At 41.2% G+C, this 144179-nt stretch overlaps 1 protein-coding gene and 2 long non-coding RNA genes across 3 annotated transcripts in view; 1 reads left to right on the forward strand and 2 right to left on the reverse strand.

The window, feature by feature from the left end:
* LOC122719929 overlaps positions 1-44045 on the forward strand; it is a 99536-nt gene extending 55491 nt beyond the window's left edge. The window contains exon 3 of the long non-coding RNA XR_006347702.1: positions 43409-44045. This is a non-coding gene — a long non-coding RNA (uncharacterized LOC122719929). The remainder of the gene's footprint in view (positions 1-43408) is intronic.
* Positions 44046-47057: 3012 nt separating this feature from the next.
* Positions 47058-92138, reverse strand: LOC122719930. Its single transcript, XR_006347703.1, has 4 exons — positions 91973-92138; positions 91221-91347; positions 49519-49560; positions 47058-47190 (listed from the first exon to the last, which is right to left on the reverse strand). It is a non-coding gene; the product is annotated as an uncharacterized LOC122719930 (long non-coding RNA).
* A 23056-nt stretch (positions 92139-115194) lies between these two features.
* On the reverse strand, positions 115195-116673 carry LOC122719844 (keratocan-like). Its single transcript, XM_043946059.1, has 2 exons — positions 116517-116673; positions 115195-116028 (listed from the first exon to the last, which is right to left on the reverse strand). Exons 1-2 carry the CDS (start codon positions 116640-116642, stop codon positions 115330-115332), a joined length of 825 nt encoding a protein of 274 aa, XP_043801994.1. The 5' UTR covers positions 116643-116673; the 3' UTR covers positions 115195-115329.
* Between the last annotated feature and the right edge of the window lie 27506 nt (positions 116674-144179).

The raw sequence follows: 144179 nt of genomic DNA on the forward strand, positions 1-144179 counted from the left end.
TCTTTTCTGTTTCTTCTGGTTGTGATTAAATGGTGTTACGTTAATGGTACACGGACGGATGTGTTGTTATGTTATTATTGGATTATGGGAGGAATTTTTAAAATTTTTCTCTTTTTATTTTTCTTCGACTCTTTACAAATAGTAGCGAATTACTAATCACGTGGAGGATGATTTTCAAACGTTTTGTTGTATGAGATAAAATGGTGATGTATAGTAGTTTAGTAGTACGAATTTGTTTCGATTTAAGTTTGGTATATTTTATGCGGCGAATCAAAGTTTGATAATCGAAAAGCGACGATTTCAGTTCTTGTTGGAATATTATATCATGAAACGTTTCGATATATATACTTTATGGATCGTAGGAAAATTAAAATATTGCAAATCTAATTAAAGTAATCTACGTATCTACGAACGTTTCTCATACGTATGCGTCAGTTGTTTCGCGTTTAATCGTCCGCCATTTTTCTTATTCGTTTTATTAGTTCGTCGAGGGGATAGGGAAAGTTCTTGCCGTCTCAATTAACTGAGCTTACGTTGGCTGGTAGAAGAGATCGGAAGGTTGTGTTGCATCAAGATTGTGCTTTGGTTGATGAAGTCGCTTTTTGTACGGTTTCAACGTGGCCGAGTAGATAGTATCAAAGCGAGGAAATTTTGAAAGAGGAAGAAAAAAGAAAAAAGAAAAGCAAATTGGACGAAGTGTCTTTATAACGGAATTTAATTTGTCTTAAATAAAACCACGGATTTTTATACATTTACACAGAAAAAATTAGAAATAAACACCTCCTCTTCCAGCCAACATTCCTTTTTTCGCATCGAATAACGTACGATATTTACATAACACGCGATAATAAAATCATCGTGCACAGTTATTTTCACAGTATTATAAGGATTATAGAAAAAAATTATAGTAATTTGTGAAATTAAAAACACGAACTCTCTCAAATTTTCTTGTATTTCACGAAAACATAACATCACAATTTTCACCCCATTATGTAACTTGAAAACTAATTTCAGAATTAAAACAAGAAATGCAACAAACTTACAAAACTTCAAACTATCGATCTCACCCTAAAAAAAAAAAAAAGGAAAAATTCTTCCTCCATGCAATTCCTTCATTTTCCATTTCGATCTCCCTCCTCTTAGGTCAATTCTATCAATTCCACCCCGTTGAAAAATAATTTCAACAATTAAAGCACCTATAAACTTGCTCGTACTAACGATCTTAAAATAAAAATAAAATTCTTTCTCCACACAATTCCTTCATTTTCCATTTGTTCGATCAATTCCATCCTGTTGAAAAATAATTTCAACAATTAAAGCACCTGTAAAATTGCATAAACCTCGTACTAACGATCTTAAAATAAAAATAAAATTCTTTCTTCGTGCAATTTCTTCAATTTTCAATCCCCTTCCTCTTCGGTCAATTTCACCCCGTTGAAAAATAATTTCAACAATTAAAGTACCTGTAAACTTGCTCGTACTAACGATCTTAAAATAAAAATAAAATTCTTTCTTCATGCAATTTCTTCAATTTTCAATCCCCTTCCTGTTCGGTCAATTCCACCTCGTTGAAAAATAATTTCAACAATTAAAGCACCTGTAAACTTGCGTAAACCTCGTACAATCTTAAAATGCAATTCCTTCGTTCTCCATTTCGATCCCTCTCCTCTTCGAACATTGAAAAATAATTTCAACAATTAATCTTACCAAATTTGCATAAACCTCGTACTACCGATCTTAAAATAAAAATTCTTCCTCCGCATAATTCCTTCGTTTCCGGTCGTATATTTCACGCGAAAGCACAGTCCTCGAGAGTAAAGATTTTGCGTGGAAATCCCTGCTCGTTCATTGATCATTTTCCTAACAATTTTCCCTCGGCCCGATAATCGCGCGAAAAATATTGCCCCCCGCGCCTCCACTGGTGTAAACCTATAAACTCCACCATCCGTGAAGAGCGCGCGCGCGTGCCACTATCAAAAGCATTGGCCGAGACGCGCAATAACAAAAGCGCGGTGGCCGCGAAGCATTAACGCCCGCATTTCGCAGCAGGGAGAAGTTATGCAGATTATATAATTACTGATAAAAAGTCTCTTGTGTTTCTTTCGGCCGGGACGATACGATCGTTCAGGTTTGCGTGCCAGAAATAACAATAATTGCGTTACCGTTTCGCTAAAATGCGTTCCTAATCACGCTTTTCATCGTACTTCTTAAGCGGCGCGCCAAGAGGAACGAAATTATCGGGATCCGAGTGTGGAGGCGTGGCGTGGAGCAGGATCGAGATTTTCTTTGTTTCTTTTCTCCACTTTTAACGCTGTGCACAGGGATATCATGTACGCGTGAATTGCAACGTTATTTCGAAGCGCGGATCGCGTGGCCATTTACTTACGTCCATGATAACTCTTGGCACAGATCCCTATTTAAAATAAAGCCGGTTACGTTACGCGGGCACGGGTGGTGGGGGAGTGATAAAGCTCGTCACATGAATCGTAAGGCGACCCAAATATGGCTGGTAAACGTCGCCACGCGTGCTGATAAAATGCGATTGCGGCGGCTGGCGGATTTAGGGGCGACTGTGCTCGCCGTGATAGGGTAGCTTTTCCTTTCGCATCGGCCGACTAGGGGACGATTTTCTCGAAACGTTCCATCTTGGCGCGATGCGTTCGACGAGATTGCGGAAAGGATCGTGCAATTTCTTTTTCTTTTTCTTCTTTTTCTTCTTTCTTTCAGCCATTTTTCAAAATCTGAGAAACCGTGGATCTATTGTGCGTGTATAGAGTTGTTTTCTTCATTTAGATGGACGATAAGATGGTCGAGAGTTTGTTCTTCTTGCTTTTGAGATGTTTTTTTCTTTTTTTTTTTTTTTTGAATCTCGATGATGGATTGAATCTCGTGTATCGGAATAATGAATTTTTAGTGATTCAAAGCTCGTAAATGTATGCGATTCTTTCGTTACTTCGATGGATGATACAACGAACTATATCTATATCTTCGAGAAGAAAAGACCAATATTTTTAATGATTTCAGTTTTCTCTATTCGCCGATTTTTAATTCCAGGAACTGAAATTTCATATTTATGAGGGACATGCCGTGGCCGTAACGGAATACTGTTAATCCTTATTATCGAATTGAATGAAAATTATACGGAACGTCTACCGAAGAGATAATTAAGAATCATTTACATTTGAATTAATAGTAAGAATGTAATGTAACCAGTTATTCTTAAAAGTAACGATTTCTCGTTTTCTAGAAATACTTAAAAGTAACGATCTAAAAATTGTAATCTTTCCCGTCTAATAATAAAAATCCAATATTCGTATTCAATGTAACTAACTAACCAACGAACAATCCTTTTTTTTTTTTCTTTTCTCCCTCCCCTCCCCCCTCTGTTTAAATACCTATACCTTAATAATTCACCTTTACCTAGATGAAATTTAATATCGGTGCAACTCCTTCTACCATTTAAAGATTACGATTTAAAAAGAGAGAGAGAAAAAAGAAACGTGACGTGATAAACGTGACGTTCCCATTCCAATTCTCCTTTCTCTACCTCGTAATCTCGTTTCAATTTTTCTCGTATCAAAAAATTATTTTCCACGCAACTCTTTCTTTCTTTCTTTCTTTCTTTCTTTCTCCTTTCTCCTTTTATTACAACTCCTTCTCCTCCCCCCCCCCTCCTCCCCTCCCATCTCTTCAACAATAAATCCAAATCAAAAAATCAAAATCTTCTCGAACCGAAAAACCAAAAACCGCCAAAGTCCCATACATCCTTCTCCCATCAATCCCATCCCATCCCATCCCATCCCATCCCATCGCGCATTCAGGCATCAACCCCTGAGTAAAAAAGGGAGCAGCGGCATTGCCATCGAACAAAGGAGGCCAACAACAAGTCAGCAAGTTTGCACGGAGCTGCGCCCCGCCGCTGCGGGCGTGCAAACGCCTCGGCATCCACGGCGCATCGCGATCGAAGCCCGCCGTGTAAGCCGGCGGGCTTCGTCGAATCGTCGGCCATTATGCACCGACAAAACTGACACCGGTTTCTCGTTAAATTGTAATACGGTTATCAGCCGGAACGTTCCACGCGCTTCGCCTCTATTCCCACGAGGGAGGGAGGGAGGGAGAGGGGGAGGGGGAGGGGTGGTCGGTTTGGCGCGATGCTGGCGAGCATCACAGGAGGCGAGAAACAGGAGCGAGGGAGGAAGGGGAGAGGGGGCAGGCAGGCAGGCAGGCAGGCAGGCAGGCAGTACCCCGCAAGTGGCGGGCGATGTGCCTGCTGATGGCGGCGCCATTTTTGTCGAGTGCGTATCATTATCGATTCACTTTTATCCATAGTGAATGAGCAGCGTAGCTGGTATATAGCTCTGGTTCCCTCTTTACAGAAGGGAAACAGGAAGTCGGTAGGTTATTACACGGTACGGCACGGATAAAGTGGAGTACGCGTACCTCGGTCCGCGCCTCTTTAAAATATAATATCGCGAGGTTGGGTGGTGGCCTCCACCACTCCCTCCCCTCCCCCCTTCGCTGCTTGTTCTCGCACGAGCCGCCCTCCCCTCCTCCCGTGTACCCGTGATTAGAGCGGTTTTTATGGTAATGCATTTCGCTGCAGAGGGAGAGAGAAGGGGGAGGAGAAGGAGGGACCCTCCCCCTCCCTTCGATCGTAAATTGCGCCGATGACCCTTTACTTGTTTTGCGGATGATCCCGCCGTGGGTTTTACCAACGGACGGGAGTAATTATGAAATTTCCATCCAGCGGCTGCTACCGACTTCCTTTCTGCCCTTTCCCCCTCCCTTTCTCTTTCTCTTCGAGCCTCGACTATGGAGATGCAGGAGGTATCCTCGTGCTGTCCAAGGTTGGAGGTATTTAATCGCCGATTTTTCCTTTTCCTTCTTTCTTTTCTTTTTCTTTTTTTTTTCTTTTTCTTAAAGTCTAAAGTTCGTTCTTTGTAAGAAAAAAAGAAGAAAAGGGTAATTAATTTGAAACAATTTCGATGTAACGTTCGAGTGAGTTCGATAATTTCGATTTGTAGAGACGTATATGCGGTAGATGTTAGTACAGGATTGTATCATAGAATCGAGCGTTTTATAGGAGAATTGCATCGTGACTCGTTCGTGGAAAAAAAAAAAAAAACGTGTTCCTTTATATACAATTCGATCGCACAACTTTGTTCTCAAGAAACTGGTGGCATCGATCGTTCGGCGTGTTCTGCATTATTCTTATAACCACGAGTATCGGTGGCGAGCCTCTTGCTCGCGATAGAGCAAGACAGAGGTAGACAGTTACTTTGCAACAACGAGTCCAAGTTCGAAAAGTTTTAATTGTAGTTTTGTTTGAGTAGCGTAGATAAACGGAAACGTAGCGTAAATTGCATTTGGTTTAAGTACCTTTCGCGTGATTAAACGTCGCCATTAAAACGATATCATACGGTTTTTAATTATAAAATATATATTTATATATATATCAATCACGGTGTACGGTATCGTCACGAAGTTTCGTAGTTGCAAGTATTTCCATCAACAAAATCTTCGTATCGATATAGAATCGATCCAAACTTGTTAGCCAAGAGTTCGAAGTTCGTGTTCAAAGATACATAGACGTTTTCATTAATTTCGCTAATTTAATTCAATCAATTTCCCAATTACTTTTTTGAACAACCGTTTTCAAAAAACTTCCATCCACCCTCCATCGATGCGTTACGTTATCGAAGATTTCTATCTAATTTTAATCGATAAAAATTCTTTCCAACTTCTAACCAATTTCACCAGTTTTTTCACTTATGAAAAAATACTACAACAATTACAAATACGCGACATTATATCTAAAAAAGAAAGAAAGAAAGAAACTGTATCGGAATTCGCATAACTCCGCTTGGAAAACCGCCATCCACCTACACCCACCCACGTATCACGTATCTACTCGCTAAATTGTAAGGTTTCGAACTTTACGATCAAATCTCCTTTCTCCCCCTCCCCTCTCCTTTTCGCAGCACAATTGTGCGCCGTCACAATAATTTCGTTGCCCGAATCACGCGAACGATTTGTCCGAGGCAACCAACTTGCACTCCTCTCAACCATGGAAAGGTTAAAACCCAACCTCGCGATTAATCGCAACTTCGTAACCAGCTAACAACTTCCCTTCCCCTTCTTCCTCATAGAAGAAATATTTTCATGAAATATGGCCGTCTCATCTCTGCAATCTCCTTTCGTTCGTTTGGGGTTGAAGAGAAACGGGGTTGGAGGAAAATCACGCGGGGGAGGATGAGATCGACTTTTCGCGAGACACGTAAATTTCGGGGAGACAGCCATCGATGCTCGGCCAATGCTGGTGTAATAATACTTACGCACTGTCCGCGCGATGTCGACGAGGCGTTAAAGTTAATTTCCCCTCCCGTGGAATTTAATCGAGGGATAATAAACTCGTGGAGGAGAAATCGATCGATCGTGGAAGAGATTGTTAACGCGTGGAAGCTGCGCCCATTTTCTATCGATATTAGACTCGCTTATCGTTGCGCTTGTTCGTTTAAATATTAATATCGAACGCGTATTGGGGACAGTGCGAGAAAAGTGTTTTCTACGCGAAGTGAGTAAAGTTAAATAATTTTATTTTATTTATATATTTTGCACGTTAGAGAAAAGAATTAAGGAGTTAAAAATCGAGGAAGAAGGAGAGATTTGGAAAAGATTTGAAGAATCTCTTCCCCAAGAGAAATAGTGGATTTTAGAAGAGAGGATTTCTCGATCATTAATGAGGCAGATCGACTCGACTTGGTCGGCGATGCATGTCCTGTTACTCGCCCGCGTGAAATTAATCAAAGTGTTCGTTGCGTTTTAACGAGAGAGGAAGAGAGAGAGACAGAGAGAGAGAGGGTGGAGCTCGAGAGGATCCCCTTTCTTTGGAAATTTCTCGTGATCCCGTTTCGTTCCGCTTGCCCTTCGCCTTTCGCGGCTCTATCCGGTTCCACGTGCATGTAAATGAAGCCGGAATGAGTCTGCTACCAGGCGGATTGATTAAATTTCAAGGTGTGATAACGAGGAGCGTGTAATAGTGCGGCGGAGCATGCAACACACTGTTACAATGCGGCATTATATTTTTAATTACTGCGTCAGATCGATGGTGGAACAAGGAGAATTTTGGTATTAATATATATCGGGACAAAGGTATCGAAAGGACGTTGTGTTTGAAGAGAATGGAAAGAATGGGGGGAGAAGTGGAAAGTTTGGTGCGATTCGGATATCAAGATTTTAAGAAATGGATAATGATTCGTGAAAATAAAAGCGACGCGATTTGTATCTTCGAATCGATCAGTTTTCGAAACAGTATCTTTCAACAACAAAAATAATCGGAATTCCTGGAATTTTGAACGTTCGTTTCGAATGTAAACTCGCACGAGTTTGCGTTGAACGATACGAACACAGGAAAATATCGTTCAAAAAACGTTTATTAGAAATACGCTTTCGCATTCGTGGAATAACATTGGTATCAACGAAACCTTTCATTCTCGATAACTCGATTCTCCTTCTGAAAATATCTTTTCACCGTGTTAGAATCGAACAGTCTATTTAAATAACGGTGAAAAGAATACGCGGGAACGTGGAGAAGCTGGGGAGAACGCGCAATTAAGAACTTTCAGAGCGTGTTAAAATGATGTATCCAGTTCAATATCCAAGTATCCTCTCCATCTTGAACCGCGTCCATCTGCTTCCATTTAATAATTTAATCGATGATAAAGATATATAATATCAAAATTGATCAAAACAATTTCTTTACTGATATAAACTATTTTCTCAAAATAGTGTCAATCGGTGAATATTTTTCGGGAACGAAATTGGGATAGGATGTCAACGATAGGGACGAGACGACAATGCGTTAAGGCGTCTCTTCGAGTTAACAGAAACAGAAACGGTGGTGCCAAGTTATGAGAGCTAACCACCACCGGAAGTTTGCAAAGTCAGCTGCAGCGTTTACGCGTTTACAAGGACATTCCAAGGTGTTTGCGGATCGATTAGCGATAAAACGGAGGAGGAACAAAATGATATTAATACACCATGTTTCGTTGTTGATCATCTTCACTTTTCTCGATAATTGACCGATTTATAATAATTGCCCGATCTAGAATTCTGGATTAAATTTTTCTTTTCTTTTTTTTTTTTTTTTTTTTTTTTTTACGATTATCGATTATATAGGAATAATTGGGAAACTGGGTTAAACGAGACATATTCCAATTTTGAAAATTATAGACGGGGTGGAAAGCAAGTCAACTAGTTAATGGGATTGTTGGATCATAGATTCAAAGTCGAATTTTTCGTTTACTGGACCAAAGCCATATCCCAATTAACTTGTTAGCCACGTTATACGCGACTTTCCTCTCTCGAAATTTAATATTCGAAATGGCTGCTGTCATTCACATTCACAAATCGAGCGTGATATTTTTAATTTTCGAAGGAAGATATTGTTTCCTTAATTGGAGATTTATTTAGATTGCGGATTTTATGTGCTATAAATGGTGTTTTAATAAATATTCTATTTATTCGATTAAAAGTTTTAATGTTCCTAAACATTGTTCTTGTCATTAACAAAATATCATTTCCAGAGATCGTTTGTTCCAGCAGTATTGTACAATTTTTGTCCCTCGTCTTAAGAAAATTTAATCATTGAATACGCGGATGAATCATTTTTAAAGTTGATTAACTTGTGCTTAAAAAGGACACGTCCACGTTCTTTAACATTCTTCCGATGATTTTATTGAAATATTAAATATATGCAAAATTCATAGGAAATTTTTATCAATTTATATCATTCGACTATTCTTCAAATCTAATATTTAATGGAATGTGTCAAAAATCAAGTTACTATAAAATGTACTCTTGAGAGAAATAATAGAATTGATAATAAAATTTATTTTCATTAATTTTTCTTTTCGCATATTTCTCTTTTCATTTTTACGAGAGATTCTCTGATATTTTATTGGAATTCAATATTCAATATTGTGATAGCCCGTTATTAAATATTGTTCATAGAATATTTAATTGTTTGATAATTTGTATAATATGATAAAGTATATTAATACTATCGATGACAAATATGTTTATTTCGTGATAAAATAATTGCAATTCTTGCGAATCTGATAAATTATTGTATTTGTTAAAATCCCGATTTCGGCTCGTTTGTCATAAAAAAAATTTTTACAATAAATTTTCTTTATGAGAACATTCAAAATAGAAAAAAAAGCACGTTCTTTTTTTTTACACATTAAAAATAATACGAAATAATATCAATATCTATATACTATATCTATATACTCTACTCTAACAATATAATTTGTTATTATTAAATTTTCTTGAAAAAGTATTCAGATAATATTTCCTTTACTTTTGAGAACGCCAAAAATTTATTGGGGCTAGAGATATTTTAACACATTTATTTTTCACACATTTTTCAATAATGTCAAAACTAACATAAAAATAATTCACCCTGGTCGTTCCAGAAAATCATTTCCAAAAATGGTTTTGAAAGACGCTGGCATCGATGCAGCTTTTCAAGAATAGAATTTTGAAAATAATATCATAGTGATATTTATCAGAAGTGAACATATAATAATTTTGTTACGACAAATTGGTAAAATTTTTGTCCACGTTGTACACGTCGAAAATACACAATCGATCGAGAATCGAATTTTCACTTCACTATCAGAAAATTCAACGCGCCTACGAATTTTTCACGAGAATTCCAATCTCTCTCTCTCTCTCGTGCCTTCGACTTCCACACGACATACTTACGAAATTTTTCAAAAGTCTAGTTTCACTGACAGTTTTATTGACAGTTTCATTGACAGACCATATGCGCACAGCCGACGAAAAATCGGATTTCCGCTTCGATATCAAAAATTACAACATATCTACTAATTTTTCATAACTTTGCCCTTCGACTGCCTACGAATTTTTCGCCAAAACTCTGGTTTCTTTTCGTTTTTACTCGTATTATATCAAAAATATACAATCGAACTCTTCCGCTTCAATCAGGTCAAAATACAGCAGGTCTTTGAATTTTTCACTATAACTCAGAACCTTTTTCGATCTCCACATCTATGAATTTTTCTCTAGAATTCTGGTTTCATCCTTTACATCGAAAACCCGCGATCAATCATAAATCGAACTCCTCTGCTTCAACATCGGAAAATAAAACGCGTTTACGAATTTTCCGCTATAATTCAAGTTTTATACTTCTTTCGATCTCCACATCTACGAATTTTTTTCTAAAATTCTAGTTTTTTCCTTTTATCATACATCAAAAACCCGCGATCGATCAAAAATCGAACTCCTCTTCTTCAATATTGGAAAATAAAACACGCCTTCGAATTTTTTGCTATAACTCAGAACTTTCTTCGATCTCCACATCTACGAATTTTTCTCTAATTCTGGTTTGATCCTTTACATCAAAAATCCGCAATCGATGAAATATCGAACTTCTCTTCTTCAACATCGAAAAAATAAAACGCGCCTTCGAATTTTTCGCTATAACTCACTTTCCTCGATCTTCATCGAAATATTGGGCTTCTTCGCTTCAACATCGGAAAATAAAATATGTCTTCGAATTTTTCGCTATAACTCAGAATTTTCTTCCATCTATAAATTTTTCTCTAGAATTCTGGTTTCATCCTTTACATCTAAAACCCGCGATCGATGAAAAATCGAACTCCTCTTCTTCAATATTGGAAAATAAAACACGCCTTCGAATTTTTTGCTACAACTCAGAGCTTTCTTCGATCTACGAATTTTTCTCTAGAATTCTGGTTTGATCCTTTACATCAAAAATCCGCAATCGATGAAATATCGAACTTCTCTTCTTCAACATCGGAAAATAAAACACGCCTTCGAATTTTTTGCTACAACTCAGAACTTTCTTCGATCTTCACATCTACGAATTTTTCTCTAGAATTCTGGTTTGATCTTTTACATCGAAAACTCGCGATCAATCATAAATCGAACTCCTCTTCTTCAACATCGGAAAATAAAATATGTCTTCGAATTTTTCGCTATAACTCAGAATTTTCTTCCATCTACAAATTTTTCTCTAGAATTCTGGTTTCATCCTTTACATGGAAAACCCGCGATCGATCATAAATCGGACTCCTCTGCTTCAATATTGGAAAATAAAACACGCCTTCGAATTTTTCGCTATAATTCAGAATTTTCTTCCATCAAATTTTTCTTTAGAATTCTGGTTTCATCCTTTACATGGAAAACCCGCGATCGATGAAAAATCGAACTCCTCTTCTTCAACATCGGAAAATAAACTATGTCTTCGAATTTTTCGCTATAATTAAGAATTTTCTTCCATCAAATTTTTCTCTAGAATTCTGGTTTCATCCTTTACATGGAAAACCCGCGATCGATGAAAAATCGAACTCCTCTTCTTCAACAAAATAAAATTAATATAACAACATCGAATGCTACGAATGTTTCTGAATCCCAGTGGCTTCGGCGCCGACCCTTTCGGCGCGGCGGAACATCCGTCGCGTGGGAACTCGTAGCATGGCGACCCGCTTATATTCTTGTGAAAGGTTAAACGGCCTGTTTAACGCACACTCGCGGCGCAACCGCCGCCGCCGGAGACCTTTCTATACCGCGCGTCAAACGTTGTGTCGTTATTGAACACTCGTGTGTCCGTTCGCTCGATCGATTCCCGAGATATCGTGCGTTCGCGGATCGGCGACAGCACAGTTGCCGCCCTTTCGATCGCTGCCACGGTTTCTTCCTTTTCCAAGAAACCGTGGCCCAGCCTTGTGGTGGAGGTGGTTGTGGTGGTATGCCAACGGTCTTTCCTTCTCAAACTCGGTCGTTAGATCCCATTCGGCGATTGTTTGCTACGTATTGGCAAGTTGGCGATAATATCGTTCCGCCATTTTTGCGCAGGAAATCGGTCTCGAAAGTAAATAGAAATGGAATCCACGGTCAGTTCTAAGTAAGAGTGTAAGAACTTTGGGAGAACAAATGTGTTGCAAATATTTGTATATAACTTTTAATGTAAATTATGCGTAAGTTCATTTTTTTTAACTTTGCTTCAATTGTGAGAGTTTCAAGAGAGAAATTTAAATTATAGAATATAAAGTATATCTTATTCTGTGAATTTTGATAAATTGTTACGAGTTATCCGGAGAGGTTAAAGTGATCAAAGGTATTTATTACGTGTTCTATTATGAAAGTAAATATAGAAAGTTTATATATAAGTAGAAACATTTATCGTCGTAATACGTATTATCGTATGTAAATACGACGTGTATGATAGCTCGTTTGGTTTACTTTCAGTCCAAAATGTTTTCTTCCTTTATCGCAGAAACACGTGATATGATGAGTCACTGATATTTATTCCTCCATCGAGCAGCAGAGTGATCAGTGTCGAGCAAGTGTTAAGCACTCTTTGCCGATCGTCCCGTGGGGTTTTCTTCTTCTCTTTATTTATCAAGGTAAAAGGATATATTATACGATAATATAATATCAGGAAGAAGAAGAAGAAGACGCGATATTTGATATTTTCATTATCCAAAATCATTATCTCGATCTTGAACGAATTTATTCGAATAGTTGGCTCCTCTTTTGTTCTTTTCTTTGCGTCTATAAATTTTTAATTCATTGCGCGTAACGTAGAGTGTATACATTAGTGGAATAATCTTTTCATTGACCCAATAAAAAGGATGCTTTGCTGCATTGTTGAATTAAAAACAAGATGGGTGGATAGCGTAACTTTTAAATCTGCCCAAGGTAAGAAATGAGATGCGTAGAACGTAATAATTATCTGGCTATTTCCTCCAGAAATGATTAGAAAGTTCGTATCGTGTTCGAGGTGCATGCAAAATATAGCAAGATACAGATACAGATATTTATTAGAACCCGTTTCATTTCGATACATCTGCGTGTATAAATTCCGTGGCGTATGAACAATATTCATCATCAACATGTTTTTCTCTTCAACCTCGTTAAACAATGTTCTACACGTCTATACGAATTAACTAGATATATAATTTTGTTGTTCTTCTTTCACGCGAGAACGAAGAGAGGAACATTTTCTTTTTTTCTTTTCCTTTTTAAAAATTATTCTCAACAAACTTGCAAACAAAGATTGAGACAAATTTAAATATTTCGTAGAGAGGGAAAGAGAGGGAAAAAGCTTCATAAATTTTTTTCAAAGAAGAAGAAATATTATCTCTTCTTTTTCTTCTTCTTCTTCTTCTTCTTCGAAATGTACCTCACCTTGCTCTTTTTCTTTATAATAGTCTACTTTTTCGAGAGGTATTGGAGCACCGACTTTCCACCATACTGGGGCACAGAGATATCGAGATCGACGATTCTTGTTCGTTTTGCAAGAAATCTAGTATAATAGAGGTATACCGGTGCAATGTCTTGTTTCGTGATTCCGGATGTTCCGCAAGTTTCACTCAGGAATCCCGTGAAATGAAAATGTAACAAAACGAGACAGGGGCATTCAGCTTTTCGTGAGAAAACTGAACATCGAACTTTCCAATCAGATAAACTCCGAGCAAAAAACATCTTCTATAGTATTTCAAGATGGAGCAATTATAGAAGGAACAAACGTGAATTAAATTCATCTAAGAGATAGAGATTTTTCTTTCGAACATTCGTTATTTGAAATTGATCCCTTTCTTTAAATATTCCCTATATACTTTGCTCGCGAGTCTATTGGTTGAATCAAAAACGACATTCTTGAGAAAATGATACATTTGTCTTCGATATTTGTTCCAGATATTTGCTCCTTTATTAAAGAAAAGAAAACTTCCTTCCTCCTGTCAACGATCCTAAGAATGAAATTTTATTTTTCAATCGTATCGCGATAATAATTTAAAAATGCAACATCTCGTACAATTTCATGTGTTCATCGAATATATCTCCAATAAATAAAAAAAAAAAATAAAAAAAAAAAAAATGAAACGCGATCGAACGATGAAAAACCAAATTTCTATACGAATAAATCTATTCGAGGAGGGGGAGAAAAAAAAAAAAAAGAAAAAAGAAAACAGAATCAAAACAGAAACGAATGCAGAAAAAAAAAATGCAGAGGCGTACTCTCCAGTTATACGCGTCAAAGTAAAAGTAGAAATCGGAGAGAATTGGACTTTTACTCTTTCAACAACGCCGACCCACTTGCAACGATATTGCCGGCAAAACGAAAACCAACAAAGAATCGAATCTGACGAACAACTCCGCGCACCCGATCGAGAGATCAACGCTAAATATTCTCTTTGCGCGCATTGTCGGATGCGACGTGAACGTTTTTTCGATACCGAAAACAGGGATGGGGGCCCATTCGGAAATTCGATCGAAAAAAGAAAAAAGGAAAAGGAAAAAAGAGGGGGGAGGGGAAGGACCAGAGGCTGCTCGGCCGCATATGGTGTTTGAATGGTTGACGCGGAACATTTTATAGTTACAGGAAAATCGAACCGAGTGCACTGAATTCGACGTATTCACTGACCTTTCTATCAAATTTCATTCATTGCAGCCCGACACTCCGCGCGTCGATAGAAATAATTGCTTGAAAAACGTTCAGAAACGTTTGTGAAATTCGAGTAAAAGTGTTATGTATGTATATATATATATTTTTTGAATTTAATATATAAAAAAAATTTGCCGATGATTTTAAATAAAGTTTCACGCGTCGATCGGTTATCCTGTTTAAGCGGTGTCGAATAATTTTTTCTCGAAAATCTTATTAAAAGTCGGATTATCAAATTCCTCGTAATGAGGAACTTAAGGATAACAAAAATTTCGACTTAACGATTTCTCGAAATAAATTTTCGTTCGTATAAAAATCGTATCGATCGACGATATTACGTACGATATTAGAATAAGTCGTAGTTCCACTTTACTTTACTTTTCGTCAAATTTTGAACATTTCTCTCGAAATGATTGCTAGTTAGAAAAGATTGACGAACACGGTGGATCATGGAAGGTGAGTCAGAAATAATCAAAATTTCGTTTCACAAACGATTATCCGATCGTGTACGATCCAATGGAAGGGGGAGGGATCGCGATATGAATTTGACTCACGTTTTACGCCTCTCCCCTCCCCTCCCCTCTCCTCCTCCGGTTAAGTTAACTCAAAGTTTGACGCGAAGTTACGCCGATCCCGAAGACCGAAATACTAAACTGTCGCGGCGTAACTCCGCGTGTAACTGAAACGGACGTTAAGGTCCCACCCTCCCGCATACCTTGGAACAATGCCGCGCTGAAACTGCCACGTAATTTGCAACTTCTGAATCTTGCCCGATACACCGGTTTTCAGTATTTCCCGCCGGTCACGGTTATCGCGTCATTGCCACGCCGATCTGATCACCGCCAAACTCCAACAATTATCAAGCTTTTCGCCCGCGAACTAGGCACGATTAATTCTAATTCAAATCGTTGCTTTTCCTGTTATTATCGCGGAAAAATTCCCCGAACATTGGACTCGGATAATATTCGACTTTCGAACGATTCTTGAACGAATCGGATAGTAGTTTTCGCCGCGCGATTGATGAAAAATCGTCAAAGTAGGATTAAATATTATAAATCTGGAGAACTCCTCTGAAATGCAGATTTCCTCAGCGTCCAATTTCGTATCCTTATAAATAACCAAATCACGTATGGCGATGCATATATGCTACACCGTATCCCCATCTCTCCCCGAAAATCCCCGAAATAAATCACGATCGCGTAATCGTCGCGTAAAATCATTCCAACGCACAAATTTTCGTGGAGATTCGAATATGGAGCTGGAATCCTCGATTTAAAATATCCACGAAACAAACTTAAACGATCGATCCGACCGATCCGCTCTCAAACTCTTTCTCTTACCTCTTTAATTCACTCGAATCCCCAATTTCGAATTCCCGAAAATCATGTGCGTGTATATATCCTATAAAAAAAATTATCCTAAAATAAATCGAACGAAAGGATCGAATCATCGCCTTTAATTAAATCCGCGAGACTTCAACCCTTTAAAATCCTCGAATTTCCGAATACTTCCGATTACCCAATCCCCCGGAATAAAGTTCAAACTTCGACGAACGCGCGAATTTCGCGTCCAAACCAACGACCCAACCTCGAATCTCTTTAAAACGCCCAAATCGTGTCACGGGAAAACCCCCTGCGAACTCGTTTTTCCGCGCCAGTTTATTCCTCGTCCACCCCCCCTCCCTTCCCCCGAGCCAGCCATCGTTTAAGACTTCCCCCTTCGAGGGGGAGGAGGGGAAGCTCAGACATCCAGTCGGTAAATACGTCGCCAGCGAACGGCCCAACGTTTCCAATGGCGCAAGAATCTTTGCGGAGAGCGAGTTCCCTCCACGTCCTCCATGCTTGTTATTTTTCAACCGAGTCGCCGAGACGACTCTCCTCCCCCCGCCCCCTTCCACCCCTTACGCGGCGCGGCGAAATTTCGGTTGCCACTTTATGGACCTGTTTTCCTCCACCCTCCTCCTCCTCCTTCTCCTCCTTCTTCTCCTTCTCCTTCTCCTTCTCGAGCAAAGTTTTCCAACGGAGGGCCACCCCCTCCGGAACCGTATCCTCCGCGTATCTCCTCCGGCGGAGGGAGGGTGGAAACCTCCTGGCGCGAAGGGAAGGAAAGAGAGAGAGAGAGAGAGAGGGAGAGAGAGGGGGAGGAGGACAAGTTTAAGGGTGAGTCGAGGGTGTTAGGGTAGGTTGCGGCACACGCTGGAATTCGGTCACTATTTTAATATCGATCCGCCCACCGACTCTACACCCCTACTACACTCTTTCCCTCGTTTCACCCCCTTTTCCGCACGGATCGCACAACACACTTGCCTCGTATGCATGAAACGTGACGCGACGTTTGCGCTTTAAATGTGTGCGTGTGTATATTTGTTTGTCGTAAATTAACGTGCGTACATCGCGAATTTTATTCATTAATTCGATGCTCGGTGAATTGATTGGAAGATAATGATTAGGGATTTATTATTAACGTTATTATCTCGGTTTTACAATTTTATTAGCAGTTTTATTTTATTCGAATGTTTTGATATTTCGAATACTTATGAATCGATTATTAAACATCTGACGATTAATAATTTATTTATCTTATTTCGGTAAATTGGTTTCAATAGTGTATGAATTTTATCGATATTTATTGAATTAATTATATAAACCGACGATCGGTATTTATTATCTTATTTGTTAAGTATTTTGATAAATTTGAATTTTATTAATTACGGTATTATTAAATCAATTACGAGTTATTAACAAGATTTATTCTCCCCTCGTTCGTTTTCGCGTGAATCTCTTTCTTTTCTTCGAATCTGTTAAGCGCGATATGATTTCGTTCGATCGACGACGAATCTTCTCATTCGATAATCTCGTAATTAAAAGTTATCCATTATTTTTACGGAGAAATATCTACGTATCTTTCGAGCCGCGTAACGTACGTTATAGGAGGAAATATTGGCGCGGTGAAGGATGGGAAGCAAACTCGATTCTGGAAAAAGAGTTCCGCTCTTCCGGTCTGATCGGTTTTCTATGCGACTCGTTTCACGTTTGCCCTGTGCCGCGCACCATAATTCCGGATACGGGACGGAAACGTGGATCGATCCTGACGGCGGTCCTTTCGAAAAGAGGGAGCCGGATTTATGATTCTTCCACGCGATGCAAGAAGAGGATGATTGATAGTGGAATCATGGAAAAATCGTTTTCGGGTTAATTTTTGTCGAACCGAATTTTACGGACGATCGGGTTGCTCCAGTTTGAAATATTATAATACGTTCGGTTAAGTTACTCGGATCTTTTTCGATATTTCTCTCTCGAACAATTTTTATTCGCGGAGCAGATTTTAACTATTAACTGCGAATAATTCTTTTCGAGGTTACTTAAAAATTGATAAAAATATTTTATCAGAAATAATAATAACAATGATGATATTGTAAACATACGATAAGGAAATTTGTAGAAATTTTTGGAGGGTAAAAATCGTAGATCAAATATTGGATTTTTTTGATAATGAGAAAAATAATAATTTTGAGATATTATTATCGATTGAAACGCAATAGCTCAACTCCAAAAGTATGCAAAATAACTTTTTCAATCTTAAATGCCATGGCGTGTCGCGTAAAACTCTGCGTTATAGCGAGATCGGATTGCACGATGTTTATAGTAGAAAGTAACTAATGGTTCTCGCAGGAGAAGCGGATCTACGAGTTGTAAAACCTTTACGCTTGCTTTGGAAGCCAAGCCGGCAACTCTTTATATCACGATAATCATTAGAACGTATTACCAAGAATACTAACGAGCGTATTTTCTTCTCTAAATCCTCAAAAGCGAGATTCTGCATGACAAGCTTACCCCCTCCGCTCATTCCCTTTTTTTTTTCTCAAAAGATCTTTGCCAGGTATTCGTTTTCAAACGAAAATTTTACCAGATCTCTAGCGACGACCACTGCTTTATCAACGATTCACAATTTATCGTGAGAGTTAAAAAGTCGAACGAAAATCGGATTATAGACAATTATTAATTAACTGACCGAAATCAACGATAATTTGATATATTTTTTTNTAGCGACGACCACTGCTTTATCAACGATTCACAATTTATCGTGAGAGTTAAAAAGTCGAATATATATACAATTATAGACAATTATAGACAATTATTAATTAACTGACCGAAATCAACGATAATTTGATATATTTTTTTTGGGGGGAGGGGGAATGTGTATGTTAAAATTATTAAAAATATATGTATGGAAAAGTAAGATTGATCCGAAAGGAGAAATAACAGTCGAGAAAGAGGTAAGGAAAGAGAGATAGGAATAAGCACGAAGAAAGGAAGTACAAAAATACAACAAGAAACGGCGATGGCGAGTAAGCAGCTGAATCGTAAAACCACGGTGCATGTGGAATGAAATCATGAGATAAAGTGGCGGTTACACGTTCGGGCTAGAATGCATCGAAAAATGGAAAAATTATCGTGCTTATGCTCGATAAGTAATGCGTATAATAAAAAGCGACATGGTTGGTCTGTGCAACTGGAACGTGGAACGTGTATATTTTAATCGATGTAGCATCAAATGTTACCCGTTCATTAATTAACATATCCCGGGAGGAAGAGTGGTGTAAAGGGGTGAATTCTTATTAATACTTGTTGTAAAATGAAGAAATTTCATCGTTTCGAAAAAAAAGAAGAAAAAAAAAAACACGCACTGTTTTTATCGTAATTTTCAAGTAGAATGCTCCTTGTTCATTACAAAAAAAAAAAGAAAAAGAAAAAAAGAGCAGATGTGGAAGTCGATTTATTAGCAACCTTGTCTTATAAAATCTGGAATGCCACGCTCCAAAGCTCTAATTAGAATCATTATTATTCCCCTTCGGTGCTACTTGGCTCGAACCTATCAATCATTCGTTCAACTTATTCGAGCAAAAGAGGAAAAGAGGAAGCACGAGAGGATATTTACTTTTTCTTGTTTCATCGCTACGAATTAAATAATCGTGCGAATGAAGAACGATCTCTATTTTCTTGCATACTTTAAAAAAAAAAAAAAAAAAAATCTCAAATACTTCGCGTCAAACTTCTCTCCTCCGACCAAGATTAAAACTAGATCTTAAATCCATCCGATAGACATCTCGATACGTACCACTAATGAAAAGAACCCGAACAGAGTATCTCTCTCGAAAGAACGCAAAGGCAAACAACACACCTTCGAAAAAAAAAAAAAAAAAAACTCTTCATCCTCTGATGAAAAGATCGATCCCCGGATGAAATCATCCAGTTTCCCACCACCCGTCCACGACAATCCACACCTTCCCCCCTCCGACTTGCTCGATCTCTTCCTCGACAATTATCTACTCGTCCCTAATAATATCGACAGCGGTACGATATTTTCCGGATGCGACGGCGGCGGTGGTGGAGGGGCGGCGCACAAACTCGCCGTCCATTCCCATCTTGATAATCGCGGTCCGCGCGACACACACGCGCGCGCACGGAGCGGTCGAATAGGTAGGAAAAGTCGCATGTTAAGCCTGATAAACGAAACATAAAAGCACGTAGGTGGCCGAATGGGTGGAGGAAAGGGCGGAGAGGTTCGGCTCGGCTCTCTGGCGGTGGCTCCAAGGGTGGTCGTGGCCGAGCGCGCCTAGTCAGGGTAGTTCCCAACGCGTGTATCCAACACCCTTCCACCACCTACACACGGGCGCGTCGCGTGTGCATGCACGCGCGCGATACCCGGTATCCAAGCTGGGAACGGCGTACGATGGCCGTTAGCGTGAGCTTGCAAAACGGGAGGAGAGTGGCGGTGTGGCGAAACGAAACGCGGGGGTCCGCGTGTGCCCGGCCGCTCGACTAACGTTTTTTTCCCTTCCTTCCTTCCTTCCTTCCTTCCTTCCTTTCCTTTCCTTTTTCTCTCTCTCTCTCTCTCTCTCTCTCTCTCTTCTTTTTTTTTTTATTTCGCATCGATCGATACCGACGACTTATTTTGGATTATTTTCACCGGGTGGCCAGAGTGTGCGCGCCTTTTCCTCCTCCCCCTCCCCATCTGGCAAAAAAATGGGAATTCACGCGGACCGGTGCATGGCTTTCTGGTAAATTTTGCCGCGAACCGACGACGTTCGCCAATGAGCACGACACGAAAAAACGTATTAGACCGTGTAACCGGGCAATTTTTGTTGCGCCGTCGACGTGGAGAAAAAAAGGAGGAAGCGTATATATATGTATATATATATATGTGTGTATTATATATATTCTGTACCATCGGTCGACGTAGCGCCGCCATTCTCGAGATTATGTAAAAAATGCGGGACCAGCATTGTGCCCATTAGACACCGCTGTCCAATGAAACGCTGTAAACGCTGTTCCCCGTGTCCTGGCTCTTCCACTCTTTCCCTCCTCGTCTCTATATCCGTCCCTCCCTTTCTCTCACTCCCCTTTTGCTTTTCCTCTCCCTCGATCCCCGTATCCTCTATACGTACACCACCTCCTTCCCTATCTCCTCGTTTCATCCAAAAAGCCGAAAAGCGCGTAGCCGCGTAAATGCCGCGGCATGAAAGTGTCTTTTGTCGCGGATGGAACGCCGCGGTGTTTTTCCTCTCGTCGTGGTTCCGCGATCTTTTCATCGGTGTTTCGCGCTTTTGATCGTTTCCCCGGTGAAACGATTACGGTGGGGGGAGGGGGGGAGGGATACAAATTCGCTCGACAATGCACGTTTTCTTTTTTCTTTTTTCCTCTTTTTCTTTTTCTTTTTTCTTTTTTCTTTTTTCTTTTTTTGCTCCCTCTTTCCTTTTCGCTCTTTCCTCCCCGTATTTTCCTCCTCGCGTTGCACACGCGAAAGTGTTGCACAGCAGGTTTGTTGTTTTTTTCCTTTTTTCCTATTTTGCTGTTAATGACGCGTGCGAGGAAAAACGCGCGAGGCAAGCAAGAGCGTTGGGACAGACGTTCGCCACTCGCGTCAAAGGGAGAGAAAGGTTGACTCTGATCGATTTTGAAATTAGCGCTTCGGGAAAATGGCTATTCTTCTTTTCTCTTTTTCCTTTTTTTTTTCCTTTTCTTTAGAGAAACTAGAATTATTTCGAGATTTTTTAAGGGTGGAATGGAGGGTAATGGTTAATTTTACAAACGCGAAGAGTCGGTGTGAGCGGTGTATGGAGGGCTTTTTATCTTCGCGAAATCAGAACTTTCGTCCGAAATAAAAAAGAAAAAAAGAAATTCCCAATCGTATCAATTCGACGATCTATCCGCAGAATTCATCCTGTTAATTAACTCTTTCACCGTGCCACGCTGTTATGTTATACTCGATATTTCCTCCAAGTTTTTCGGACGTAACATCGAAATTGATTAAAATGGTAGGATCGATATCGATACCGAGTCGATTTCGGGGCTGAAAATATTGTTTAGCCTAGCTCCAGTAATTATCACACTGGAACATTGCAGAACGAGAAGAACAAACTATTCTCGATCACAGGATTTTAATTTCTCATTCCCTTTAGAAACTTTAGAAATTGACTCGATCATAAATTGATAAAAATATACGCGACTTAATCTTTATGTTTTATTAACCGACCATTTCTTTTCTCCTTCTACTCCTTTCTTCTCTCGAAATTTAAAAAATCAAAACTCCTCATATATAAGGATACAATCGACTCGAGAAATACTCGAGAGATCTTCCAATTTTCTCGACGAAGCCCAAACAAGGGGTTGCGATCCTCTTAGAGGGCTGGGGACACGGAGGTGTTCTAAGCAAGAAGGGTTGGCCCGTGACGTACGAGGGGAGCAGGGGGCGTGCTATTTAAACCACGGACGTATCAATAACGGAGTAGTTTTTGGCGGATTTCATTGATTTCCGATAGAGTTGCGCTGATGTGGAGGGACCTAGGGCAGGTAGGCTACATGCACAACATTGTAATTGATTGGACCTGTGGCCTGATAACCGCTCGGTGACCTCACCACCCGGTTCGATACGCGTACTCGGTCATGGAATAATTATTTCTTCTTTCTCCCCTTTGGATCCTGTCCTCTGTCCACGGCTTTCGATCGATTGCAATGCCGATCCGTCGTCGTCCGGACTCGAACGTGCGGGATCGTTTCCGCCGCGTTTCGACACCCTTTCGAGGCGGAAAACTGGAGAGGGGAGGGGGAAGAAAAAAAAAGGAAGAAAAGATTCTTCGAAATTTTTATATTGGCACGTTACATACGTTCGATCTTTTCGAGGAGAGTTTGATAAGATTTTAATCGAAACAAACGAATCCGTGAACAGATAAAATTACTTGTTTTTAACGAATTCATAAATGTTATCCGATATTGCGTTCGTCCAAATAAATGAAATTTCGGGATGCATAATCTCTTCTGCGTCGAAAATATATTTCTATTTCGTTTCTATTTTACCTCTTCCTATACTGCTGAAAATGACAGTAATTCTGTTAATCCAAACCCGACTATAAATGGATACTCGGCCAAATCAAATTGGCCGAAGGGAAACTGGAATACTCGCGAAAAATTCTGTCGCGTTTATATTATCGACTTAAAAGCCCGCAAAGAGGAGTACGGTGTCCCTCCCGTATTTTTAAAAGCAATTTATTCCATGCGACAACCACGTTCGTCAAAGCCGACGTCTTATTACCCCGTCTAACGATTAATTAGAATGCACGAGGAATATCGAGCGATGAATAATTAACCATCGTCTCTTATTTCTCCTTCCCGTATTATATTTTTCCGACACCCGATCAAAAGAAGACGGAATTAACGTCTCTGGATCCACCTGTTTCGCACCGTATCCACACACGGTACAGTTTCGGCCATATTCCGTTTAAATAATTTAAAAAGAAAAGAAAGAAAATTCCTTTCTGCATTCTTTGGTAAAAAAATTCAAAAGATCGTTGTATTAATCGTTATATATATATATATATATATATTTTATACCGATTCTTTACAATTGGTCGACTCGTCGCGAGATAGTTCGAAATGGTTCGATCCAAAGAATTATTTGATCCAGCGTGTTGGACGCGCGTGCCAGAGGTACTGGCATCCGAGCTACTGTTATATTATAATAGAGACTCGATTATTTGAACATCTATTAGCCGTGAGAGCGAGTAATTACCCCGAGCGCGCCATTAAACGCAGTTTCAAATATTCGAGCACGTTCGATAACCGCATGCTTGATTTTCCGCGCCGCGTTTCACTATTAACGGGCTATTAAGAGATTTGTTCTGTCGGCTTCCTTTCGGTCGCCCGAAACATTTTAATCTCGGTAGAAGATAGAAGATAGAGGATAGAGCGTTCTTTTTTTTTTTTTTTTTTATAAAACTCAAAAAGAGTAGTGCAATTTCATTCAGGAAACGAAGGCCAAAATTATTTTATAAAAAAAAAAAAAAAATAAGCGAATATCGTCGTTGATTCTTCGCTTCTGAAAAATTGGCGAGAGATAATAATCTCGATTGTTAGAACGATTCCTTGAAATATAATTGGAGAAAATCTGGTGTTTTGTGACACGGTATGGAAGTTGGAGTGTCGCAACTAATCCAACTTTTCTCTCGGCCTCGCGGTCGCGGCCAAACACACAGTTTCGCAGTGCGTGAGCAGGAAACTTTCGTGGAAGTTACGCAGGATGAAGATACGGATCGTTCGCAAGGTGCAGGAAGAGCGCAATTCCGCGGACATAGCAACCGAGTCGTTGGCCATCTTCGGCTAATTCCGCGCGATAAACCAACATGTTGCCCCGACTTCCGCCGATTATGATCGGAGATAGACGATTTCGACGGCGCGCTCTTAATCGATCTTAATCGCGGGATTCTCGCAAAATCGTCGCGGATCATCTCTCCTTCTCGAACGCAAACGCTTTCCATCAAATTTCTGCAAGCAGCATTTCGAAACAACATTGTAATCGCGTCTCGAAATTGTTTGAAAACTCTTAAATCTTGAATGCATTTTTTCAAAGGAGTTGAAGAGCTCGCATCTGGAATAATATCAAATTAAATTATCGTTCGGTTCGCCGTCAAATTCAAAAATCTCAAGATTGAATTATTATTCGATAAGATGCCGAGCGATTCGAATGGATTGGAAGATATATACGTATTGAAGCAGGACTCTGGAGGCGTTCCTCTTCCTGTTTCTAACAAAGCGCGTTCGAAGCGCGAGGAGGAACAATCAGACGCGAAGCTAGAGAGAGAGAGGGAGGGAGAGAGAGATTGCCCCTCGTTCCTCGAACTCTCGAGCGTTGAAATCCTCCGTATTTATCATTTAACATCCGGCTGATTACCTAATTAGCGAAATAACTAAATCGTACGTAGGACAATTTCCACCCTCCCCCTCCCTCCTCTCCTTCCTCCCTAATGGACACAGATTACACGGGGCGTCATTCGCTGTCATTAGGAACGGGAGAAACGGCCGATGCACGCTTTCAACGAAGCTGCCTCGAGCTCGAGGTGGATACGAGCCTGTAAATGACTCTCAACCGTTAGCAAAAAAAGAAAAAGGAAAAAGGAAAAAACTCGCGTAAAAGTCGTATTCCCTTTCCGTGGGAGGAGAGAGGAAAGGAGGGAGGCGAGGGAAGGAAAAAAGAGAAGGCCGAGAAACGGCGATCTTGTTTCGCGCACAGGAGGAACAAAGCTGGTAAGATGAGAGATTGTTAATGGAATTGAAATATCCGATGTATTCCGATATCGTGTGCTCGCGATGGAGTCGAAGATAAACACACAAATTTCCAAGATTCGAACGGTTCGATTGCTGCTTCGTTTGCTTGCTTGTTGACGTTTATTGTGGTTGTACAGGAACGGGACGAATTGGAACGAATTACTCTCTTCTCCGGTGAAAATTTACTTGATACGTTGGAACTGATGCGACGATAATATCAAAGGATCCTTCGTCGTATCTTCGATCATCCCGAATTATTTCGTTCAAAGAATAAGTTGGGATGTAATTTCAAACGATATCTTTCCCAGAGAATATTTTCGATCACGATGGAACGATCGAGTCCCAAAAAATTCCTCCCCCGCCATAGCCAATAGAATCGGCGAACAATAAAGTATCGCAATCCGGTATAAAGCGTATACAAAGTACTTTTACTTTGTAGGAGTCTCTCTAAATCTCGAACCACCTTCCCTCCCTCGAAGTTTGCCAAACAATGCCTGTTCCATCCCACCCCCCTCTCGCCTATCACGCCTCTACGTCCCACGATCCATTCAATCCCCCCGCAAAAATTCCAAGTTCGAGGTGAAGAGCGCAGCGACCGAGCAAAACTGACCAAACTTTCTTGCTGTCTTCCCAACCGCCGACAATAATGAGCCATCGTTTCGCACGAGTGTCAGAAATTTCGATCCTTCGGTAAATCGGTGGCCGATCGGCGAGCAGGGAGAAGATGCAGGAAGAAAAGATGCGGCGGCAAAGGCGGCAAAGTTCGTTCGTATTGCAACGAGTCGATTGCCTTACGGTTGTAAACGTGATTTAACGGTCGGGAGGGGGAGGGAGAAAAAGGGGGAGGGGTCTGAAGAGGAGAGTCTGTTTGTCGTCCAGTTCCTCCGAGGCAAAAAAAAAAAAAAAAAAAAAAAGAAGAAGAAGAAAAAGAAAAAGAAAAACTAGAGAAAGAGAGACCTAGACCGATCATTACGGTATGCGCGTCAGGATCGGCGTTTGGAATTTCCTCCGCGAAAAGCAATAGCTCGGGACCGAGCTTGTAAATCCCGAGCCAAATTGCCATTGTGCCTTCTCTGAAACTTCTTTAGCGGAAACTTGGAGAACGTCGATAGAACGCCCGTCCATCCTGGCTTTTCATCTTCGATTTCGGTCACGGTCCGAGTGCGAGGCTCGTGGAATCGAGAAGGAAAGAGAGAGAGAGAGAGAGAGAGAGTTTCGCAGCGTTAATTTTGACGAGATTTATTGTGCTTGCTCGATGAAGAGACGTGAGAATTTGTGAGGGAATTTGATGATTTATAAGGATAGGATTTTTTTTTGGTAATTATCGTTTTAAAGATTGGATCGTGTTGATAGCTTTTGGACGGTGGAGAAGAATTGGGTTTTTTAAATACCAAAGTTGTAGTAATTTCTTGTAATTAATAATATTCTTTTGGAAGAAGGAGTTCGATTTTGAGCTTTATTGGGATTAAAATATTAATTATAATTTATCTGAAATTATAGAGATCAAGTTTTAGTATTTTTTTTCTTCGCTTTTCCTATCAATTTTTTCTTTCTCCCTTCCTAAAATAATTAAAATTTCAAGGGTTAAATTTTCAAACGGAGAGATTGAAAGAACGGCGGCTTGTTGGATACGGTTTGCCGTTCGCTGCGAGTTTACCGGTGTGATACAACTTCCGGTTTTTTTTTTTTTTCTATATTAAATTGGAGGAAGACGGAACCTAGGCGATAAAAGTATGATGCAAACGCTGTCTACCGTTGCATCTCGCCCACGAATGCACGCGTGCGTGCGTCCGCACACGAGGAGGACGGATGCGTTCCGAACCGTAACCGTCTTTCCTCGTCCGGCCGCCGACGGCGCGTCCTTTCTTAAAAATTCACACAATTAATTTTCATTCAACGCTTTGCAACATTTTTTTCAATCATCGAAGAGAACACAAAAGTGTAATAATAAAATAATAGAACTAGTACAACTCCCCTCTCTCCCGTTCCATGATTTCCGAAATTGAGAAACAAATGTTATACTTTCGACTTCGAAAGTTGAGATAAAAACGTTTATCATCGTTCAATTCGAAAATTCGAAAATATACTCGATAATTTTTTCCTGCGCGAAATTTATATATATATATATATATATCTCCGCCAACCATCTCGCAACGAATAATTTAACATTATATTAAATATAGCAGCTGGAATAAGAGCTATAATAAACAAACATCGTATCTCTCACGAGTACGTTGATATAAGTCACCGTATAGCACACGTGGATACCGATGCCGCGATAATAATTAACATGCGACGGCCGGCCAGCTCTGGCAATCTTTGAAGGTCGAGCCGCGCCACTGCTTCCTTATTGTGAGCGTGGCTGAGCGAAGCGGCGGGAAGAGGAGCGGTAAACAGAGGAGCGAACGAGAGAGAGAGAGAGGAGGGAAGAACCGCTTGTATATTAACTTCACGGCACGCCGCCTGTACGCGTACGAGTTTTATACCGAGCGGCTACTGTCTGCGCTCATTACGTAGGCGCAGCGATTTCAGAAATACGGGGCTTCGTCCGAGGAAGCCCGATACTTTTATTTCTCTTCTCGCTGCCGCCCCCTATACGTAAGATTGGCAGACACGGGCGAATTCCAGGATGTCGACTCGATCAACCTTCTCTCGCTCTTTCGAGTTTTTGCATTTTACCTTCGAGGCTTTATGGAGATGAAAACGTATGAGGTCGTTTTTTTAAGGATCGTGGATATTTTATTATTGCGGAGAATTTGAGTTTCACGATCATAATATATATATATATATATAAAGAAGATGAAATAATCGAAGGATATTTGTGTTGAAAGTTGTGCATTTTATCTCAAACTTCGTGTTCCCACGAACGAAGAGAATATACAAGAAATTCCTTATATACAGATGGAAGATTATATAGATTTGTTGCTTCGTTTAAAAATTTTATAACGAAGGAGGTATCGAGAGGTATTAAAAGATAGAGAAATAATGTAATATCCGATAAAATCGAATCATCGCGTTATACACGAGAGACAAAAAATCAGAGAAGGAAACGATTCCACTTCCACGTTAAATTTACTTTCCCGCTTCTCGTTAAAAAAAAAAAGAAGGGAGAAGGAAGGGAGGGGGGAGGGGGGATCATTTTTAACCCTCGTCCGCATTAAACGGCCGCGCGTCTCGACTCGATGCACGATCGTTAAGTGTTTTCTCCCATTTTTCTCCCCGGATAATAACTCGCGTCGAAACGAATCGAAAATGTATTCTTCGCGCTCGGCGATCGGCGGTTCGATTGGAGCTTTCATCATTGATATGCATATAAGCAACGCTCGCGATGAATGGCAAGATCGATATCCACGGGTGAAGTGACAAATAATAATAAAAAAAGAAAGAAAAAGGAAAAAAGAGAACAGGTAGAACAACAAAGGTAGAACAGAGAGAAGAGGTGAAAGGAAGAGAGAGAGAGAGAGAGAGAGAGAGTGTAACGGCGCTGCTCTTCCTCCTCGAAAGCTTTCATTGTTCGGCGCGAAATGAAATTCCAAAGAGAACAAATTCCATCGCGTCCCGTTCTTATTCGGTTAGCCATTGCAACGGAACCACTTAAACGATCTTTCTACAGCCGCCGCTACAAGCGAAATCTTGATTTCCACTCGTCTTTGTAAGCGTTTTCGAACGCAAGAACGGAAGAACACTAAGCGATGAGCGTTTCTCCTTTTTTTCGCCAAGGAATTGTGAATCGATCGTTCATCGTTCGCCTTGCAAATCAAGTTACTCGAAGAATTATTATTTCTTTTTAATGCTTTCTATTTTTTTCTTTTTTTTATTTTCATCCGTTTTCTTCTCCTCGCTGTGAAAATTTACAGTTTGAATTTAATATTTAAAATTGTTGATCGAAGGCTGAAATTTCGGGGAGATTGTCGAGCGTTATGGGAAGATGAGGTTCGATTGTGCTGATGACCAGTTTCGAGTTATTCGAGACTCCATTCCGAGGGTCGACGTAATTTGCGTAATGAGTAGTTTAAGGTACGAGCCACGTATCTTTGAGCAATACCTCGATTGCTTGCTTTCCTTTTTTTTTTTATTCTTTTTTTTTTTTTTGCTGTGCGTTAAGAGTTTAATCGAATGTAATCGGGTTTTGAATATTTTGAGCGATATGATAAATCGAAGATTTATTAATGGATATTTCGATCTGTAAAACGCGCGTGAAAATAATTAATAGTTTCGTTCAACGATATTTTACGGTTTCCACAAAGAATAGAAAAGAATTTGAGAGGATTCAGAATTTAAGAATTAAAGAAGATTCGTGGAAGAATAATTAAAAATAAATAATAATTTTTTAAAGGCAAAAGAAAGAAAATTAAATCTCTTTTCACTTTCACAAAAACACCCTCTTGCGCTCTTTCTCCGCTTTCTAAGAATCAATTTTCAATTGCATTAAAATATATTTAATAAATCGATCGCGATCAGTTCAAATCGTTTTCGATTTCGTTTTTTAAGTAAATCTAGAGGGAAGAAGAAACGCTGCGCGAAAAAATAAAGTTTCGTTTCGAAAGCGAATACGCCGGCTAAAGGATACTATGAAAATGAGCGAAAAAGTGGGGGAATGGAGGAAAAAATAGGTGTGTAAAAGGAAAAAGGGAGAGAAAGTGTAGGAGAATACGAAACAGTCTACGCGACAGAAAACGAAATAGGGGGTTTGCATTGGTCTCGTTGCTTGTTCCTGCCTTCATGATTCAAATTTAAAGCGATGTTTGCTCACCGATCTCTGCGCCCCCGCAAAGCAACTAATGCGAGCTACATGCTTGGGTTCCTCGATTCTCTCTTCGACCCTCTGGATAATAATATTTCGAGTAACCTTCGAGTTTTCAAAAAAAAAAAAAAAAGAAGATAATAGATATAAAGACGAAATATATTCAGGATAAATAGAATTTGAATTTTGATATTTTATTTATTAAAAATTGTAATGATTGAATTTACTGTAAGATTTTTATTTATCATATATATATATATATATATATATATATATATGTATATATGTATATATGTATATAAAAATTCATTTTGTATAAAAAAAGATAAAATTTGACTTTTAAAAAAGTGTACAAGTAAAAGAGGTAAGACTTGTAAAGCCTCACAGGCAAGATACGAAACGTAGGAAGAAAGAAAAAAGCGAACGCTTTGCAAAGAAAACCAAATTATCTCCACTTTATCCTACAAGCTCACCTGCATTACCCCGTCATTTTAACCATCAACATAGTACCACACCGGTTGCGCTCCAAATCACGCGAGCCGAAAGGAAAGCAAAGCGAAACGCAATCTGGCCATCCCTTAAATTACTTTTTACCCCCGAAGGCGCACTTTTACTTACCTACATACCGGTCCAAAAATTTTCGACCACCGCGTTGTTGCATAAATTCCATCCATTTAGGCGGGAGGGAAAAAATCTGCCCATGATTTCGACATCCTTAGAAAACTTTTTCGACGTCGAAACATTAATCCATTTCACCGTGGTTGAACGATTGAAAAAAACAAAAAAAAAGAAATTCATAAAAATTTTGATGAAAAGATCGGCGGATCCTAAAATCTATCTCTTAAAAAATATTCAACTTACGTTGAAAATAATATATCAACCTTTTCAAACGACCGAACAATTAAAAATAATATCCGTTCAAAAATCCGTTTTGACGAAAGGGTCGATTTAAAAAATCGACTTAAAAAGAAAAGAAAATAAAATACGTCGAGTTCAAAAATATTATTCAACTTAACCTAAAAACAATATATTAACTCTTGTTCACCATTCATGAAACTAACTAAACAATTAAAAAAAAAAAAAAAAGAAACTAACAAAGAATATACTCCGCAAAAAATCGATTTAAAAAAAGAAAAAATATCCCTTCCCAGAAACATTACTCCACACCGCTTAATAACACGTTAAATCTTCAATCATTCAATCAAGCCGAAACACTGCACTTATACTTTCCACGGTTAAAATCATTCTTCGTTAATCAACGACACAACGCGCCCAATCATCCTCGATCGACTTAAAATCAAGATCGAAAATCGGGAGGGAAGGAGCTCGTTGTCAACCCCCATCGTGCGACGATCCATGGAATATTTAACAGCGATGATAAACGGGCCAGCTCGATTGAAGGTAATGGCCGATCGGCCGACTCACACCTGTATTCCCGGTAATAGACGGTTGTCCGTCCCTGCGGACAAGACCGGTAGCCGGGCCCGTACACGCCCATCGTGGCCCAACGTACGTACGTACGTTCGCGATGCAACAACACACGGCGTGTACACGGCGTGGAGTGGCGTGGCGATACCGTGGTATGCGAGGTGGCTCACGCTTATGCATGCTCGCAGCATCTGTTGCTACAAGACGGACGTTCCCGGCATTACGTTGCGACGTTACGATCCACATATGCCGCCCCGAGGAACACGTGTGCCCGTCCTCCGCCCCCTCTTTCGTCGCGCACCACCCGCGAGTTGATTTCCGATTTCGCATCGATTTTTCCTTCCTCATTTCATTTTATTTTGTTGTCGTTGTCGAGAAGTGAGAAAAAAACTATAGAGGATGATAGAGCCGATATTGTTTTTTTTTTTTTTTTTTGCGGAGCGATGAAAAGGGTTGAGACATGATTTTTCGTTTTTCCATTCTTCGTTTCGTTGAGAAATGGTAATTAATTTCGAGTAATAAGGAGTACATCGATCGCTTTTTTTTTTCTTTTGAGGTAGAAGAAAGGGGTGAAACGGTGGGATGGATACATGTTTTAATTTTCTCTCTCTCTCTCTCTCTTTGTTTCTTGTAGATGTTTCGATTGATTATTTGTTTATTGTATTGATTGTTGTTTCTTACAAGATGTTAATATTCATAATTAAAAGTTAACGAGAATTAAAAATATATATAATGATAAAGTAAATATACTTGTATTTATATATATACTTCTTTTCATATTTATTCAAACAATGAATCACAATACAAGAATGTTTAAGTAAATATACTTTTCGCAATCACGTAGTATAATTTTCGCGTTAAATGATAAAAATACGATTATTTTCTTTTAGAATACTCCTATACACGTTTCCATTAACTCGTAAAGATAGAAGACATATATACAATAATGTTTCGGAAGGTTTGCTGATACTCTTGAACTTAGGAGCGGTCGTTCGCGTCAGCTTTGTCAAGTTGGAAGGTTCAAGGTATGCAGACCGATGCGATCGCCGTCCGCTTCTACTTTTCTTGCCCGTTCTACTCCCTCTCCCCTCCTTTTATCCCTTTCCAAGAACGTTTTCCATCGTTATCGTGTGTTCGTGGGCACACGAGGGCGCAAGCGTCGTTTACGACGTACGTACGTTTACGTCGAAATACACGAGCTCCGTCGAGCCGAGCAATCAACGAATCTCGTTCTACTTAATGCATTTTAAATACAGCGACGCTCGTTTCGTTGTTGCCGGGGTTGGCCGCTGATAACGATGCCGGACGCCTTGTAATGGGTCGAGATGTAAATTGCGACGATGAAATTCTTCCCTTGCCGCGGCTCGCCTCGTTTTTTTCCCCCCCCTTTCTTTTTTCCTCTCTTTTTTCTTTTCTTCTCTCTCTCTCTCTCTCTCTCTCTTTTCTTGGAATATAGAACACGAGGTTTGTAGGTAGAATCGCTGAATCATAATTTGTGAGAAGTGAAACGTTTGCAGTTTTCGGTTGGAGGTTTTAATTAGTTTAGATAATAAGAAGGTTCACTTGACATTTTTAACATGACGAGACGAAGAGGGTGGTAAATATTTTGACGAGCATAAAGAAAATATTAGAAACCAAATCGTAAAATCTACTTTTTCACATTCTTTTTTTTTTCTTTTTGGAAAAGTTCATCGAGTGTTTTAATTTTATAAATAGAGAGAATTTTTATGAAATTTCTTGAAATCAATTAATTACAAATATATTGTCGTTAATAGTGTAACGATTATTATAATAAATCGTTTTTTGTTTTTTCGATAAAAAAATGAGTTTCACTATTCGAGATCGAACAATCGCATCAGCCCCTCGATCACACCAATTATGCGTCGCAGTTCAGTTTTTACCCTCGGCCTCCCTCACTAATTCATCAGAATCTCCTTGGTTCGCTGTTTCCACGGCCCCAGGAGCGCGCAATTAAGGAGAGGCGAGCATGTGCACCGCCGGGCCAACGTTTAACGAACCCGATGAATCTTTCGAAAACCGAGGAAAAACTTTTTCCGCTCGACTTGCTCGACGATTTCGCGTTTTTTTTTTTCTCAAGCATTAACGTCATTCGTTGTTTTATCGTCGAAACTGATCAACCGTGACATTTAAAGTATATATATATATGTGTGTGTATATATACTTATAAACGTGCATCATTAGAATAAATTGAAAAATTGAAGGAAATATTAGAGGATAAGAGAGTAAAATTAATATATATATATACGTGTTTATAAAAACAAGAGTAATCTTTATTAAATTAAACATCGTTGGGGAATATTTATATAAAGATACAGAGAAATCAATATTATTCATATTTCTCGCTTCACAAGATTAAAAAAAAAGGAATTCGATACCGTAAAGTAAAATTAGAAGGAAGAGGCAGGAAATAGCCTTAAATCCTGCTGGTACATTAATAAATCAGAAATATCTTTGAAAAGAAAAGATTCCTCCCCTGTTCCTTCTCCCTCCTCCTTCCTTAACTCTCTCCTCACGTCGTCGTTTCCGTTTCTATTTTTATGAACTGGTTTCCAGGCCGACATTTCTCTACTCTTTTCGCACTCTACTCCGTTCCGCGAACAAATCACCGGCAAATGGTGATTGCGCCGCTCGTAACAGCGAAAATAAAAGCGGAGGATAATGATTGGAGCGCGAGCCGAGGATCGAGCGTGCGGATTCGATAATATCCACGCCCGATTCAATCTTCCTCCGCGAAGGATTATTAGGAGGCACGAGCGCGAGGGGAGGTGGAAGGGGAGGGAGGAGGGTAGAAGGATGCGGGTAATCGGTAGAAAATGGTTCACGCTTTTGACGGTGGATGGTTGGCGGGTTGTTTAACGGGTGTTCAAGACAAATATTTTTAGAACGATGAATGGGAAATTGGAAGCAGCGAGGAGGAATTCGAAGCAGTGATAGAGATTTTCTTTTTTTTCTTTTTATGGTGGAATTATTGGGGATTAGGATTTAAATTTTATTTTTATTATCAAATTTTCGGAATCAAAGATATTAATACTTACTTAACTTCAAAGAGGTAAATTTGAAGAATCGAACAGCAAATATTCGTGATTAATCGGAGGGAAGATAATTGAAATGACGATGTCGATTATTGTATTATTCTTAAATAAATTATACATGTTTCGTTAGATATATTTGTAATGTACAGTTTATGTACTTACGATTTATCAGTGAATTTATAAATTTATAAACTATTATAATGGAACTTAATTATTTATTACGCGAAACAATCGAGTATTCATCTTAGAAAAATCAATTGTTCGATCAATCTTTATCATCGCTATATAATTTTTTTATCTTCTTCATCCGTTTGCAAAAGACGAAAATTATTCCAAATCCTTCGTTAAAGGGCAACAGTCCCTTTAACGAAGCAAGAAAATACCTCCCTTCTTTGATACTAATTTAATTCAACGTTGCCTCGTTTTCCTGCAACGTGCAATCAGGGTGATTGACTTAATAGCAACCTAACTAACAAATTGCCGATTACATACGAGTCTCCCGGAGTTCTTGCCTCCCCTCCCCTTTCCCTCATTCTTATTTGCCCTGTCCCCTTGGAATTCCGACCGAGGCGTAATTGGAGGAACGCGGATAGTCGCAGGATGAACGGTGGTCGACTTTCTTTCGCTCTTTACGAGCAGCAATAAAATAATACCAGAGTCAAGAAAATCATTCTTTTCACCCGAACTCGACGTATCGATGACTTTTCCCGATCCTTCGCGACGTAATTTGAAAAAACAAATCGACAATCGATAAATGCTCCGATAAAAATCGGATTAAAAATTCTTCTGTTTACTTTACAGAAAATTTGTCTACGTTCTCATACTTTTCTCAAATTTTTGAAATCACTTTTGACTATTAATATTTAATATATCGCTCCATTACGATAGTAGAAGTATCGATGAATTAAACAATGAATCGATATCATACGTTTCTCTTTTTATCCCGATAAATTAAAAAAAATCTATCGGTTTTAAAACTCATCACCTTTCACAAAATTCACCACGTTCCAATTACAATCGTCAATTTGCAAACAACATTCGCATAAATTCTCCTACGTATCACAACTCATAAATCGGCAATCATTTTTCAAAATCCTCAAAAGCTCAAGAGGGAAGAATTAGCCCGAGACGGAGAGTAAAGTTGAAAAACCTGTCGTCCCTTCCGGTCTGCAACGACGCCGAAAATCGCCGCGGTCCCGATTTACGAGCGCAAAACGGAATCTAGCCGCGTGTAACCGCGGTTAACGTAATAATAATAACGGCTGAGCTCGGCTTTTTACAGGGGGTGGCTACACGGAGCTCGATAAGAAGCTTAGCGGAGATTCGGCTCGAAAATGGCCGAGCGTATCGACGGTGCATCTACGAGAAAAACTTGCACGAGTTTCGTCCTTTGTATTGACCTGCAATCCCCTTTCAATAGACGCCATTAGGATAATCGTTGATGAAATTCCTCGATTCGTATATAATATAATAAATACACGAGGAGTACAATTTTATTTAAACTTTTTTAAGGATGTTCAAGGATGGTTTAATTCCTTAGAATAGAGATGGAAACAGTGAAGAATCTTTCGATTAGAATAGAGAAGTATAAACGACAAAATAATTAATAAAATCATCCACACTCTTATAACTTTTATAGGATCCTCGAATCAAGATCCTTTATCCTGAAACAATTCAAAGTCAAGATCTAATCTTTTAATCTCCTCTCCAAACCACGATCAACTTCCTGCCGCAAATTCCTGCGTCGAATTTCCTATGATCCGCCGCCACAGTTTGGAAAAAAGCCACGAAACCAAGCAAACGAAAAACCAAGAAAGAAAGAAAGAAAGAAAGAAAGAGAAGAAAAAGAAGATAAAAGAGAGAAAAGGAAGGGGAAAAAACAGAGTTTCTATCGCGCGAATAGGAAAAACCCGGACACCACCACCTGGTAGAGCCGCTCGTGGAGGGGAAGGAGGCGGATGGGGATGGAGGCGGCGAAAGAAAGCAACAAAGAACAAAAGAGAGTGGAGAGCGTGAACGAGGAGTTTAACCATCGTCCCGTAATATTCCGTCGCTGTGGCATGCAGACGAGAAAGGAACGGCTGATGGCGGTGACAAAAAAATGGAAACTATTTGATCGTGAACCACCCTCTCTCGCGCTGATACTCGGGGCTGAACACGAGGCTGGGCCTCGGATACCGATACACACACACACACACACACACACACACACATATGTATACACGCGCGCGGAGAAGAAGGATGGAGGCGAAAAAGCGGAGTGCTCTTTCCACGAGGGGCGAGGGGAGGAGAGAGAGAGAGAGGGACACGTAAAGGGGGTTGCACGCCGATGGTTGAAACGAGGCGGAGGTGGAGGTGGATTGAAAGGTGCGAGGGGAGGGGGGATGGGCCGGGCTACTCTCTCTGTCCACAAGCGAGCGACTGTGCACACGCCTAAAAGGGTTTTCGTTAGATTTCATTTCACACCCAATTACCTGGCACACATTGGGGCACACACGGTTCGGGGAGAGGGTGCGGAGGGGGAGGGTGAAAAGACACGGAGGCGCGACAAACGGCGTTGCGGTGTAAAAATACACCGAAATGTTGGGGGGAGGCATCCTCGGATATATCGTATCACCCCTCGTATTGTTCGTCTTCCGTGGATTTTATTTTACGCCCAATTATTGTGGCGTGTATATATATATATATATGTGTGTGTGTGTGTATGTGCATGGTTAGGGGTAAGTGAAAGGAGAGGAGGATTGCGAGAGACAAAAATACACGAAATGTGAGAGATATATTTTTTTTTTTTTTTTTTTCAAAGATCTCGTTTCATAGCTAATTATTAATTGATATATATAGCGACACGAAGATGTAAAGATATATAAAAGACATTGGCTTAATATTTCGTGGATTTTATTCTACGCTCAATTATCAGGGCGTACATTGGGATATACGGTTAGGGGAAAATAATAGAAAGGAAAGTTATAAAAGGAGGGCTGTAGAATTATAATTGGACGAAGGAGCGATATAAAAAAAACTTGCACACCTTGGAGGCAATATTGAAAAGTTTAAAAATAGAGAAAACGGCATTGAAAGGTATCGGGCTAAATCACGAAAACACATTCCTCGATGATACCCTTATTTTCCATAGACTCCACATTCGTATCCAATTATTACACCAATTATTACGTGCATTGTCAGATTAGGAATAATGGAATAGAAGAACAAAAATTGCAATATATCGCGGTAATAAAAATAGACAGAAATTTTTACATATACTGTTCCATTCTTATTCCATCCCAATTGTTACCTGACGCACATTGAGGATTAAAAGGAGATGCAAGACGGTGATGACGACGATAACGAATACGTAAAAATATACGAAATGAAAGTGTTATATCACGATATATATATATACCACTCGTACTCGATATTCGGTTTAACTCTCGGCCACGAATTTTGTGATCGGTGAGGCACGCGAGCGCGAAAACGGCGAGAGTGTGGGAGGGAGGAGGGTGTCCGCGATCATCCCCCTCGGTGTGTTGCGATACCATGGCGAGCCGCGAACCGTATTTTCAAATCGTTCGATGCGTTTTAGATTGACGCGTTAGATGCGTTTGCTTTATTGTATTGTACTGTATCGCGGTGTATTGTGGATTTCGATACGGCGGGTGGGTGGGGGAGGGGAGGGGGGCGTGTATATTTCACGATCGGTACTCGTGTAGCCGATTGATTGGCCAGGGTTGTTGATTTGGACGATTGTAATGCTGCTGGTTTCGAGAGATTTCGTTGGGAATCGGTCTCGGTGGATAGAGCGATTTGTTAAATATCGTTTATCTTTAAAGGGTTCGTGGGAAATCATTTTTTCGGGACGGATGTATTTATAATGTGATTTATATATGGATGTTAAATACAAATTTTGTACTCGTTATTAAAGTATCCGTGTTTAACAATTTGTTCAAAACGATAAGATAATTTTTAAAATGTTTTTAAATTCGATAAAGGTTTTTAAACTCGTTTTTTATCGATAAAATAACTTTAAAAATGAATTACTTACGTATAAATAAATATATAGTTATATTTGTATCAGTTTTTTTTTTTAAATATAATATATGTTAAAAAGAAAATTTTTAATTAAGCACGATTGTCACGTTGTTAAAAATCAATTAAACGGGAGTCACGGTGAAATATACTCGTATCACAAATGAATTTTAAACCAAAAATTTGTTTTTACAGTTGTGCGTGTACCTATTTTCTGTTTGAATATAAACCTATTTGGTAAGCATAGCGCGCTACCGTCCTGTGTAACGTTTACTTAAAATTAAAATTAAAATTCTCACGGATGAGATGGAACAGTAAACATACACTTTTGCACCGGCTTTAATGCCGGTATTGTTTAACTTTGTTAGAAAAAAAGAAGAGGGAGGGGAGGGAGAAGAGAAGGGAAAACAGAAGAGAGAAAAAGAAGGAGAAAGAGAGAAATTTCAAGTCTGTGATTATACTACGAAAATCAGTTGCTTGGAAAGAGGCGAAACGAGATATTTGGCGTCGTGGATATTTGGAAAACCTTGCTCTTCAAATTTCATTTTATTCAACTTTGAAGAAAGGGGAGAAAGCGCGTGGGAAGCGAAAAGGGACAAAGCGATGGTAATTTTTATCACGCCCGTTTTTTTTTTTTATTCCAAAAATGTTTAGAACCTGAAAATAAATTTCGAGGCAATTACAAAATAACGCTCGTCGTTTACGCTGTTTTCGTATGACAAAGTTACGGATGTCCCTCTTTCGTTTTTTGTTTCATACTGTGTTTAACTGTGTTTTACGTTTTTCTTCCTTTATTGCACGCATATTTTTATAAAAGGATTACAGTTATGATGTTTACATTTTATTTTCACGTGGCAACGATGAAACGAAGCTGTCCACACAAATCAGTTTCGTAATATATTATTCTACGTATGACCATTCGCAAATTAATTCATTTAATTCAAATTGGAAGCTCAATTATACAACCTTCGTATATTTATTCGTTTATATTTTAACATTTTCATAGAGAATAGAATAATGACTCATTTTCCTTAACCTTTCGATAAAAAAATATCAAACAAATTTAAAACGCGAAACTAAACTTTAACAACGCGTTTAAATAAATTATCACTCGTCCCAAACAAACTTTCCCTTCCTCCCTCGCTAAAAAAAAAAAAAAAATATCAAGATCCACGAAAAGACATACGATTCCAGCTCCTGAAGGAGAAAAAAAAAAAGCAAAGAAAAGAGAAGACAATTCTAAAAATCCCTACGCTTTGAACAATAAATTATCATTCGTCCTCGAAAGAAACTTCCTCCGCGATCTTTCTCATAAATTCACATTCTATCGCGCGTTAATCACAATTTCTGGCCGAAAGAGAGCCGAGCGTTCCACCGAACACCGGGAGAAGCAGGCGGCGGTATACACCGGTATAATTCAAGGCGCTAATTGAATGGTAGAATTCAAGCGAAGCGGCCGTGACAGTAACGAGGATGTGTATCAGCTCTCATAGAAATCGGCCCCGTGATTCCTCCTATAGATTATAATCGTAGACGTTGCGCACAGGTGGCAAAGATCGGAATCGGTAAGATGAATGGATCGGATATTAATAGAGCCGAGTGCATGAGGCGATTAATTATCGATTAATAATAAGACCGGTTAATTAGCCGATTAATATTATAGGCTTGGCTAAACGTCGGTGGCCAATTTGCGGTAATTACTTAATCGTACACGGGGGGGATGGAAGGGGCGACACGGTAATCCTTAGATCGGCAATCGACAGTCAAACCTGTTTCGAACCGCTATCGTCCCAATGTCCCGTTACGTATTTCTCGAGAATAAAATTCGTGAATAAAATTTTCGAATCAAATTTGTAAAGTATGTAAAGTATTTACTTTTATCTTACTTTGATTTCGATTTGACGAAAAATTATAGTATGATATATTTTTATACATATAATAAAATAAAACTTTCGAGTTCTTCGAATCAAATTTGTAAAGATATTTATTTTTATTTTACTTTGATTTCTGAATTTAACGAAAGATTTTTATATAAAATAAAATTTTCGAGTTCTTTAAATCAAATTTGTAAAGTATGTAAAATATTTATTTTTATTCTACTTTGATTTCTAAACTTAACGAAAAGATTACGTACGATACTTTTTAGTTGGGATAGATATTGGAAAGAGTATATTTAATCAGAGACGATTGTAATAATTTTATAGAATAATTGTAATTGCATTGAATTTAAGAGATTGTGCATCTTAATTACCCTTACAGTTCGACTTATCCACTGTTCGAGATTTTGGGAGAAAATTTTCGAATCACATTTATATTTAGAAATTATGTATCGTTCGTAGCTTGGGAATCGAAATAAATATCGACGAAAGCAAAGTAATACGGTTCGCCACAATACTCGACGAGAAATTTCATTACTGAAACGTAACTAACGCTTCGTACCTATTATTCCATCAATTTAATCATCATCATTTAAGAGGCACGGGAGAGATGAAATTGAGTGGTGCGGCGAGATTAATTAAAATTGTTAAAGTGATGGAGAGCGTGAGATAGGCTCCTAAAGCGATAAATTCTCTTCAAGCCTGACGACAGAAGCGGACAATAAGTATCACGGTTCATTCATCTTGTTTACGATCGAACGGTCAAGCTTAATTTTATCGAATAATTAGACGTTAACGCACAGACTGATTACGCGCATAGGCGTCTTCGGCGAGCTACGCGATACACGTGAGATTCAAGCAACAAAGACGAGGTTCAAAGAGCTTGTAAATCAAGGGGTTTCGGGGACGGCTTATGGGACGTTTATCACGTTTTCAAGTCCATTTCCCGTCCGCACAGTGATCTGTAACTGTAAGCACGAACATTCATCCATGAAATTTTAACGATTTTTCGATACGTTAAAACTTATGCCCGCGTATTATGATTTCTTTTTTATCAATGAAAATTTATACGAAACGAGATAGATCTGTGCGTGCAACGTTATTATCACGATAATAATTCTTAAATAATAACGAAAATTTTAAGATAGATGAATTTATGTAAATATCTAAATTCAATATGTCTGGTCTGATATTTCAATCGACTAAAAAAATGGAAAATGAAAAACGAGAAATATATATATATATACATAAATTAATCGATCGTAATAAAAAAGAATTCTTTGACATCAATTTACACCTATTACGTTATTTGTCCTCGTAGGAGGTTATAAATCACGGAGGGTAGCGTTATTAGTAACGTCAGCGATTTCCCGACGAGTATTAATTCTTTCAGCGTCGTTCGTGATATTTGCAGGATTACAAATCAATATTGCAATTACCATCTATCAAGAAAACCGTTTGTTGTACGTATAATCGATGCGTGAAATGAATTACGATGTTTAAAGTTGCGCGCCGCGTTTTGCGCGCAATAATACAATCGGGACGATAAATGGCAACGTAATGCAAGAACATGGCGATTCCATTCACCAGCGTTTCTCGTGGAAAAAAATGGGAGGAAAAAAAAAAAAAAAGAAGAAAGAAGGTACGCCGTGGTTCGATCCTGGAATACAATAATACTCTTTGCACGTCTTGCGAGAAGACTATTTTTTTTTAAAATAAATTCTTCCTTTTATATATATATATTATCTATGCATAAAAATTTGTAAATATAAAATTAATTGTATCGAGCACGTTATCTCGAAAAAAATCTTGGAACGGGCAAAAGAAGAAAATTCGCAAGAATATACGAGATAAGAATTATTTATTTATTTATTTATTTATTATTTCCTTGATAATTTTGAGGAAGCGTGATTTAATTAATGATACGATTCTTGTAACTGTTACGATTGCTAGTGGATTCTCTTAAGCAACCGTGTGCAATGCGAAAAATTAAAAATTACAAATATAGTGCGTGCTGAATTTGGAATTTAGCCGTGTATCGATGTAAATGATTTTTAGTTTACAATTAAGAGTTTGGCTCTCATGAATCACGAAATGTCTAATTCCAGGAAGCAGATATGTAATACAGTGAAATATCAAGCATCATTTATAACGTAGTAGCTTTTCGTGTTTTGCGCTTATCGCTTAGATAAGAAGTTAACACATGTAACGTGATTAATTAAGTTATCCCTGCCCATAAATTATCATCCGAAATAATTTCATTTTTAATGTGGTGTAATTTGTATTCACGCTGGCAATGATTAAAAAAAAATATATATAATGTATGTAATAACATGATATAAAATAATTTGCATTAACTATGATGCAAAGCGTGGAAATATTTATAATTTTAATTAATGTTTCGTAAGAGAAAGTATAAATAATTATTAAATTTCTTTATCGAAAGTGTTGTTAAATTAAAATGAATTAAAATTTATAAAATAAGCGTTTAAAAGATTTATATTTGGATAGACTTGGAATAAACTTGTCGTAATACGCCTCGGATTTAATTTTTAATTTATACCGTGTTATATCTCCATGTTTCATCGCTTGAAATAATAATTTTATAAATTATTGTTATAAATTTTCTCGTCTCTTTATCACAAGCCAGCCAAAAGCTTATATATTAACCGCCTCCGCTTAATATATGCAAGTATTCCACCAAATAACGGGAATAAACTTTCACTTTATAAAATCAATCAACGAATATAATTACCTTTCATAAAATCGCATAAACGTTAATCGAGAACTATCCAAGAGAATATTAATTCTAATAGCAAGAACCAATTGTTAATTAACTGATAAACTGATCGTTTTATACATAAATATCGTCTACAAATCTTATTATCGATCTACCAATCGACTATTAATCAATCCGTACAAGAACCTATTTCCACTTCAAAATACCCATCAAACACATCCGGAACAACTTTCACCTCATATCATCAAAATCAATCAACAAACATCGTTGTAACCTTCGCGTTACAAAATCGCGTAAAAAAAAAAAACCGATCTTCGTTTTATATCAAAAATCACTCCTCAAAAATCATTTTCACTTTTTTTCGCGAGATCGCACAAAACAAAACCAAAAAAAAAAAAAAAAAAAAGAAAAAGAAATTAAAAAGAAAAATCAATATCTCGAGCTCAAGTGATCAAAGGTGAAGGAGGCAAACACGAAACATCGAAACGACGTCCAACGGAAACAGAATATCCCCAGAAAAGTATGAGAGGGAGCCAGCCGATCGGTGGAAGCGTGGAGGCAGTGATCCGGTGAAGCATCTTCACGGAGGGAGGAACGTAACGAGGAGGAAAGGGAAGGGCGAGGAGAAAAGAGCAACGGAGGAGGGTTCAGTGGCAATAGCAGGAAGAGAACGCGCGGCAAAGGAATAATTCCCCGTGTTTCCAAGGAACGCGTTTCGAATTACCGGCGGATCGCGTTGCATTCTGTTCGTCGCGCTTGGCTAGCACCGAGCAAATCTAATTCCTTTCGGACTCTCGGGTGCCGAACTCCTCCTCCTCCTCCTCCTCCTTTTAACCGCTCCCCCCTTTTCCTTCCGCCCGCTCTTTTCGCTTTGTTTTTCCGACCCCGGATCCCTTCCCTCTTCACGGATGGCTATCCGCTTGTCCTTTGTTCCCCTTGATCATCCTTTCTCTTAACTTTCCTCCACCATGGGCGTAACCATCGCCCAGGATGAATGGGTTGAATGGCTTGTCCTCCTTCCGAGGATGATGTCTGGACGACGTAGGATATCGTACTTTTTTCGAATACAATGGCCGGGGTTTTTTTGGAAAAAAAAAAAAAAAAANNNNAAAAAAAAAAAAAAAAAAAAGATTCCATCACGTTAATATAATTTCTTTTCTTTTCTTTCTTCCCTCCTTTTTTTCATCTTCTTAATACTAATTTTTCGAAAATCAATCTCCCCAACATTCTTCTTGTTGATTGAGAGAACAATATAAATAAAATGTACGGATTTAATTGAACGAATAATATTTAATTGTACGCGTAATTGCGCGTACCTGTTTACAAAAAAACAGTGTATGAAGTGCGTGTATCGTAAGAGAAAATAAATAGCAACTATGAAACATTGTAACTTTGTCACTTTGAATAAAATTTCAGTGAACTTTAAATTCTATAACACTTCCTTCTTTTTTTTTTTTTTACGATCTTATTTCCACGATATTATTTCTTTCGTAATGACTCGTGATATGAATTCACGCTCATTGCACACAAGGTATGCGATTGATCTTTTCTAGGAACAGCATTACACGCCAGATGTGCGATCGGTCTCGAACGGGTTAATCATCCCTTTTTCTTCTCCTTTCCCATCTCTATCCCTCGCCCCATTGTTCCATCTTCTCCCATTTCCCTCTATCCTTCCTTCCTTCCTTCCTTCCTTCCTTCCTTCCTAGACTCGAGACTCACTCCTGCCTCTTTCCACCTCCTCCTCCTCCTCCTCCATCCTCTTCCGTCCTTCTGGCCGCCTCGCTCGGCCAGATTTCCCGGATTCCCGAGGGAGGAGACGTCGAATCTACGGACCGATCGGCGTGTACCTTTTAGCGCTCAACGCTCTCCTTACTCCCGGGAAATCCACGCCCCGAATACTCGATATTATCTCGATCGTAGAATTCTAAGAACGAGCCTAGCCCGATTTTCCTTCCCGCTCCCTTTCCACCGTTTGCCCGGGTCCCGGCGACGAGCCTCGGCCGCGGCAAATCCGCGCCACGCCGGCGACCCCTCGATTTACCGCGCCGATTCGGGACGGCCACCACCACCACCACCACCACCCCCCTCCGATAAGCTTTGCCCGCTTCATTCTCGAGATTGCGCCGCGGCCACCGATTCGTGAAAATAACTTCAACAGTTGCCTCGATCCTTGGGACACACGATCGGATCGACGATGACGAGGAGGACGACGACGACGACGATGGCGGCGTTTCATCGGATCGGAATATCGGCTGTAATAATAATAATAATAATAATAATCGTGGATGAGTCGCGTGCTTGTTTTTGAAATGTAGAAACCGTGGGGGGGGGGGAATGATTTGGATTGTAATAAGGACGGTGGTGGTGGATGGTAATTAGATTCGTTTCGCGTGTGTGCAATCCGTGTAGGATTGTAAGTAAGTATTGGACGTCCGTTAGGGAATGGTGTGGTACGATAATTGACCTAAATTGTCGGGGAGATGATTGATCGGGTAAAATTTGAAATTTGTATTTTGGTTCGTGTATATCTGTGTTTGGGATTCGTATTGTTTTTTTTTTTTTTTTTTTTTTTAATTCAGTGATGCAATTCTTTCGAATAATTTGGTAATAAATTTGTTGTTATTCTGAGAAACGATTATTTGGTAGTATTGCGTATTATATCATCTTTCTTTATTTTCTTTATTTTTGTGTATTTTCATATTTATCGATGATCTAAGGACAATACTGTTTTGTGATTTTTATTTGGATTAAAGGATTCGTAAATCTAGTCGATTGAATGAAAATACAATTTATTTCGATCAAAGAATTTTTTACATTAATATATTTTAATTTATTTGTAATATATAATTAGTAAGACAGTTGTGAGCAATATTCAATAAATATATTTATTCTTATAATCGCGCGATTTATCTTAGAATTTGATTAAATCCTACTAAAATTAGGAAAAATTTGAACCGCTCTAACTTGAAAAATAATAACTTCCGGTTAATGAATGAACGATCATTAGAAGCGCGAAACCTTGCCCTTCAAAGCGCTTTTTCATTTATCCCGATACGACTTCCGGTTTCTAAAATATCAACGTGTAAAGAGAAGGTAATTTTTAACCATTCACCTTCACCTCAATTAAACCTTATTAAAATTTGGAAAAATTCGAATCGCTGTAACTCCGAAGATAATGACTTCCGGTCGATGAGCGAACATCGTCAGAAGCGCAAAACCTTCCCCTTTAAAACACTTTTTCATTTATCCCGATACGATTTCTGGTTCTCGAGATATCGTCGTGTAAAGAAAATGGTAATTTTTAATAGTTTACTATCCTCGTCCTTGTCGCTTACTCGGACCTCTCGCTCGTACCTCGCCTGATTGACCTATCCCAAACTCTAGACAAGCGACAGACGCGATTCCTAGAAAAACGTAGTACGCGTTTCCAGGAAAAAATATAGGTCGCGAGCCCATTCATAATCTCTAACGCTATATTAAGCATTATGAAAACTTTGAGCCCTTATATCTCGGCAACCGATTGAGATATCGGAATGAATCAAAAACCGATTTCAATGGCATAATTTCCTCTATTTCCTGACACGGTTCAGAGAACAAAATTTTTAATTTTTTCTCGAAAAATTTCTACACTTTGAAGAGTCAAACTTTCGCGAATCTATCTGAATGCAATGATCTGTTGTTGTGATAAATATATAAATATACAAGAATACAATTTATATACAAGAATACAAAATATATGACATATTTTCACGTTAGAAAAACACTTGTACAGTTTTACCTACGTACAAAATCGACGATCTAATTATTCGTAAATCTCGCTGTGTAAAAGATCACGTTCATAAAACGATCAGGATTTCGTTCGCATGCATTGGACCAAGCGCCATAGGCGATGTTGCGGATAATGTCGGTCCCACGGAGCGCAGCCGCATTTTCGTAAGATCCCCCCCGTTACCCGTGCAATCAATCTGTTCCATCTATCCTTTCTTTTTTCTCCGCTAAGTAAACGGACGCCCTGGAACGGCACGTTCCCAGACTACCGTCTCGACTACTACGCAGAGACGCAACGGCGCCACCGAGACGCACTCCTTCGATCGGATTCCTAGCCTCCACTTACGTTGCAGGAATTCCTATCTCCTTTGCGTCCTCCTCCGTTGCAGTTTCCTCCATCCCCTTATTCGAGGAACGACTCGGCTCTGAAATTCGCTGGCCGACCAGCGAGCCCTAGAAAATGCATGGCTGGCTTAATTGCCATTTCAGACCGAATTCATCCACGAATCCATTCGTTCGGCTACCTAATCGGACAAAGATTTCCCTTCTTCCTTTCCTCTTTGCGCCTGTTCTTTTTTTCTTTTTTCGGCTATTTCAGCCAACTATTCGAGGGAGAACTATAGCGTTTCTTGGGTTTTTAGGGGTGGATGGTGAAAGAGATATTATTCGAGATAACGTTATAGCTTTGTTTGTTGACTTAGGGTGTTTGATGTTCGATTTCTTCAGGTTTTTTTCGAGATGTAATTTGTATAAATGTAATTTGATGTTTTTTAATTAGAAAATTATAAAATAATAAAATAATTATAAAATTATGAAAGAATTAGGATAATGAGTGTATTGTTTATTGTTACTATACTACATGTCAATGAAATATAATTAGTATTTAAAAAGAAAGAAAAAATAAAATTTGAAATTAATAAAAATTATATTAAATTATTTGGAAATTTTCATTCTAATCTAATAATTTATCGGATGCTGTAATATTATCTGTAATATCTCGCTTGATTCTGGAAATATTAAAAAATTTTTTAGACAAAAGTCAAATGGTTTCAAAAGGACTATAATATTATGTAATTATTTTTTTTCTTGAAGAATGCATAGAGGTTATATGAAGATCAATATAATTTTTTTAAATAAGTTTGTATACTTTTTAATGCATAGGTAGATGCAGCATATTATTCTCTACAAAAAATTATTAAGCTATATATATTAAAAAGCTATTAGTTTCGAAGATATTTAATTAAAATTAAATATTTCGTAAATTAATAATTTTTCGTCATATATATTTTAATAATTTTTTATAGAGAATAATATGCTGCATCTACTTATGCATTAAAAAGTATATGATTCTATTTAAAAAAGTAAAGTTGATCTTTATAAATCTGTCATGCTTCCACATAAGAAAAAATTAATAATATTAAGATATAGCCCTCTTGAAATCATTCAACTTTTATCTCAAACATTTTTTAATATTATGAAGAATAAATGAGATATTTCACATATTTACATGAGACACCCGGTATATACAGAATTCTTAAAAAATAAAAAATATTCAAACACATTCATCAATACAAAAAGATGTCATTCATCGTAAATGGTAAGTATAAAAAAGGTAAGTATCTTAGTATTAAGAAAACTGTTGAAAAAACGATTTAAAATAAAAAAAAAAGAAGCAGCTTTAGGTAAGTATTAGGTAAGTATTAGGTAAGTATTTTTAGTTTAGCAAAGTATAAAAAATTTTATAAAAAATTCCAATTTTTAAAATTTTCAGAATGACTTCGCGTGCCACCTCCGATCCAATTATATTCTCCTGATACAAAATCGAAATTTTGGCAAAATTTCTCCCTCAGAATTCCACGAAAAATTTCGCGTGCACCTCCTATCCAATTATATTCTCCTGATACAAAATCGAAATTTTGGCAAAATTTCTCCCTTAGAATCCTCCGAAAATTTCGCGTGCCATCTCCTATCCAATCATATTCTCCTGATACAAAATCGAGATTTTGGCAAAATTTCTCCCTTAGAATTCCCCGAAAAATTTCGCGTGCCACCTCCTATCGAATCATATTCTCCTGATACAAAATCGCAATTTTGGCAAAATTTCTCCCTCAGAATTCCCCGAAAAATTTCGCGTGCCACCTCCTATCCAATCATATTCTCCTGATACAAAATCGAAATTTTGGCAAAATTTCTGCTTTAGAATTCCCCGAAAAATTTCGCGTGCCACCTCCTATCCAATTATATTCTCCTGATACAAAATCGAAATTTTGGCAAAATTTCTCCCTCAGAATTCCCCGAAAAATTTCGCGTGCCACTTCCTATCCAATCATATTCTCCTGATACATAATCGAAATTTTGGCAAAATTTCTCTCTTAGAATTCCCCGAAAAATTTCGCGTGCCACCTCCTATCCAATTATATTCTCCTGATACAAAGTTGAAAAATGAGACAGAAAATTTTTGGTCGAATTTATGATTTTGTAATAGGAGAATATAATTTGACAGGAGGTGGCATGTGAAATTTTTCCATCAATTCTGGGATGGAAATTTTTCTTCAAATTTTTAATTTGTATCAGGAATATATAATTCTAAAGGAGGTATTGCACGAAATTTTTCTTGAATTTAATATACTTACCTTTTATACTTACCTTTTATACTTACCTTTTTATACTTACCTTTTTATACTTACCTTTTTATGCTGACATATCGATGGAAACTGTTATTTATCATTTTTTCAACATTTTACTTAAATCTAATTATTAAAGTTAATATATTATACTTACCTTTTACATCCTTATCTTTTTCTAAGATGTTATTGCTGGGATCTGCAAAAAAGAAAATACAAAATATTAATAAAAAAAGTAATCTATAAAAAAGTTAATTTATATGTTAAATATATATTCATATTTTACCTGAAATGCTTTTTAATATTTCCAAAAATAAATAAGATATATTCCAGGTGATAAAATTATCTACTTGGGACTTTTTATAATTAAAAATTAAAAGGCATTTAACGACAAGTTTTTTTTAATTCGAATAAAGAAATATTTCACGTCTCGAATATTGAATTGATCGTTTAAGACAAAATAAGTATAGAAATTTGAATCTCGTCGAGAATTCAACTTCGTTCGACTTGTCACACGATTAAACGTGATTCGTTAAAAAAGACGTTAAGAAGGTACAAAGGCAAAAATTTTTAGCAACAGCGTGACACAAAAACTAGCAAAAGGATGAAGAGAAAAGAGACTCGGCCAACAATGGGGAGAAAGAACGGACTAGGTGCAAAGAAATTACGGTTGGAAAGGATTGTCACGGAACGAGATCGACTTTTCTTTTCCTTAGTCGAAAACGAGATCGACTTTTGGAAAGGGAATCCTTCTAAAAAGAAATCCTTATTCCGTATAATTACGCGGAAGAGCCATTGCTAAGAAGCCACGAAATAGTAGCTAAAGAATGCTTCGGTAGATGAAAGAGAATACCAATACGATAAGCAGTTAAGCAGTTAAGCAGTTACTTTGAGGTGTAATAATAAATTAAGCGATTATTGTTATTTTTAAAGAATTCACAGCCCTTTTTAATGTTTTTACTCGTTTGAGAGAAAGAATTTCAAACTGGCACTGCTTTCATTTTTTTGTAATATAATTTCTTACTTATTAAGCAAGAACTGAAATAATTGGCGAACGAAGAAATAATGGTATTACTGTGAAGTTGCGAATTTTTACGATCTCATATCAAAATAATATTTTATTTTATTGTTTAAAATAAAATAATTTATTGTTCAAAATCATACTTAATATCATAGTAATAATTCATTAAATTAACGACATCTCTTTGTAAGTAATGCAATTTAAAAGTAATTGAAATACGATAAGAATTTCTTTATCGCCATTAAGCGATTTTATTCGTTATTTAATTTTCCCTTTCATTAAATAAAAATCGATCTTCTCAGAATCTTGTCTTAAAAATTATCCTTCTTCTTATTCTTTGAATTATAAAAACGAATCTAACTAAGTAAAATTAATTGAATCCAACAATAGATATCAAAAACTGGATAAAATATATTCATATTTTTATCTTAATTTTTTGAATTTACGATTAAAAAAAAAAAAAGGAGAACAAATCCTCCCCAAAAATTAAAAATTAACTTGCCTTTTTTTCCCCTCTTCGACGACAATTTCTCTCGTCTTTTTTCCAGATCTCTCCTCTTCACATCTCACGAAGTTGTTTAAAAACACAGCAGGCAAATCTACTGATCTAACATCCATCCACACGCAATTCAACTCGACTACGATTCCACGAATCGTACGTCGCACGTCGAAGCCACCAGCATTCCTAAGCATAAACTCCAGGGGAACGTTTTACATTTGTCGTGAACAGGGGGAGGGGAGGGAGGGCCAACCTGAGCCGTCCCCCGGGCACTGTACACCTATCCACTGACACAACGTTACACCCAAGTTGAGGCGACGTGCGTAGCCGGAACTCGCGCCTCTTCCCGGAACTCAACCCGCGCCATTCTGCTGGCGGCGCGTTTTCCTTGGGAGCACGGTCGAGCAGAGATCTGGTATCTAATAACGCGATGCCTGCCCCTCCCTCCTCCCTCGACAACGTCCATCCTCCCTCGTCGACAGATCCTTTCTCACGACAAGGAAGCTCGATTTTCCAACATCCTCTTGTGCGCTTTACAAGCGAGCGTAAATTCCCTCGTTCCCTCGTCGATGGGACAAGTTTGGATACGGCGGCAGGTGCCTTGATCGTGAATCGTTTTAATGATCAGGGGTGATCTTTCTAGCGCGAAATTTCGCTCGATTAATAATTTTTATTTTATTTTTTATTTTTATTTTTATTTTTTATTTTATTATATCGATTAAAGATCGGGGGTGGAAGAAAAATTTTTTTGGAACGCGCGTGTTTGATATTTGCATAAAAAAATTTTTGGTTCAGTGAAAAGTTATAATTTCAATTATTTGTTTTCGTATATTTATATTTTGATATTGGAGATTATTTATTCGTGGGGAAATTTACGAAAATTACGATTGGATTTTTATGATAAATTTGAAAAGTTTGGGAAGGAAATCGTCAATGTAAAATTAGTTGAAGCATAATTGAGTGAAAGGTACGGTAGTTACAAGGATTCGTAAAAAATGTTAAAAGAAGAAATTTATTTCGTTAATACTCGTTATCGAATCTGTAACAAAAGTACGTAATTTCGTTATTTTAATATTGCTGTAACGGGGAAAGAATATCGGGCAATTTCAACTTTAAACACGAAACGAGAACATTAGATTTCGAAATTTGAAATTTACCGAAAATCTATCGTTACAGGAATAATTGACTATGTGTATAGCACGAAATCATTCAGCTGCACCGATATCGATATGAAACGCGTGCGAATGTGCCATTCGGATTTCGAAACTTCGTACTGTTCGTTATAAATTTACACTTTAGTCACCCATTTCGAATCCAGAAATCGATTCTATTCAAACATTACAACGAGAACCGGAGAGCAAATACCATTTTCTCCCCTACATTAGAACAGGGAAAGGATATTCTTATTACTTAAAATTGTAAAAAGATCTATCAAAAACTGTAATACCTTTCGTATGTACAAAATATAAATTTTACGTATCCGCTTCACCAACGTTTCCCGAAACATTCATCATTCTACGAAAGAAACTTTAAATACCTCATCGAACCCTTTATTAACCCTTCTTACCATTTTCGAAACGACGCGCGCGAAAATCTAATAAAGAAAAATTACGCCGTCGCGACATCTCTTCTCGTCGAAGGAGGGAGGGGGGTGGGGGAAGCGAAAAATGATCTAAAAAAAAAAAAAAAAAAAGAAAAACGAGGAAATCAGATATGCAAAAGCTCGCCACGTGCCCTCTTAACACGTACACTCGCGCGTACATTCCGCACACACGCGTGCCACGGAGGAGAAGAGGGAGAAAGCGCTGCCAGACGCAGTAAATTTTATCGGCCGGATAAGAGGGCGAAGTTGTAGAGAATGCTCGTAAAGATACTTTACTGTATATTTACATCCCTACGTATAATACGTTACGTGAGTTAATACCGTCCGTTAAGTGAATCGAAAGACGGTTCGAACGCGTATTTTCGCCGGATTCGATCGATGATAAGGGGGAGGGGAGGGGAGGGATAAGGCGAAAAGGAAGGAGAAAGAGAGGGAAAAAATATATATGGACCTCGTATATATATATATCCACGATTGGAGTGTCGGTGATTTTCTTCTTTCAAGAAGAAGAAGAAGAAGAAAAAGAAGAAGAAGAAGAAGAAGAAAAAGGGTTAACCCATCCCTTTCCCCTCTATGGTTGAAAACGTTCGTGGGTGGATGAGGGAGGGAGAGGGTAGGGTGCCGGTTCGTGGTGATTCGAAATTGGAAAATTATCGGCGCTCGATTAATCGGCGTGATTCCCTGAACGTATTGATACACGGATACGTAGCGCGAGACAGCTCGTTTCCGGCGCTCACCCCCTGGATGACGTCTGGACCTGCTTGCGCGTTTGATTTAGTGCTCGGATGACAAAAGTCGATTGGCCGACACCCGGGAAATTGACGTGGCTCCCGTTCCTGCTTCGATCGTAATCGTTTGATCTTGTTAATCATTCCGTGGTATATAATTTTGGATTCGTAGTAGTCGCGTCGAATTTCGTTTTTTTTCTTTTTTTTTTTTGAATGAAGGGAAAATTTCTTCTTTTACCGATCGAGCGATCGAGCGTGCAGAGTTGTTGATTTGTTGTCGATTTCGTTCTGGAATAATTTTTCACTCGTTACGTCGTTACACGGAATTTTGTGTGAATTTTGTAAATAATTTTGTGTGTAAAAATTTTCGAATAAAAAATTATCGATTATATATATATATATAAGTATAGATATAGAGTAGTGTAAGTGTAGCGCGATGAATTTGATTTGATGTTGAATTTTGATTTAATTATCGAGTTATTGATATGATTTGGGAGAAAATATTTTTTTTTTTTTTTTTTATCTAAATGCATTTTGTATCATCGGATCAAGAAATCGATTTCGTTAAACGTTAAACGCGATCGTTTGATGTGTACACGATACGAGTCGTAATGAGAGCAAAAAAGCCAGATGGTTTAGACATGCATGGATATCGGAATCTGATTCTATTGTCCCGCGACGCGTCACTTTGCGTTTAAGTTTAAGCCAGATAATTAATCTCACAGACTGTTGAAATTGAATTTCCTTTAATCCTCTAGTTCACCTCTAGTACATTCTAAGAAAAAGAAGCATCCACTCTTTCCAAACCCTTTATATCAATTTCCCCGCTTTCTATAAAATATTTCTTCGATTTCTTCTCGAGAAAACTCATCGATACACCTCCACACCTCGCTTAAGAATCCCTTCGAATGAAATACAAATTAAATAAACTACCTATCAAAAAAAAACAATAATAACAAATTACCTATCTTTCTATCTAAAAAAAAATTCTTAAACTCACCCTTAAAATCAACTACCAATTATTCAACTTATCCCTTTACCTAATTCCTAATTTAATCGATCTCACAGATTCAAGAAATCAAAATCGAAAACGATATCGAGAATTTTCCGATCTGCAAAAGGATCCGCTAATTCCCCTTCTCCCTCCAAAAAGAAAGAAAGAAAGAAAGAAAGAAAAAGAGAAGAAGAGGGGAAGAGAAAGAGAGAGAGAGAGAGAGAAAAAACAAGCATCACACAGAATCCATCCGCGGATTATTCCACGTTACTCCACCCCTTCCGGCGGAACGTTCGATTATAAATATATCGGAGAACACGTTGACCGCGCGCCGGTGGTCTGATCAGCGGCGCTGAACGGAAATACAATTATCGGCGAGATAAAACGGGGCGAAACGGTGACAGGGCTGGAAATCGGATGGCTGAAATATGCAACGCGGCCCAGGGTAATGGAGGAAGCGCGCCGTGGCGGTGGTCGGGGGGAAGAGGGGGGAGGGCGGCGGAGAGCAGAGAGAGAGAGGGGAGGGAGGAGGCAGAATGCAGAAATCGGAATGTACCCCGCGGGATACTCGACGATGGAACGGATCGACTCGCTATTTAATTACGTATTTCGCGAAGTTACGTCAACGGCGACGCCGACGTTCCAACCACCCCTCCACCCACCTCTTCAACCATCATCCCCCATCTCTTTTCCATCGCTGTTTATCCCTATGAATCTTTCAACGCGCCGCTTTGGAATCTTGACAGCGAGCTAGTTCGGGACTTTTCATTCTCGCGGCTCTCGCGCGCAAGCTCGTCGGGATCTCGACGAGTTTTTTTCGTGGGACGGGTTTCAGGATAATAGTTTTTGAACGGGCTGATTAAAATTGCAACTTTGCTTTTTTGTTGCTTGAAATTTTTATCGCGGGACGATGAAGTTATTATTTTGAATAGCGTGCTGGGATTTTTTTATTCGTATGTACCTTCTTAAAGATATATATCGTTCCATTGTACGCACGTTGTACGGAAATGATAACTTTTCAGAAAAAAAAAGAAAGAAAGAAAGAGGAATACGTTCAAGGATTGAAAGATTATTTGGAAAATTTTAAAAAATTTTAAATTTTAAGGATCTTTTAGTCTTTTGAAAAGGGAGAAATGTTATATGACGTAGATTGTACGCACGTTGTACGGAAATGATAATTTTTCAAAAAAAAAAAAAAAAAAGAAAGAAAGAAAGAGAAATACGTTCAAGGATTGAAAGGTTATTTGGAAAATTTTAAAGATTTTAAGGATCTTTTAGTCTTTTGAAAAGGGAGAAATGTTATATGACGTAGAAGAATCTGTAATAAATCTAGTAGCTTAATCGTAACAGCCTAAATCGTATTAAAACGGGATTTATAAATTTCTTTACATCTACATCTTTTCTACCTCAATTATCCGAGTATTCGAGTATTTCGATATCATTCCAAAGCAAAATTTTAATTTCGAATGATCGAATCAAATCGATAATTCAAATCGCGAAGAAGAGGAATGTTACGCTACGATATTCGAGGAAATTTCCAAATAAAAAGAGAAAGAAAAAAATACGGACTCGTCATTTCGCAAATTCGGTCAATATGATCAATTTCGGTGAAGTTTTTCTTCGCGCGAAAGAAGAATACAATACTTTCCTCGAAATTCTTTGGGCGGAATGGAACTATCAATTTTCGGGGCGGCGTGATCGGGAAAACGCAAACGGAACGAAGAAGCGGAGGAAAAAAGAGCGGGTCAAAGGGCCACGGGGAAATTAATTGCAGCGCGCTCAATTTGGCAGTGGTGTTTCGCGGCGGAGCAAAGCCACGAATCTCCGCTCGATTCGAAAGGGAGAGAGAGAGAGAGAGAGAGAGAGAGAGAGCGAACGGTCGTGAAAATGCAGGCAGAGAGCGTGGCCGGGCCGCGACGAGGGAGAGAGATATCGGACGGACCGCATTCCCGAAAAGCATTTGGCGACGTTGGAGAGAGCGGCTCGATATTCGGGGTGCGGTTCCTAGGTCCGTAGGTCCTGGGTTTGCGTGAGCGTGCGGGAGCAAGGGAGCGCGATTCGAAGCGGAAAAGGGAAGGAGGAGGAGGAGGAGGAGGAGGTGGTGGTTGTAGGAGGTAGAAGAGGCGGTGGACGGAGGAGGCGGTGTGGAGTAGTAGACGACGACGGGGCTGGAAAGAGGACATGTGTGCGTGTGACTCGGCGCAACTGCAACTACGTGCGTGCTTGCCCGCGCGAACGTGTGTACGGCTGCCTACTACCCTACGTCCCTCCACGTAGCACGAGCACGTGTTCGCTCTTGTGTGTACGTGTGTCGTAACTGGTGGAAGAGGGTCGAAGAGGCGATGCGGGGTTGGCAGAGAGAGAGAGAGAGAGAGAGAAAGGGACAAGGAGAACGGCGTGGAGTGAGTTGGTGGGTGGTGAGGCGGATTGCACGCGTTGTGCAGTGCGGTTAACGGCGTGTGCGTTGCGCCGACGGCCAACGACGCTGCTTTTCGAAAAGAGAAGAGCGAAAGAGGAGGAAGAGGAGGAGGAGGAGGAGGAGGAGGTGGCGGTAGAAGAGATGATGGTGTGGCGAAGGGAGAGGAAGAGGGGGGAGGGTTAGCAGCTCCGACGGTAGCTAGCAGAAGCATCAGCATCAGCGTCAGCAGCACGAATGAAAGCACGGAGGACGAAACTGGGCAAGAAAGAGAGACGGAGAACGACGAGGGTAAGATAGGTAGGAAGGGAATAGCCGAAGAGAAGAGAAGAGAAGAGAAGAGAAGAGAGAAGGAAGGAAGGAAGGAAGGACGCGGGCGTCTCGGCGTTCTGGCAGACGAACGCATCGATCCCAGGCGGGTCAAGCACGGAATCTGTCTCTTTCTCTCTCTTTCTATCCCGCTAGAACTTCTCTTGCCTTTCCCTCTTTCTCTTTCTCTTTCTCTTGCCCCTTCTGAGCCTTCTCCCCATCGCTCTCTCCACTACCGCCCCAACCCCCTTTTCCGCTCTTCTCGCCACCAAACTCCTCCACCCGTCCGACCACCTCCTCCTCCTCCTCCTCCTCCTCTGTGCCTTCACCCTTCACCCTTCCTCCTCCCTCAGCCCGCCCTTCTCGCCGTTACTGCGCGCTCGCCCCCGCCAGACAAAGACAAATTACGCTGCATTTTCAGAGCCCCAAAGAGCCCCACCGTCCTTCTCCTCCTCCTCCACCCTCTTTCTACCTGCCTCCCTCCCTCCCTCCCTCCCTCCCTCCTCCTCCGCCACCCTCCTCGATCCTCGTCTTCCTCCTTCCTCGGAAACCCACCACCTTCTACCACCCTCGCGCCACTTTCGTCCCTGCCCAGACCATCCCGACCGCCACCCTCTCCGCCCTCCGAGACTCTCCGCTATGTAGGGCATCAAACGGGTGCTCAACCCCTGCGCGCTCTAAAGGCGTCTTGCCTATCAACTGCGACGTGCTTCTTCCTTCTCGCTGCTTCCGCCTCTCACGACTGCCCTCGATCGTGTGCGTCGCGATACCATCGCAGCCCGCGAAAACAGATGCGACCGCGCTTCGGGAGGGCAACGCGTTTAATGAGTCGCGTACGCTCCTTCCTCCGTCCTCCCCCTCCACTCCCCGACATAACTTTCCCACCCTTCCTCTCCTCCTTTTCCCTTGTCGCTGCTAATACGCTCTCCGTCCTAAAATTTCTTTTAGGATGTAGTCTTCTCTTCTTCTTATTTTTTTCTTTTTCCTTTCTTTCTTTCTTCGTTCCTTTTTTGAAAAATATCGATGCTGATCGGAGAAGAAAGATTGGAAAGGATCATCGGTGGAGAAAGATTGTTTGCGCATTGGCCTCGATCTTTTTGAAGGGACTTTTTCCTCCCATTTTCGTTCTTGCATTCTATTTCGATTGTTGTTAACACGAAAGAAAGTGAAAAATATTCTTTAGGATACGTTTGAGGATAGTATCGCGAAACGATATTATCTCCACGCAGCTAATTCTTTTTTATTTTTATTTATTTTTTTTGTTCTTCTGAAAAAGAGTTGTAACGAGATGTAACGAGGGTATAAAAAGTTCGTAAACTGTAATAAGTACTTGTTAAGTTAAGTTTCCAGTGAAAGGGAAATCGGTTTCTATTCCGGTGTTTTAAAATTTTATGAAAATTCTGAACAAATTGAATTTTCGTCCAACTGACGCTCTACTTATCGATCGAAAGAAAGAAGAAATATAATAACAATTCTTTAAGCCTTATATTCAACTTAAAAAACAGAATATTCTTGCCTCTGTGATTATCAAACACAGGAAATGACTAGAGTTTGGTAGAAGAAAGAAGTCTCTCGTACTCCCGCATGCTTCTCGTCGACGCGATGCATCATTAAAGAGGATGTAGCAATTTTACCGCGAATTTAACGTGACGTCGTGGTACCAATATCGGTAAAATTCGAGCAGCTGCTCAAGCCTTGCGCGTTCTCAGAGCGTCTTACTCGCGAAGGACTTCTTCCTTAGGTCAGTGAAATTGCCGATAATGCAGGGTAGTTGTATCGGGACGTCGATAAGGGATGAGAGCTCTCTAAGAGCATCTCGTCCAGGAGAAACGATGCTGCTTTCTCCTTAGGTCATCGCTACTAACGATGACGCGAGAATACGTTAGGTCGATGACGATGGAACAAGGGGCTAAGTAAACTGTTCATCGATTTCCATTTTCGATATATATCGAAAATTTGAGTTTGCGAGAAACGTATAAACGAAGACTCGAACGAAGGAGATTATGATCGAAATATTTCTTACGGCGGAAAGGTAAATTTTAAGAAATTTTATGATAAGATTTATCCATAATAAAAATCGTGCTTCATCGTTGTTGGATGTTTATTTTTTTATTCTACATTTGATTTCGATGCATAATTTTTACAACGTGGCAAGAAGCGAATCAAAAAGTTTAAAGAACACACTCGTATAAATTTTATTCGAAAGGTGAAATTTTTCACCCTTTTTTTTTTTTAACGCATAGTAAAGTGATTTTAAAGTATTATAACCGTTTTGATATTGTCGGTGTTCATTCTCTTCCCCTTTGTAACGTCCTCCACTTTATTTTTTTACATTTACAAACAATATTAAAACGTCATAAAATTGAATTGAGTTCTAGTTAAAAATTGATTCTCTCTGAAAAAAAAATTCCTCAATTTTAAAACTTATTACGTAATACGCAAAGATCACATTTTACGTGATCTAATGTATTCTCATAATGATACAATTACGCATTATTCTAATATTATTATACAATACAAAATATATATATTTTACTGTCCAATATATTTTAAATGTATTAGATATCGAATAATATTACACGCAAGATCGTTGCTATAAAAATTCGATTTTGCAAAGAAAAATTCTGGCCGAAATATCAAAAGTCAGTCTTCTGAGAGGAGGAGAGGCCAGCAGGAAACTTTGCACTTCGCGCATGCTAATAACGCTTAAAGAGCCAGTCACCTGGCCATTAAGAAAGTTGGATAGCGGTGGTGGTGGTGGTGGTGGTGGTGGTGGTGATGGCGAGAGGTGGCGTGTTCGTGGCAGAAAAATGTCAACAATGGAAGTCCAGGAAAAGCGGGTCGAAGTGCGTTAATTAAACATTCCTGACGATGCAAGACGAGGGGTTGAAAGTCGGCTGGGCTGCGTTAAACCGCGAAAGATGGATGTAAACCACTTTCGAGTCGACCAACCCCCGCCTCACTACCCTCGCGAACAACGGAGTTTTAATACCCTCGGATATGCGCGATACAATCGTCGAAAAAAAGAAATTCTGACTCGCGATTTTTTCTTTCTTCGAGCAACGATCAATCGTTCTACCGTTGCAAAATTATAAGATTAATGAAATTATCGCGTAGATATAGAAATATTTGAAAATTGAATTCAATTTTGATATCTGAAAATCGAAGACTTTTAATACTTTTCACTTCTAATTTTCATCGATCAATTCCTCCTGTTCTTAAATTAATCTTTCTTCTTAATCTTTATATATTAATTCGATATTTAAATCTAATGTTTTCCAATAATTAGAAAATATATACTTTCCATACACACGTAATTCGAGAAAACAATATTAAAAACGCGACGAAGGAAAAATTCATATGCGTCGTTGCTATGGATGTCACACGTTCCATTTTATAATAAAGAAACCGGAATTAGCGAGGGCGGGCTCTGTAACGCATTCGCTCATTAAGAAATTCCTCGAAAAGTTCTCAAGTATTCATACGCGGCAAGTAGTAGCAGACGTTGAGGCACAGACTCAGGCTGAGGCTGTGAAGAAGAAAAAGAAGAAAAGGAAGAGAAAAAGAAAGAAGAAGAAGCCGGCTTTCTTCTCCCCGCGAATTTGTCTTTTTCGAAAAGTTTCGAGTAAGCGGAAGTTGGTAAACAATGTTCACGACGTTTTTACAAAGTTGCTAATCTCGTTACGCGTCATTATACGCAACACACCCACGCAACACGTCTAGACGACCTAAGGCTATTCCGCGTTTCGATGCGCCTCCTCCCCCCTCCCCTTCTAATCGCATTGTCACTAGCTGCAAACACGGTTATGGTATTAGAAGCGATGCCGTTCGCTCGTTGTCGCGAGAGGCGTGCGCGGTTAATAATTTCGGAAAACGTGTTGCCGTGTATAACGCCGCGTTAACCTAACCAGCCAGCCCTGGACGAAATATGCGACGCGACAAATAGAAGCGTTTCGCCCCTCCGTTTTGATACCTCGTCACGCCGTTGTGTATCCACCTAGGCGGGGGAAGCAACACCCTATTTGTCTTACAATCCAGTAGAGTAGGGCGCCTTCCAATTTGTGTTCACGGTTGATGCGCTTGCTCATTACCATAATGAGAACGAAAATAAGTTTCTGATTAATAGATACACGTAAACAATATTCTGTCGAATATCTGAAAAAATTTTCCTTTTTTTTTTTTTTTTTCTTTTTAAACGAAAGGAAATATAAAATGTAATCATCGAACAAGTTCCAATTCTTATCAAACACCAAACGGTTCAAATATATATACATATATATATATGTGTGTATATAAAACGCGCGAAAAAGAACGAAAAGAAGGGTCCCCACCACGAAGAGGGTTAATATCGATCTAACAAGATTTTACGCGGACGGTATCCAACACCCGATTACATCAATGGAAAGAAAATTTGAAAACCGTCGATCTCGGTCGAATTAATTGCGATAATACCAGCCAGTTACTCGAAACCCAATCCCCTTCTACCATTAGACAGTGGAAGGATCTCGCCGTGGACGCGAGATTCCCTGGAACAACAACTCGAGGCATTCGAAGACGTCGAACGAGAAACGTTAAGATTTTTTTCTTTTCGGAATTGGCCTAGGTTGCGGAACGGGCGAAATACGTATTCCGGAGACCGTTCGAAGAGTGATCGCGGGAGAGAGGGCGAGGACAGAGGACGAAAGTTGCGAGTGCGTGTAAGCGTGTCTGCACTGGTTGAGAAGGTTGTAGCGGGGTTGGTTTGAGAGGCGAAGGACGGAGGCAGGAGGACGAGAAGCAGTAGTAGGTGGATGAGAAGGAGGAGGAGGAGGAGGAGGAGGAGAAGGAGTAGGAGGAAGAGTACGGCGGTAGGTAGCAGTGGGTGGCAAGCCGAGGGTGGTAAAGGAGAGGATGAGAAGTAGGAAGAGGAGGGAGAGGAGGAGGAGGAGGGCGGTTGGTTGAGACGCGGAGGTGCAGCCGAAGGAGAGAGGAGTCTCCGTTGGGTTGGGTTGGGTTGGGTTGGTTTGCACCAGCACCACCAGCACCGACATGGCTCCAAGCGAAGGAGAGGATGGGGTAGGATGGCCGGGCCTCTGCTCGCTCGATAGAGGCGCGTCCCGTCGTCCCATGATTGGAAACCAAATCGCCGCACATCCATCCCTCCCTCCCTCCTCCTCCTCCTCCCTCCCGTCCTCCGCCTCAGCGATTCTCTTCCACCACCAGCCCGAGGAACCCCCTGGCCACCGACTATCCACCCTTACTCTCAGTCCTCGCAACCCTATCCACGGCTTACTCCCTGCAACTATCCCTCTTTCGCTTTATCCCCTCGTTTCTCCCTTTATTCCTCTCTTTCTCCATCCCTTTCTCTCTCTCTCTCTCTCTCTCTCTCTCTCTCTCTTTTCTCGTATCTCCAGCACGAACCTCTTTCTCCCTCTTTATCGCCACCCTCTCTCTCTCTCTCACTCTTTACCCCGCACAAACTAACTTCACCTTCCTCTCGGGCTATCTTCGCATCCACGTCCAACCTCCACACCACCTCCTCTAGCTCACCCTCCAGGGACGCTAATGTCGAGCTAAGTCCTTAAAACCCCTCAGCCGGAGGCCGGCGAGCCCGCAGACCGGAATGGCCTCCATAAGTAACCGGGTTTACACACCCCAAGACCCTATTTCTCACCGTGGAAAAACTGCAGTCAGCTCGGTTGCGAGCGCCATCCCCCTATATATATATATATATGTACACATATATAGCCGCCGAGTCCGCCGATTGCAGATTCCGCCGGCGGGCCACGGTATCGACGCCGACCGAGACCGAGTGACGCTCTCAAAGAAGATTAGGAAGATGAGCGCGGAAGAAAAACGACGGAAATCTTTCCGGGCGACTGCTGTGCGCCCGGCCGCAGAGCCACAGTTTTCGTGGGGAACCGAACAGCGACAAGATCTATACGCGCGATCTGATTCGACGTCGATCCCGATCCATCGTGTCTCTCACGGGTCTTACGTGGTTTTAGACTGGTTGCGCGCTCTTAGCTTTTTTATATCCTTGGGAATTTTAGAGCTAATCCTTCTTTTTTTTTTTTTATCGTCCACTCGTTTGATCGTCACTCTTTCGATCGCTCGAAGAAATATCATAGAATTTTTGGGATTGTTAATCGTTATTTAAATATGTATCGTGTTCGTAAATAAATTGCACAGAGTTCGATGCTTGATTGTTTCATCGATAATTCTTCAATCGTCCATATCTGTAAATATCTTTAGATTTGAAATAATAATAAAAATGACGAAGATTTATAATCGGTATACACACACACATATATATATAGAAATATAATTATACTTAAACACGATCAAAATGGTGGGCTCTCAGTTACGATGCGTGCGACAGAGAGAAATGTATAAATCGAGTCGTTTCGCGCGAAGGTTTTCGAACGATATCGAGGGTGCAAGTACTACTGTCCTACCTCACGACGAAACTTTCCTTTAGTGACGCTGCTACTTTCACTTTTGCTCGTAATGTTTATGCAGAACACCGAAGAAACTTTCTTGAGGTGCAAGTGTACCGGTAACTGCAACGGCGGACGTGGCGCGCGCGGGGGATGAACGGGGGGGCGCGAGAGGGGGCGCGCCGTGAATATACACAGCGGCCGAGGAAAGTTTGAATCGAATATCCGTAAAAGAGGTATTAAATCGATAACTTTGTCGCGGGTCTTGTCACTTTCGATTCTCGTGCAACGGAGTCGATTCGATGCGATATCGGATATCGATCCATGATCTAGATTATCCAACGATACGCGAATTTGATTAAATTAGATTAAGTTTTTTTTCTTTCGTTTCTTTTCTTTCAATATATTCTATTATATTGAAACAAAAAATATTAGCAAAAAAAAATATTTTAATATTTCTTAATTAATATATATCCCTCATGATGAGTGTTATTTGTTGAATATTCGTAAAATTTCTTTCTAAAAAAAAAAAATAAATAAATAAATAAACAATTACGCGTAAAAAACGAATCTATAATAATCGTATACATACTATACTATTTTTATTGTAATATTATTTCTTAATTAACATATTCCTCGTGATGTTATTTGTTTTTATAAAATTTCTTTCTAAAAAAAAAAATAAATAAACAATTACGCCTACAGAACGTTTAATCTACTTACTATACTATTTTTATTATATATTATTATTTATTATAATATACTTATTATCCTATTTCTTTTCTTGCTCTCTCAATATAATCTGTAACGATGAACTTACAACCGCGAATCCAATTTTCCAAATTTTCCTCGAGAGTTTCAAAGGGCGCGATCAAAAGCGAGGAAAAGAAACAAAGGGGTAGGGGAAAAGATTAAACCCAGAAACAGACGAAATACAGGGGACATCGTAGCTCGAGAGGATGGAAAGCGGTTTAATATAGCCGGTTTCTAAGCAGCCATTAAAATGCTCAGAGACGTGCACGAGGCCAGTATTACCGCCTCGTCCGTTCCGTCTGATCATACCTTTGAATCCGACGACGACGACGACGACGACGACGACGACTATGCTCGGCAGAGCTTTATACCCGAAAAGGGATCTCTCTCCTCGAAATCGTGCGGTATCGTGAAACGCGCCGGGTACTCTCCTTAAGGGGTACCTACAAGCGATACCAATATGTCCGTCGTCGTTAGTGACGTTACCGGATGAGCAAGCACGAAGAGAGAGCGAGCGAGCGAGCGAGCGAACGACCGAGCGAGCGAGCGAGCGAGAGAGAGAGAGAGAGAGAGCGAGCCTCAGAGGCGTTGAATGCCCAGAGGCCCGTAGGATATGAGACTCCGTTGGCCGCAGGATCCTCCGCAGGAGCCAGTGGAACCAACTCGATGGAACCCTCCTTCGGCAAAGTGTATTGACGGCTAGAACGACGTTCCAGCTTACGCTAAGCGGCTGTCCTCTCCTCTACCATTCACCCACCTCTCTCTCCTCCATTTCCACTATCCATCCTTCCCCAACTCGATCGCATCGAGTGTATATATATATACATATATTATATATATGCTCGAATGTTGGAACGTTCGGATGCGTGTGTCCATGCATGTGGTACGTGGGTGCACGGTTATTCCAGAGACACGTACACGAGCGCAGGGACAAGTACACCGATGCACACAGAAGGAAACGAGCACGTAGCGAAGATTCAGGTACACCCACACAGGGACAGACGCCAGCACGGAGAAGCATGGACGGGCGCGTGCATCCGTCTCGTAGGTCTCATAGGTCGAACCTCCTAGGTTCGTGCTGGAATTACGTCACGCTGCGCCGCCGTGGAGGATAGGGCACGGCAAAGTGGAGATAGGACGGGTCAAGACGCTCCTATCGCCTCGGATGGCTTCGAAAGGGTTAAAGCGCTGTCGTGACCTCCTTCTTCCCTCGTGCTCGTTCGACGAACTTGCGCGCGGGAGAACAGAGAGAGAGAGAGAGAGAGAGGAGAGAGAGAGAGAGGGAGAGAGTGTTCTTCTCGTTCAGTCCAACCGGCCGGATTTTCTTCGAACCGATGACGACACGACTCAGCAGGGCCTTTGGGAATCGACCATGGCGCTCTGCCTCCCGACCCGACCCTCCCCCCCTCCCTCTCTTGGCCTCCCTCGCGAGAAACCAACGGCGACACAGTGGCTTTTGTTTTACGGCGAGATTAATGCAATCGCACGTTTCGATTGCGAAATGTTATTCATCGTGGGAGGCGAGGAGGGGTGGGAGATAATATCGGGGATCGGATCTTTGCTGACTGCGAAAGGATTTATTGAAAAATGAGACGAATGGAATTAGCGTGTTTCGGTTCCGATATATTGCGACTAGGAGACGCGTGGGAGGAGAATAATTCAATTGGTCGAATTGTTGTGTAAAATGTGATTTTTTGCGAACACGATGATGTTTCTCGAAGGAAATTTTTAAGGTGTTTCTTTTTTTTTTTCTTTCTTTCTTTTTTTTTAATAATCAATGATTAATGATCAGAGAGAAATTTAAGATAAGAAAGATATTGTGCGTTACGATTCAAAGTGAATGGAAATAAATTTATAAGGAAGAAGAGAGGTATTTGGGTATATTACAAATTTCTCCTTCCTGCCGATCTTTTATCATTTTATTCGATTCCGCGAGCAGAATTTTCTTTTTTAGTTGAAGTTCTTTTAAAAGATGTAAATTCAACAAAATTAATTTATATTACACGCGACGCATGTTTGCGAACGTTCCCTAATTATGAGATATGAATGCGTATAGTTACTCTTCAATGCTTGAATTACACTTGCTTGCTGAATGCCTATATTACTTTTGGTAGCGCAATTTACCGTTCTTTATCGTGTAATACAGCGTGTTGTTATAATATAAATATTTTCTTCCCTGAAACGAATAAAAATGTGTAATTCCTTACGTAAACAGTTTCTTATTTAAATGAACGCTATCATAATTCAACGTTTCAGTCAGAATCACGGAGAATTCTATATTTTATAATTTAAAATACGATTAACAGGAGGAGTAAACGTTGACAAAATACGTTTTATTCGATGATATTCGTTGTATCTGATGATATCTATATATTTTAAAAAGTTAATGAAAAGAAAGCAAAGATTTTTCTCAATGTACCGTCTGAAAAATTCGAATAAATTATCATTTAAATTAGATTTAATTTCTTCAGAAGTGAAAAAATAGAAATATATAATCGAATCTGCATAATGAATGATTTTAAAATATAAAATATAGACGTCTCTTTGTTTCTTGTAAAAATAAAATATTAATAAAATAAAAATACAATTAATGAAAGCTAATAAAATGTAAATACCAAAATTCATTCCACATTCCACATCTTCGAAGATACTTGCGTTTCATTATTCGTCGCGAAACGAAAATTTCATAAAATCAAGATAATCTAAAAATTAAGAATTAAAATTAAAAATTTCAACCTTGCTTTACAAAATTCTTTCGTCTACCTACAAATAAAAAGAAAAACTACATACATATACAATATAATTCGTCAAATCTCTGGCCAAACTGGGCAAAAATTCCTCGATAACAAAATTAATAACGAAATTAGAAAAGTGATTCCAAATTTTTGATCAATCTCTCTCTCTTTCTCTCTCTTTCTACTCCTGCTGCTGCTGCAAAACAGAATAGTTTAAATCATGGAGCGATAAAAATTGACCCACAAAGACAAAGATCATAAATTATTTCGCCCTGATTTCGCGTCGAAATATGCACCCGTTCGCGCGGGTGGAACACTTGCCAACAATCCCCCTCCCACCCCTCCTCTAAAAAGCACAACAAACAACAAAAATCATCGCGCTCCCCGTGTGTCCCCGATTTCGAGACGAGCACGCACGTTCGAACGAGGAGTTCTCGAAAAGTTCTCTCCTCTCGCTTACGAGATATATACACACACATATACACGCATATGCGCGCACACGCACGCACGCACGCACGATCGATCGAAATCGCCGGATTTGACGAAGAAAGGAGCGCACGACGTAACGAAGCGACGATTACCATTTCGGCGCGACGAATCCATCCAATGCCGATTTCCGCGAATCGAGGCGAGGAAGAGCGAGAGGCGAAAAGGTCATCGCGTGTCAGCGAAACGAAGAGTTCGCGTTCCAACTTTGCGTTCGTGCCGTTTCCATTAATGGCGACAGACGCGCGCCGGCCACCTCGGCGAAAAAGGTGCACGCACACACCAATTCCCCTCCCGTGTAACTAACTAACCGACTAACGAACAACGAGCAACGAGCGATTCGAACGAATAACACGACTGGGTACGAGGCGCGGAAAAGGGAGAAAAAAAAGGAAGGGGGGAGGAGTGGAAGGATGGATGGATGGAAGGAAGGAAGGAAGGAAGGCGGAGAGGTCGACGGTGTCCCCGGTTACCTCTTACCCGCAATTACTAAAGGGTGTTAAAAGCGCGTTCGAGGGAGGGTTTCCTTTACCGAGTGATTTTTCGCGTGAAAGTTGCATCGAAATTTCGAAAATTTTGGAGAGCGGTTGGATACGCGAAGTTGAAATCACGTGCTAACGCTCGTTTGGGGGCAGCATTCGAGAAAGTTTCCTTTCGAGAGGATTATTTGCAAGTTTTCGACGTTTCATCGACAACTCAAAAAATGCAACAATATATTTAAAAGGTAAAAAAATTCACAAAATTTTCACAATTTCGATCTTCCTCCGACACACAATTAAAACTACAGATACGTTTAAAACTCTCGAAAATATTTTCCTCGAAACGGACAATTACTCGAATTATCATCCGTTTCCACTCTCGACTCCACGCAGAGGCAGAAGAGTCTAAGCGTGGAAAAGAAGCGTGGAGTGTTTCGAACCCTGTTCGAACACGCCTGAAAACGCGGCTCCCGATGGCGAGGATTATCAAGCGGAAGGAGGGTTACGGAATCGGAGGGGCCGGGCCGCGGTAAAAGTGTGTCTCTGTGACACGAGGGGATGACGTTTTGTTGCTGCTCGACCCCCCTCGATCCTCAGCCTCGCCCTCCACGTGGTCTCAACCCGTCCCATGCCAGTGAGACGTGAGGCAGGTTAGGGTCGCCTGGTAGGGCGGTAGGACGATGTGTAGGGGGTTTTACGACCCTCGACTCGTCGGCCCGTGGACGGGGTCTCCCCCTCTTCGTCCCCCGGCCCGCAGCTGTCTACGCTTCTCCCCTTCGTATCTACCCTCCTGCTCGACTCAGCTCTGTTGGGGTAGGTCATTGCTGGCCCCATTATTACATTACGCGAGAAATGGAGAGTTGGAGTGTACCTGGTTATGGCGGCGGTGAACCGATTTTTCACACGTTCCGCAAATTTTCCGGAAAGGAATGTTAAATTTTAAATTTCGAATCGTTGAGTAAGGAATTTTGGGGATCTATTTTTTTTTTCTTTTGAAAAATAATAATTAAGTTTCATTTCGCGGTGAATGTATTGTTGTTATATATGTATATATAGAGTATTTAAGTTCTTTTAGAAAAACTTTTTTCAGGAAAAAAATTGAAAAAGATGATCTTTCGATCTTTGTTTATTCCTATTTCATTCGTTTCGAATTTTTAATCGTATATATCTAATTTTTACTCGTCTCGAGTAAGAGGTAATTTAATTAAACGAGCGTTCGATGTGAAACAATGTAAAACAATACGTTAATAGATAGGTACGTATTCTTTGAAAGAGTTATAGCAAGTAGGTGGTAAATGAATAATGCAAAAAGTGCATACAATTTTCTAGGAAAAGCTACTTTAAACGGTTAATTTGAAACTGTCCTCCACTCTATTATTAGCTTCTCCGTTCTATTAACTTTCGTTGAAAAATTCTTTTGAAACCTTGGAACTTATTTGCATTTTTCTCAAACATTCCTCGAAGATTCTTCTTCTATATCTTTATATATCTAAAATTATTATTTCAATTTATAGATCTTGTGTATAGTATATATATTCGCAATCTCTACTAGTTGTTCAACCATCTAATCTTTCTTACAAACATTCCAAGAAGCTTAACGATTGCTTATATCGATTGTATACGTATTTTTCGTTACTGCGGCGCTACAAATTCTTCCAATTCAACGTGAACCGCGTCACATTGAATGCTAAAAGGGAAAATAATTTTGCTAGTTTTCACGATAATTGTTAATTAATTATTCTCGTAATAAAGAAAAATTTTGCGAAAAATTATGCGTTCCTTCTTTCCCCGCCTACATTACTCCCATCAGAATTACCAACTATCCACAAAAGAAGATTCCATCCACCCTCCTCCTCCAGCCAAGATTCTCCAAGAAACTTCCTCTTTCTTCCCGCCACGTTCCACTTTAACGCGGAACAGGGTAGAACTTCATCGAAGAAAAATCGCGCGTGGTAGAATCGATGAGCGTGCTGACCCTGTTTCTTTCACCGGAATTTCAAGAATGCAGAAGTGGAAGGTATTCGAACATGCCGGTTCGTGTCCTAAGAAAAATACGTACATACTAAGAAAGATGATCCTTTCCAAAATAAAATAAATAAAAAATAAAAAAAGAATAACCCTTTCAACGAGTAATAAAACCTGTGAGAAAAAGAACGTAAGAAACCATATTCTCTGAAAATGACTCAAGAATCTCTTCGTCGTTTAAATATTTTAATTAAACCCTGTTCAACCAGCAATTACATCAATCTACTACTACCGACAAACAATACCATCAATAGTAATACAAATTTTTTTTATCCACGTTGGTAAGAGCTAGAAGAAAAAGAAAGAAAAAAGAAGAGAGAGAGAGAGAGAGGAAGAGGGATATTTCTCGTACACGTCTTACCCGACCTTTTACGGGTAAATTGCCGACGACGAGGGATAAAAGTTTGGCGTGGCGGGCGGGCAGAAAACTCTGACTGGTAACGAGACGTGGAACAACGAATTCCGATGCGGAGTGATACACGGCCCTGGCCCAACGCCAGGGTTTACGCTGCAAAATTGCACTTCCCGCCCACCTCCTCCGCCTCGACCCTCTTTTTCACCACCCGCCCGCCCTGTTTCACCGTCTCCTCGATAATGCAACCTGCCGAGATTCCGCTTATCTACGACACCGATGCCTCGTAGGCCGCCACTGTTTCGCCGCCACGGTCTCGGCGCGGTTGCACGGAATTCGGGCGTTATCTCGGGCGCACCCCCCTCTCCTTTCCCTCCTCCCTCCGTTTCCCAACCCCTCCGCCCCGAAAATATATACGCGACGAAGATGGATCGTAATTTCGAACGGGGGAGGGGAGGGGGNTCTCGGGCGCACCCCCCTCTCCTTTCCCTCCTCCCTCCGTTTCCCAACCCCTCCGCCCCGAATATATACGCGACGAAGATGGATCGTAATTTCGAAAGGAGCCGCTGTAGCGGGGGAGGAGAGGGGGAGAGAGGCTGTTCAAGGACAAATTTCGAAACTTTTACGAGCGGAAATTTCGACGATAATCGAGGGGGGGAGAGGGGGAGTGGGAGGAAGGGAGAGGGAAGAGGGTACTTTGGATTGGAATCGGTTTGGAATTCGAGCCGCGTCGCGTTTTCCAGAGCGGATTAAACGGGGTTTTTTGTAGGTGCGATTCGAGTCGTGCAAACGAAGAATCGCGGGGGGAGGGGGAAGGAAGAAAGGAAGGAAGGAAGGGATGATGCGATCGTTACGTAATGGGCGCAATTTTGGCGTGAGATTGGAGGATTTTAAAATAGGTGTAGGTAAGATAATGAAGACTCGTTTAGTTAATGGCTTCGTTTTCTTTTTTTTTTTTTTTTTTTTTTGTTTCTTTGGAATCGAATCGACGAAAACGAGTTGATCTTCGCCCGACTTCATTCGCGAAGGAAGGAATCATCGTCGCGATAGGGGGAAAATCTTGCGTCAAGTAAGCGAGATAATGCTTGAATTCCTCTCGAAGATATTGTCCTCGTTGGCCCAGAATTATGACACATCGTCGCATGTGGTGGAAAGTTTCGCAATTTCCCTTCGCCGTTCCGTGTTACAAATGTGGCCGACTATTTCAAGTCCTAACAGAGTTACAGAAATTATTCACAAACTTGTACTCGGTAACGTACGTAGTATTTAACGACTACCAAAAATTCTTCCCAGTCCCTTTTAAGTCCACCCAGTATTTCTAATTTTTTTTCTTTTTCAACTTAAAAGTTGGAGAGATCGTAATAAAATATAAAACTTGAGGAAACGATAACCACGGATAAAACCACGGATAACCACGGATTCGCGAAAATTAAAAAAAAAAAGAGAGGAGGGAAATTCAAGAAAATCGTTAATTGAAATCGTGATTATAGAAGAAAAATATGGACGATTTTTACGCGACTTTTAATCTATACTATCCTATCTATAATTTCTTTCATTTCGTAAAGTATCTTACAATATTCCAAATTGCGCACATTCTTTCACACAACTAATTTATTCATTTCTAAAAAGAAAAAAAAAAAGAACGACAAACAAAACTTCACATTCAAAACAAAAAAAAAAAAATACAAATATAAAAACACACATCTCTGAAAAGAAGAGAAAAAAAAAAAACTGGAAAAAATCCAATTGAAACGGTGATCAAGAAAAATGCAACATTCAAGAGTTCTACGAGATTCTAAATAATTCACCTTGCCCATCAAAGGCGACGAGCAACAAAAGAAAGTTCGCAATAGCTGCGTCTTCTGCTGCAAAAAAAAGAAAAAAAGAAAAGAGAGAGAGAGAGAAAAGAAGAGAAGAAAAAAAGAGGACGACCACGAACGAAGTTGCGAACTGATGCACCTGCGGAAAGAATAGCACGCAAAAGTAAAAGTTGCATGCGGGCAGGCGATGTGTTGCGCGCATTATCGATAGGGGAAGGCGGAGTATAATGCTCGAGCTCGGTCTAAGGCTTCCCCCTTCGTTTCCAACGAGTTCCAATGCAACTTCCAGCATGTTGCTACACAGAAGCCACCCCTCGCCGTTTCCACGGGCAAACGCCATTTTAGAAATGGCAGCATCGTGCCAATTCGAAACGCATCGGGGAAATAATTGATGCCCTCCTTCCATTCCCAATTGAATTTTTGATAAGGGGACCGGCCCTTTTTAGAAAACGGACAAAATCCCTCTTCTTCTTTTTCTTCTCTTCTTTTTCTCTCGAATTAAATTCTGATCTTCGGAGCAATAATCGACCCTAAATCGAGATTTTCTGAAAGGGGGAAGAGGGTGATTCTATTTGGGGGTGGGTGGATATTACGAAGGGAGATGAAAGGGAGTTTGATTTTAATTGCCAGGATTATATCGAATGGAATTTTTAACGAGTGAAATTGAATCGGTAGGAAGAAAAGAAACTTCGAAGTTTGGGAGGGATGTTGATTGAAGTATCGATGGCAGAAAAATTTAGGAAATTTTCATAATCGTGTTTTCATCCGTGATGGAAATGGAACAACTTTTTTCTTCTTTTTAATTACGCGTTATTATCGGTCATTTTTATCGAAGATTTATTTAGATATAAAAAAGTTTTTTAAAGGAAACCATGTACCATAGCTGGGAAAATAGATAATTCGGAAAGCAAAATCTCAACTTGACCGGATAAATCCTTAAGAGAGTAGAAAGCGGAAGTTTAGCTTCCCTGTTAATTCGAAGAGATGAAGTTTCTATATATATATATATATTTTGAAAAGTTAGGCGAATGAAGGATGCGGAAGAATGCGTATAATCCATTTTTCCAAAAACGTTTATATATAAGATTTATCCGTTGTTATCCATTAAACGGCGGCTCGTAGAACAGAATAAATTTTAAACTAAAAAAAATTACAATTGCATCGTCTCGTTATTATATGTAAATAGGGACGGTTTGGAAAGAAAACGAGCCGCTTCATTTGCCGGATACCCTTCCACCCTTGTAACGTTATAAACGCGGAAGTGTTTTCCACTCGTGGAACACTAGAGATACCGTGTTTCCGAACACAAGCAGAGTTTACGAGTGAAGCGAATTTTCTTTATCTACGAACTTGGGAATTGTCGACGAGCCACTTTTCCACTCGTCGAGGTAAACGACGATGAAATAAATTGAACGCTGGTCTCACCGATAATCCAATTCATTCCTCCCCTCTATAAATCGAATGGAACTTTATGGTAAGTGGGGGAATCCAGTTTTTTTTAATGGCCCGTAGAAGGTAAAAACGAGTATTCCGTGAAAATACCGATGAAAAGGTATGTTAATATGTATGTTTCGTTCAAAATTTAAATAACCCGGTTAAAATCAATGAATTTTAAAAATAATCCGACCTCATATCCGTTGAGGCATAAAGATTTTTTGCAAGCTACTCGTAATCAGCTAACATTAAATCCCATATCCGATCTATACCTCATCAACAATCGACGTAAAAATATTATAGAAATAATTATCGAATCATCCTAATCACAAGTAAATAAAATTATATACCATCCTTCGATGATTTTATATAATATATTGTCAAACTAATATACTGTATTAGTATCATGAAAATTGTACTTGATTAATTGTTAACTCGAGACTCGACACAAACCAGATTAATAAATAAATTTAAAATAAAAAAAAGTTAAATAAATTTTTGTTCGATCCATTTAATTTAATTTCACCTCGAATCAAAATTAAATAAAAACTCGTTCGATAAACTTTTCGACGAACCAGAAACCAGATAAAAAAATCATCACAACGTGACTCGACGTGAACGATTCGACACTGAAAAAAAACAAAAAAAAAAAAAAACAATCATCAAAATCTTTCCATAAATAATTAATCAAATATTCTTCCATAATGATATTCTTCAAATCTATCATTCCATACCTCGCGTGGATTGCGTGGTTGAAGAAGAGGAGGAGAAACTCTCAAAAAAAGGAAATGACGAAAATTCGGTTTCCTCGCGAAACCTCTCGGCATATTGTTGTTTAAGCATCCGAATCTTATCGCGGGAGATTAAGTTGCAGATAGAGGAGAAAGGAGGATCATGGACGGGGGGGGGGGGGAGGGAGAGGAGGAGGCATATGCTAATGCGAGAGTAGCCTTCTGGGTCCCCTTTCTGGAGAGGCAGAGGCAACAACACGCGTTCCTGACCCGACGCTGTCACGACTTTAGAACAATGGCGTCGATATACATGTCTCATTTATATACACGTATTCCTCGATACCGCGGCGCAACCAACGTTCGCGCACCACGGACCAAAGAGATCTTCCTCGAACCCACCGCCCGATAAAATCCCGGGAATGGAAATCAATTCGGCGGGAGGGAGCCGGGTCATCCATGATTTAACGCGCCGTTGATACCGAACAGTTCGAATTGTTTCGTTCCAATGTCTTCTTTTTTTTCTTCTTCTTCTTCTTTTTCTTCTTCTTCTTCCTCCACACCGAATAAATTGAACGCAAAAATTTGTTCGCAAGTATTCTTCTCTCCTCGCCCCCCTTTGCTCGACGAACGAATTTTAACGGTGCATTTCTTATTATTAATATTTTTATAAGTAATAGACAGCACTGTTTCTTCTTGATGTCGATTTTTCGCGATTTTGGACTCGTGTCTTATATACATTGATGCGTTTATGAAATAGAAATCGTGAGTTTTCTTTCTTTTTCTTTTTTTTTTTTTTTCATCGTTCTCGTCTATGTATTTCATCTCCATTCATTGTTTATTTGTTCAGAATTTGATATTGATTAGAAAGAATTGATAAAAAGAATTAATCTGTATGATAACTTTTCTTCTTTCTTCGTCCCATAAAGTAGCAAGAATTCAAAAGAGAATTTATTAAAAGCAATGATCTTTGCTTACAATTGTATCGTTGGATGTAGGAAAGGTTTCAAAATGTTTTTGAGTAAGCCCTTTTTGAGTAAATTATTTAATCAAAATCTCCATTCTTTTTTTTATATATATATATATGTATAGATATCTCGTAAATTTCATCTTGAAAATTGATAAAGTTACAATGTTTCGTAATTCAAGCCAACGAACTTTTATTTTTCTAAAGATGTAGCGACGATTATAAGACTGAAGGTCTTTTCGATCGATATTATCAATACTTTAACAACAAAATTGTAGTGAAAATTTCAATAAAGATTGCTTATCGAAATAACTTATCGATTCCACGCACGAGGAAGTTTTCGTTAAGAAGAAGATTCTGGAAAAAGGGGAGAAGAAGAAAAAGAAGAAGAAGAAGAAGAAGAAGAAGAAGAAGAAGAAGAAGAAGAAGTACAAGAGGAAGCAGAAAAAGTGTTCGTTGCGCTGAAAAACTGGAACGTGCGATCAGCTTATTATAAGTCAACCGAGTAAGAAGGCCACGACTGAAAAGTTTGAATCCTCCTAACTGAACGTTTCTGGGACAAGGGACTCTTGAGCAAACTCGCAAGGAACTCTGCCCAAACCTGATGGTTTAACGAGCCTGAGTGCCGATTCGATGGATTCTCGTTTAGAATATTTAATAAAGGCCGATTTCTTCCTTTTTTCTTAAAAATCGCAATCAAGATCGCAATCGACATCATTCAGTTTGCATTTTTTTAACGCTTTTTTCGTCCTTCGTTTAAGAAGAATTGAAACGATATTTATGCATCGTTAATTCTAACATTCGATCACAATCGAACTTAATGAAACAATTAAATATTTCTGATATTTTTGTATATTTTAATAAATCTAGCGATGATGACATGTACGATGAAGATTTTCGCCATTTGTGCAAAAATATTCGACAATTTAATATTTCTATAATAAAAGTCTCTTGATTAAGTATTCTTTTCTTTTTCGAATATAACTTCCAATAATAATATTTTATCGAATTTATTTATAAAATTTGCATACACGTACTGCGATATTAATTAGCCACGTATTCCATAAAAAAGAAGTGCATCTTCGAAGAACAATCTAATTCGACAATGGCAACTGCGTTCTGACGATTTTTGGCAAAGATTCTTCCTTTCGAAAATATCAGCCTCGTTTGCCAGACAGGAATACGGTTGGCTCCGCGATACCCAGAACGTGTATATATATATATATATATATATATATATATATATATATAAGAAACGAACGAATACGAGTAGCAAAGGGAAAATGAAACGGAGGAGCGAAGATATATGAGAGATAGAAAAACTATGACGAAAAGAGGAGGGAGGAGGGAACGGATGGAGTGTGTACATCTCGAAGGAAACGCACTCGTAAGTTGGATAGAAAGGAAATAAACAGGTGGAGAACCACTTTGGAATGGGTAACACGCAAAAAGATGAGAGGTAAAGAGAGGGGGGGACTAAAATAAAGAAAAATGAAAACGCGAGGCGGTAGTTGAAAAGAAATTGCCTTCAATTCGAGGATAAACGCGAAGAGCACGTGGATACCGAAACAAAATACCCCGTTATCCGCGAATAACGAAGAATCATCGAGATTTGAACAGTGCTGTTAGATTCGAAATTTCTTCGTGGATTTGTTGTAAGAATCGTTTCTTTAAATTTTGTTGATGATCTATCGATTCATCTGACAACGAATTCAATTAAAGTAATTAAAATATTCTTGAAATGTCGATGAAAATTAAATGTCACGCGCTCGTAAATTTTCGAAATTAGCGTCTTAATTCCGATTCTTTTTTTCTTTTCTTTTTTTTTTTTTCCATCGAATTCCAACGAATTTTTCCGCTTAACCGAAGAACGTTTTTAATATTCCCACTAGAGGGTTGAACGGTGGTTGAAAGTGTATTGTCAGCAGCAGCAGCAACGCGTTTCAGACCACGACCCGATGAAGCTGGCCGCGATGCTGGCGAAACTACAGAGTCATTTTCACAAAGAACGCGACTTACGCTTGAGAACCTTTAGCAGCCCTAGCACATTTTCCGTCACGTCAGTCATTAATGATCGACATAAAACCTTTCGTTCACGGTGCATCGGTTATGGATGATCGGTGCCCGATAACGCCGTAACCGTAAATGAAGTAAAAGTATAAAGAAATTTTGAAACCAGACGCTCACCTTTGAAGCGATCTAATGGATTAATCTACGCCGCAAATAAATACATTCGAAAGTAAATCGTAAATGTATCCACCACCAAACTTCACGTTATATTCACGTTATATTCCATAAAACAAAAAAAAAAAAAAAGACACCTAATAATCTCTCCAGACAGAATAACCAAAGAATTCGAAGAATTCTCCTTTCGAACATCTCCGATCCATCCCTCAACTTAACCTAACCTCAACCTCGAAACGCACCCCACTGTATCCAAAACATCCATGTTTCCAAAACAATCCCACCTCTTCGACCGCTCTCCGGTTATTCTCCCTTAAACAACAGAGAAGCAGGGAGGAGGAGAAGGAGGAATAGAAAATGGCGCGAAAGAGGAGAAAAAGAGAGAGAGAGAGAGAGAGAGAGAGAGCAATTGCATGCACACGTGCATGGTCGAAGGCGGAGGGACCTCTCGCGCGTAGCACGCCGAGAGGGCGGCGGTTGGTTAGCTCTCGGTTGACGAAAGGGAAAGAGAAAGAGAAAGAGAAAGAGAAAGAGGGAGGCGCGTAAAGGGGGTAATTTATTGGGGGAAAGAGGCGAGCGAGTTCCACTGGAACCGGGCACGGGCACCGCTGCAACCTCGCTACGCCACTGCACGGCACCGTACGGCACCGTAGTACGATCTCGCGTGTACGAACGCGCCGCCGGTGCACGCTGGTGTTGGTCGGCGATGGGGGCACATGGGGAGAGGAGGGAGGGGGGAGAGGGATCTCGTTACGTGCGAGAGTTCACGGGTCACGCGAGAATCGTGAACCCACGGCCACGGCAGAAACGGCACCGAGGAGGCAACCGGGAGGAGACAGGAGCGGACCCCTCCGCGATAACCCCCCTAACTCCCCTTGCGTTTCAAATATAATAATATTTTTTAGAATTTTTTAGAATTTTTTAGAATTCGAATCTTCGTAATCTTCGATTTTCTTCGTACCCTTTTCTCCCCATTCTCTCTTGGATTTTCTCTCGTTTGTGACGAGGAGAAGAAAATTTGAATTAGATTGTAAATTATATTGTAAATTTTGATTCGAATCATTTTGAAGGATCTTTTAAGATGTGGCAACTTTATGACGTTTCGATTATTCGAAAACGCGTTAGCTGTGCCGCCACTGAATTTGGCCGAGGCCAACGACGAGTTCCCGGAATTAATCTCTTCTGGTCGATTGAGACGAATTAATGATTCCAGCGAAACGATTTGCCGCTGCTTGTAAGCAGCACGCTCGACGAGCCGCGGAGGGACGTTTACTCGGAGAGGTTGTAAATGTCGTTTATGATCGTGTAGTGAGAATACGAGACGTTGGGTAGTGTTTATTGCACCGTTTGCTTAAAGCTCGCATGTGCTTGATGCATGGTTTACGTAATGACGTGTTTGGTTGCTGGTAATATCACCAGGTAATCGAGCTTAATATTACGTTGTTGTTTTGCTGCATTGCAAAGAGGTGTTAAGCTTTGCTTTCACACTTGCTTGTCGTTCGATAAAAATTAGCCTCCAACTCGAGCGTTACCTCGACTCGAGGGGAGTGAAAGCGGTAGATAATTCATTTCGCGTATAAATAAAATCGAGAAACGAGTCTGAAAACGACGTTTCAAATCTGTTTCAATATTTACTGTAATGAATTTGAAAAATGATCTCATCTTGATTCGAATAATATTAAATATATCTTTTCAAACGTTCAATTCAATTCAATTCGATTGGATTAAGATTTAACTGCGATGAACTTTCTTCTCTTCCATGGAAAGTGAACAACTGGTTACCAGTTCCCTGATCGTCAACGATATCATCGGTGTAACCAGCGGCGAACGCAATTAACGGTACAAAATCCCGATTCACGATCCAAGATACAGCGTGTAATTAGCGTAAGAAAATCTGTACGGTATGGCTAGACGACGTATGGTGCGTGTAGTGTATCTCTTAATGGATAGAAACGTATCTGAAAGCGCCAGATGTAAGAGGAGCGGTTAGCTGATCGGAAGAGCGTGGTAGGGCCAAAGTTCGTGGAATCCTCTTCCCGTCTCGGCCACGTAAAGCGTTCCGAGGAGTCCATCCGGATACTGATCAGCCCCGTCTAATATCAGAGATTTTACAAAATCATTGAACTGGCCATTTTTGCGCCGTTTTCACTTCCATCCCCTTCAGAAAGAAATTAAAAAGTTATCGCCTGAAGTTTTTCATCTCTTCTCGAATCAATAATTTTTTCTAATGGAAAAATTTTTATCTCATTCTCGTTTACTTTCCGACCGATCGTTTTATTTCTCAGATTATTTGAAAGAAGAATTATTTTGATTTCAATTCTACGCAGAGAATTATATTTTATCCTTATTCCTCCGATTAATGTACCATCTCTCCATCTCTCGAATTTGCTTAATTATTTGCGATAGAAATATTTTTATTTTAATCCCACGCGGAAAGCAGTTCATCCTTTCATAGTTTATTTATTCCTCGGATCAGTCGTTAACAAACCGAGATCCGTTTACTTTTTATCCGGTGGTAAAAAATTGTAAATTCCACATATACGGGGAAGGGCGCATGGGGATACGGGGGAAACACAATTGCGGGAAATCTTCTAAATTAAAGATGCACGTAACATATCCTGCTTTCGTTCTAAATGCTCTCTGCACAACATACTAATGAGGTGTGCATGCAAAATTCAAGAAACCGCTAAAAAAAACCGTTCTTCTTCCCTCTCGAGAACGTGGATGCCAGGTAAATTCTACGCATTACGTTAAAACCGAATACAAGAACAAAAGAAAACGAGAACGCTCCGACTCTCGTAACTCTCGAATATCTTAACTTTCCAGTTAACTCGTAATAATTAACGTGCCAGTTAAATCCTTCGATACGACGACCTGATAATTCATACATTATATTATATTTTCACGATGAAAAAAGAAAGTACTAAACAAAAAAAAAGGGGAAACATTTATCAATTATACGTATATTCTGTTATTCTTCTTCGAAGAAATAAAATAAAATTTTCCTATAAACACTTCCAAGAAATCTCTCAAATCTTCGAATTCCCTCGAAACATTCGAAAAAAACCAATTACCAAATATCATTATTCTCTTCTCCAAACAGCGTCTCTTCTCTCAATCCATCGTACGATATTTTATTATTACGCGATTGAATAAAGTTTTCAATTGGGCAGTTCACCCACGAAGTCTCGTTAAACCATCACCGCCTAACGTCTCGCGCGATATCTCGTTAAGGTGTCCCTCTGTAACAGAAGAAGAGAGTTCACCTAAACACCGGGTATACGCGTGCGCGATCCCACGTTACAGTTCGCCACGATGCCGACGCCGACGACGCCGACGACGACGACGACGACGACGAGGACGAGGACGAGGTCGACGACGACAGCTCGTTACGTAACGAAGCCGTGGCCGCGGCTCGAGAGAGGATCGTTCATCCAGGAGGACGACAGGAGGAGGAGGAGGAGGAGGAGGAGGATGGGTAGGCAGATTGGTATGAGGGAGACGTTTCGCCAGTCGTCCTTAATCTCTGGCAACGTTCCGCGTAATCGGTCGATTGCTGAAATAGGCGCTGATGCGTGCACCTGTTCACCAACTGTGCAGATAATGCACGTACCGTGGAAAAGAGATACGCCGTCCTTACGTCCCTCCTCGTATTTGCAATCGTATCCAATTCTATTTCGATGAGAATGCTTTAAAGTTTTCGTGTACTTTTTATTTTTTTTATTTTTTTTTCCTTCTTCATTGGAATAACGTTCTCGTGGAAAGAGAACGGATTGGGATTGGGGCTAATTTTAAATTAGATTAGAAGGGGATGAAATTTCGATTACAGGCGACAACCACGAGAAAAACAAGAGACAGGTCGTGTTCCAAAGTGCAGCGGCGTGTCATCGGTCGGTGTCGCCTCCTAATGGTTCAATTTACGACCTCGCTATATCGCGGCCTATATTATACTTCAGGGACGAGTATTGAAAGAGATACAGCGTGGTCATAAAAGTGAACCAAACACTAAGAAAGTTATATATTCTTTTTTTACTTCATTCTTTAAAAAGTTTTGAAAGATTGAATTCTAATTTCTAACTAAACTATTGATCGATTACGTTTTTCAATCGTTCAAATACATCCTTTTACACACATCTCGCACATCTCGAAGAAGAAGACGCAAGAGACGAAACGAAAAAATATCGAGCCACGAATACGTGTTATCAACTCCCTGTATACATCATCTCGTTTCCTCGAATAGGCTGAACGAAGGAAAATCTTGGGAAATATAGAGGAGACGGAAAAAAGGGAGAAGGAGGATGGGAGGAGAAAGACAGTGGCGTGGAAGGCGTGCAGGGGATTACCCGTTAGCCCGGGTCGACGTAAACGTCGAACCACTTTATTCGGCGTCGGTAACTAGACGAGGAGATAGCCTCCCTCGGCGTAAGAGCAGCGAAGTTAGAGAGCGGAGGACGAGGGGATGGGGGAGAGAGAGTAGGTGGAGGTGGAGGAGGAGGAGGAGAGTCGCGGTGCGGTAGGTGGAATAAGAGAGGACAGAGGTTGGTTGAGACGTGGTTGGACGAGGATGGCCGTATAGAGGCCGACCGAGAGCGAGGAGGACGCCACGTACGAACGGACGATGCTGAAGGTGGTTCGCTAATGTCACGCCGCGTTCCTAGAACCCTCCGCACGCTGAAATTAGATTACCGCGAGATTGCTGCCCTTCTACCCGCCCCTCCCTTCTCCCAGCCTCCCTGCACCAGCCTGCTCGCCTTCCTCCTTCGCCATCCTCTTCCTCCTCCTCCTCCTCCTCCACAACCGCCTTCTCCTTGCATCTCCGCTTCGGCCTCCACAGACCTCCTCCTCATCCACCTTCCCAGCTACGTCGTTCCCAGAGTCCTTCTCCTCTCGTTCGCATCGGCTGCATCGCCACTGACGGCAGAACCTACCTGGTGGGCTCTTTTACCTGTGTTGCCAACTCTGGCGTCCTCCGGTCTTGGCGTCGTTTTCCCTTCCTCTTTCCGTCCAGAATCTGTCCGCCACCCGTTTCGAACATCTTTCTCCGTTCCCCCTCTTTCCGTCCTTCCTTTTTATTTCTATTTAGGTCAGCGTTTTTTATCGCGCTTATTTTTTTTTTCTTTCTTTCTTTTCTTTTCTTTTCTTTTCTTTTCACGGTAGCTTTCACGTTCGCGTAACTGCTTTGCTTAACTCTTCTTGTTTCGTTAGAATCTTTCACTATCCGTTCGAGATATTCTTCTCTCTTATTTTTATTTATTCATTTCGATCTATCGCAGTTGCGTATGATAATATATTTCTCGATTTTTCTCTCACATTTAAACGGATATTTCCTTGGATCGTTCCTTCTTCTTCTCTCTTTTTTTTTTTTTGGTGACTGTTCGTCGTGCGTTTATTTTGCGTGCACTTTTTTCCCCCTTTGCCTTCTTTCTCCTCGTATCTATGGTCACGCACACGGGAGCATGCGTGCGTCGAGTGCGTGGAACCGTGCGTGTCTGAATCACCTACGCAAGTGATGGCATGCAGGATGGAATGGGATGATACCGCACGCCATTTCTAGGAACTCATCTCGGCTGAATCCTGATCGCACGCACGCACGCACGCACGCACGCACGTATGCACGCACATCGAGAATCAGGTTGGTGGAAACTCGCAGGAGAACTGCGTTCCTCCTCCTTTCGTTCTTCAAGTTAAAACAGAGAACGAAAGAGAGAGAGAGAAAGAGAGAAAGAGTTTTGTTCCCTCGTAATTAGAGATAAAATTTATTAATGTGAAAAACAAATTGATATTGTGGAATCGAGAATTGTGAAAATTATTTGAGATTATCTCGAGAAGATGGTCAAGAAATATCGCTTTGTTTCCGAGGATTGGGAATCTTGATTTAGGATCTGTTTTACAAATTTCTTCGATGAATGCATCGTATTGTCGTTCTCATCTTACGAATGTATATATTATCTATAATGATACTTGACAACTGTGATATTAAACCTCATGTTCGAGTTGTTGAATACCGTGGTTGGAAATAAAGTATTCGTACCATTTGCGGAGGACAATGAATACAAACTGTCTATTCACTTTACCCATTCACTTCAATGACTCTTCATTTCTTCCCACATTTTTCTCGTATCGTTGTACCCTCAACGTTGTACCTAATTCTTACGAGTTACTCGAGATCGTGCACAATCTTAACCTTCAACTTCCTTCTGCAATAAAGTTTCTCTTTCAACCTTTAAACTTGTTCCTAAGAATTCGAAGACAAGAATCCATTGATCTATGCGTTTCGTAAACTCAACTTATATCGAATCACAACTCTTCCCAATCAGATAATTCATCAAACTTTGCCACTGTTTATATAAAAATTAAATCCTAAATCAAAATTCCCAAATCGTTTCCAATCCTCGGAAACAAAGCTTGAAGAATACTTCTTCACGAGATATTCTCAAATAATTCACAATTCTCGATTCCACTACCAAAAAAAAAAAAAAAAAAAAAATCCAAAAACAATTTAACTACGCAATATCCAACCAATTTCTCATCCCTGCTACAAAAACTCCTCAAAAAAACTCCCAAATTTTTCTCGATCCTCGATAAAGCTCGCCTACAACCAGGACGGAACGACAGAGAAACGTGACGTTTCTGGTGGACGTTTCGGCCATCAGAAGGCATCCGTTGCCGCGGACGTAATCGACGAACTAATGGAACTCGAAAATAAATGCGCGCGTGGGTGGGGAGGTCGCGTTTTAATCCTCTCTCGGATGGAAGGCGAGAGAGAGATAGTGCGGGTTAACGTTTGCGGTACTCTCTGCGGTAGGACGGGCCAACATCCGGGACGAACTCTATTAATTTCCTTTCGGCCTCGCCGATTTCCGCGGGCGTACAAGCCGCGTAATCTTCGCCGTTGATTTCGCGATCACGTGTTTCACGATCCACGATCGGTGGAAAACGCGGCCGGTCGGTTTCTTTTTCGCGAAATTCGCGAAATTTCGTCCCCGGGAATCACCGCGATAATTTTCTTAATTAGGCGAGCGCAGAGGTTCGTGAGCGAGGCTGAGGCGGCGCGAGGTGTTGCACGAGTTTCGAGGGGGGAATAACGAGCGTGAATAGAGGCGGCATTGTTTCGTGCACGAACGTTCTCGTTATTGCCGTCGCCTGCGCGAATTATCTTCCCGCGATAAACGTTTGGAAAAAGGAGGAGGGAGGAGAGGGGTGAAGGTGGGTAAGGTTTTAAACGATTCGAAGCAAGCACTGAGGAAACGGGCGTGCGCGTGTCTGATCTGTGAATTTTCTGTGGATTTGTTTTCGTTTTCGAATAAATATATATTTGAGAGATATATGGAGAAAAGGAAGAAGAAATTATTATTATTATGGGACGATTGATCGATCCATTGACGAAGAATTATTCTCGTCGAGAGCGATTCTCGAAAGTTTTATTACGAAGGATGTAAAATTAACGTTTATTGACGTGTTTGTGTATAAATAAGTACGTGTGAAAGTGTGGAAAAGTTCTTATGGAATGGAAATAAATGCAAATTTTGACGAGGCGAATTAATGTTGAAAAATTTCTATTCAAAGTTGGAAGTTATAGGTTTGATGTAAGATTTATCAAAAAAAAAAAAAAAAAAAAAAAAAAAAAAAAAAAAAAAAAAAAAAAAAAAAAAACGTTCTCTATAAGAAAGTTTTTCAGAGTATTATAGTATCCAAATATTGCCATCGTAACGCGATATTAATCGTACGACGATTTTCTTTCGACAACAAGACGATATTATAGTTTACGTTTTGCGGTTTTGAAATCAAACGTACATATGTATGTTCGCGATGTGGAATCGTAAAGGAAAGTTGCGGTTGAATTCTTGATGCTCGTACTAGATTCGCGAATCTGCGAACGGCTACGTCTAACGGAGGTTAAACTTGATGCGCTCCTCGTTTATTCAGGTCGTAAAAGCGAGTTGTTTGACGATGCATTATCGTGGATGATGTATTTTATATCATTGCTGTTATTTCTCTGTGGAAAGTGATAATCTCGATGAGTCGTTGGATTTCTGATCACTTAATTCGCCTATTTAATATATTTTTCTCTAATTACAGCGATATCGCGTTTTATCGTACAATTATCGAGATAAATTTTAACGAAGATATATATCATAGAAAGATATTGGTTTTTTTGAAATTTTAGTATTTTTCGAATATTGAAAGGTTATATAGGATGAATTAAATGAATAGTTAATTCAGCTATTCAAATGCCTTTCAATATTTTCAATTATAATTTATACGTATATAAATTTAAACATTCTTTAGTTATACAAAATTCAATTGAATTACCATAATTTATGTGTCCAACAGGTTGTAAATTTTGTAATTCCTATTAATAATGATTAAATGCATTTGTTAAAACTACATTTATGAATGTTCTGCAAGAACAATTCTACGTAGAAGAATATTTGAAATGAATATATTTTTATAGATTAATTTCCGAACGTAAATAAATTCATTCAATCAATAACTAGATTTCAGATTGCATGCAATTAACTTCGTATTCAGATTTCAGTTCAGTTTTCAGTATTTAATTACTTACTTTGCAAGCTAATTCTTACATTTAATTAACAATATAAGCGATTTTTACATCCTCATCACGGAAATTAATTTTAATATTCGTGACACGGCAAAATAATAATACTTCCTTATCCCGAATTAAAAATGGTGAGTTTCAACTTTGCGCTAGGATGCGTGCACTTTCTTTTTCAAGAATCATAAACGCATGCAATAACGGATGTTAGAAATCTTAAAATCTCTCTTTTGAACTGAAATCGACGATTATTACTTACATATTTATAAAAACTTAACTAGTCAATTTACTTTCATGTGTTCTTTCATATAACATAAATATCTACTTTCGAAAATTAATTGCTTCGTGATATATTTACAATTTTACCCGATCGATTATTCGACCAAATAATACAATGATCGATAGTAAACGACTCGTAATTACAATTAATTACACTTACTTTTCACACTCAAACGTAAAAAACTAATCATCCACAGGTACATAACCTCAAATATCCCAGACACGCGCTCGTCCATCATACATCTCGATCAATCCAAACTTTCCACTATACTTGCAAAAACGAAACAAAAATCCTAAATTAAAACGATAATTTTAGTAATTCGATGATAAAAATTTACAATTAATTACCATTCCTCGAAAAACTGATCAAACTCGTGAACAAATAACCTCGAATCGGCTAAACAAGAGCTCGTTCGCACGCGTTGCGCGCGCATCCACGCAAGATAAAGGTCCGTACAAACTGTTTAATAACCACGGATATCTGGCGCTCGCGAGGGACACCGGTATCGAGCCGAAACGCGGATATCTTCGGTTCGTAGAGAGCGCGCGGGTAATTTAAGCTCGAAAGAGGGAAATTTATCGCGTTCGCGGTCGAAGATACTATTTTACGGCATTCCGTTTCCGGCGTTGCGCGCCGCGCGGTTTGCATTATGCGTGCGTTATCGTTTCACGTTTCTGAAACGCGAACTGCTTAGTTAACTCGCTATATAACGCGGCAGAGAGTGAGTTACGGCGAACCCCGTGGCTTCGTTTCCTAATACACGCGATCGCAGTCGTTTCTCCTATCCACCACCGGGATTCACGGCCCGCTCTTAATAACAAAAGTTTCGCGGTGTACGACGCCCTCCCCCTTTCCATCCCGCCTTGTAACCCCTACCACGTTCCTTTGCCACGGCCTCATCAACCAGAGGTATCATGTTACAGCTTACAGAAGATCCACCGCTTGTAACACGCTTCTGTTAAGCAACCACCCCCCTCCCTTCACCCGTTCTCGAGGACCTTCTATCTGGACCAGCGTGGCACCGATCCTTCGTATCCTTTCTTCTTACGTTTCGCGAAAGGTTCGAAGCTTCTCGCGGGAATGGCGCTCGATCGGGACGTCGTCGGTTCTGAAAAGGTTGATCTTGATAACGGATGCGAGGATTTACGAAGGATGATTTTTTGGAGGTTAGGTTTATTATTGAGGAAAATGTTTGGGAAATATGAAAGAAAGGGAATATAGAAATGGAATGGAATCGCGAAATTCTGGTGAAATTTATTAAACGTGTATATACTTAACATTGTAGAAAATTGTAGAAAATTGTATAAATTTTATATAGAGAAAGTGATTGAATTGAAAGTAATTGTGTTTCAACTAGGGGTTGAAAAAATATTTTACGAAATATCCCGAAAATGGTTAAATATCCTGTCTCATTTTGTATTGATAAATAATAGAATTTGTAATAAATTATTAATATTTAATTTGTTTCGTTATAATATTGATATAACGACAGATACAATAAAACTCTTTGCTGCTCTTTAGATTCAACACATAAAAGATACTTTAAAGCGTGCATAAAGAGACCACGAGAGATAAAAACGAGACTGGAGGAAACTCGTTCAAAGTAGGCGGCTCTTTGAACCCGTCTGATTGAGAAGAATACGATATTCATTATAATAATATTACAGGAAACGATATTTAAGTAATTTCCTGTTAAAATCACTTTTAATTTCATCGTACACTTAATGCATTGAACGAAATCTAATGTCACGTGCATTACAGAGAGGGTTCGAACGAGGGTGAGATTAAAAGCCATACTTTTAGTAATCGAATCTAAAACCTGCGGTCATTTCACAGTTTTCTTTTTGCATCGATGAAATTAACGAACGATAGTTTAGTTGAGAGCCTATAGCATCTATCGAATTTAAAATTTAAAAAAGAATTTTATTCCGTGAATGAGGGGGGGAGGGGGGACAATAAAATCGCAGAAAAATTAGAAATAAGAGGAAATCGTTTTCTTTGTATCGTAGAACGATGAAATAATTATTTCATATTTTTGAATCTGCCTCCCCCCTCTCCCAACCCTCTCCTCCTCCCCTTTATTCCTTTATTCACTTTCCATTTCAAAGTTTAACATTTACTCATAGATCGTAATTCACTTATGCTTTCAAAAAGTATATTTTAGACGAAGTTTTGCCCCATTAACATCTGGATCGCATTACGAAGTTATCGAGTCAATTTAACTTTCGAACCCGTTTGGTCTTCTCGTACTTTAATGCTTACAACTGTTACTAAAATTCGTTTGTTATTAGAATGAACTTTATCTCCAAGTTTCTCGTCCTAGTGTGTCCAATAAAATAAACTATTCGCCGCTATTGTCTGTTTCTAACAAAGTTCAAATGGAAGACTCGCTCACCATAAAAAAATTTGAGATCGCTATATAAATTACGTGATTGGTATAATGTGGAAACTTATCATTAACATCTATTCTTTTTTTTTTTTTTTTTTTTTTTTTTTTAATATATCATATCAAATAAGCAAGTGTAAGTACATATTAAATCTGGACTGCTATTATAGTTTATAGTTTACGACTTGTACTACGTAGATTTTAGATATTAACTAACAATTTTCTTCAAAAATTCTCCTTCTAGTGTAAAAAGTACGTTGTAAAAGTAGAAAGATTACAATGATTATAAATAAAAGTAAGCACGCGTTTATTAAATCTAATCTCGATGAAAGAATCCTTTTTCTAATATTAAACACATTTCCTAACTAAATTATTAATTATATACAATTAAATTTCAAAGAAAATATTCATTTCACGCACAATTTAATTTTCCAAAATTATTTCTCTAAAAATTTCCTTCGCGTAATACAACAACCGAGCAAGAAGAAAAAGAACATCAACTAATTGTTAGCGTTCCATTCCATCACCGTAACACGATTTTTATTCTCCACGAATTTCGTTTTTTCAACGAAAGATAATTCAACTTCAGAAAGAATTGAGAAAAATCGGGAAAGACCGATATTATATATATATATACACACACACACACACACACATCTAGCAACGCGCTCCATTCCAAAAAATTCCTTCGACGATCCATCCCCCTCCCCCTCTCCGAGAAAGAAGAAGAAAAAAAAAAAAGACAAGCGGGTCGAAACGAGCGGCGATCAGAGTTAATTAAGCGTCGCGGGGGAGGCGATTGAGGGGGGCGGGAAGATTTATCAGAGGTCCCAGTGGAGGCCTCGACGAGTGGCCGGGGCACACGGAATGAATTTCCGTGTAGGCTCGCGGTCGGTCGCGTCTACCCGCGTGCTGTCGCAGAAAATCTATTCGTCAGGACAAAAAATATTTACCAACAGCCCCGGGGTTGGCACGGGAGCATGGCGTGCATCCAATAACCGTTTCGCAAGGGACCGACCCTAGCCACCCGGTTCGAGAGACGGAAAGAGGAAGGGAGGGAGGGAGGCAGAGAGAGAGAGAGAGAGAGAGAGAGAGGGGAGGGGGGATCGTGGCCCGGTCGAGGTAGGAGGCAGAGCTCAGTTTTCAACTCGACGCCGTATAACAGCACATATCCATTTACTGCTTCAGAGGATTGTTTATAGCGTGCGTGTCATAGGTCAACGGTTTCTGCCCGCTCGAAAGGACCACACGCTCCCGTCCACTATTTATATACGTGGGTGTCGGCCCTCTCTTAGGCTCTCCTCTCTCTTGCGGCCGAGGCGTAAGGCCGAGGCGTAATTCAAAACCGTAAATTGTCCCCGTATCTATATCCGGCGGGGGACCCATCACACACTGAATTAACCGCGGCTACTTTATTTACGGCTCCCCTCCTCCCCGCCCCTTTCCTTCCACGGGGAAACGATGCCTCCGCTTTTCTTCCCGGATCTTTTTATTCCGGAGAGGGATTTCGGGGACAGAAAGGGAAAGAGGGGGGGAAGGAAGAGAGAGGGAGGATTATTGCTGCTGTGTCGAACCATAACCGAGAATGAATTGAATTAAATCATGATATCAATTAATTTGATATGGTTGAATTTTGGGGAAAGGAGGGAGAGAGGGGTAGGAGTAGTTTTAAGGAATTCAATTTTGACTTTAGTTTCGTGGGTGAATATACGATGGACATACGATATATATATATATTTTTCTACTCACTGGCCGTAAGTGGAATAAGTCAGACGTGGCAAGACGTCAAACTCGAGTGTTAATTTACCTCGATCCTCGATCAATCGTGCAATTATTTGACAGGAAATAGTTGATAGATATACCGAAGCAATAAAGCATCGGTTGTCGCGTTAAATTAAATTAGAGAAACGGATTCGGGCACAATGACAATACGGCGGAGTTTTGGAAGAGTTTTATAGCAGAGAGGTAAAAATAAAAATCGCGTGCGAATCGTTCGATCGGTTCGATGAAAAGATGTTCGGGCGCGATAATTGATCGGCTGTTGGAAGGGAGGGGGGGATAAAAACAGAAGAGATTTTCAATTTTCCCAGAGTTTTGAATTGACGTAAACGCGCGGCGCAAATATAAATCGCGAGGAATACGCTGAATGCGCGTGCACCAGAGTGATAATTAACACCGATAATGCGTATTATCGAAAAGTTTAAAGGTTTCGTACATTCGTGTGGCGGATTGTATTACATTGTATTTTCATTGTTCGCATGGATCTTTAAAAACGTGGATGTTTTTGGCCATTTAAGGAGAAGCTATACAGAGAGAGAGAGAGAGAGAGAGAGAGAAATATTTCGATAAGTTTACGTTTTAGAGACGGTAGAGATATTTTAATACGATTAGATCGAAACGATTCCATCAAATTTAAATGTAATTTATATATCTTTCGACGGAATATTATCGAAGGTAAGATCGATGAATGAAAAAGAAATTGCGACTTTTTACTTTTCGTTGGGAGGGGAAAAAAAGAGGAAGAAAGAGAAACTGGAGATAGAAGAACGTAGGTACGAGATAAAGGATGGGAACGAAAATAGAGAAAACGAAAGGCATACGGAGAGGGTTAGAAGAGATACAGAAGAGATTGCACGGTTGACTGATTACTTCACAACTCTCATAAAGATTTTCATTACACGAACCTGTTTATTAGGTATGCACGATGCGTCACGTTGCAGTAATGTTAATTTCTCATCGACGTCTTCGGATCATCGTATCGCAGCTACTGGATACTTTCTATTCGATTCCACACGAACGTTGCATCATTTCCTAGAGAAGAAAGAGAAGAATTACAGAAATTTCCTATACAAATTTTAGTTTATATTAGTTATAAATTTTCTCCAGAAACAGAGACAAATAATGCCGTGGTATTGAATCGTGAATGAAGTGAATGAAGTGAGACTCTCTTGAAAATTCTTGCCGAATTAATATCAAAAAAAAAAAAAAAAAGAAAAAAAAAAAGAAAAAAACAAAAAACAAAAAAATTATAATTATCGTATTCACGTCTTATTGTTTCCTCGCAAAGGAAAATCGTAACTGAAAGTACGTAATCGTAAAAATCACAAAAGGCTGAGAAAGAATAAAAAAAAAAAAAAATATTAAACGTACAAAAGAAGCGTTTAAGCGATATAATGCGAAATGGCGTGTATCGAAAAAAGAAAAAAAGAAAAAAAAGAAAAAAAAAAAAAAAAAAAAAAAGAAAATTTCTCATTATACAAACACAATGGTTAAGGCTTCGGTTAAGAGGAGGATGATAATAAAAAGAAGGAAAAATCGTGTGAGAGAATCTTGGAGAACACGTGATACCGTACACGTGATTGTACTCGTGCATGTTGGCAACACACATGAGGGCAGGCAACGTGCAATTTTGTTACATTCGCGAAGAAATTGTTACCTCGTCTGGTCATCGTTAGCAAGCACCACTTGCCGGTAGCGGATTGATCGTTCTATCAGTCTCTGGAAACTGGAAACGGAATTGCGATGGGGATAGCACGCATACCAAATCGGCCAAATTTTCATTATTCTGGAACATTTTACGATTGGCTGTTCGGATAAAAAATTTTCAGCATTTGCTTAAGGTACGTACGTGCACGCACGGAACAAGAGGAAAAGAGTTTTCTGGTCAAATTGATCCTGTTCTAACGATAAATTATATATTTATGCTTGTTTGATCAATGATTTGCGTTGTTCACGCGTTTATTAAAGATCAACAATAGGGCTTTTCTAAATTTTATGTTAACGTTACAGAATCGATTGATTAATCGTGACATCGAAGTGTTATTATTATTATTATTGTTATTATTATTATTATTATTATTATTACATTGTATTCGCTATTAATTATTATTAAAACGCGTAGTGAAATTGCCGGCGAAACACGAACCACTGTATTTAAACACTTTTCTCGTTTTGAAACATTCGTACCGCGACCGGATAATGTTATATTACAGAATAAACGGAAACTCGAACGCAACTTCAATTCTAATTATAGAATAATTAACTCACGCTCATTACATTTATATTAATGCAATTTGTCAAAGCACATTAAGCGCGTACACGCTTAAATTCTATACGTATACACGTGTCGCGAATTATATTATGTTAATTCTAGTTGTATTAACGTAAAATTACAAAGAAAAAAAAAAAAAAAAAAAAAAAAAAGAAAGAAAGAAAAAAAGAAATAATGAAACTTGAGAATTATTTTTCACGTCGAAAAGAAGAAAAAAAATTTGCAAGATAAAAATCGAGAAGAAAATAATCAATTTCTCAGATATTAATTTTAACTACGAAAATTCATTATCCCGATAATTTCTCAAAGTTTCGCAATTTTCTAAATTTCCTAGATTTGAAAATTTTGTCCCTTGAAAGGAGATTAAAACCTCGTTCAATCACGTTCAATCACGAAAATCGCGAAAATACCAATTCACGCGATATCCCCTCGACATCTAAATATCCAAACAACCTATCCATCCAATTATCCACGCAAAAAGGAAAAAACCGTTCGATCACAGAAAGAACTACGGCAAAAACAATTTAATCTCCAGTTTCAGGAAGTCGGTGAGTGAGTGTACTTTCCCAACGACAGTGGAACGGTCCATAAATACACAGGAGCACGAATGAAGAGAGAGAGAGAGANNNAGAGAGAGAGAGAGAGAGAGAGAGAGAGAGAGAGAGAAGCACGGGTTATAACGGTGCAAGAAACGGAAGCGCGAGGAGAGAAATTCGGTGCGCGGTGCTCGGTTCGAACCGCGCGCGGCTCGATCGATTCGAAAATTTAATTTGCGGCGAGGGAAAAAGCGCCATTAGATATCGTACATCGTTCCCGGTACCATCGTAGTCGGCCCGATAAGGAATTTATAATATCGTCCCATCGATATTATCGGCTCGCTTGTTGCCGATCGGTAAATACCCGCTTAAATATCGTCGTGTAAAGACGAGCATGGGGCCCGGAGTGTGAGAGCGTGCAGAATGGGGCGGCAGGTTAAATGAATTGCCATCGCGAGCCAGAGGCGGAGAGAACGCGATCACGAATAGCTTATCCGTGCAATAGCGCGAGTATCAGACAGAGAGAGAAAGAGAGAGAGGGAAGGAGGAAGGGAAAAAAGAAGAAAAAGTAGGAGGAGTAGGGGAAGAAAAAGGCAAAGAAAAGAGGGGAAAAGAGGGAAAGGAAACTTGGAGGGTAATTTAAAATCGAGCGAAGATTCGCGGCCTCGTGCGCTCGATCGCGCGTATATACATGCATAAGTGCTCGCCTTTAGCCACGGCTGACTCACGATCTCGGTGTATCCATTGGCGTGGGTAGCGGAGGTGGCGGAATTATCGTGGCGGGGCGATCGCGGAACTGGAATTCGACGAATCTCAACTTTCCGGATCGATTGCCGCGCCGCGTTCTACGAGGAAACGTGTGCGAGGATCGTGTGAAACACGGATCGATATATGCTTCTACATAGCCTGGTTGAAAGAGTCGTAGAAATTGGAATTGGAATTTTGAGGATGGGGAGGGGGAGGAGCATTTCAAAGGGACGATCGAGGGGTGAAAATTTAAAAGTGGTCGCTCAATTTTCCACGAATAATTTTCCACGCGATTCGATCGAGGATTAATAAAAATTGGGAGATCGATATTTCTAAGATTGGGAACGCGAGGAGAGCCGCGGCGCAACCCTGATCTCGGACAGCTCGTTGATCTATGCCTGCATAATGGTGGAACGCTGGCAAATACGCGTGCATTATCAGCGTGGATCGAAATGATCGTCTCGCGTCACGTCTTCATCCGCCACGGTCGACCTTAAACGCGCGCAACGGCTGACCTTGATTAACCCTTTACGAGGGGCCAGAGAGAGAGAGAGAGAGAGAGAGAGAGAGAGAGAGAGAGAGAGAGAACGGGAAGAAGAACGATTCCACTCGTTGGAGAAGTTGGCCGTGCCCCGCGCACATGGAACGCACGTAAGGCGGTTCGTGGTTCGCTTGCAAATGACTGAATCCCCATAAATCAGGTGTACGAATCGATAGTTGGACTTACGGGGGCCCATTAAGCGAGTGTGGTAATAAAGCTGTATCGGTAACGTTATTGGTGTCCTCTTAATAACAACCCGATCGAGGCTGAATAACAGTGAGAGGAGAGTTGAATTATGGGTGTAAAGCTCGCTCCACCCCTTTCTCGCTCCCCTGCCCCTCACGCGTGCCCGGGATGCGAGCGCGATACGCTCCGCGGTGGACAAATTGTCTTCGATATTCTCTCTCGATCGTTTCTCGATCGTCTCTCGATCGTCTCTCGATCGGTTCGGTTGACCTTTCGTCGGTATGGTTATGCGAGACTAGTCATGCGAGAACGATGACTGTGTGTTTCCGTGTTGCCGCATGAGAGAGTGCGAAAGGGACGCGGAATGATGAAGTTGGAAAAGAAACGTCGCAAATGGATCCACGCGTTGTTCGAGAATTAACCTACTGATACTTTTTACATTCTACAACAAGATATATACATATATGTATATACAAAGTTAAACAAATTAACACGTTATCCGTGAATTTAAAATAAATATCGGAGGGAGAAATTGTTCACGAGTAAAAAAAAAGAAGAAAAAAGAAAGGAAAAAACGACGTCGATATTTTTCAATTATTTCGATCTCCCATCGAGATATCCTTCTATATCCCCGCAGTTCCTAGATGGAATTTACGGTTCGGCCTGGGTTTCATCGGTTGTCGAACGAAGAGAATCGGACGGACGTTGACGCGAGAGCACGTCCAGTTGCCGCGGCGCGTAAATCATCCGCAATCGGATCTCGATTCCCGAAGCCAAGGGACCGCGCTTTTCTCCGTCGGAACGGTCGGGTGAAATGATGAAAGGGGGCGGGGGAAAAAAAGAAGAAAAAAAAGAAAAAAGAAAAAAGAAAAAGGAAAAAAGAAAAAGGGAACGAAACGAGGGGAGGGAATGGAAAAAGAGCGGAGGAAATAAATAAATAAAAAAAAAAAAAAAAAAAAAAAGGAAGAAGGGGAGAGGGGGAGGGAGGGGAGAAAGAAAGAAGAGCGGGCATCAGATACGATACGGAGGAATGCCCGGTTCTGTACGTGGCTCGGCAAGGATATAATAATAATATCGGCGGATGGGGAGAGGGGATATAGTCGTCACGACGGATCACGTCGAAGAAGTCGTGATCTTCCGTGGCGTCCAGGGACGGCGAGATCGCGCTTGTGATCAGTTCGCGAGGGAGTCGAACGAGCGGATCCTCGCCAGAACCTCCGCAGAAAGTTCTGGTGCGTGCAATGCGAAACGTGACAGAACCCGACCGCCCTTCGCCCGCCTTCCTAACAATACCCTCGTCTTCTACCGCTTCTTCTTCCACTCCCTCTTCGTCTCCTCCTCCTCCTCCTTCTCCTCTTCCAAGGCAAGCTCTTCCATCGCCTCTCCACCTCTTCTCTTAACCTCGTCAGGCTTCTTCTTCTTCTTCTTCTTCTTCTTCCTCTTCTTCTTCTTCCTCCTCGTCGTTCCAGACCTTCGAATCCCTTTTGCGCTCCCCGAGATCGGTCCAAGGCACGGCCAACCCGTCTTTCCCCCTCGCGCGACGAGGGAAGGCGAGGATAAACCAGGAATCTGTTGACGCCACGTTCAATTTCTCTGTGGAAGGAGGGGGAGGGGAGTTGTAAATCGGTGGTCGAATGGCGCGTAAACGTAAGCGGTCGTTGAAGGGTAGGGACAGGATATTAACCGACGCGGACTGACAGAGTTCACGTTGACCACGGTAGCTTACTTGCCGCGGCCGTTCCATTATTTATCGCCGGTGGATTTGTCAGGTATTATTCGCTGATTTATGCATCGCGTCGTAATTCATACGCGAGTAAACAAAGGGACGCGGCGGAGAAGCTTTTCGAATGGGCCACCCCCCCCCCTCCCCTACCGAACTGACGCGATCTTCTTCGCGAGATTAACGACGAGGGGAACGCGTTGCGAAGTCGCGTTCTCGCTTCCTCGTTTTCCGCGTCTCTCTCTCTCTCTCTCTGTCGAGGGGAACGATTTAATTTTCTACTCCGTTTCGAATTTGCTCCCTCGTACGAATAAATTAATCCGGTTTGAAAAAGAAATTTCGTCGAAGAGTTTTAATTTCGATAGAATATTGGAAGCGAGAAACTTCTTCTTCTTATTTCTCGTATCTACGATCCAAGATATTATAAAATATTGTGGCGATAATTTGCGATTCGCGGCGACGACCTCGTCGGTTCTTGATCCTGATCACGATCACGCACGCACGCCCACCTCGTCCCTTTCCTCCTTCGAATTACGACAGCGGTGGATTTTGCCGAGAACGCACGTGCGTGAGCTCGCATAACGAAATCGCCTCGTCGATTTGTCGCTTGAAACGCCTCGTCCGCTAACGCACGGCAAAATGCGAGAGCGGAGGTTCCTCGAATTCTCTTGGAATCGATGAATTCGACTAAAAAAGTAAAATAACTCGAGAATAAAATAATGTTATAATTCATAACATTCGAATCGTTCTATTTCCTCTCTGAATACTAAAATTCTAAAAATTAAAATTTTTCCACTCCTTGTTTCTCAATTATTTTTCGGGCGATTTTTTTTTTTTTCTTTTTCCACTGTATAAATCACAAAACAACTTATTATTTTATAAATTACAGGTTATGCAGGAAGGATAATTTCCAGGATGAGAAGGATAGAGAAATTCGGTAGAGAAGGCATGTCATCGCGCAAATTGCTTGAAATGCCTAGGAAACGCGGAACAACACGGGGCATGCATCAAATCATCGAGTACGTCCCACGCCTCCTTTCTTCACGGGATTACATTATTCGTCTTCTCGCGCGTGTGTACGCACGTGCGTGAAATCGCATAAGAATGGCGAACGGTTTGTCATTCCGCTACGAAATTGCTTCCGCGGTATCGTCTTCACGCATGGCTTCCGGTTCGTACAGAATTTATTATGTAAACAGTACCTCGATTTAACGCGCCTCGCATCGTAAATATTACAAGTTTCGTGGAATGGAAGGTATCGTTTATAAATCGCCAATCATTTTATTCCCCTTTCTCCTGTACCTAAATCGTATTTTCATATAACGTTACATAATAACGAGTATAAGATAATAAAAATTCGATAGTAAGTAGCATAAAGTAAACTTTAACTAATAAACTCGTTCGAACAACATTGATAATTAATTTACTCGATTTCGGCAATAACTTATCCAAATTCTTCCAAATACGCGCACACTCCTTCCATCCTCCACTAATTCCACTAATCCCCCACACTGATATCGAAAAACTGCAGGGACGATTCGGGGAACAGAAGGAATACTCGTGTTTCGAAGAGGCGCTCGAGCAGCGTTTAACGAAGAACGGAATTACGCGAGAGCGAGGTTATCGCGGTGGGAACAAAGGGCATTACTTATATCCACCAGTCATACGTTTCCATCGCCCACACGCGCGTCCGTACGCGTACACGCGTGACCGGGCAAGGAGCGCGCGATTAACGGTGCGCCGGCCACGATTTTTCTCATCCCTCCCCTCCGACACGTGGGAGGGAATCGGTGGAGCGCGCTGTCGCCATGACCTGTCGTAACCTCCCGCTGCCGATCCGATATCTCCAGTGGATCGAGGGACGCGATGCGAAATCCCCGATTAAGTGGTTCCACGGCCGTCCCTCCACACTCCCCCCCCTATATCTCCTCCGAGAGATATCTCGGCCTCCTCTTCCCTCTTCTTCCCTGTCGAGGCCGCAACTCGAGGAGTGCTCCGCCATCAATCGAACACCATCGATACCCCCGTGATCCGTTTTCCTGAGAACACGCCGCGCTTCTCCCATCCTGGATCAACTCTCTCTCTCTCTCTCTCTCTCTCTTTTATTCTCTCTCCCTCCGTTTCTTCGTTCGACCTCGGTTGACCCTCGAGGACGAGTGTACTCGAACCGACGTATTTACACGACACGATGCTCCTCTTTCGTTTCGTTTTTTCGTTTCGTTTCTCCCCCTCGTCGTCGTCGTTCTGATCGTCGTCCTTCTCCTCCTTCCGCCCGACGTGTACACCACGCGCCGTGCGGATGGTAGTGTGTGCCCGAGCGCGCTTGTTTGTTGTTGCCCCCGAGGACTCGATGGCGAGAGGCACGGCGAGAGGGGACTGGACGAACTGGAGGTCGTCCTACGTTCATAATTATTGCCTCCCCGCCTTGTCGCTCCCCCCTTAATTAGGTGTCCCGGTGAAAATTTACTGTCGATCGAGCCGACTGTCGCCGTCGCGTCACAACGGCTGAACTTGAATTGTATTCGGACGGGGAGACGGAGAGTCGAAAGGTTTTTTAACGGGCGCCCCGTTTCGCAATACGTAGGGAAGGAGATGGGTCTTAATTCTCTTCGTTAACTTCTGCCAGTGGACGACGTCGCGGAAACAGTGGACGGCTACTTAATATGGATGGCCGGGGTTCAGGCCGGGGTTGACCCCCTCAAAGTGTATATCCGCTCGGAGGCGGAGATACGCTCGTTTCTCGCCGCGCGATATTAATCGTGCGCCCGTTTGATCGATTCGATTTCGAACGTTGAGAGGTCAATCATTGATCCATGCGTCGATTAGGTAAGCGGATCGTATGTGGAATTACGATTAGAGGGATAGTAGAAGACGCGAGTGCGATCACGATTTTTATCATCGAATCTAAGATGAATCGATGCTATTCGTATATATATATATATATATGTTGAGAAGTGATATTAAATTTCTCTAAAAAAAGTTGCAGGAAGTAGCAACTCGTTAAATTCTCTTCGGTTACTCCTTAAAAGGCAAAGCCAAATCTCGACAGTAACAAAATCACGTCGAGGCATCGCATCGTTGCGCTTGGATATAACCTCCCTTCCTCCCTGACCATTAGCGCGGTTAGCAAGTACGCCTAATGAATTACCGTATCCGTCAGGATGAAAAAGATCCGGGGACCGAATCAATCATCCTGGATCTCGAATAATTCGCTCGAGGAATCCATTAATACGAGGAGAGGAGAAGCTCTCGAGGAGGAGGAGGAGGAGGAGGAGGGGGAAGAGAGGAGGAGATTCCGTGTTCACGGGACTGATGTATCTGGTTAATCGCGAGGTGCGCGGCTCTTAAAAGGTTCGGTTGTAATTATAAGTAACGAGAAACGAGGAGGAGGAGGAGGAAGAGGGGGGTGTCCCCCTCCGTGGGAGTGGACGACTTTTGCTTTGTCATAGGCCTACGGCCGGCCGATGACTAACGCAGAAGGGATGCCAGCACAAGGATACCACCACCACCACCACCTCCTTCCTCCGTCCGCCCGTGGTGGATAAGCGCCTTCTCTCCTCCTTCGTACGTATCAGGCCACGGTAACTGCAAAGGTACGGGTAGATCATTAGCCATGATTTGTTGTCGAGCAGGCTGCCCAATGACCCCGCCGGTCGGAGCGTGAACTCCGGGCGTGTCGAGATCCCCGCACGATCATCTCGCTACGCCTATAACCGCCCGCTTCTTCTCCAATGCTGTCGATCCGCATCGTGGCGGGTAACCGTCGCCTGCGTCGGATGAATATTATGTGCAAGCGTTAACAGCGTGTCGCTTCTGGGACAGTGGTTAACCGGTGTTTCTTGCTTGCATGCGTAACGGAGGCTTTCTATCGGGGATAGGATCTCTCTCGTGTGTTATACGTAAGTTTCGAGGGATTGCAGTTTCGTTGCGAGATCGTTATTGAATGTAGCGAAATGATTTCGATCACTCCACTTGGAAAAAAATGGAAACGCAACATTTGAATAATAATTATGCAAGATTGTTATTATGCATTTGGTCTAGGAAACGCATCGAAAAACCTTTTTGCATTTTACATTTTAATTACATTCGTCGAAACCGATGGTGGAAATCTTGGTCGTTTGACGGCGGCGAATTTTCATCGTTCCCGCAAACAAACGCATGCGTTGCCATTCTTATCCACTTGGCCGAAAAGATTTTGAGATTTAAATGGAGCTTCGTTGTAACTGTTTAACCGTGGTAAATATTCAAAAGCCCCGGCCACTGGCCGGGACCCCGAGGGGGGGGAGGGCAGATTTCCATTTTATTGAATAAAATTGTTTTCGCCGCTCGATATTGAAATATTGATAAGCTTCTACTTTCTGTCAATAGGACGCTCGAAATATCGGCCGGCGAAATATTTGGCTCGGCGAAATAATCCCGGTGTACACGTAGCTGGTATGCGCGGATATACCCTCTCCCGATCGTGTTATATGTATTTCCTCCGCTTCGCGGGCGCAGCTGGTTTTCAAAAAAACGTACAACACCGTTCGAACGCTATTTATTTTAAGCATTATATTTTTTTTCCATTCCCCAACGGCCAACGATGGAACGCGACGGGCTACGAAGAATGCGCCCCAGGCTCCGCGCGTTTTCATTTAAATATTTATTCACGCGTCTCTGCCCGCGGAGAACGGGATCCTGTGTACATCTCTCTACAAAAGTCTTATTGTTCGCGTACCTTTTGCTACCAGCAACGCTGCATCGATTCAACCACTCGATATTCCATCCATATAATCCGATTCTTAACGCTCTTCTTAATTACAGATTATCTCGAAATATATATATCCGAAATTTCTGAACGTACACTACGTGTATTATAATCCTCGCCCATTTCCATGGATTTTTCGTCCGACGAAATCTCTCAAATTTCACGTTCAAATACACCGCTTCGAACTTTTTCGATCGTGGAAATAAAATTATTCTAATTTCATTCGTTCGTCGAAACGACAAGCCTCTAAATTTCTCACCGTATTCCAAGATAACGCCGTAATTAGAGCACGTCGATCGAGACCCCTATCTCTATACCTCGAAAGGTCACGATCTCCCATCACTGTGCAAATTCCCCTCCCCCCCTCTCTCTCTCTCTCTCTCGCCTCTCTCCAACATTCCAAAAACAATGACGATATAATTTTACTCCTACACCGTGGACCTACTACGCTATGCAACTACTTGTACACCGATGTGTACAAGGAAGAAGAGCTCCGTCGTTAATCGACAAGTTCTTTTTTCTCTTTTTCCTTTCTTTTCCCCGTTCGACCGACTCGAAAGAGACGATAGACGTGGGGCATAGGCTCGAGCCAACCGAGCCTTCTTCCCCGTTATCGAATGCACGAAGGAGCATCTCGGATGGAATCCGAGACGCGGTGGAAGGATGCAGCGCCCCCCGAAGCGGATGTCGGCTGTACGCAGCTACGCTCCTATATTTCCACGATGCCGGCCGGTGAATTTACGTTACTACCGTTCACCGATCGGCAATAAAAAGGAGCGCAATGCGTAATGGAGCCCACGGTATAACGGGTACACCGAGAAAGGTCAGGGGTTCGCTCGCGTTTCGCAGCAGTGTGGTACGGAACAGTGTTTCTCTCCGGGATCCAGGGATTAATATTCCTCCTATGTTTGTTTCTGTTGCGTAAGTACGTGCCTTTCAGCTTCTTTTTTTTTGAAAATTTTTCGCGAGATTCGTGAATCCGTTCTACGGCAAGTAGATTATGGTGAATTTTAATTATGGAATGGTAATTGTAATGATGATTCGTTGAGATTGTTTCGAGATCGTTTATTATTATTCGATATATTGAGAAAATTTAATTAATAATTTCGAGGAATTTTTTCGTGTAATTTAAACTTGGATATAATATGGAGCGTTTTTAGAATTTTGTTCTGTCTATTGAAGTTTTGTTGAGTGTGAATCGAACGATTTCGGTTCGAGTTAAACGTTTATATTATATATTCTTAGTCGTTCGATATGGGAAGATTCGTTCTGGTTCGAGATTGATGCGAGAACGCGATTGGCCCCGCAATAAAGACGTATAAGCCGAGGGTGCACGCGATACGAGGAGCATCCAAGACCTCGTCCGGGTGTTTAAATCGTAAATCTGATTTATAAGTTCATCGAGGGATTCGTTGCACGCTCGCCCCTTCCTCGAGACACCGCTCGTTATCCGTCGGCGCGAGGAGGGAAAAATATTTGTGCTTGGTAACGATTCTCTTCTCTAAATAAACACGTCAGATTTCTTGTTGCCGTACAAAAGTCGAGTTTCATTTTTCATCGATCGCGAGGTAATTCGAGAGAAGAAAAGAAAAAGAAAAAAAATTCGTCTCGAAATTAGGCATCGAATCGTAAGTATCGCGTTAAATGATACGAGAAGCGCGATAAGAGAGAAGGCTGATAACGGAATCTTACGAGCGCATCGTAAACGAAGTAAGAACCAAGTAATAATTCGAAGTGGTGTAAATTACTGATATTATGAACGGTGTTACGTACATGCGTGCGTCGCAACGTTGCCATTACGTATCTCGAAGCTTGAAATACAGCCTGATTCGATATCGTAATAAAGAAGTAATTCGATAAATGGTTGCAACGCCGTTAATCAATACTAATTTGACAAGAAACAGCGAGAATAAACTACAACACTTTTTATTCGATTATTGAAATAAGAAATACCCAAGATTATTGTCTCAAAAAAACGATTATTACACGTTTAGAAATTACTCATTCGATAATAAAATTTTCTTCCAACACTTTCTTTCTTTATCCCAAACTGATCGCTCCAAAAATCCAGTTGGAAAAAACGTGAACGTAATATTGCACGCGCGCGAGAGAGAGCATGCATCACTGCCGACGGTATAAGCCGCGGCAATTTAGTCACCGGTTAAAATTAACGCCATTAAGCTGCCACGTGAGTCGAAGAGGTGGTATTAGCCCGAAGGAATTGACGGATCAGCGTTACACGACACCCACCACGACAAAGAATCGTGGCTCGTGGAGTTCAAAGGGGAGGATTCACGTAACGAGGCCTACGATAGCGGCCTACACGCCACGGTGGAAGAGGAGGAAGAAGGACGGCGACACGATCGAGAGAACGATCCGAGTGCGTGAGTTCGAGACCTGGACGTGTCTCGGTCCGGTGCTCGTCCCGAGAAATCGAGCGGGAGAGAGAGAGAGAGAGAGAGAGAGAGAGNGAGAGAGAGAGAGAGAGAGAGAGAGGGAGAGGGATGGCTCGGTGGCGGCGAGGAGCGGAGGGAGGGGGAAGGAGCGGGACAGGAACGAGGAGGAACTAACGCGGTGGCCTCGGGGTGGCGTTCATTGTGAACGTGATGGTGTGCTCGGTACCGAGTACCGGGAATCAAGTAGTCAGTTGTTGGGTGGTAGATGGAGAAACGAATTGGGAGAGGAGGTATACGAGGGAAGACGGAGATAAAAAACAAAAGTTTTTCCCCTGAATTTTCCGCGAAATTGAAATAGAAACGAAGAATTCTTGATTGACGAAATAATTCAAATTACGGGAAAGATTTTCTCGATCTTCATGTTTGGAGAGTGAAAATTCTCCAACTACGGATCAAGATCGCGAAAGAAATTGTTGCGGATAGATAGGAAAAATAGTTGGACGCGTATTCTATAACGGATCGAACGAAGAGAAAGAGAGAAAGAGAGAGAGAGAGAGAGAGAGAGAGAAGGAAGAAAGAAAGAAAGAATCGAGAGGAGAATTACGAAGGGAGAGGGAGAGGCGAGCGGGGAGGCAAGCAGGTACCCCGCTTTTGCTCGCGATACGCGCTCTCGATGGGACCCAGGGCCTCCTCGCCGCGGGTTCTTCGGCTCACGCGGGACCGCTGATCTGTGACCCGGATCCTCCCTACCTCGGCAACCCCGAGTACGGGTTTCACCTTAGCTCACAGCGCTCGGCCACATCCACGTGCGCGATCGAGTGAACGTAGCCTACCACCACCACCACCACCACCACCACTACTAAGTATGTATATCCTCAACATCCTCGATCTTCGTGGAGCCGTACACCCGTATACGTGCACACGGAACGGAGAACGGAGGAAGAAGAGTGGAGGAGGCGAGAGAGAGAAAAAGAGAGAGAGAGAGAGAGAGACTGGGAATGGTGGAAGAAGGAGAGAAGTGGAGAGAAGAGGTCGGCGTGCACGCCGCACGCATTGTCCGTAAAAAAGCTCCTCGGCTCTTCCTCACGAACGAGGAAGGGGGCGGAGGAGGAGGAGGAGGGAGGAAGGGGGGGATTTTTTACCGAATACGTAATTCTACGGTCAGGGTTCAGCCAATAATCTGGTTCATTCCGGGGGAACCGTAGTACCAGAGTAGCGGAGAGAAGAGAGATCCTCGGCGTGGCGTGTACTATCGAGCAGGAATCTCCGTCTTTCCATCCACCACCTCTCCGTCGTTCTCCTTTTTCCTCTCTCTCTCTCTCTCTCTCTCTCTCTCTATTTCCTTCCTCCTTCCCTCTTGGCGAGCGGCAATCTATGCCTTCCAGGCGCCCGTTGCAATATCTCTACGTATATCCTTCGCGGATACCGGCTAACGCAATCTCTCTTTACCTCTCTCGGTCCTTGCCTCATCCGCCTCTTCGATCACGCTTCCTCCGCCTTCTTCCATACTACTTTCGTCCGTCAAGGCGACGTTGATCGCCTCCTCTCCATCTCACGCATCTCTTGTATCCTTTCCTTCTTCCAACCAGAGCTTGCTCGTTGCCTTTTTCTTTTCTTTTTTCTTTTTTCTTTTTTCACGGTTACGTCCATTCGACGATCGAATCGTCGATCGAGAAGAGAGAGAGAGAGAGATTACTATATACACGGTCGATATCCTCGCGATCTTTCTACTCTCTCTCTCTCTCTCTTTCTCTCTAAGTTGGCGGCGTTTTTCTTGCCCCGTTAGATATCGCGTTCTTCGGCAGTTTGCGGTCCCGTTGCTCTTCTTCAACGTGGCTTCTTCGCCGCATTCTTGGAGGGAATCGTCGAACACAGTCCTCCCGGCAACCAGATGGATCATCTCTTCTATCGTTCTTTGTGTATATACTTTTTGATCAAATTGTTGCTGGAATCGTTAATAAAAATTCGCTTTTTTAATTCTTTCACTTTTCTTGCTTCTTTATTCCTATACGTACGTTTCTCCTATTCCCCCTTCGTTTCTTCGTTCTTATTTTTTTCATTTTCCACGGTAATCGCGCAACAGCGAGTTTCAGTTGGGGAAGATTAAACAAATTTCAGGATAATCGGTTCCTTTTTTTTCTCTCTCTCTCTCTTTTTCCTCCAATTCCTCCGTTTCCTCATAATTATACTAATAAGTACAGTAAATCCATCCACCGCGCCTCGGTATTTCATCCATCCTTTTCATCGTACGCTTAATCAACCCATCAAGCCTCGAATCGGCTATTCCCAAAGAGGTTAAATAGCGAGCTCCTTGATTTTCTCGCTTTTCTTCCCCCCCCCCCTGTTTCCTTTAATCATCGCCAAAGCGCAATTCTATTACTTCGTCGCCTTCTTTTATCGTTCCCATCCATCCATCCCTCCCTTCCAATCTTTCTTTTTCCCCGGAAAAGAATAATCTACAACCATAACTCCCGAATACGATAATCCCAAGAAACTCAATTTTCTCTTTCTCTCTCTCTCTCTCTCTCTCTCTCTCTCCCTATATTTAATATTCCTCTAAATATATTTTTCCCTTCGTAGCTAAGATGAAGTCACACGCGGATTAAGACCAGCAATTTTTGTTAATCAACCTGAAATTCTCCCCCGACCTTTCCAAACCGAATTCCAAACCGGAACATTCCATTTCGTTGGAAACCAGGAACAAAAGCTTGGCAATTCCGATCCGCTCGCGCGATTCCAAAGGGAGAGGTGAAAAACCTCAGTTTGAAACTACAGCGTTTCAACTTCAACGTGTAGAAGCGCGTTGCACGACAGTGCGGGTAATGTACCCGCTTCCGGTATCTTCTTTTACTTCAATCTGTTCGGTCCGCAATTAAAACGAGGCTTTCCCCCATCTATCTTCCCCGGCCTGGCTCGCATGTTCGCCTCTCCTTCCACGCTGGTACGCTTAATCGAGCGAGCAAGCTCAAATCACCGATTTCTGTGCGGTGCAACATCCGCGTAATTGCGAATACTCGGTGCGCGCATAATTGCCCGCTCCTCCATCTTCCACCGTCTCTTCTCTTCTCTTCTCTTCTCTTCTCTTCTCTTCCTTTTCTCGCCTCCTCTGTATGCGCGCGCGTGTGCGCCTCGATCGCTCCGCTCCACTCGCACGACGTGGACGTAACACGATGCAAACTCCGCTTCTGCCTCACGCAGAATAACTTCGCTCGTTTCCTTCCCATCCGCATCCGTTTTTCTCACTGTGACCCCATTTTCCCGATCCTGATCGGTTAACGAGTGCTTGCTACTCGTTAGATAGATCAGCGAGAATTTCATTACTCGAGTCGAGGAGAAATTTCTGGAACAATTTTGATCCAGGAGGGATCGATGCATGGGATCGTAGCTACGATAATTTTTCTAGACGATTCGAGTATCGATCCATCTTGAAGCAGCTTTTTTTCTTGAATTCCAACTACCGGCGCTCCATCTTGCGAGAGTTTCAGCAAGCTTGAGCGCAAAATGGATTCTCAATTTACTTCCGATACTTCTAATACTTATACATCCCTTGGATTCGTTCGTGCACACGTAGAGAGATCTCTAATTAAAAAAAAGACGCGCCAAGAAGTTCTTCAAACAGGCTTCGAGAATAGGTTATAATACAACGTATATCCAGCGATCTTTTTGCGGTGGAAGGAACGCGCGCAAAAAGATTTTGGATAGGAAGCGGTCGCGGCGGATGAGAACGAGTTAATGCACCACTACCTCGTGGAAAATCGTCCGTTATCTCCGTCGCACGAGACTCGGGCAAAATGGACGCCACCGCCGATGTCATACCGCGGTTCCCGGTTTATTAATCCCGCGGAATTATCGTATTCTTGAAAAAGCGAGTAACGAGCGAGCAGGCTTCGCAAAAGGAATTCGTGTCGCAAGGGGAGGGGGTCAAAAGTCGAGAGTTAATCCATGTAAATCTAAATTAAGTCCCGCGAGCTCGTGCACCGCTCCTAGGATAATTAGCTTCTCTCTGCGAATCCAACTAATCTCTGCCCCGCGATCCTCCCCCCCCCCTCCCCTCGCCCCGGAAACGTTTCAGAATTTGACCGTGTCGAAGTTGTCCTACCTTTTCCGTTTCGTTATGTCGACGTTTCGTTATTCGACGACGTTTTATCTCGATCGAGTTTTCCACAATTTTTCACCAAGCGTCAAACCGGTCGTAAAATTTGCTTTTCGAAATTTCCTTTTTACCGCGATATAATAATTTAGAACCTTGCGATCGTTGTTTTCTTTTTTCATTATCGCGGGATTTTCAGCGGTGAACGAATGGATAAATAAATAAATAAATAAACATCGGAAGAAAAATCCTTTCGATAGGGGGGCGAGTTGTTAATTCTTCGAAAATGGTCGTTTTATTTCTCAGGCGACCGATGTTTTTCTAAAAAAGATTCGCAATGGTTTTTATTTTACGATATCGAGTGCAATTAGGATCTTCGTGTCACGTGTGAGCTTTCTCTCGCTTGTGTGTAACCTCGAGGAGGAGGAGGAGGAGGAGGAGGAGGAGAGGTCGATGTAATTGAGCTCTTAAGGAAAGATCATATCGGCCCACTTGAAATCTTAATCCTGTTTACCGAGTTAATCTAAGTCCATTACGTAGACACGAGGTTTCAGATAATCGTGGTGGATGCACACGAAACACGCTCGAAGCGAGCTAATTTTTTCTTTTTTTTTTCTTCTTACTTCGACGAAAACACAATTCGAGATCTTTTGCAAGATCTTAACCCATTTCTCCAAATTACTTATAAATTGCTTACACGCACGCAATTCGTTAATCCTAGGATCGCGATTCTGAGAGTCGTGGTCTAAGTCGAGATGTATCGTAAAAGCTGATGGAAAATGGTTAAAAATAAAGAAATTACGTGCTTCGAACGTAAAAATTATTAATTTTTTCTATCTCATATAATTATCATATAACGGCATATCAGACATATCGTTCTACGTTAAATAAATCATCCACTTGGATCGAAAAGAACAGAGGAACAAAACGTTCGTTCCTACATTCCAATCGATAGAATAATAAAACACGGAAAAGTACTTGGCTAGAACTCGGAAGAAGAAAAGGAAGAAATAACAAAGTGACACTTCCGCGTGATTGGAAAGTATATTAACCCCGTAGCCGTAATTCAACCGCATCAAAGCACGGCAATATTTCACCGTTTGCCTATCCCACCTTCCCCCCCCCCCTCCCCCTCCCAAATAGGGAGGAAGGGGGAGGGAGAGAAGGATTTAAGGAAGAGATACGTCACGAAAAATCGGTCGACTCACGACAGCGCTCGTGAGGAAGAAGGGGGTTCGTCGGAGGCGAGGCCTATATAGGATCGACCACGGGGTCGATAGCCCCCGGAGGAAACGAGAGGAGAGGGACGAGAGGAGAGGAGAGGAGAGGAGAGGAGGAGAGAGGGAGGGGAGAGGAGCGGTGTACGGAGAGGATCGAAGAAGGAAATCGGAGGATGAGTGGCGAGGGTGAGATCGCAGAAAACGGGGGAGCACGAACGACGACGGTCAGACACTGGCCCGGTTATAAATGAGGAAAGCAATTTCCAAGTTGGCGACTTGACGAGCGTCGGCCGAGGCTAGCTCTCTCTCGTGCTACTCGATGCGGAAAGAGGGAACGTTAAAGAAGGTGGAGGGATGGAGGGTGGCGCTGGTAAGGCGGCGGAGGACCCTCCTCGCCAAGGGATGACTAGAGGTGGGCAATATGGCGGCCGATTAATGGCCTTCAGTTATTGCCGACCTGGCCCCCAACCGTCCCGCGGTTCCTTCCCAAACGCGTCGTTCTCTCACCTACTGTCTCCAGACTGTCTCCAGACGTTTCTCATTACTACTGGCCAGTTAATAGCGCGGACCGTCGTGATCCACCTGCTTGAATAGTTCCTTGAAAATGGCTCGAAAATTTATTCCACCTTCTACCCCCTTTATAGCCTTATAGCTTTAATCGGCGCCATCTCCTCTCCGCATCACGACGACCAAATAACGATAAACTGACTGGAGTTTTAGACACGCTGGGCGAGAAGCGAAACTCCGCCGATTCGATCGTTCTATTCGAAAGAAAGAATTTTTGTTCGTTATTATATGACGTATATATAGCGATGGGAATGAATAAATATCGTTGCAAATGTGATAAATAATTGAAACAGGCGTTTCGAGGGAATGCGTGAAATGGGGTACTTGGTAGAATTCGTATTAACGCGATTTTAATTTTCTTTTTTTTTAAGAAGAAAGAGGAGTTACGAGTCCGGTTTCAATGTATAATAATTAGAATGTACGAAATTTTTCGTACAATTAATTATAATTATTATCGCGGTACGATGATTCCAAAACTGCATATTTATCTCGAAGTACGATTAAAATTACTTTTATCGTTCGCGTGATAATAACGTTTGCGTTCTTCGGATCGAAGAGAGTGTTACGATCTCCCCTGTTCTTCCTCAATTGATAACTTTCGAATAGATAGATATAATCCGAGCGATTCGGAATTTTGAGCCTCGCGAAAACCTCGGCACCGTGTTTATCCACTCGATGCTATAATTCGACCGGATCCGCCATAATAAATCTTATCCAAGGAGGGGGAGGATCCGGTAGCGTGGCACAATTTTAATCCGCGCCCATCTTAATCGTGGGCGCGGTGGATCCGCGTAATCAGCTCTTTAATTCCTGTAAAATCGGGGGGATAACGAGCAGCTTGGTCCGTTTCCACGTCGCGCCGGTCTCTCCCTTTCTCGCCTTCCGCGTTTTCTTTCGCTCCTTTTGTCGGCCTGGCAGACCCTAACTCAGCGCCACGTTCACGGATATAGCAGAGGCGATCGTTACGCCGAAAGATCATCAATCACTACCGCGTCGGTTTAACTCGGCTACACGCAAAAGAGCCAGCTTCGTGCACGCTCCGATCTACTTTCCTTTTTTTTTCTTCCTCCTCCTCCTCTTCTTCTTCTTCTTCTTCTTTTTTTACGCTCGGTTACGCGGAAATGAAGAAAAAAAGAGGAGAGAGAAAAGAGCAAGATCGACGATCCCTTCGAAATGCAAATCTGCGCTGCGACCGAGAACTTTGAATTATTCTCGAAACTATTCTCGAAAAATAATCTTTGCCCAACGATTCAGAAGAGGTTTTTTTTCTTCACAATCGAATAGGAAAGCAATCTCTTATTAATATCTCGATGAAAATCGAGTCGAGTCTTTTTCACCCTACAATTTTCCCACAGTTCAATCCTTCAACGTACGTGCACGTGTTCCAATAATCGCGCAAAGATTTATTCATCCACCGTCCGTCCTCCTTACCTTGCCTCGATTTCGGCTCGAGGAATCGAGCCGAACAATCCCCGCGAGCATCGCGGTCAATTAAGAGGGAGGAGGACGGAGCGCGGAGTGAAAATAACGAGGGATGCGGCCGCCAGCCGAGGCAAGTGGCGGGAAAAGGGAGAAGGCGGGGGAAGAGAAGAAAAGCCGCGAGACATCGAGGGCTGAATGTATCCATGAGATTCGAGCCTGCAGCTTTCAACTATTTCCGGTATTCCGCCATATGAGGGAGCGACAGCCTGTGTGTCCTATACCCCGATGACAAAAGGCGAAATATGGGTTGGATCATCCCGAAATGTTCTCCTCTCTACATACGTCCCTCTCTACGTTTCCCCCCTCGCGCCCTCCCCTCCCCCCTCGTCCCTATCCGTAATCTCCGCCCGTGCCTTCGTAATAAATATAAAAGTACCCAGGAGCAGGGGCGGAGGAGGATAGCTGATAGTAACGCGACTGTTGCCTTGTCAGGAAAGACCGGATGGCGAAAAGCGGGGGTGGACAGGGTATATTATTTGGCGGGCCTCCAGCCGGCCGCGAGGCTCACTTCGTGTGCCTTTTCATCTTAGGCATACTTTTCTCTCTCTCTCTCTTTTTTCTTTTTTTATTATTTTTTTTTTTCACGTTTTTCCTTTTTTTCTTCTTCTTCTTTTTTTTCTTTTTTTTTTAATACTACATCGAACAAAAGGGGGATGTACACGGTAGATACACTCGGGGGCGGGCCAGGTAAGCGGACGGGTGTATCGATGACGGCTGCCCATTTTTCTCTGTTCTCTCTTGATTTTTTTCTCTCTCTTTGTCTCGAAAAGGGGTAGGTTGATTTGACATTTTCGTCCGTTGCATTGTGAGCCGACGACTGAAAGGGCTGAATGGCCGCCCGAGGAAAAGGACGCGCCACGATTCTCGTGCCGATACTCGCGATACCTGCCTCTTTTAGAATCTCGAATTTTCGCAAGACATCGATCGGAACTTTGACTGGCAAGAACGAAGCGTTTCCAAGTTCCGTATTGGATTGTGTATTGGATTCGATTTATCGTGATCGTTTCAAGTTTTGTGCATCTTCTTTGCGAATCTCTCTCTCTCTCTCTCTCTCTCTCTCTCTCTCTCTCTCTCTCTCTTGGTTATCACGTTTGAAAGAACGCGACATCGTGTCGATACACGGAATATCATTATACGATTGTTTCCACGTTATAAGTAGATATTACGTGAACTTGACATTTGGCATCGATATTCGATATAAAAACATCCGATAAAATAACTATTCAAGTGCGCGCTTCGCGTGCGAGTGGCTCTCGAAACGCGTAATAAATTGACGATAATAAAAATACGTAGTTTCGTTTAAACCGAATGAAGGAAAAAAAGAAGAAAAAGAAGAAGAAGAAGGTACAAAAAATTGAAATATCTACATAACAATTTTGGAAGAAAGTTGAAAAATATTTTATCGAGTTTCCCCCACCAAATCAGACGAGTCTCTCTATCAAACATTTTCCCATTTCATTTTTTGCAATTATAATAAATCGTATACATTTAAACTGGATACATAGGACTGTGACGGAAAATATATCTTTTTTTCGTTGTGAAAATATTAAATAATTTTATGTATAATATTATTCGAATAGCAATAAATAATTTCTTCGCCCCTTCGTAACGGGGGAAAATTCTTAATTCTCTTCATCACACTCTGATCCTACCTATCTCCCTAAAACGAAATCTCTAGTATTAGAAGAAGTAATTTTGCCAAGCCTCGACAATTAGCAAAATCTAGATTTAATTAAGCACGCTTAAGTTTATGCCCCCTGCCTCTTTCAAACTTTCGTTACTTCGCCCTCGTTCTCGTGATCTTTCATTATCCCCTCCTCCCTATATCTAAAATAAGTCCTCGAGTTTGCTCAATACACTCGGATTAAAATCTATATAATAAAACGGCGAGATGAAAAGAATTGGACGAGTTTAAATCACTCGTTTAAATGCACTCGAGGTCGAACCGCATAAGATATTTGCATTCGATACGTTTCTGTCGGATAAGCGGTTAACTGCCTACAGCGCGTTACTCGTCTAGACGCTCTCTGGGATAGATACCGGTGTATATACACCGGATCCAGAGTGTATATACAGATTTCTCGCTTCGATCGTTAATGTACATCATTCGGATAAGGATCAACATATCATAAATACAGCGGGGCAAAAGCGTAACTTATGGCTTATTAAACATGATTTACCACAAAGCGTGCCACAATGTGTATAAGATAAATAACGATCGAAACGTTGCCGCGACGAAAACAACGAGATCGCCGAAAAACAAAAAAAGGAAGGGGGAGGAGAGAGGGAAAAAAGGAAGAAAGAAAGAAAGAGGGGATAGAGAAGTGGAGAGTCGAGAGAGAAGATGATTCCTCGACCTAGCTATTATCCATAACCGTTCCATTCCGCGTTATGAGATATCTCTCCAATTTCGAAAAATCTATCTCTCGTTTTAAAGTTAATTAGAATAATTGATCGAGAGATATAAAGGAGAAGATTATTCGTACGAGGTGTTAATTTAACAACTAATTAAGATATAATTGACTTTTTAATAATAACGCTCCAGATTTCCCTTCGTTTAATTATCCATTACTTACCGACCGAGCAACCGAGTACACGCATATATATATATATATATATATGCATATGGAGAAAAAAACTCGAAGCAAAGAATCGAGATATTCATCGCGCGTAATTAACAGCGATTCCCAAATCGACGATGGAAGGAAAAAAGTGAGCGAAAAAAGACGTTATCCGCGTCACGTTTGGGATACGACGTCTCGTCCGAAAAGAGTTAAGGAGCGCGTCTCTCGAAGCGACACAATAACGAGCCGCGTTTCCTGGTCCGCAAAAGGCGTTCGAAGACGCTAATGCCAGCGCGAATACGGTTGCGGCAAAGGATGGGTGCGTAACAGGAGCGCATAAAACCAGCTCCACACACACACACACACACATACACACATGTGTAACGTATATACGACTTGGAACACGAGGAACACGCTTAGAGAGTGCATAGCCCCGCGTTGCGTGGGAACTGGAGCACTCTGCATACGAGAGAGAATGTTGCAGCGCCACGGAGAGGGCAGAGAGTCGAAAGACGACGAAGACAACGCAAGAAGAGAGGAGGATCTGGACGGTGCAAGCACGAGGCGCACGAGATTCTCTCTATAAATCACGCGTCCGCGAGCAGTTTCTCTCCGTGAGGTGGAACAATATCCTTTCCTAAGGTCTTTGCCTACCGTGCGCCTACCGTGCGCACTTCGATCCTTCGCCTCGTCCAACGTCCGATTAAATACGAATGGAAAGAAGAACGAGCCAATCGCGAATCTTTCTTTCCTCGATCAAATAATTCGTATAATAAAGCTTCCCAAAACCTCCTCTTCCCCTCCCGTCTTTCTGTACGCTCCAATTCCGCGCAAGCGCAATAAACCGTGCTGATCGATCGATCGAAGAGCGCGGTTCGATTAACAAAGAACTTGAGATCCGAAAGAAAGCGAGAAATTCTTGCGAAGAGAGAGAGAGAGAGAGAGAGAGAGAGAGGGTCTCTTACAGAAGCGATTGCTCATCGGCGCCGCGGGTAAACGGTTTTAAGCGCCGTTCTCAACGGTTGCGCGCACGCACACACACACACACACACACACGCATATATATATATACACATGAACGGGGGCCGCTGCCGGTTTCGCAGCTGGGCCGATATATCCTGCCGCCCCTCCTCCCACCCCCAAGGGTACCGTATTTTTACGCGGCCCAGGCCGCCATTATTAATGACCGCGGAAACCGCGTCAAAGATCTCACGAAGCGTGCGCGAGCGTGATCCGTCCGCGTGTGTACGATACGCATTTTTTCAAATGCGCCGCCACCGCCGCCATCGCCGCCGCCAAGTGATAAATGGCGGCTACTAAACCGGGGGAGCCGGAATGTTCTTGTCCCACAGGCGGGGAGAATCGGGCGAGAGATCCGTGGATCAGCTGCTAGACGCATCGTGATTTAACGCGGCCTCGCATCTATATGACGTGCCATTGTGATTTAGGTGTTTAGATATTAACGGTTCCGTAGGTCGATACGTTCATCCGCTTCGTTTGCTCTCCCAGCTTCTGGGAATCTCGGTGCTCGTTTCTCTGTGATTTTTATTTTTTTTTTTTTAATTTTTTCTTTAAGTATATTCGATGATCGGTGGAACGAAGAGGAAGGAAGTACATGTATTGGTGGCGATGGCTCCATGTTATTAATGGGAAGCGTAATTTTCAACCAGCTTATGTTTATTAATATGGAAAGAGCGCTACGATCGATATACGGGGATACATGGTGTTGATTGTTATCGATACAGGATGACCCTTCCTCCTTGATTGATACGCTGATTGATATGGTGTACAAGGTATTACGTCTCGAACCCTTTCTGAATAAGATTCTTTATTATCTAGATTTCGAACGGAGAAATTTCCTCGATCGAATATTTAATACATCTCGATATTCGTTATGTTTCGATTAGATATCGGAAAAAAGAGTTGAACGAATGGAATTAGATCCCCTACTTCTTCAACCTGGCCACGTCAATCTCTAAGCTGTGAAGCTTCCGGGTCAATTCTCGGACTTGCTCGTTCAACCCGGCCACGCTTTGAGGCAACGAGTCCGAGGAACCGATCTTCCTGTCCACGCATTTGTTCAGAATCGCGTCATCTTGCTGCGCACCTGGCTCGTGAGCCAGACACTCCTCGATCAGAAGATCGGTTATGCCCCAATCCCTGATGAAACGTATGTGATTCTTTCCCAGATACCAAGTCATGGAAAAGCGACATCTGTACGCCCACGGGTTGCCCGCGATCAAGATCGTTCCAAGTTTCTTCAGCTTCTTCAACGTTTCCGGTTGTAGACAATTGGAGAGCTCGTTGTGGGCGATGTCCCAAACTTCCAACTCGGTCAACAGATCGTAAATTTCGGGATCTATGTCGGTGATCCGATTACGCCACACGATCAACGCCTTCAGACTCCTCGCCACGTCCCTGATCCAAGATGCGTCGATGCTTCGGATCTTGTTATCAACCAAACCCAATACTTTTAATTTGCCGAGGCCGCTGAAAGCCCCCGGCTCGATCGTTTCCACGCCGCATCCGGTTATGTTCAACTGTTCCAACGATTCGGAAAGTTTGGCGAACGAGCCGGTCTGAATCGTGCTCAGATTCGACTCCACGATATTCAATCCGACCGCGCCAAATGGCAATACCGATTCCTGTTTGACATATTTTCTTTTTTTAGAAAAAGTTTGCTTTAAAAAAAAAAATGAAATTTTGCTCGATATTCCGGAAAATTCAATATATCGTTTTAATTATTTAAATCGTATCGCGATGATTAAAGGGAGTAATTATTCGCGGCAAATATTATTGCGCTTAATAGAGCTGTAATATTAACAGATGTAGAACACGTGTCGTACGAGGTTACGCGTACTATATAATTTCGAATGGGTTGAAACGAAAATTTCGATCCTCGTCGGACTGGAAGAAACGAAATTCGAGAAAAATTAACTCGATCAAACCGACTTTACCGCATCGAAATAAAAAAACCGTGCTCAAAATTCCTTACGAAATCTGAAACGAAACAAGAATTATCGAAACTAAACTCTTTCTTTTTTTTTTTTTTTTTTTTTCAATTTTTCCAAATTATCGGGCAACAATGCAAGAAGAAGAAGAATAGAAAAATCGAGCAAGTTCTCTCTCTTACGCTTATTTCGTTCAACCCCTCGCACCGGTACCAATCATTCCTTCCGTTCAATCCGGGGCGGCAGACTGCCACGCAGGCTGCGAAACACGTAGCCAATATTATCGTCCCTCCCAGCGAGCCTCTCATGTTCCGCGAAATTTCACCGACGACTATCCCCGGCACGCCTCCGGGATTCGCCTTTTATACCGATTCGAATCGAGAGAGGCAGCGTGTATCGTGGCCTCGATTCGATTTAATGATATTCAATCCGACCGCAGACGTTAATGTCACGGTCGGCCATGGAAAATATAAAAGTTGGGGAAATACGCGATACGTCTCCAAGAATAAACGCACACACTGAGGATTCCGTGCTGCGCACGCGCAACACACGCGCGTTAAACTAACAAAACGATAAAACGAGTTTCCTCCGTGCGAGCTCGAGGAAAACAGAGCCTTCTTCTTTCGTTCCTTTGCTCTCTCTCTCTCTCTCTCACGAGACAAACGATCGACTTATCGAAGAGGAGGACATCGTTGCGTCGATTATATTGGGGATACTCACGCGAGCCACGTCTCTTTCACGCACAACGATTCAAAGGGGGAGTGGGACGTAACCGATCGAATAATTAGGATTCCTCTTCGGATTCCCTGTGTCACCTGTGTTAATGTTCTTGTTCTGGGACGGAACCGGTTCTCTCCTCGATTCACACAGAGCCGGCCGCAATATCGATCGCGAGAGATCGCTTCCTTTTCACGCCTTTCGCGGCTTCCGTGGAATGGAAATTACTTTTGGCGTGTGCGTTGAAAATGGAGATGGAGGCACGCGAGTCATTCGTTGAACGTTTCCTCTTCTTTTCTTTCTCACGAATTTACACCTTCTTCTTCGTCCCCGCGCTTTAATTATAATTTCTATAACCGATTCGACGGATTGTTTCGTCTATGGAACAAAAAGAACCTTGAGAAAAACTTCTCGATATCGACGTGTCGTCCAATTCTAGGCGGGGAAAGGGAAGAGAGCACCGTGGCGATGGAACAAGCCGCGCTCAGGGAAACTTATAATTGGGGGAAAAATTCGGATAATCTCGTGTCGGGCATCGTTCGAATTCCCATCGGGCTATGAAATATCGAATATGATGCCCGGTTCGTGATACCGCCTTGTACGTGTTTTACAGACATTAAGCCCGTTCGAGGGAGCGTGGTACGGGGCGCGTAATAATAAAGCGCGTTACTCGCCGATCCGCGGCGCTGTAATCGGTTAATATATATATATATATAATGTAAGGCCACCTGACGATGCGGCCGCGTTTGTCATTGCGCCGGCTGACAAAAGTGTTGGCGCGCGCTCTTACGGAGAGAAAAAAAGAGAGAGAGAGACACGATGGAAGATGACGATAAGACGGGGAGCGATGAAGTCGTGGCATGTGCATCGCGATAGCCAAAAGATGCGAGACGATGCCGAAACGCGTAAGGCGTAAAGGTGCGTCAACGGTGCGCCGAGTTATCGAACGAACGAATCGAAGATTTCTGTTAGGTGGTCGAGGATTGAACGGTTATTATAGGAAAAGTTTGTTGCAAATTACAGGGCAGGTGTTGGTGCGAGGATCTCTTTTAAGGTACGTAAATTAAGGATCGTAAAAGCGGGGGGATATGGTGAAAATTTCTATCTCGTTGAAATTTATTGATATTACACGTTGAGAAGGAAAAAAATTACAGGGGTGTCGAATTTGAATTTGTTTGATAAAGATTGTATAATATCGAACGATATTAATAGAACGTTTTATTTACGTTTCGAGATTCGATTCGAGCTTTAGACGAAATATTTTATTATTATTTCAACAACAACGAAATTGTTTCATTTATTCGCGTTCCTTTTTTCTTTTTAAATACCGCGATGCATCTTCAAGAGGTTTTTATAATTCCTCCACGGCGTTTGTAGCGGGGAAATACCCGAGATAATCCAGTAGGAGAGCATGTAAAATTTATTTATTTACTCGTTTATTTAGCGAAACGCTCTTTACCGGTATTCACGTGTATTCTAAATAAATGAAATCGCAGACGGCAGGTGTGTCTCGGAACAACTACGTGTATATGTATATATATATAACTATAAATTAACCATCTACGAGCAGCTACGAGTTGCGTATATATAAAAATACACACGTTACGCTCAAAATTTCTATCATTTCTGTCATAGATAATAGAAAATATCCATCACTTCGAAACCTCTAACTAAACATCCCCTCCAAAAAAAAGAAAAGAAAAAAAAGAGAAGAAAAGAAAAGGAAAAAGAAAAAATTCACAACAAGCAGGAAATAATAGCGTCGTATTATTTCAAAGAATTTCTCTCCGATTTATTCTCACCGCTCCTTATCATCGATAAAGAAGTTTACGAAGAGACGATACAACTCTCTCTCTCGCTCTTTTACTTGCCGCTACTTGATACACGCGTAACCACAAGGAAATTCTTTCCTCGTTGTGTGTATTTAAGTTTTTAACATGTGTACATACATTCGGAACAAGGTGTACACGCGCGGAAGAGCGCACGAGAGGTCTGCATATATGCATAAGCGCGGTGCACGTGGTGCTGCGGCAAATCGTAATGCTGTAATAATGGATGCGGTACCAGCAACAGTTGTCCACCATGAGGCACGAGGGGACGGGTACGAAGATCGAGGGGAACCGGGGCGGAAGGAGAGAAAGGGTTGCGAATAAGCGGAGGGGAGAGGAGTTTTGCGAAAATCCATTTCAAGAAATGGATCGGGCAAGCTTCGATTCGATTTGTTTTTCTCTTTTTTTTTTTTTCGATAAGTTTTAATTCGATTCGAAATCTAATGGAAACTTTTGGCGATTTTTATGAATTTTTCATGATCCTTTTGGACTTGTAATTTTTCTACAATAATTTTCGAGTTGAAAAATTAAAAATTGTAAAATGTAGCGTTGTTTTTCGAATTGAAGAATTAAAAATTGTAAATTGTAAAATGTTGTTTTTTCAATTCGATTCGAAATCTAATGGAAACTTTGCGATTTTTATGAATATTTCATGATTCTTTTGGACTTGTAATTTGTCTACAACGCGACTTTTCTACAATAATTTTCGAGTTGAAAAATTAAAAATTGTAAAATGTAGCGTTGTTTCGCGAGTTGAAGAATTTAAAATTGCAAAATGTAGTGTTGTTTTTCGAATTGAAGAATTAAAAAATCTAATGGAAACTACGATTTTTATGAATATTTCATGATCCTTTTGGACTTGTAATTTGTCTACAACGCGACTTTTCTACAATAATTTTCGAGTTGAAAAATTAAAAATTGTAGCGTTGTTTCGCGAGTTGAAGAATTAAAAATTGTAAAATTAAAAAAATAAAATGTTGTTTTGCGTGAAGGGACGTATGACGGATATTATACGATTATACGATCGTTAATTTAACTTAAATTTGGAGCTTTGAACAATCTGGGAACGGAAGGATTGTTAGATTATCCAAAGTTTCGAGTATCGAATAACGAATTCAACAACGGCCAAGCAACAACGAACCCGCACACGCTTCGTCGATCGAACGTATCCTAAATTCCAATTTGAATAGCCGAGTCAAATATTGGATGATCAGTGCGTTGAATATTCGAACATTGTATATCACCGATAAAGAACGTTTATCCACGGTCTATTATTGGAGTAGCTTGTTTGACAAACATCAGTTGTCGGTTATCCCAGGGAATTCCCTGCAGATAACCGAAGAAACAGCAACTGCGGATCGTGTTAGGAAATCACGACGCGGCTATGTGATATTTTGAAGAGAGAGAGAGGACTAAAAAAATTGCATAACGTGTTTGCAAGTCGATCTCGCTAGATTTTCCTGTGTGATTCATAAATATTATTCCTCTAAAGTTCCATCGTCTCGATACCTGTGCGTGTTCTCTTCCGTTCTAAAAATTATAAATTAATAGTATTTTTCCTTCTTCTTTTCTTTTTCTTTTATCATCGTAATAATTTCTCGTCAATTTTTAATAAAATCACGTTCAATTTTTTTCATATAATCAAATGAGACGTACGTGCCATATTTATACGTGTAAATTTGTTTCTCAAACAATGATCCTTTCGAGAAAAAGGATTAAAGAGCACAGCTATCCTGTGATATCGTAGAGGCCGATAACTGGGAAAAAATGTAATAATAGGTGGCCGGTATGTGGCAGTGCATAAAATGATAAGGGTTGTAAATCAAATTACGAATTTGATTGTGAAACGTGTCGCGTGGATAAAATAAGTAAAATTAGTCGGTTTCGTGATTCGAAATAGAGAACTCGCGTTTCTTTTTTTTTTTTTTTTCTTTTCTTTCTTTTCTTTTTGATCTGACGGCATTAAACAATTCATTAAGAGCCGTATACGAAAAAAAGCCAAAGATTCTTTTCCCCTTTTTATCCGAATATATCTGTATCCAAGACCAAATAAACACTCGTATTTAAATTTACGATCGCATCAAAATTCGATACGATCCGTTCGGTTCCCTTATAACTTCATCGCGTGCCACGATGAAATAATATTAACGCGACATGCGAGCCGGGATGAACGTTTTGACTGATAGCGATTTTCGTTTCTTCGTATCTCTGATGCTCGCACGGAAGGCGAAGAAAAAGAAAAATTATTCCCGGATAATTGCGTTATGGCGGGAAAAAATGAAGGGATAACGATCGAAGCGAGCACCGTGTCACGCATCGACGCGTTCGTTTCGTAAATATATAATCCCTGTAATTTTTAATTCCCTCTGTTTCATCATTTTTTCCGATTTGTTTCACTTCGAAGCGAGACTCTGGAATAATTTTAAGGAAAAAATAATATTGTCAGGCCAGAAAGAGATTAAATACCACAAGTTATATCTCCCTGTTTTGACAACTTTGATATAAATATTTGATATATTCTGAATTAAATCGGTGCAAATTAGTGGTTGCGCCACGAGAGACTTAATCGTCGCGCGATTATAATCGTATTTTTATGTAGCGAGTAAAAATTTAAATAATTTTAAGATATGCTCGACGAAGATGTAAATGAAACGAAAAAAAAGAAATGTGTGTGAAAATCAATCTGATCTCGACATCATTATGGAATAACGTTTCGATATTTTTTTATGGGTGTACACCATAGGGGGCGATGGCGATTCGTTCGAAAAATTGATCTCGACTCACAATTGAAACACACACACACACACATGCGCGCGCGCGTGACGAAGAGGGATGCTATATTTCAATACTCGACTCATGAATGAACAGTTACCTAAAGATATATGGACGCGATAAACCGTTCCGCGGCGCGGCAAAGTGCGAATCTGCTTTTAAGCCGATACCCGACAGAATACAATGTGGGAACAGCGGAGCGTTGCGAACGAGTTCCGTGTATTTGCGACGTGCGTGCCATCGCTTTTAAAATTGGGTCGAAATGGGGAGGGGTATCTTTCTCGTCCTAATTTTTCGTTCCTCAACAGGAATAATATTTCGCGGTGAACGCGTACAATAAATGTAATAATAAACTGTCTATATTCACTGAAATATTCTATTTTCAATGTTCGAGAGTAAAATTTCGTTAAAGATAAAAGTTTTTAAATTTATTTTAAATTATCCTTACGTAAGGATAGAATTGTTATTTTTGCTGTTATATATATGTCCAATATTATAATGCAATATTTGCCGCAAGCAAAGAGTAAATAGTTAGAATTAAATATTAAAGTAAATAAGTATAAATTTAATAATGTTAATATAACTGTTAAAAATATAATAAAATATCATGTGCGTAAAATTTTTGATATTTTTGAGGAAGATAGATATTTAGAGGAAGAATATCGGGAAAAAGTTTTTTTTTACTTCGTCACTATGATATCTTCGGGGGAAAAAACTTGGTGGGACAAGGTCCAGGATAAAGATAGATCTTTAGCGTCGAGAATGCTCGTTGCGGGGAAGATAAAACAGGGATAAGAATGGCGTAACTACTGGGTGGGACTAACGTCGTAAGCCGCATCTTTACGAGGTACCGAGATGGTTTGCAAATTATCAGCGCCAGTTTTAAATAGCTGCGAGATAAAGTCGCGTCTTTTCAACCAATTCGATAAAAAGTGGAAACATTTCCTCGAGAGAAAATGACGAAACTTTCAAAGATAAACTTTGTTTGATAATAAAATATTAAAAAAAAATAAATAAATAAATAATAAAAAAATTAATAAACAAACAATTTTCCAATTACGCAATTACCCGGCGAATTTCAATTTCTCAGTGTTTGAATTTCTACTACCACGGTGCAACGAGCCACGAGCTTCTTGCCACGAGATCCTCCATAATTCTAAGAAAACAAACGTCGACAAGAAAACTGAAGTGACTTGGAGTGTAACGTGTCAAAGGGTGTCCATCCCTTCTCACGAACTCGCTCATATTATTACAACACGAAGCACCGCGCTGTTAATTAAGTGCACATAACTTCAACTGCGTGAGAAAAAAGGGGGGAAGGGTGCAATTTGAATTGAAATGAAAAATTGAATGGAAATTAATCGCAACTTCAAAAAAAAAAAAAAAAAAAAACGAGACAATACAACATAGAAGAAAAATACCATCCTCGTTCATCTCTAAAATCGTCTCTCCATCCATTCTTATCGACCGATAATCTTCTCCGCCGCTTTAAAACACCCCTCTCCCCTTCCTCCCCATCCCTTCCCACGAAACGAATTATTCCCTCAATACCAGCATTCGATATCCAACATCACTCGCGCCACGATATAAACGATATAAACGACGTCATCATCGGAGAAAAACGAAAGACGATACGTTCAATGATGTAACCATCATCACCGACGCTTCTTCCCTCCCTCCCTCTCTCTTCCCTCCCTCCTCTCTCCTTCGCTTCCCATCCCTCTCTCCACACCACAAGCAATCCTCGAGGAATCGGATAAACAAGCCGGGCCTCCCTCGGAACCATCCCCATAAAGTACGTTTTATCTATCGTAAATCGATGGCGCGGCGTATTTCACCGGCGCGGCTGTTATACAATGCAGCTCAATTAATGCCAAACTGTTGGCCTGATTTATTTCTTAACTCGGGGAAGACGCCGCGACCGCATCGCGATAATCGTCGATCCGTATACGGTTATACACAACCGGTGGCCGAGAGTGAGCGGTGTGAGAGAGAATAGTGCGTGGAGGGAGGGGGGGGAGGCTGGCCGTTCCAATCCTCCCAACGGTGTGTACAGATTACAAACAGCCGCATCCGCCGCGTTAAAATACTACTACTGCTTGTACACGTGCTTCTTAACCCCTTCAACCCCTCTCCACACCCCCTGACAACAAGCCACGTTCACGTTTAGAAACCTCCGTTCCAACCTCTCTCGTCCCCCAAAGGGGGAAGATTCGCCGAGGAGATATACCATTCGGCCTGACGGCGAATAATAGTCGATTGTAGTGTCCGGCGGGACAGTTCGAGAGATCGAACGAGCGGAACTGAATCCGCGCTCCCTATATCCCTCTCCCCCTCCTCCTCCTTCTACTTTTGCTTGGTAAAAGTTGTCACTGTGACCGATATACCGAGCGGTTTTAGCCCATAAGTCTCTCTCTTGCCTGTTTATTGTTTGCTAAACGTTCCGCCGATGTAAACGTTACCTCCTCGCTCTGTAAATAGGGTAGGTGCGGGGAGGAAGGTAGGGAAAGTTCGACGAAGATCGTAAGAACGAGAGGTGTGATTTGATAAATTTTTTTTTTCTTCCAAGTCGAATAATAAATTTTGAATAATATCGTTTCTAATAAATAGTTTCGATTTTATCTGTAAAACTGGTGTTTTAGAAAAGGATAGAAGGAAGATAAAAAATAAAATTTTTAATTTCGATCGAAATTTCTTCCCGACGCGGGTCTTCTCGAGATCCAGCAATTAACCAATTGGAGGCTTAATTTTCAAGCAGAAGAGAAAAAGTTCCCTCGCGCGTAATTATTTGCTCGGTGGCCGCTTCAATTATCTTAATTAAATAACGCCCGGGCGCAAGACATTTTTCTGCGTCGCGGCTCACTCTATTCTTAGTAATTAAATCCTTACCCTTCCGCGAAACGGCCTTCGTACCTTCGTGTTCCATTCATCGCGACACGTCGCGCGCGCGCACATGCATCTATTCTTCTTTTCTTTTTTCGTTTGTTTGCATTCCGCGACGAATAAAAAAGTGGCGGTCGTAATTAAGTGGCGTCCGCGAAATTCGAACTCGGCCAATCTCTCCTTCTCTTTCGAAACAGGGGGCGGAAATTCCGTGTCATCCGGTTGGCTCGGTTCACGGAAATCGATGGACGGAACGAAACCGTTACCGCGAAGGCCTCCTCTATTCTTAAACGGAATTTTCATACGAGTACGTATTACGATAGCGACCGATAGAGAGGGCGGCGTTTTGCATTGAAAACGGTTAACAGCCCGACGAGACGTCATTGTTCCACTTATGCATCCCGTGGTCGACGACACGTTGGCGACAACGACACACGCGACGCGGCGAGGTAAGGCGAGAATGCGAAAGCACTTGGCTTCTTGGAAAGCAGAGTAGGTAGAAGATAACCTAAGGGATAAGACGTGGCTGCTCGTATTTAACGCGAGCCTTTGATTATTCGAGGACAACGTGGAGGAATGGTGTATTGTTTGAATGTTTCTTTGTAAGTACCTTCTTCTTAAGGTGTCGGGTGACATGATGTCGAGGAATATGCGCTCAGGTGTGCGCGACGATGAAAGGGAACAAATGGGAAGGATAAATTGATTCGATTTTGAAATTAAATCTTTTTTTATCGAAAGAAGAGAGAGAGAGAGAGAGAGAGAGAGAGAGAGAGGGAAAGAGAGAAAGGACGAAAGTTTGTAAGGATCGAAAGTAAGACAGGGATTGGTTGGTTACACGAAGAGAGCGCAAACATTTGGTGGGGCGCAGTTAACCTTTTCGTTACCGAATGTAATCAGCCTAACTGCGCCCAACCCGTTTCCACGGGTTTCCACGGGCGATGCCAGTCACAGATGTAGTTACGGAACGACGTCTTTCACGGTGAATGCATAGACGCGTGTGATAATAACTCGCGTGATAATAACTCACGAGTGACAGCGTTACCTATCCACCTAACAATCTCTCGCCCTGGCAGAAATTAATTTAATTTACCGCAAGAGTTACCGTCATAATATCCAAATCTGAAATATATTAACGTTCAGTTTGTCTACTCTGCTCTTAAGCAGAGTAATTATATCTTTAATTCATGCTTGAAAATGTACGCGTACATTTCCGAAAAGCGGATTTACGTTCGCGAATTTCTATTGACGACATCTTGTGCGTGATGATTTATTTGATATATCTTTTTGTTTTTTCTTTTTTTTTTTTTTTTTATCAGATTTATTCTTATAATTCGAAAAATTATCCGACTCGTCGGGTCGTGATTGTGATTGAAGAACGAATTTTAATTAACATCTTCTCGATATGTGATCGGTTATTTATAATACGATGAGTCATTTTTTTTTTAATGGACAGAGCTTCGATTTTTGCTGCGATAACAGCAGCTTTGCTAAATAAAGAGTCGTATATAACCATTTTCTTTTTCAAAGAAATCGTCCGATTGCTTAATTCAATTTCGAAGGGAGATTATAAATCGAATTTTAGTATCGTTGAAAGTACGATTAAAATTCTAGAAAATAAAAATTGTTCAACGTCGAAATAATCTATATTTAAAAAAGAAGAAGAAAAAGAAGAAATGTACGTCGTGTACATAAATATTATACGACGTAGAAATTGAATATATATACAAAACAAAAAAAAAAAAAAAAGTAAAATATCGAATGAATATTAACTTCTATTTGAGTGTTGTGTGTTTATAGGAAAATGAATCAACTGTGACAGTAACGATTGATTGATCGACAGGAATCTATTATTTGAAGATTGACATTTTATTCGAAAAAAATTTTATAAATGATACACCGTTACGGGAAGCCGACAAATTTTTTATTTCACGGAAATACGAAACAACTAACCTCTACGTAAATACGTACGGCGTAATTTATTATTTTCTAGAATCGGTCATAATTTACCCAATTTTACAACGGAAAAAATTTCATCGACTCGTCCCCAAGGAAACCGCCAAATCGATCGCTCTCGATCTCGCTTCCCGATTACGAAGAAAACCGCAACAAATTCGGAGGCGATCGAAACTCGACGCGAAAATTCATCGCGTTGGAATTCGACGGAGTTCGAGTATCCCACGCGACGTTTTCCGATATATTCCATAAGATACAAATGACAGGACAGGAAAGGAGGGAAGGAAGGGAGGGAGGGAGGGAGGGAGGGAGGAAGGTGGATGGCACCATCGAACCGTAATTCGCATCGCTGATGCTACGAGACTACAAATACTTTGCACGTTGGTGGTGGCATCGATACGATTGCTCGTTTAATCTCGATCGGGAATCTCCTCCTCTTCGTGTACTCTCTAAAAACACACTCTTACCTCGCGAAGGCGAGCTGCGTGGGAAATCGCGGCCGGCCGGTAATTTCTCTGCCCTGATTCTGCCGACGGTGCGGATTATCTACAGCATCCCGCTTCGAAATATATATACCCCGCGAGGGGTATATCTCCTTTCCGTACGTGTGTATTCGTTGCTAAAAAAAAAAAAAAAAAAAAGAAAAAATAAGAAAAAAAGAAAGGATATCGATACCCCGATATTTCGGTATTTTCAATTTTTAACGAAAAGTTTTTTCGTCGCCCGTTGTCGTTCTATTTACGCTAAAATTTAATACTTTCCGATCTTCCGATATTTGGAATATCTTTAGCTGGGAAAATTTTGCGATATCACGTATGAGGCAAATATCCAAAAGGAATTAATAACAAGTGTACCGAAACGTGTGAATATTATTAATATTTTGGAAGGGAAAGAAAGGGAGAGGGATTGAGTTTTTTGACATATGTGTGAGACAAGAGTGGCAGCTAGTTTAAAGGTAGGCCACTTTTTATAAATGACCTAGTGATCTACTATTCTAATTTTTTCGTGAAATTTTTCATCACGAATCGATCACGAAATTCACGAGATTCTATCGTACGTAAAAGGGGAGCAAAAAAATAGGGCTGAAGATATTGCAAGATCAACCACGAAGCGTGTATTTTCACAGCGTGGCCAAATTTTTCGCCAAAACCCGCGCCATAGTTCGTGGTAGTGATACGTTTAAAGCAACGACGCGTTTAGTTTATGCGCGGTCTTTGACGTTTTTTGGCCGGTTCCATCTCAAACCACTTTTTTGAGAAAACTCGCCCCGGATGGAAGGTCACGATCTCGACCAACCAGGGGATTGGTATCCCGCTGTTGCTGCACGCTCGAGAAGGTATCTCGTATCTACGTCCATCGCTAAACAGCCCGAGCGTGAAATCAGACCAGTGATCTCCGTCTCTCTCCTCCTTCACCCTTTTCTCCGTCGTTTCTCTTTCACCTTGCTTTTCTTTCCTCTCTTTCTCTCTCTCTCGCTTCTCGTCCCTCTTTAATTTTCACTGGAAACCCAGAACGACCGGGCATTATCCGTACCGAAGGAGATTCCAAACGCGATCCCGGGTCCAAAGTCGTATTTCAGGGACCAAATCTTCTTGACCGTTCCGTACATTCAAATGGGAGACATCGAATTCCCTCTCTCAATTCCCTCTTACGAAACGAAACGTCGCGCTACGATACGAATCGTTTGATTTTGACGCGCATTAACCGAACACGTACGTCGCTTTTGTGTACAAGAAAGAAAACCTTGACTCGAGATCAATGTTTGTGTACAAACCGCGCGATAATTGGTGAAGCGAAGATATACGCCCGAAGTCAATTGAAGTAAACTTGGAAACTTGTTTGTTTACATACGCTCGAGCGAGAAAAGACTCGCAAAACGGTACGTCGTAATTCGATATTATTCGTTTGATAATTGATAAATTTGAGACCGTATTCTCGAGCGGAATAAATCAATTTCCTATCTTTTCCCTCAAAATCCCAACACCCATGCAACCAACCTTTAGAGCCACGTGCTCGACGTACGTAGATCTGTGGAATAGCGTGGACTCGCGAACGAAGGAAGGTTGAGGGCGTTGGCTCGAGGCACGGCGACTCCGTTCCGCCTTAAGCAGGATTTATAAAAAGGGATCGCGTCTTCTCCGTAGCAGCGGCGTATGACGAGCGCCGTCACGTTTGCGGCAAACGACGCACATGGCGCAGCTGGAGTCTCTGCATAGAGGTTCTACGTGCCTTCTATCCCGGCATATGCGTCCCCCTCTCCTCCCCCTCCCCTTTTCTCGTCTTCCTTGCACCTCGAAGCGAACGAGAGGCGAAGCCACGTAATACCGTTCGGATCCTCGGCAACTGCCGAACGGGCAAATGGGACACGTTTCGTGGACGCGTAGCCCGCAATTGTCGCGGTTGTAGCCCAGCCGTCCAACTGCGTTTGCACACTTGCGGCCGTATGCCCGTCACGTAGGCCAAGGACCGCCACGTACGCGCACGCGCGTATGCGTGCCGATACGCGCGCGTACAGGATCCACGCTCGCCCATGTCGCGTACATGTAGCGCAAAAGTATGTCCGAGGCCAGACACGCTCCGTGACACGAACGGATCCCGAGGAATCGGGGAGGTATCGGCGTGGTACATCTCCCCATCGATATACCCCTTTCAAAGGGTTCACAGCCCGGATCAATCCTTCCGGAAATTTCGTCAGCCTCGAACGTACGCGAGATGGAAACGTATATAACCGTCCCCTCTCGTCGACGGCCCACCGATTTGCGTTTATTGCGTACGGATTATCGCGCAAGGGATGCAATACTGGATGCACAACTGTGATGTGCGTTCGGTGTTTGAATATCGATGAAACGGGATATACTTGGAGATCGTGTTTTTTTTTTTTTTTTTTTCTTTTTAGGAGAACGAAAGAAAGATTCGTTTTTGAAAATTAATTATCCCAGTTTGACGAATCTTTTATTTTAATTAAGCGATTATTCGTTTAAACGGATTCGAAAGCTGTATCGATCGCTTTCGAAACTTTCGAAAGACCGGTCCCTCCTCGAATAGCCGAGAAACATCGTCGTCGTCGTCGTCGTCTTCGTCGTCGTCTTCGTCGTCGTCCTCCGTGAACCGAATACACATCAACCTCTCTCTCGTCACCGCGAAATTCCCAAATCGAGTCTTCTCCAGCGGTCGATCGTATCGGTGTATCAACAGCACTAGTCGTTTCCAAGTACATGCATACATATATATATATATCTATATACACATACATACGCACACGTAGAATATATTCATACAGAGAGCGTGCTAGAGACGCGAAACAGGGAATGTTTACGAGGCAAAGAGGGAAGGGTCCCTCTTCCTCGCGCGGCGTGGTTCTCGGTCCAACGACGGGGAGGAACAAGAGTAAGCCAGGGTAGATAACCCTGCATCCTAGTGCTAAGATAACCCGACTTGACCCGCGGGTCCTCCTTGCTGAATAATTACGGGGAAGCCTTCTATTCCCATCCTCCTCCCTTTAACTATCTTAACCTTTCTCTTCCTCCTTGCCCACCGTCCCTCTCCCTCCCTCTCTCCCTCCCTCTCTCTCTCTCTCTCTCTCTCTCTCTCTCATCGATGTCCTTCTCGCCCTTTCTCGTCCTTCTCTTCTTCCCTCTCTCTCCCACTCATCGGTGCATAGAAGCAGCGGGAGACCTGAACCTGGTGGCTCTTAGCGATGGTATCGACCTGCGGAGAGTCTTTGCCTCCCCCCTGGCCCTCCTCTTTCCAAACCGTCGACCCTCTTGCCCACCTCTTCGCCACTTGCCTTCTCCCCTTCCCTCCTCCCAACCCGCGGCAGTCTGATGCCATCCTCGCCCTCCTTTACAACCTCGCCCGTCCCCTCTGGCCATTCTAACGCCCGCCACGGCAAGGGTTGGTGCTCCGTGACTGCTCCTTAGGGCCGAAACCAGGATCGAAGGAAGCGCCGAGGATCGGTCGCCTCTCTTACTTACTCACACACACACACACATACGTACATATATATACATCGTTTCAACCGTTGCCCTCCTGGATACCATGGTGGATCGTGGCTGAGTGGAAGAGGCCTGTGCGCTCTCGCCTGTTCCGGCGTTGGTACCGCGATCGTGAGGTGGGAGATCCCCTTATGGCCGGGAGAGAACGGGCCCAACCCGGGCCCCCTCCCCCCTCCCCCCCGATACCTATGCCCGACCCAAGTCACGAACACGCACGGGCACCGTGGATAGATCGTGCGCGCTCCCGACTCTCGGCCGCCTACCCGCCTCCAGGGGCGGATGGTTTTCTCCTCTACTCTACGATGCTCGATCCTCGACCTTTTCCACGGAGGATGTAGATTACCCGTTTACGTAGCCTCTCGTTGCACACGTTCTCGTCTTCGCGTTTCCTTATCCGCCGATTACGGGATGATGATTCGCGCAACGATGTACCAAACCTCCGCTCAACGACGTACATAGGTATAACCGCGGCAAAGGAGGTAAATTGCCACCGTGGTTTCGTTGGCCAGCTACGATGATGGTGTTTCCCACTCCCCCAGTAGATGGATATTTCGTGGATAATTTGTTGTTTGATTGTTAAATTAATTTTTCTGATTCCCAATTATGTCGTTCTTTTTTTTCAACGTATTTTAGATACCTCCAGATGAAAGTTGAGATGAGGAGCACGCAACAAATGGAGATTTCGTGGATAATTTGTTGTTTGATTGTTAAATTAATTTTTCTGATTCCCAATTATGTCGTTCTTTTTTTTCAACGTATTTTAGATACCTCCAGATGAAAGTTGAGATGAGGAGCACGCAACAAATTGAAATAAATACGATTCGTATGATTAATATTTTAGCGAGAGTAGCAGAGACCACTTGCGATCGTGAAATTTGTAAGTTGGATGGAGCAAATCGTTAGACGATTTAATTACTTCGATGTTGCGGATAAATGCAAAATAATTCGATCGATTGCAATTGCAATTGCAATTTCGAGGAAACGTAAATTTAAGATTGTTCGTGGAAAGCGTAACAGCTAGCGTATCGTCTAATTATCGCCGAGTAGACATATCATCCCCCTCCCTCAATAGATGGGGAGGGGGTAGGAGAAGTCACGCGATTAATAATTGCAATTAAAAGTTTAAAGAATGTAACGCCTTGTAATCGTCCATTTGAACGTGTGGCAGACACCCCGGCCCTGAATAATACAGATAAAAATTACTTGGCCAACGTGACACACTTTATAGCTTCGCGCTTCGTAATTTCATACGAAGTGAAACGCGAACAATTTCTCGGGCCAGCGGTCGAATCAGCATTACAAATGGCACTGATAATACACCACGACACGAGTCGTCACGAAAGTTTTACACGACCATTCTTTACGCCGCAACCGTACCCTCAACGTTGCGTTTAGCATTTCATTACGAGCTTAAAAGCTGTTCTATCCCCTTTATCCATGTCCTACGCTGTGTGACGTATGCATGCTGATACAAGTTCCACGAACCACTTAATTTCCAACGCTCGAATTACAGTATTTTGTAATTTTGTAATGTACTACCGTTCGTATCTAGGCAAACGTGTGTCGATCCGTGTACAGCGACGAAATGAAAAAAGAAAAAAAAAAAAAAAAGAAAAATAATTTGGAGTACAAAGTTTTAGCGATAATAATAAAATAATTTATTGAATCGTTGCGATCCTTAATCCGAATTTTTCCATTTAACCCGATCCATGTTCAGCGACACGTTGAGGAAATGAAAAAAAAAAAAAAAAAAAAAGGAAAATAGTTTGGAGTATAATAAAATAATTTATCCGATCGAATCGTTGGGATAAGCTTCGTTAAATTTCTTCGCGTTGCGATTCGAAAGCTCAATCCGAATTTTCCATTTGGCCGTTCCTGTAACTCCCTCAGCTGCGTGATAAATTATACCTTCGGAACTTCCCGTGTCCGGCGCATTACGCCGAACCAGAAATTCGAATTTACAATCGCGAAAACCGTAACGCGAACCTACAGCTGCCGGAACAAGTATCTTGTATGCAAGCCCGAGTAATCAGTTGGCGAACGTGTTACGATTCCTCGCCGCGCGCAATAATGGTAATAGTCGAATGGAATCTCAAAGTAATCGACGAGCAATTAATATTAATACGCGTTTCTTGAAATCTTCTTCCATCTTTTTTATTCGTCCCTATAAACGAAATTAAATTTGTTGCCGATAGAAAAGAAAAAAGTGTCGATTGTCATAATCGAGAAACGAGAAACACTTTCCTTTCTAATTAATAAAAAGAGAAAAAATTTATAAAAATGTTTGATCGAAATTCATCGAGAGATACAAGTCTTCGTAATCAGCAAAAAACAGATCGACAGAGGACGTAAGAAAAATCTCGACAAATTACCACCCGAAAGATGAGGCAAGATAAAAAGGGAGGGGCCGAAAATACGTTTAATTAACCATTAACTCAAAATCTTCCCTTAAGAAGTCCTCCCTCGTCGAGATACGCGTTGTACGACCCCTTACACGTATGCGCGCGCGCGCACACACACAATACACGTGTGCGCGCGTGCGATATCAGAGAGGCGGTCGTCGGTGGTGGCACACACGAAGACGCGGTATGTGCGCGTTAAACCGCTCTACCGCGGAAACGCGTTAAACCGCTCTTCACCCTCTGGCTCCCCCGGCTCCTCCTCCCCCGCGCGGGCATCAACCCTACTCGTGAACTTCCGGTCCTCGACCCTTTCACCCTTTTCACGCTCGTGTCCTCTCGCATCCTTCAAATCCCTCGCCCCTCGCCCAACCCCTCTCCGCTCCCTCTTATCCTTCCATTAACAGTGTAAGCCTCCCTCCCACCCACCTCTAACGCATCCTTAAAAATCGTCCACGGCATATTTAATGTTTGCACTTTGACGCTTCGTTGTAAAGCTCCTTTCGTGGATCTAACCGTGCCCTCTCCATTAGCGCTTAATTACTTTCTTTCCCTCCCTCCCTCTCCCCGCGGAAAAACATAATGCCTCGTGAATATTCAGGTTGCAAGTTCGGTTAGAACGTGGGGTGCCAACATAGGCTGACCGTCGCTATTCTATTCCACTTCGAAGGGATAGATGGGGGGAATAGATGGATGGAAGAAGGGGACCGCGCGCGTCAATTTTCCTCGTCTCGCGCTTTGTTTGTTGCGAATCGAGAGTGGATTATCTTTCGCGGTGTTGATTTCGACAGAAATTGATCGATAACGGTTAAATGTTTTTTGGCGAATTTTATTCCAATTTTATCCTACGATGAAATCAAGTTTATAACGTAAGTAACGGTAACGGATTGGTTAATTGAAATAGAAATTTTGATTATAGTGTATTACAGTTGAGAGTGTATTTTCCTCTTCTTCGATCACGCGTTAATTTTTAAAATTAACATTTTTATCTTTATATCGTATATTGTGTGTGTGCATGTGTAATGAACGCTGAACAGCTATTTGAATATTTCTATAGGAATTATAGTTATTAAAAAGCAATTGTGGATAATTATCGTTATTACTAGCAAAATGATCATAATGCGTGTAATAAACATTAAAGAAACACGAAAAATTTACATACCTTGCATATATGCACTTGCACGTTGCATATATTCATTCTCATAAAATGATTCAATAATCTTTCCACTTTCAAACTTTGTTCGAATTTATCGTCGTATTTTACGAAACGTTCACATCCTTGAACCTAACGGATAATTTTCAATCGGCAATATCAAAATACTTCAACAAAATATAAACTTTTCTCTCTCTATATTATCTCTTATATAAAAATAAAACGTAAATAAAAATAAACGAAATTTTCTTTACCAAAAAAAAAAAAAAAAAAAAAAATCAACGAAACATACTTTACTCACGGAAACGAAACTCTGTGTGTAATCGATAAAAATTTCGTTCGCGTAAAAAACACTTTTTCCCATCCTTTTCCCAATAAAAATGATGGAAATCCGATTCTATCTCGAAACGAATTCTCGTGGATAATGCCGGGGGAGTCGAAGGTGAGGGCGGGGGGAAAAGAAAAGAAGAAGGATAATACTTTAGCGATGGCTGGGTCATTGAGACCGAAGGCAAACAGGGATCGGTTCTTGATCGCGATGGATAGGGCGTTCGTGAAACATTTCCAACTGGGGTCATCATAACGAGGTCTCGTGTCACGCGCTCCCGCCACTATATAGACGACGAGGGAGGGGAGAAGAGAGGAAAAAGAGAGAATATAAAACGGGCGAAAAGGGTAAAGGGAAGGTGAAGTAAGAAAGGTGGAGGGAGACGGAGAAAGATGGGATTCGCGATGGGATCCCCGGGAGGGAAGGATGAAACAAGGATGAAAATGAGTGGGGCTATTTACGCAAAATGTATACGTACATTTACTTTTATAAGTTGCGTCGGCCCTGCAGATTATACGTACTTAAGAGATAAGTGGTTGTCGGAGAGGAACTGCCGCTCCTCGAGCGATTTTCGAGTTTCGTTTATTCCATTAAACGGCGGAGAATGTTTTTATCAAAGATACCGTGAACTTGTCAAAAGTTTCCAACTTGGGTCCCCAAGTATCTCGTTATTTCTCTGTATCGGTAACACTTTCCCGGGACCCTTTGTCCCTCCGCTTCTCTTTCGCGCAGAGGGAATAAATCAGTGATGAAAATTTAAATTTCGAATCGTTCGATAACGCGTGAGACAAATTGCACTCGATATAATTTTTCATTTCTGTGTACCGTGGAAATGTACATTTGGCTAAATTATCGAGCATTAGGTTTAATATATTCGGTTTAAAATAATTTGATCCTCTGGATATACTGGATATGTATATATATATACGTCTGTAAAACTTTCCAATCATCCTTTCGAACATCAATTCAAATAGAATCTTCACTTTAAAACCAAATATTTCTACAATACAACTTTGCCGATAAATCTAGCAGAGGATCATCTACATATATGTAGAACCAGTCGCGTATTCCTCTTATCCACCACTCTTTTCTTTCCTGCCACATTCCTTATAGTAACTTTAAGTCTCTAAAAACCTATCTTAAATGTATCGTCCTTTCCTCTTTCTCTCCATCTTCATTCAATAAATAACCTCAAAGTAACGTAGAATTATCTATTATTATTATTCCAAAGAGTAAAAGAAAGAATATATAAAATATTAGAATATATAATTTATTTAATCAAGTTTAAACACTTCAAATCATGCCACTTCGATCGTTCCAAAAATTGATTTCTATCATAAATCATCACACGTAGAACAATCATTGAGTCACATTTCAAACATTTCTACAGATATTCGTGATCAATTTGCAACCCTTCGAATCCAGCTTCCCCTTCGATCCAAAACCCAAAGTCACGATCCCACTTGGTCGACGAGGAAGGCAACCGCTAGGTGGTCCCTTTTTTTTCAAAGCGAAACAAATCAACGGTATTCCGCCCTGTCAAGCATCAGTCCCGGAGCGCGCATTGTTGGAACGCCCTCCCCTGTGCAGCCTCGCGTACGTGTAAACGATAACCGAAGCGGATTCGAAGCGAGTGTACAGCGTATGCATATCCGTATGGAAAGGAGTTCCCGTATCTCACCGGTCAGAGCCACTTAATTGACACGCGGCGCGTCCCTAACACGCGGCGACCTCCCATCCTGTGACTGCCACAGGGACAGAGAGAGAAAGAGAGAGAGAGAAAGAGAGACGGCTGGAAGGAAAAAGGGAGAGATCGTCTCTCTCTTTCTCTCTCTCTCTCTCTCTCTCTCTCTCTCTCCCACCGCTCGACCACTGGATCTGGCTTTTCTCTTTCCTTCGTGACCCCCTCCCCCCACCCCTCTCGTGCCCCACACACGGGGAATCACGAATCTCCATCTGTCGCGGCGGTATACGCGCGGCGGCCGCCAATTCCTCGCCGGTCCAATCATGGAAATGGAAATACTTCATACGCGTACGCGAGACCTCCCCCCACCCCGCCTCGCGACACGGGCGACGGCATAATTAACGGCTCGGTGCTCGCCGGATATTGCTTTTTTGACGGAGCTGTTACTGCACTTTCAGTGGATGTTCTTCTTCCAGGGGGATGAAAGATGAAAATTAACGAGGAACGTTAGGGCGGTGATCGATTGAAACGATGACGAGAGGATAGAAGCCGCGTGTGTATTTATCGTTTAGCTCTTACTTTCCATCGTCGATTCTTTGAGATGAGAGAAAAAAAGATGAAAATCAAGGAGAGGAATCGAGATATCGAATGGAATGAGAGAGAGAGAGAGGTGAGGGCCGTGAAACTAAGTATCTAAACGGTGTGTGCGTTTGTGTGTGTGTGTGTGAGTATCTGTGTGTTAACTGTTTACACTAGGGGTATATTGCATTTGTATATACGGTATATACGGTGTGCCAGTGATGAGTGAATTTGATCCGCGAACACGTAGCTCGTGCTCGCACCCCTTGCGCATAATTGTGTTTGTAATTGGCGTGCTCGATGCGTAACGAGGCGAACGTTCGTACGCGACTATCGAGGAGATTGGGGCCGATGTGACGAGGATTCGATTATTACGAAACATTTATTATGCAAATCGCCATGTACACAAACCATTACCATCGCAGATTTATTTTCAAGGTTTTGTTTTTTCTTTACGCACGACGAGTCGATCGGTTTATTCTACTACACAGGATTTCTTCCAATTTCTTTATTAATTTTACCATTAGATTTAGATTTATCTCGTAACCGATAAAAAATATCCTTTCGATTTTCAATATCCATTCCAGGCTTCGTTCCAGATTTAATTCCGAAAAATGTTATATTGTCTTGATTTTATATTTTTTTTTTTTTCTTTCAAGCACAATGATTTGGATCATTTTCTTTCTCGAAACGAAACTGGGCAAAGATATTTCTCTTGGAGAGAAATTTGGAGAATGATTAAAAATCTTCGCAAGGAGCTCTGTCGACAGTCCCACGAACGAACTATCGCGGTGATTATCGACGAGGAAAGGGATAGTTAGTTGGCGCGGACGAGCGGGCGAAGAAATTGCATCGCCCTTTAAAGGGAAGTTCGTGCCGCCGACGAAGCGATTTGCCTTATAAGCGACAGCACGTGAGCGCGGCTCAACGTGCCACCTTTTAAGCGCGTATCCCGTGTACCCTCTTCCAACGACACAAAAGTCGAGATTCTACACGCAAATTCTGATTACGTATGCGCGCGAAACTAACTGCCGACGCACGTACCCGGGATGGGCTTTCGCCTTTTCCCATGGCGCTTGTTAAGTCTTGCATCCATCCGATATTCTCACGGATGCAAAAGGAGAGATTCGCGAAGTAGTTTGACAGCGACTCGTCGCAATCGCGACTGAGAGCCAAGAATTGAAATTTTTAAATCTTTTTAAAACTCTATTTCCAAGTGGAAAGATATATCCTAAACTTGAATTCTTGAAATAACAACATCTAAATTTTAATCTAGTAATAATTATAACGAACGTAACAATTTTCTCTTAACCTTGAATCTAGAGACAACGTTTAATTCAATTCTTCTCTCTAATTAATAAGCGATATTCTCACCACCTTTGCTCGAGAATCAACGAGAACCGAATCTCGTTCTCCTCTGGAAAGGCAAATCGAGCGTATCGAGTCCTCGATGCGAAATCGTGGAATCGATACAGGCTATTTACCCGTGGAAACCCGTGAAACGATCGTCATCCTCTTCTCGACGGATCGATTCACATCCGAAGAAACATTTTCCTCGTTTCGAGGAATCGCAATGACAGGGGAAGAGTTTGAGAAAGAGACGCGTTTTGCCCGACCCTCCTCCTCGAGAATAGAGCGGGATGAACGTGGGAGGGAGAGAGGGAGGGAAGGTGAAGGGTCACAACTGACGGTATATATAGGCTTCTTACTTGGCATCGAAGGAAAAAGAAGATCACGAGGGGCGAAGTGTAGTAGAAGTAGCAGAAGAAGAAGAAGATGAAGAAGAAAGAATGAGGAGGAGGAGGAGAAGAAGGAAGAAGAAGACGACGAAGGAAAGGACGAAGAGGGGGAATAGGTAGGTGGATAGAAAGGTAGGTAGGTAGGTAGGTAGGTAGGTAGGTAGGCAAGCAAGCGGTCAAACAAGAGGAACTTAGAGGAAAGGAGGTATGGTAGGGAAAACGAAGGAGGGGATAGTTTGCTCTGGATTCCAAGCGTGACCCCGTGCTGACCTGGCGAGAACATCTCCAGCGCATCTTTCTTTCGCCCTCGCAAACACACGTACGCGCGCACCCACACCTGGACCGATCCCTCCCTCCCCCCCTCCCCCACACACGCGCGTGCACACGGTATGGTATGGGATACGCGGAGGATACACATACGCGTACCGTATTTCTCTCTCCATTTGCCCTCTGCAATTATATATCCCCTCTCCCCCTCCGCTCCCCTTCCACCCCCTCAACGAGCGCTGGTACCACAGGCTATCTTATCTCACACGTTGTACGTAAGTACAGCTACGTAGGTACGTGGTTGGTTGCGAAGAAATACACGGACGTGAGTTACTCCGTGCAAATATGTGCTCGCTACGCAGCCCTCAGGTATTATATTCGTGTGTCCATCGTGAACGGACAGAGAAGAACGAGAAGGTTGGTTGACTTCTTTCTTATTCTTCTTTCTTATTCTTTCCTCTTCTTTCTTCTTTCTTGTTTCTCTTCGATATCGAAAGTTACGGCTGTTCATTACGGCTGTTTAATTGATCGTAATTCGTCATATCAACGAATATTTTTTAATCGAGACGAAGGAAGCGTGCCACAGATGTGTATGATATTTCGATGTGAATGCGACAGGCACGTATACGCTGTATTTACGTAGCGTGAGTAATGTAAGCTGGATGGGAACGGGGTCTTGGAGGAATGAATAAACGTCTGATTTGCTCCGATTCTGGCCAGATATGAAACGAGAACGCGAGTACTCGTTGGATGTCTTCTACGTCGATGAAAATTTCGTTTCGTTTTTGAGAAATTGCGAATCGCCGCGAGTTATTACCGTTTTGTTAGGGTAAGAGTAAATGCAAGGGTGCGACGATGACTAATAAAGTACGCGGGAAACGATGATATAAGACGCTTTGAAGATGATTTTCGTTTGATTATTTATGCCCTGTACAAGTAAGTGTAACGATGTAAGAAGGCGAATCGAATTCTTCCTGTTTGCTCAATTATGAGGAGAATATTCCATCAAGTTCATCAATCAAGTGTAATACCGTTTTCAGAATCAATTTAATTATTACATCCATTATTTCTTTATCGCCGTGTAAATAGCATTATCAATTATATAATAAACAAAGCAACGAAATGATTTTTAAAAATTAAAAATAAAAATTTCTATGATTTCGTGAAATCGTAAAATGATAAATTACGCAGTTTAAATCTGCTTAAATAAGATAATACTTTTTTCAGATATTCTTTCTCTCTCTTCCTCTCTCTGTCTCTCAAGGATTCTTTTGTATTTTCATTTTTTTACAACTCGCAATATTTTATAGGGCATCATAAATGTTACAGCCGCCTACAGGTTAATTTATGATCTGTCCAATATATCGATACACGCCCTTGGCGATCATCGATAATCTACACATCAGTCGTAAAAAACGCGCGATACACGATACACGAGGCTCGAGTATAAGGACTTATGATGGGGGGAGTAAGTCTCTAATTGACTGTAATTTGCGTGCGATGCCTGGAAGACTGTAAACAACCGAGCCAACTCGATGAACTTCGAGAAAAGCATACTATGAGACCCCGAGGTCGTCAACCCCGCATAACGCCGAGGAATCGTAACTGCCGGTAGGCTAGGATAACCTCAACCCTGAATATCGCTCATCTCTAATTTTCCCTCCCCACTTCCGTTATCAACCACACGAGCAAGAAAACTTGCAATTAAGTATTTTAAGTTGATACGCGTTGGATCGTTTAAACTTGATATACGACATGGAAGAAATCGAAGATACTTCATCTTATTTCGTTTATACGTATAATTTTCTAACGACGAAAAATCGAGAGATTAATTTCCCTTCGTAATTGAATTCTCTCTCTAATTAATCATTAACTCTGAATTTTCGTACAAATAAATTTACTTAAAAGAACTTTGCTCGAAAGAACATTAGTATATAACACGAACCTTCGGATCGTTTCTCAAATCCATCCTTACAACTTGCAAAGCTGGCGGAATAAAAGGTGACAATTTCGGGATGAACTTCCGGCGGGAACCCGATACAGCGCAATAATTCAACCGCGCGCGATCATTTCTCAACGTTTTCCCGGAGTGGAAGTGATAAGTCAACGGCGAGGATTTTTAGAGGGACGATAATCTATCGATCGAGAGGGAAATGGCGGCCGGCCATTTGTTGGGGAACAGGAAGGCGAGGAAAAACGTAAAGACGAGACGGTTACCTCGAGACTCCTTAAAGAGAGGGTCTATTAATGTCGGCTGCATTTTTCTTCCCGCCTAATCACAGGGTTGTTCTCCGCGTCCGCCTCTCTTCCCACCGAGTTTTTCCACCGGCTTCCGCCACTTTGTGAGAGTCGAACAATTTCCGGGCGCGACGGAACCTTCCTCCGACTTTTTCCACCTACGACCCGCCCGACACTAGCATCGGCTGAGGCGCCACCATCGTTTTTCTACACCGCTACGTTTCGTGTACGAACCACCGGTTTTAAACATGCTCGTGCCAAAGTAAATGACTTAGAGTCAGCCTAGCTGGTCGAGATGGAACTTTGTGAGGGAAATTGTTCAGAAACGTGAGATATTGCCGGTGAATAATGCGTTCTGATTAATAAACGTGATGGGTCGATAGAGAATGTTTGCAGAATTTTGTAATTTTTTTTTTTAGAAAATTTTTCTCTATTCTAATTCATTCTTTTGTCAATTATATGTAAAAGTATCGTTTTGATAGAATCTGGGAGGATACTACTTTTTTAAAAGATGTTTTACCGATAATTAATATCATTTTTTAAGATTATGTTTATGTAATAATAATTCATGATCATCAAACACGTGTATCACGTACAAGTAATAACGATCGAAGCGATAATATCTCGTAGCACACCGGATATCTTTTGCATAATAATGCACCTGCTCTTCGTGGACACGGCTGTTCGTACATTTTTGACTCTTGAATGCGACACCCGATTCACTTTTACACATCTATTTCTTATTTTAATAAAATTTTAATGAATGACTCGTCACGAAGATATTCCATCTTCTAATCTGTCGATTCCAAATTGAGATCACCGATCTATTCGTTTATTAATGCGAAAGGGAAATACGCGTTGAATAAAATAAACGATTTCCACAAATATAATCGATGTTCGAATTAAGATATTGAATTGTCGTGATAATTTGTGAATATATGAACGGAATAGAGTGAAATAATCACGAATGATACTTATTTTAGAAACTGTGTAATTTCTTTAACATTTTAGAGATGGAATTTCGCGGAAGACACATCATTCGATTGATCAATTTTGAACTCGACAAAAATCAATAAAAGCTAATATATCTATTCTGACCTCGCAATAATTTTAATTATGCTGACAAATTATCATGATAATTTAGATACATAATTTTTATCTCTGTATACCTCTGTATATATAAAAGAAAATTATGTTATCTAAATTATTATTCGACAAGTTATATCATTAACCGTTAATGATGTTAAATATCATAAAACTTTAATCGAAAATTGTTATCTGTATTACCAATCAGTGAAAAACAAAATCATCCAACAAATATATAAAATTTCCATTTCTATTTCTTACTTTTAACTTCATTGAATCCAACAATGATAGTCCTCGTTGAATTTCTTCACGAGACAATTCTCACCAACTCCTGTGTGTTAAATATTCACCAGGAATCGGGGACGAGTCTAGTAGTACAATGAATCCAAAATTCTTGCGAGGCATTTAATCGATTCATCAACAAGAGAACGAATCAATCGAAAGATATCTCGTTCCGTGGATCCGTACTAATAAAATCAACGTCGCTCATCGTTACCCTCTTTCCAAACATAACCGTACATTTCCTCCTGGAGCACCGTTCTCCAAAAGTGTTCTCCACCTTCCGGTGAATCTCTCCGCGTCACAGTTCCTTATTGACGTTAATTAACTCGTGCGCGACTGTATCGTTACAATCGTGGCACGCGTTTCCACCCGAAGTCTCGGGTTAAAGTCAACCGAAATCTCGTCAAAGCAGCTGATTTATTCGAACCGAAAATTGGTTACAATCGTCCAAGACAATGGAACAAACTGAGCCGAAGTTAAAACTTTAGCTTTCTCAACGAAATATATTTATATTCGTATATATATATCACTTGTATTTACTTTACACTAAGTGTGCAATCATTCTTAAAAGTAATTTAAAATATTTTTTCTTTCGCATTTAAATTAATACACCGATAAAACGTTCCATTTACTTGATATATATACCTATATAAAGTATAGAAAAATTTATTTTCGCCATCGTTGAAAAAAAAAAAAATAAAAGAAAATTAATCTCAATATTTGTCTCCAATAAAATATACCATTGTCCGGATACCATTTTTGGAAGCAACTGTACGTGCATACGTACTTTTGCCCTTTCTGGACGAGGTGGTTTTCCGTCTGCGGTGGAAAGCCAGGGACGCGCGCGCGCGCGCGCACACACACACACGAGTTAGGGAGATCTAAAACGACGGATGCGCGCGATCGGATCCAGATGCAAGAGAGCGGAGGCACGTCTAGCTGAAGTCTGGACATTTTCAGAGTCTGGTGGTATATAGGCGGAGGGTCGGGCCTGGGAATGGGATGGGTAGAGTTAACGAGCCAGCCGCCATAAAGTCTAATGCATTTGTTGTCGTTGACGATGCACGAGAGCCAATGTTGGTCGTCCGCGACTACGACGCCCGTAGCAAGGCCGTGGAATTTACGCAGCGCTCGTAAAACCCCGGGACGGATTGACACGTCGACGGTAGTAAACGTTGCCGCTTGCTACCCGCCAACAATGCAAAGTGCTGCATTACCGACTGCATCGGGCTGAGAGACGTCGACTCGTAACTCCGCTCCGTCAGTGGTTTGCGCTCGTCGACAAATCCACGTGTCCGCCCCATTCTACCCCGAGCGCGCCACTTCAACCTCTCTCCCTCCCTCCTCCCCGACCACGCGGACCGTTGCGTCTTGTCTACCTTATCGCGACCAACACTGTCCCCTTTTGTTCACCGTTTTAACCCCCCCTCAACAACGCCACGTTCAATCTTATTCCAGAAACGGACCCGGACACCTATCTTATCTCCACGCCATCCACGATGGAAATGTTGCTCAACGAATCGCCGTTCATCGCCTTTCTTTTTCTCTTTCTTTTCTTTTTTTTTTTTTTTTTTTTTTTCGACTTTGTAAGAGTTTATGGGATTTTAAGGGGATTCGTGAGAAGTTTCGTACGATTTTGGGATTTTGTTTCTCTTTAACGGAAGCGAATTCAAGCGAAAGCCTCGAGCGAAGCGAACTTATTTGAACTTTTTCGGTTCAAATCTTGTTTATTAATATATTTTAGAGGTTAATTTTTTTTTCTTCTGTTTAATTTAGGAATGATATCGGTAGTGATATGTTATCGTGCTGCGAATTAATGCTAAGTGAATCGAAGCAAATGAATTCTATTTGTGGGATGCACGCCATTCGAATTCAATCTTCCGTCCATTCTATATCTAGAATTCTCCGCTCAACGTATAATCCCTTTAATATCTTAAGAAC

This window comes from Apis laboriosa, unplaced genomic scaffold (assembly GCF_014066325.1).
Source record: "Apis laboriosa isolate Shangri-la unplaced genomic scaffold, ASM1406632v1 scaffold9_cov152, whole genome shotgun sequence".
Classification (NCBI taxonomy): Eukaryota; Metazoa; Arthropoda; class Insecta; order Hymenoptera; family Apidae; genus Apis; species Apis laboriosa.

Bases quoted from the DNA above. Each gene is read 5' to 3' on its own strand.
- LOC122719844 (XM_043946059.1), bottom strand. From the start codon at position 116,642: ATGAGAGGCTCGCTGGGAGGGACGATAATATTGGCTACGTGTTTCGCA. The intron at 116,029-116,516 runs GTAAGAGAGAGA...TATGTCAAACAG, and splicing joins AGGGGTTGAACGAAATAAGC to GAATCGGTATTGCCATTTGG.